This window comes from Triticum urartu, chromosome 2A (assembly GCF_056163025.1).
Source record: "Triticum urartu cultivar PI428250 chromosome 2A, HENAU_Tu73, whole genome shotgun sequence".
NCBI classification, from domain to species: Eukaryota; Viridiplantae; Streptophyta; class Magnoliopsida; order Poales; family Poaceae; genus Triticum; species Triticum urartu.
The window spans coordinates 21,785,363-21,929,541 of NC_141874.1; the positions used below are offsets into that span (position 1 = coordinate 21,785,363).

Below are 144,179 nucleotides of genomic sequence, written 5' to 3' on the forward strand. Positions count from 1 at the left end.
GTCTTCAATCTTGTATCTTCATAGTCCAGGAGTCCGGCCGAAGGTATAGTCCGGCTATCCGGACACCCCCTAGTTTAGGACTCCCTCAAAGAGGAAAATACGAGGAGTCGGATTCACCCCCACCGGATTAAGTAGTGCCGTCTTATGGTCAACTAGTTTCTTTCATCGAGAAAAGCATTACACTCAACTTAAAGTACAAGAGCATCAAGCATAACAAGCACAAGACAACAACAGAAAAGAAAAGCCCACATCCACAATTAGATGCCAAACCTAAAACAGATACAACATCTGGAGGTACAAGAAAGCTAGTACCATGCCCTGGCCTTCCCTGTGAGGTCCGCATGTCGTAACACAATCCTTCTCCAACCCTAATGGGGGTACTACCCATTCGATGTGGCTCCAACTGTCACCGAACCATGGGTCGATGCTCATCTCAGAGCCAAGACTAGCGTTAATACTGGCTTGGCAAAGGGGCTCAATAACCGCACAAAATGAGACTCGATTCTCGCCAATCATGTCGCACCATTGCATCCTGAAAAGGTGATCCCAAACCCCTCCCGTCCAGGCTCAACGGTGCCAAACCGAATGCGGCACGTCAATAGGGCGCACACAGCAAAAAAGGAGAACTCAAACAAGAAGAAAGCAGTGGCTCGGCACGCCACAACACCCCGCTGATAGCCAGCAAGTAAAAAAAACATCATGTAATAGCTGGGGTAAATTATAGATGCATCGGATCGATATACCCTGGGGTCTCACTACCCGTAAATAAATTAAGTGATGGGCCAAAGGATCCGCCAAAATGGTACGGCATGTGCGGATGCATCCACTGGTGGCATGCATTTCAATTTTCAAACCACGCACCCCGATTCAAATCCCCAACGTATACCTGACACAAACAAATCTACTACTACTACTATCCCCGGCTACACGGACGGACGGATCTGATCTACCCACATTGATTAATCTGCCGCCAGCACAGTCGCTAGTACTACTACTAGTTCCAATAACTAATCACCAACACTGTACGCACTCTTTTGTTCTTCATTTTCTTTTCCGTTGGATCCGAACAAAACAATAATGGGGTGAAAAAGATGGTAAAAAAAAAAGTTCCGTGCTACATTTGTTACTGTGGAGTGTGGAGGAAGGGATAGGGAAGAAGATGAGCGACTCCAGTGGTGGTCACGGCGGCAGCATGCAGCCACCGCTGGGGTCTGGCTGCATCATGTCAGGAAGATTCGGAGTGTGCATCAATTTCAGCGCGGCCAATGAGGGCTCAAAACGTCACCATGATTCCCTATCCGCTGGTAATTACCTCGGTAACGCGGATTACCACCATTTAATTACCGCAGTAGTTATTATACCGGCTGCCGAGACCGACTGGCGTGCATATGGCATATGCCCGCATCGCATCGACATGGGGATTAATTACCCCGCATTAACTATGGAAGGAGTACTACTACACTGTGGGAGGATTTGACCTTTTAAATGAGGATTAAACCTTTGGCAATTAAAGCAAGTACAATAAAACTGAGTCAGCTGGCTATAAGACTGCTCACAGTGGGGAGTAAGATAGAGTAGTAACTTGCCGATGTTACTAGTCTATGTTACTATCTTCATAGTGGGCAGTAGCATATGAGTGGTATCATGAAAGAGTTCATTTATTAGGCTATAGACTCATTATGCCTTGAAATGTGTGATGTTATAATAGCTAGCTAAGTTACCACAAACCCCTCTCTCCTTATTAATTAGCTGCCACATAAGTAATTTTGTATTGAAATACTCCCTCCTTTTTGGTTTACAGGGCTTATCTCAAAATTTTAGTTTTTTCCATTTTATAAGGCTCAATTTGGTTGTTTTCCATCACATGTTCAGATTTCAAGGTGCATTAAATCATTGCATGCAAGTATTAAGAGAAAATTGACCAATGCATGTACTTTATGCATGCATGCATTGCAATTTATGCATTGATAAACATAATTTTTTGAGGAAAACAAGTGCATTAATTAGGTGCTTTTGCAAACTACAAAAAGTATTCCACCATTCATCATCTATCTTGGTTTGTGAGATTTTTGAATTGAGCACTATAAACCGAAAAGGAGGGAGTATGTGATGTTACTAGCTAAGTTACTCCCATTGTGACTAGTCTAAGACTGCTCAGATTAGCCACAATGGGTAGTAACATAGAGTAGTAACATAAACATGTTACTAGTCTATGTTACTACCTCTATAGTGGGGAGTAACATATGTGTGGTAACATGCAACACTTCGTTTATTAAGCTATAGACACATCTTGCCTTGATATGTGTGATGTTACTCATACTACTAGTAACTAGCTATGTTACTACTTTACTCTCTTTCTTCATTTATTGCTTGCCACATCACCTATTTTATCTAGATATGTGTGATGTTACTACCTATGTTACTGTTGTAAATATGCCCTAGAGGCAATAATAAAATAATTATTATATTTCCTTGTTCCTGATAATTGTCTATTATTCATGCTTTAATTGTATTATCCGGAAATCGTAATACATGTGTGAATACATAGACCACAATGTGTCCCTAGTGAGCCTCTAGTTGACTAGCTCGTTGATCAACAGATAGTCATGGTTTCCTGGCTATGGACATGGGGATGTCATTGATAACGGGATCACATCATTAGGAGAATGATGTGATGGACAAGACCCAATCCTAAACATAGCACAAGATCGTATAGTTCGTTTGCTAGAGTTTTTCCAATGTCAAGTATCTTTTCCTTAGACCATGAGATCGTGTAACTCCCGGATACCGTAGGAGTGCTTTGGGTGTACCAAACGTCACAACGTAACTGGGTGACTATAAAGGTATACTACGGGTATCTCCGAAAGTGTCTGTTGGGTTGACACGGATCAAGACTGGGATTTGTCACTCCGTATGACGAAGAGGTATCTCTGGGCCCACTCGGTAATGCATCATCACAATGAGCTCAAAGTGACCAAGTGTCTAGTCACGGGATCATGCATTACGGTACGAGTAAAGTGACTTGCCGGTAACGAGATTGAACGAGGTATCGGGATACCGACGATCGAATCTCGGGCAAGTAACGTACCGATTGACAAAGGGAATTGTATACGGGGTTGCTTGAATCCTCGACATCGTGGTTCATCCGATGAGATCATCGAGGAGCATGTGGGAGCCAACATGGGTATCCAGATCCCGCTGTTGGTTATTGACCGGTGAGCAATCTCGGTCATGTCTACATGTCTCCCGAACCCGTAGGGTCTACACACTTAAGGTTCGGTGACGCTAGGGCTGTAGAGATATGAATATGCAGTAAACCGAAAGTTGTTCGGAGTCCCGGATGAGATCCTGGACGTCACGAGGAGTTTCGGAATGGTCCGGAGGTGAAGAATTATATATAGGAAGTGCAGTTTCGGCCATCGGGAGAGTTTCGGGGGTCACCGGTATTGTACCGGGACCACCGGAAGGGTCCCGGGGGTCCACCGGGTGGGGCCACCCATCCCGGAGGGCCCCATGGGCCAAAGTGGGGAGGGGAACCATCCCATAATGGGCTGGTGCGCCCCCCTTGGCCCACCCCATGCGCCTAGGGTTGGGAACCCTAGGATGGGGGGGCGCCCCACCTGGCTTGGGGGCACTCCACCCCTTGGCCGCCCCCCCCCCCCTAGGAGATCCCATCTCCTAGGGCCGGCGCACCCCCTAGGGGGCCAATATAAAGGGGGGGAGGGAGGGGGAAGCCACACCCTTGAGTCTTGGCGCCTTCATCTCCTCTGCAACACCTCTCCCTCTCGTAGTAGACCGGCGAAGCCCTGCTGTGGTGACCCCTGCATCCACCACCACGCCGTCGTGCTGCTGGATCTTCATCAACCTCTCCTTCCCCCTTGCTGGATCAAGAAGGAGGAGACATCACGCTGACCGTACGTGTGTTGAACGCGGAGGTGCCGTCCGTTCGGCGCTAGGATCTCCAGTGATTTGGATCACGTCGACTACGACTTCCTCATCCCCGTTCTTTGAACGCTTCCGCGCGTGATCTACAAAGGTATGTAGATGCAATTTGATCACTCGTTGCTAGATGAACTCATAGATGGATCTTGGTGAAACCGTAGGAAATTTTTTGTTTTCTGCAACGTTCCCAACAGTGGCATCATGAGCTAGGTCTATGCGTAGTTCTCTTTGCACGAGTAGAACACAATTTGTTGTGGGCGTAGATGTTGTCAACTTTCTTGCCGCTACTAGTCTTATTTTGCTTCAGCGGTATTGTGGGATGAAGCGGCCCAGACCGACCTTACACGTACGCTTACGTGAGACTGGTTCCACCGACTGACATGCACTAGTTGCATAAGGTGGCTAGCGGGTGTCTGTCTCTCCCACTTTAGTTGGAGCGGATTCGATGAAAAGGGTCCTTATGAAGGGTAAATAGAAGTTGACAAATCACGTTGTGGCTATTACGTAGGTAAGAAAACGTTCTTGCTAGAACCCTATTGCAGCCACGTAAAACTTGCAACAACAATTAGAGGACGTCTAACTTGTTTTTGCAGCAAGTGCTTTGTGATGTGATATGGCCAAAGTTGTGATGAATGATGAATGACATATATGTGATGTATGATATTATGTTCTTGTAAGAGGAATCACGACTTGCATGTCGATGAGTATGACAACTGGCAGGAGCCATAGGAGTTGTCTTTATTTTTTGTATGACCTGCGTGTCATTGAGAAACGCCATGTAAATTACTTTACTTTATTGCTAAACGTGTTAGCCATAGTAGTAGAAGTAATAGTTGGCGAGCAACTTCATGGAGACACGATGATGGAGATCATGGTGTCATGCCAGTGACAAGATGATCATGGAGCCCCAAGATGGAGATCAAAGGAGCTATGTGATATTGGCCATATCATGTCACTATTATTATTTGATTGCATGTGATGTTTATCATGTTTTTGCATCTTGTTTACTTAGAACGGCGGTAGTAAATAAGATGATCCCTCATAATAATTTCAAGAAAGTGTTCCCCCTAACTGTGCACCGTTGCGACAGTTCATTGTTTCGAAGCACCACGTGATGATCGGGTGTGATAGATTCCAACGTTCACATACAACGGGTGTAAGACAGATTTACACATGCAAACACTTAGGTTGACTTGACGAGCCTACCATGTACAGACATGGCCTCGGAACACAGAAGACCGAAAGGTCGAGCATGAGTCGTATAGAAGATATGATCAACATGAAGATGTTCGCCGATGTTGACTAGTCCGTCTCACGTGATGATCAGACACGGCCTAGTTAACTCGGATCATGTTATACTTAGATGACTAGAGGGATGTCTATCTAAGTGGGAGTTCATTATATAATTTGATTAGATGAACTTAATTATCATGAACTTAGTCTAAAATATTTACAATATGTCTTGTAGATCAAATGGCCCACGTTGTCCTCAACTTCAACGCGTTCTTAGAGAAAACCAAGCTGAAAGACGATGGCAGCAATTATACGGACTGGGTCCGGAACCTGAGGATCATCCTCATAGCTGCCAAGAAAGAATATGTCCTACAAGCACCGCTAGGTGACGCACCCGTCCCACAGAACCAAGACGTTATGAACGCTTGGCGGACACGTGCTGATGATTACTCCCTCGTTCAGTGCGGCATGCTTTACAGCTTAGAACCGGGGCTCCAAAAGCGTTTTGAGCGACACGGAGCATATGAGATGTTCGAAGAGCTGAAAATGGTTTTCCAAGCTCATGCCCGGGTCGAGAGATATGAAGTCTCCGACAAGTTCTTCAGCTGTAAGATGGAGGAAAATAGTTCTGTTAGTGAGCACATACTCACTATGTCTGGATTACATAACCGCTTAACTCAGCTGGGAGTTAATCTCCCGGATGACGCGGTCATTGACAGAATCCTTCAGTCGCTTCCACCGAGCTACAAGAGCTTTGTGATGAACTTCAATATGCAGGGGATGGAAAAAACCATTCCTGAAGTATTTGCAACGCTGGAATCAGCAGAGGTAGAAGTCAAAAAGGAACATCAAGTGTTGATGCTGAATAAAACCACTAAGTTCAAGAAAGGCAATGGTAAGAAGAACTTCAAGAAGGACGGCAAGGGAGTTGCCGCGCCCGGTAAGCAAGCTTCCGGGAAGAAGCCAAAGAATGGACCCAAGCCCGAGACTGAGTGTTTTTATTGCAAGGGAAGTCGTCACTAGAAGCGGAACTGCCCCAAATACTTAGCGGACAAGAAGGCCGGCAAAACGAAAGGTATATGTGATATACATGTAATTGATGTGTACCTTACCAGTACTCGTAGTAGCTCCTGGGTATTTGATACCGGTGCAGTTGCTCACATTTGTAACTCAAAGCAGGAGCTGCGGAATAAACGGAGACTGGCGAAGGACGAGGTGACGATGCGCGTCGGGAATGGTTCCAAGGTCGATGTGATCGCCGTCGGCACGCTACCTCTACATTTACCTACGGGATTAGTTTTGAACCTCAATAATTGTTATTTAGTGCCAAGTTTGAGCATGAACATTGTATCAGGATCTCGTTTAATACGAGATGGCTACTCATTTAAATCCAAGAATAATGGTTGTTCCATTTATATGAGAGATATGTTTTATGGTCATGCTCCTATGGTGAATGGTTTATTCTTAATGAATCTCGAGCGTAATGCTACACATATTCATAGTGTGAATACCAAAAGATGTAAGGTTGATAATGATAGTCCCACATATTTGTGGCACTGCCGCCTTGGTCACATAGGTGTCAAACGCATGAAGAAGCTCCATGCAGATGGACTTTTAGAGTCTCTTGATTACGAATCATTTGACACGTGCGAACCATGCCTCATGGGTAAGATGACCAAGACTCCATTCTCAGGAACAATGGAGCGAGCAACCAACCTATTGGAAATCATACATACTGATGTGTGCGGTCCAATGAGTGTTGAGGCTCGTGGTGGCTATCGTTATATTCTCCCCCTCACTGATGACTTGAGTAGATATGGGTATATCTACTTAATGAAACACAAGTCTGAAACCTTTGAAAAGTTCAAGGAATTTCAGAGTGAGGTTGAGAATCAACGTGACAGAAAAATCAAGTTTTTGCGATCAGATCGTGGAGGAGAATACTTGAGTCACGAATTTGTTACACACTTAAGAAAATGTGGAATAGTTTCATAACTCACGTCGCCTGGAACACCTCAGTGTAATGGTGTGTCCGAACGTCGTAATCGCACTCTATTGGATATGGTGCGATCTATGATGTCTCTTACCGATTTACGCTGTCATTTGGGGCTATGCTTTAGAGACTGCCGCATTCACTTTAAATAGGGCTCCGTCGAAATCCGTTGAGACGACACCGTTTGAATTATGGTCTGGGAAGAAGCCTAAGATGTCGTTTCTAAAAGTTTCGGGATGCAATGCTTATGTCAAGAAACTTCAACCTGAAAAGCTCGAACCCAAGTCGGAAAAATGCGTCTTCATAGGATACCCTAAAGAAACTATTGGGTATACCTTCTACCTCAGATCCGAAGGCAAGATCTTTGTTGCCAAGAATGGATCCTTTCTAGAGAAAGAGTTTCTCCCGAAAGAAGTAAGTGGGAGGAAAGTAGAACTTGATGAAGTATTACCTCTTGAACCGGAAAATGGCGCAACTCAAGGAAATGTTCCTGAGGTGCCTGCACCGACTAGAGAGGAAGTTAATGATGATGATCATGAAACTTCAGATCAAGTTGCTACTGAACTTCGTAGGTCCACGAGGACACGTTCCGCACCAGAGTGGTATGGCAACACTGTCTTGGAAATCATGTTGTTAGACAACGGTGAACCTTCAAACTATGAAGAAGTGATGGCGGGCCCGGATTCCGACAAATGGCTAGAAGCCATGAAATCCGAGATAGGATCCATGTATGACAACGAAGTATGGACTTTGACTGACTTGCCTGTTGAGCGGCGAGCCATAGAAAATAAATGGATCTTTAAGAAGAAGACAGACGCGGATGGTAATGTGACCATCTATAAAGCTCGGCTTGTCGCTAAGGGTTATCGACAAGTTCAAGGAGTTGACTAGATGAGACTTTCTCACCGGTAGCGAAGCTAAAGTCCGTCTGGATCATGTTAGCAATTGCCGCATTCTATGATTATGAGATATGGCAAATGGACGTCAAAACGGCATTCCTTAATGGTTTCCTTAAGGAAGAATTGTATATGATGCAGCCGGAAGGTTTTGTCGATCCTAAGAATGCTGACAAGGTGTGCAAGCTCCAACGCTCGATTTATGGGCTGGTGCAAGCATCTCGGAGTTGGAACATTCGCTTTGATGAGATGATCAAAGCGTTTGGGTTTATGCAGACTTATGGAGAAGCCTGTGTTTACAAGAAAGTGAGTGGGAGCTCTGTAGCATTTCTCATATTATATGTAGATGGCATACTTTTGATGGGAAATGATATAGAGCTTTTGGACAGCATTAAGACCTACTTGAATAAGAGTTTTTCAATGAAGGACCTTGGAGAAGCTGCTTATATATTAGGCATCAAGATCTATAGAGATAGATCAAGATGCCTCATAGGTCTTTCACAAAGCACATACCTTGATAAGATATTGAAGAAGTTCAATATGGATCAGTCTAAGAAGGGGTTCTTGCCTGTGTTGCAAGGTGTGAAATTGAGCTCAGCTCAATGTCCGACCACGGCAGAAGATATAGAAGAGATGAGTGTCATCCCCTATGCCTCAGCCATAGGTTCTATTATGTATGTCATGCTGTGTACCAGACCTGATTTAAACCTTGCCGTAAGTTTGGTAGGTAGGTACCAAAGTAATCCCGGAAGGAACACTGGACAGCGGTCAAGAATATCCTGAAGTACCTGAAAAGGACTAAGGAAATGTTTCTCGTTTATGGAGGTGATGAAGAGCTCGTCGTAAAGGGTTACGTCGACGCTAGCTTTGACACAGATCTGGATGACTCTAAGTCACAAACCGGATACGTGTATATTTTAAATGGTGGGGCAGTAAGCTGGTGCAGTTGCAAGCAAAGCGTTGTGGCGGGATCTACATGTGAAGCGGAGTACATGGCAGCCTTGGAGGCAGCACACGAAGCAGTCTCGGTGAAGGAGTTCATTACCGACCTAGGAGTCATACCCAATGCGTTGGGCCCGATGACTCTCTGCTGTGACAACACTGGAGCTATTGCCCTTGCCAAGGAGCCCAGGTTTCACAGGAAGACCAGGCATATCAAGCGTCGCTTCAACTCCATTCGTGAAAGTGTTAAAAATGGAGACATAGAGATTTGTAAAGTACATACGGACGTGAATGTAGCAGATCCGTTGACTAAACCTCTCCCTAGAGCAAAACATGATCAACACCAGAATTCCATGGGTGTTCGATTCATCACAATGTAACTAGATGATTGACTCTAGTGCAAGTGGGAGACTGTTGGAAATATGCCCTAGAGGCAATAATAAAATGATTATTATATTTCCTTGTTCATGATAATTGTCTATTATTCATGCTTTAATTGTATTATCCGGAAATCGTAATACATGTGTGAATACATAGACCACAATGTGTCCCTAGTGAGCCTCTAGTTGACTAGCTCGTTGATCAACAGATAGTCATGGTTTCCTGGCTATGGACATGGGGATGTCATTGATAACGGGATCACATCATTAGGAGAATGATGTGATGGACAAGACCCAATCCTAAACATAGCACAAGATCGTATAGTTCGTTTGCTAGAGTTTTTCCAATGTCAAGTATCTTTTGCTTAGACCATGAGATCGTGAAACTCCCGGATATCGTAGGAGTGCTTTGGGTGTACCAAACGTCACAACGTAACTGGGTGACTATAAAGGTATACTACGGGTATCTTCGAAAGTGTCTGTTGGGTTGACACGGATCAAGACTGGGATTTGTCACTCCGTATGACGGAGAAGTATCTCTGGGCCCACTCGGTAATGCATCATCACAATGAGCTCAAAGTGACCAAGTGTCTGGTCACGGGATCATGCATTACGGTACGAGTAAAGTGACTTGCCGGTAACGAGATTGAACGAGGTATTGGGATACCGACGATCGAATCTCGGGCAAGTAACGTACCAATTGACAAAGGGAATTGTATACGGGGTTGCTTGAATCCTCGACATTGTGGTTCATCCGATGAGATCATTGAGGAGCATGTGGGAGCCAACATGGGTATCCAGATCCCGCTGTTGGTTATTGACCGGTGAGCAATCTCGGTCATGTCTACATGTCTCCCGAACCCGTAGGGTCTACACACTTAAGGTTCGGTGACGCTAGGGTTGTAGAGATATGAATATGCAGTAACCCGAAAGTTGTTCGGAGTCCCGGATGAGATCCTGGACGTCACGAGGTGTTCCGGAATGGTCCGGAGGTGAAGAATTATATATAGAAAGTGCAGTTTCGGCCATCGGGAGAGTTTCGGGGGTCACCGGTATTGTACCGGAACCACCGGAAGGGTCCCGGGGGTCCACCGGGTGGGGCCACCCATCCCGGAGGGCCCCATGGGCCAAAGTGGGGAGGGGAACCAGCCCATAATGGGCTGTTGCGCCCCCTTGGCCCACCCCATGCGCCTAGGGTTGGGAAGCCTAGGGTGGGGGGCGCCCCACCTGGCTTGGGGGGCACTCCACCCCTTGCCCCCCCCCTAGGAGATCCCATCTCCTAGGGTCGGCGCACCCCCTAGGGGGCCTATATAAAGGGGGGGAGGGATGGGGCAGCCACACCCTTGAGTCTTGGCGCCTCCCTCTCCCCTGCAACACCTCTCCCTCTCGTAGTAGAACGGCGAAGCCCTGCTGCGGTGACCCCTGCATCCACCACCACGCCGTCGTGCTGCTGGATCTTCATCAACCTCTCCTTCCCCCTTGCTGGATCAAGAAGGAGGAGACGTCACGCTGACCGTGCGTGTGTTGAACGCGGAGGTGCCCTCCGTTCGGCGCTAGAATCTTCGGTGATTTGGATCACGTCGAGTACGACTTCCTCATCCCCGTTCTTTGAACGCTTCCGCGCGTGATCTACAAAGGTATGTAGATGCAATCCGATCACTCGTTGCTAGATGAACTCATAGATGGATCTTGGTGAAACCGTAGGAAATTTTTTGTTTTCTGCAACATTCCCCAACAGTTACTCCCATTGTGGATAGTCTCACAGTGGGGAGTAACATAGAGTAGTAACTTGTTGATGTTAGCAGTCTATGTTACTACCTTCATAGTGGATAGTAACATATGAGTTATATCATGAAAGAGTTCATTTATTAGGCTATAGACTCATTATGCCTTCAAATGTGTGATGTTACAGTAACTAGCTAAGTTACCACAAACCCCTCTCTCTTCATTAATTAGCTGCCACATAAGCAATCTTGTATTGAAATGTATGATGTTACTACTTAAGTTATTCCCATTGTGACTAGTCTAAGACTACCCACAATGAGAGTAACATAGATAGTAACATCACATATATCTAGATAAAATAGATGACGTGGCAAGCAATAAATAAAAAAAGAGAGGCATGTGGTAACATAACTAGTTGCTACTAGTATGAGTAACATCACACATATCAAGGCAAGATGAGTCTATTGGCTAATAAATAAAGTGTTGCATGTTATCACACATATGTTACTCCCCACTATAGAGGTAGTAACATAGATTAGTAACATGCATCATGTTACTATTTTATATTACTACCCATTGTGGCTAGTCTAAGAAATATACTAGCACTCCCTCCATTCTAAAATAGATGACTCAACTTTGTACTAACTTCAGTACTACAAAGTTGAGTCATCTATTTTGGAACGGACTACAAAGTTGAGTCATCTATTTTAGAACGGAGGGGGTGTATTTTTACTTAGTTGGAGGAAAGAAAAAAAGGAGAGAGAAGGTAAGCGGGCTCTTGGTGAAGAGCCAGCTCTAGCACGTGCTGCTAAGCACTTTGTGAGAGTGAAAAGTGAGCCATATAAAAAAAAACCAGTATTCTCTTATAATCAACTATTGTACATACTCCCTCCTTCCATGTATATTGGGCCTAATGCATTTTTCGAGACTAACTTTGACGACATGTAGAGCAATAATATATGACATACAAGTTACACAAAGCACATCATCAAATTCGTACATGAAAGGAGCTTCTAATGATATAATTTTCACATTATACATCTCATATATTATTAATCTTATCAATAGTCAAAGGCAACCTTGAAAAATGTATTAGGCCCTATATATATGAAAGGAGGGAGTATTGGATATGAGATGAGTTATAAATGATATGACAATGGATTATAGCCAACAGTTGGCTATACTATTAACCATGCTATTAGAGAGATGCATGCATGGGCGACAAGGTGTAGTTGCATGTGCATGTGAGCACCATTCCGTTTGGCTTGCCTTTTGGTGGTTTCATCGTCCGGGCGTCCGTCGTGCCGTCGTCCTCCTACTCAGAAATGCAAAGTGCTTTCAAGAAAGAAAGAGAAAGGAGATGCAAATGCAAATACATGCGCCACGTACGTACATTGTATGTGTAGGGTAGATGATTCCCTGCTTTCGTGAGTCCCGAAGCGAGCCTTCTGGGGTTATCCGAAAGAGTTCGGGTAAAGAAACAAACTTGGACTCTCATCATAACCCTTTCCTTCTCTCTTGCTGCATGCCTGCCCAACTTTTGGCACTCGTACTGGTAGGAGTAGTAATTTTCATTCACATGCATGTTAACCTTCTTCTCTTTTTAATTGTATATACTTCCTCCGTTCACAAATATAAAAGGTCATACTGATTTTTTTGAATTGAATGTATATAGACATGTTTAATGTGTTCGTTTACTCATTACCGTCCATATGTAATTTATATTGAAATATTTAAAACATCTTATATTTGTAAATGGATTAGGGGGCAGAAGTTAACCGAAGGTCACACATGCAAGCACCTGACGGGATAACCTAGATTAACCGTCCATGCAAGCATATGTACAACGCGCCGCGTAGCAAGAGATTTACTGAATATGTAGAGTTGATAAGTTCATTGAGGTATTTTTTTTTGGCTACTTAAAAGTAAAGGAAAACTTTGTATTTCACAAAAAAATTGTGAAATTAGAGCATCTACAACCGGACTCCTCAAACGCTTCACATACGTCCGGGCAGATGGTCTGGTCTGTGAACGATCACAAAATTGTGACCTAACCATACGCCTCATACCGGCTCTATACGTCCGGGATGACCCTCACCTCTCATATCCAGCCCATATCTACCGGCGTATATGGGGAGAATCGGACGCGCCCGGGAGTATCTGCCACCTCGCATCCGGTCCATGCTGGTCCATCTCGACCGCACATATATTGGTCGCCATTCGTATCATGGACCAAATCCTAGACAATCCAGTCAACTCCACACCACCCCTCTCCACTCCGCCCCAAGCTTCATTCCGGTGATCTCGAGCCTTCTCCGGTATGACTGGCAACGGATCCGACTCCGCGATGTCCCGACCTGTCGACTGGGACCTCATCCCATGTGCCCACGAGGAGGTGATGGCTATTGGAATGGCTCTCCGCAACTCACAGGAGGAGTCCACGCGACCTTGGTCGGACTCGATCCGGCGGGAATCCATTGCGTCTGTGCAGAGCACTTGGATCCACCAAGCTTGATGGCGGGAGGCGCGTGACCGTTGCCTCGCCACACGGTGTGCCGTCGGTTTGCCACTCCTACATCGCAACACCTTCGGTGGCGTGTCTTCCCCGCGGCGTTGGGCTCCGAGTCGAAGATAAACGGCGGCATGCATCATAGCCCGTCGAGTGTTATGAAGCGGAGTGCTCGCCGTGAAAGGTAAAGGGCACAGTAGCCCTCAGGACCGAGGTCACGAAGGCGGAGTGCTCGCCGTGAAAGGTAAAGGGCACAGTAGCCCTCAGGACCGAGGTCACGAAGGCGGAGTGCTTGCCGTGAAAGGTAAAGGGCACAGTAGCCCTCAGGACCGAGGTCACAAAGGCAGAGTCGCACGTCGCCGCGGAGCCGCTAGCGTGACCGGCACCCCGTGATGTCGAAAATGCGTCGTAGAGGTTCAGGCTCCGACCACGAGGGGTCTATCATGGACCTCACCTCGACCAGCGTCAACGTCCACGCCACAGGCTCCGACGAGTAAGAGTATGGCATGGGAGATGATGGCGCCTCTGTGTCCCATGTGGGCCAGTCTGTGTCCCATGTCCCACTCTTCCTCGGCGGTGACCGAACCTTCAGTTTGCGGGTTTCACGACCATTGGACATGGGCACGGAAAAGAACAAGGACGCGTGCCGGCGAAGATTAGACTAGGTTTTATGTTGCATGCAATTGTGTAAATTTGAGAATTTCTAATGATAAGGTATCCGTATTTGTGAAAAAGGACACTGAAGGGTGATCAATCACTGTCCGCGGACACGTCCGGACGAGTCCGCGGATGTTTAGAGGACAGATTTGCTAGGTGCGGCGGTACAAGTGGTGTGAGTGATGCTGATGTGCCGCCACACCGTTACATGTGTCCGCAGGACGGACAAGTTGACAGATCAAGCGGTGTGTTTAAACAAAATGCCCGCGGGGCCCACGGAGCAGGAGACCCATTTTTTGAAAAACAAAGTATAGGCGTGCATGGGGAGTGTGCAATGGCAGCGGGAAGGATCGCCATCAGCCTCACTGCATGCATGATAACAACTTTCTCCTGTTACATTGTCTCTCCGGCCTGGCCAGCAAACAACTCACCCGGCTCGACGTCCATCACCCATCCACCTCACCCCCCATCCCCCAACGCACCGCCACCAGATTCTACCTCTAACACACTTCGAGTTCCTCGCTCGCTCTCTCTCTGCAGCTGCTGCTGTTCTCTGCTCTGAAAACGATTTCACCTCCCACTACCACTCTGAAATCCCGGGCCTCCGGGTTTCCCGGCCTCACTCACTCTCCCTCCTGTACTACTACCAGTAGCAGCCGGCCAGCAGCATCACTCTCTCCCGTAGCTCACCTTAACTACCGCCTGACAGGCATCCATCTCTCCAGCCCCGTCTCAAACTTTCAAACTCCACTCTGTTCCCTCCCACCAGCGGCGGCAAGCAACACCTCGTTGCACTCTCTCCATCGATCAATCAAAGCTAGATCGGGAGGCATGAAGTGGTACTCGCGGAGCCGGTCCGTGCCGGCCACGCCCAGGGGCCTCCCCGCCGACGCCATCGCCGGCAACCCCGGCCCCGGCTGCATGTCCATGGTCCACTACCTCATCTTCGCCCCCGGCGCCGGCTGCGTCGGCCGCCCTCCCTCCTCCTCTCCCAACGACTCCACCGCCGTCGTTTCCAGCTCCCACAAGCTCAGCTCTCCTTCTCCCACCTCCCACCAGAAAGGTAATTAACCACTGCAGCAATTGCAATTGCGAGCAACGGAGTGGCAGACAACTAGCTAGTAGTCCATGGCGAGTGGTTCCATTTGACATATGCCATCGATTTGCAAATGCAGGGCTGGAGGCGCCGAGGAACAGCCTGGAGCTGGACGCCGACCAGCTGCGGGACATCCAGATCGGCGTGCAGGTCGAGCCGGCATTCGACGCGCTGGCGGTGGCAGGGAGGCGGAGCACCGGCAGCAGGGCCACCGCGCCGCCGTCCGAGGCCGGGACGCCGCGCACGCCCAGCCTCGTCGCGCGCCTCATGGGCATCGACGGCCTCCCCGACGACGCCTGCTCGCCGTCGCCGGGCCTCAAGAAGGGCAACAACAATCCCAGGGCGGCGGCGGCGGCCGTCAAGGAGAAGAAGAAGCGGGTCATCCCGGAGTCCATGAACCGGCAGCCGCTGCGGAGCCTCAGCTGCAACGTCGGCGCCGGCGAGGCCAGGTCGCTCCCGGACACGCCGCGGGCGTCCGCGTCGTCGGCCAGGACGGCCTCGGCGTGGGACGTGGTGGACCGCCCGCGGCTGTCGTTGCAGGTGTTGAAGGAGAACGTGCTCGACAGGGCGGCGCAGTACATGTCCATGCCCACCTCGCCGACGTCGGCGAAGAAGAAGAAGGATAGGAGGGACGGGGACGCCGTGGGGCACCGTTGGAGGGACGCCAAGGAGCACGCCCGCGAGATCGTCAGGCAGGCCAAGGAGACCGTCACCAACCGCAAGTCCGGCGGCAAGCAGAAGCCGACGACGGCAAGCGCGGGCAGCAACGACAAGGAGAACGCGATTCCGTTTGCGGTGGAGGACAAGAAGATGGTGGTGGTCCAAGCTCCAGCACCGGCAGCTTCCATCGTCACACCGACCGCGCCACCGACGCCGCAGGCGAAAGCACAAGCCGATCAGCAGCAGCCACACGCCCCGAGGCTCCCACCGCCCCCGCCGCCGATGCGCGCCAAGCCAACGCGGCCACCTCCTCCACCACCGCCACCGGATCATCCAATTCCAGCAACGTCGACCAGAGCGGCGCCGCTGTCGCCGCAGGCCGTCCAGTGCAAACGACCGCCAGACGGGTGCGAGCGCTTCGCGACGCGGGTCAAGAAGCCGCCAGCCGAGACAACGATTGAAAAGGCGGCACCACCGTCGTCTCCCTCCGCAGTCGCAGGAGCCACCGCGCCGGCGGCGAGCTCGCACGCGCGCGTCGTCGACCAGCACCACCGTCGCAGATTACTTCCTCCCGCCGTGGCGTCCACATCGTCGTCGTCGTCGTCTTCGCTGGAGGACGACCCAGAGTACGGCTACCTGCGGACGGTGCTGGAGCGCGGCGGGTTCATGCGCGCAACGCCGCCGCCGAGCCGGCCGTTCAAGGGCCACTCCATGTCGTCCCCAGTGGACCCGATCGTGTTCCACCTCCTGGAGCTAGACCTCCCCGCGGACGACTCCGACGACCGCCGCAAAGGCCCGCTCCGGCACCGGTGGAACCGGAAGCTCCTCTTCCACCTGGCCCAAGAAATCCTCGCCGGCCTCCTCCACCGCGACGACAACGGCGCCTCCCCCGCAACAAGGCCGCACGGGCCGGCGCTGCTATCCAAGGTGTGGGGCACGGTGAAGGCGTTCCCGGCGGCGGACTGCAGGGTGGTGGGCGACATCGACGCGCTGGTGGCACTGGACCTGGACTCGGCGAGCGTGCGCGGGCTGGCGCGGCACCCGGCGGTGGCGGAGGAGGCCGGCGACGTGGCGGAGGACGTGGCGGAGCTGGTCCTGGACGCGCTCCTCAGGGAATCTCTCCCTCCGTCCTGGTCGTGGTCGCCGGCACGTGCGCCGAGGTAGCTAGCCGTTGGGGCAGGGGGTGACGCCGGGTGACGTCGCCGGATCCCAACGGAATCAGCGGGGGACGGGCGGGCGCTGACACCCATGCGGCGGGCGGGCGTACGCTCCGCGGCAGGGCGGCCGTACCAACCGACCGCCGCTGCGGCTCCCTCAGATCACTGTTCGACGGCCGCGATGACGACGGGTGGCTTCGCTTTGGTGTGCGTGCGCATGCGGTTTTACTACTCCTGGTAGTAGTTCTGCATGAGTTACTATAGTTATTACTTTCCCTTTCTTTCTCTCTTTTTTTCTCTCTTCCTCTTAAATTTGAGATTTCAGGTGTACATGATGAGCCATCGATCTCATTTTGTAATTTTGATCAACACCATCATGATACATTCCCTTCTCTCATTTTTCGTTTGTCCGAAACTTCGCCGATATTGGCCACCTACACTCGCGCGTCGACGAACCAAAAATCGTTGTGTAAAGAATATGGAACTTTGCAAAAAATGTCACTACAACCACCAAAATGTTTAGCTTGCATGGAATGAGCTGACTATGGTCAACTGAAGATTTCATGTTGATCCAAGAACTCAAACTGTAGCTTGAAAAACACCAAAAAAGTATTGGATTGATAATGCTGGAGTAGCATGGCCTAGAATGTCGACACAATTTGCTGATGCATACGCTAGATCCCTGCATGCATGCATGCACGCATGCAATTGGAGTTTTGAATGTAGATCTCGACGGCCAGCATCGGACATCATAATGTGGGCAGCAGTGGTACCTTGTGGTGGTAGGGACAGACAAAAGAGGCAGGAAGAGATACTACTATCAACATTAGTACTCCTACTACTACACACTGGATTAGTCCTGGATCAGCATGCATGCTTGCTTTCAAATCTCACCGGTAATCTCAGCAGTCTATTAACTATCCCATCAGTACCTGTACCCGCAGCATCATTTTTATACTGTTTCAAACTGAAACGGAGAGAGAGAGCGAGTGTGTGTGTGATGCAAAGGGTCAGCATCTTTGTGGGGAAATGGTGTTAGCCCTGACTATAAAATGCACAGGCAGCAGACTCAAGGACTGTGAAAAGCAGAGAGATATTGTTTCTTGTTTAGTTTGCTAGCTGATGCTGAATCATTTGTACTTTTCCATGGAATGTCTTTTCCCTGATTTGGATGTGTTTAGTTTAGCTAGGGACTTGTGTGGCAATTCGTACCGCACCGCTTCAAACTGTTTGTTTCTGTCCCACATAGTACACACCCAATTTGGTGTCATGCTTCTGTCTCTTTTGTGTTTGCCTTCACCGGTGCACAAAGGTACACCCCAGTCCCCAGGCGGTTAGAATTTGGATTGAAGCATACTAATTTGGCTGGAATGTGCAAGGGAATAAGTACGGTATGCTTTTAAAATATCTAAATGTGTTTTTCTCTCATAATTTGGCTGGATTTTTACTCCCTTCATGTCCGTCGGGGATGAAAGGGCCAATCGAAATGGACATTACAATGAAAATAATAATCAACACCAATCGAAATGGAGTACTTCAATATAAACTAGATGACACCCCGCGCGTTGCGGCGGGAACATGCAGGAATTGGTTGCGGTGTATCATTTTGATGAGATTTGGTTGCCTTGAATTTGAATATGAGGCTAAAGATTAAAAGTACATACTATAATTTTTTTGTATTTGATTATATATATGTACATAATAAATTTTAAGTATTATCTCTCATGCATGTTGAGAGAAATAAAAGTAATGCAGTTGATAAAGTGGGATATGTGCATGTTGAGGCAATTAGTATAGGTACCATTTTCATGCATGCATGTTAAAAGAAATAAATGTAGTGGATGTAAATTTGAAGTAGTATCTAGTCTCATGCATGTTGAGAGAAATAAAAGAAATGGAGTTGATAAAGTGGGATATGTGCATGTTGAGGCAATTGCTATAGGTACCATTTTCATGCATGCATGTTAAAAGAAATAAATGTAGTGGATGTGATGAGGTGGCATATGAGCATGTCCAGATAAATAAGGCAATGGGGATGAACTTCTTAGGTATATGCGCACAATAAATATCTAGTGGAAAGAAGTGAAAACCAAGTGCAAATTGTGCTTGAAAGTTTCTGTAGATACTGAAAGAAATATAACATGTTGAGGAGGTGATATGTTCTGTATACGAACATGCAAAATTTCAAAGTTTAAAATAAAACTAGAATGGTTGGGCCCGCTTTGTTGCTCCGTTGGTGTTGTTGGGTTTTTATAATTTTTTACTCCCTTTGTTTCAAAATATAAGGTGTATTAGTTCTTTGAAAAGTCAAATCTCTTTGAGTTTGTCCAAATTTATAAAGAAATATATCAATATCCGTAATATCAAATCGGTATAATTGGATTCATCATGAAATGAATTTTTATAGTTTTTTTATTTAGTATTGTGGATGTCGATATTTTTGGCTCTAAACTTGGTCAAAGTTAAGAAAATTTGACTTATAAAAAAACTAATACACCTTATATTTTAAAACCGAGTGAGAATTTGTTTGGCGAGTAGGGGATATGATGGAGTGTGTTTTTCTTTTTATTTATAACTAGCTAAATGCCCGTGCGTTGCCACGGAATAATTTTTTTTGTCCTAATTCAAAAATGTTTGTAAACATAATGGCATGTGGTTTATGTTCACATAAGGACAATTTGAGTCTCTCTCCACTCCTTTCCTTCTCGTCCACCACCCTCTCCTTACAAGAAGACAAACCTTCATTCTCATCATGTGTCTAATCTCTCCTTCAAAATTGTATGTCGACATGTCTAATCCCTCTTTCAAAATTGTATGTCTACACATTATATCTTCTAATTTGAAAGATTCTTTTGATCTCCTTTTTATGAATAGTTAGTTGGATACTCAAAGGCAATAATTTAAGCATTCCATTTTTTCTTTTTTAGTAATACAAATCAAACTTTGCATTGGCTTGACACGGGTTTGATCAGAACAATTGTTCTTGAATTTCCATATGGATAAAATTATAAAACAAATGAGCCATACGATTTCCCACAGATAGCCCTCACATAGAAGGGCAACCCCATAGGAAGGCTAAGTATAGAGCTCTCGTCCAAGAGAAATAGTTGTACCAGAGAACAATCTCAGAATAACATGAAGTAAGTGTATGCCGGTGCAGGCTCGCAGTACAACACAGAAGTAAGTCCCCGCATTTGCTGATCTGTAGTAAATTTGGTTCCCCCTGCTGCTACTGCTCCTAACGATTCCAACATTTTCTACAACACGTGTCGCACTTCGTGCGCTTTGTCAGCTTCGCCTTGTCTACTCCTACATTGGCAATGGGAGTGTTTGCATAGAAGACACCACGGGCTTCACCTTCATCTGCCTCCAGGTCTATTTAACCTCCATCATAACCTAGTGACGAGAAAGCAAAGAAAACAATCTAAATCCACAATGTCCAACCATTTGATTCATAGATTGATGATAAAAAAGAATAGAGTTTCCCAAAGTGTAGAGTCATTCCCACGACCTTTTATGACCTGAAGTAAGCATGAACATCAACCATAACACAGCTTATAAGAGTGCACTTCTGCACAATATGTTGACAACAAATAAGGGCCATACAAGTCGTGGTTGAAACAAAATTTTTAACTTCAACATTGGGAGCTGGGTGAAATAAAGATGCTTACTTGGCGGATACTCTTGCTATTGAGACACACAGTCTGATAGTCATGGTGTCTATCTTGCATGGTAGATCAAATAATTCACGTAGTAAATTGTATGTTAACGAAACTTATGAGAAGTAAATATTCTAGCACGCATGACATTTTTACCTTAGCCAAGACTTCCTGTAGAGGATTTGATCGTATGATTTATTCCAGGACCTGCTGTAATTATGGTGTATCTGCAGAACTGGCAACTGCTAATTCACATTTAGAAACATGTAAATGTTGTTGGACTATTCAGTTCAAGTATGTTGGATGCTATGTATTCATGGATTAAGCAATACCATACACAATTGTTTACAAAATTAAAATGAAGGGAAATGCAGACGATTCTCCTACTTTGATATTTCTGAAACTACAGTTGGCAGGTTACGCAAGAGAGTTGACATGCGGCCATACCCCAGCTGCCCCTTCTGCTAAAAATAACAGTGTTAAGTACGAAACGTAACAAAATTAAGCATCAACTCGTACTTATACCTCATTTTGACCCCATGAGAAGCAACGGCAGTCAGAACTCTAAGAAACACAGTGGCAAGCTGCTGGCAAAATACAGAAATCCATTACAAAAATTGATATGGCCATAACTCGGTTTTACTACTAACGCACTCAACAAACGCTATGACCATACACTAATCCAGGCATTTCCACACACAAACTGGTAACTTCCCATGCCTTCTTACAATAATTAGACGAAGAAATACAGTGGAGTAAAGTAAGGAAGTCATCTCGAACGTGGAGGAGCAAAGTAAGGAACTCACCGCAGCCGGAGGGGCCGAAGCGGATGTCGACGCCCACAAGAGGGTGCAGCCGCGTCAGGGACACCAGGCTGCATGGGCTTGCAGGTCTAGGAGTCCAACGTTGAAGGTACATGCGCGATGAAAAAAAATCATCCCTCGTCGTAGAATATAACTCGCACCCGACGACTAATTCCGACAAAAGGAGGATTTATTGACTCAAAATAAAGCATCAAGAGGATACAAACACAATAAGCACATACCCGGCCTCTGCATAACTAAGATGCACACAGTCAACACAAACGCACACACAGAAAAACACGTTGGCGAATAGCAAAGTCATATAAGACCAAAGTTGTCCCTATGCGAGGAAAAAGAAAAAAACTCGAAGTGATCAAATCCGTAATCGACAAACTACAGCTATGGCCATATCCGCACCAACCATCCCATGACAACACACCCGACAACTAATCAGGCACCGAGCAAACAAAAATAAGCGGCATCGACCTGGAAGCTAAAGCTGACACCCACGCTAGACATGGCCTAACTTAATTTATCTCCAAGTCAGAGCAATTGCTCCATCATTCCTTCTGTGAAAATAAACGAGGTGATCATCCATGAAAGAGGAAAAGTGAAACTACATATCCTGAGAGGAGAGAAAAAACTAAACTTCTCGTAATAAATAATTAACAGCCAGTATTACCTCAAGACAGAGATAGTAGTGCCTCGATTCATTTTCTACTTCCATCTTGATATCTAGCTAATCCTCTCATTATCAAATTTGATATTAGTGTTTGCTTGTTTTGTTGGTGCCCTCGAGGATTCCTAACAATGTCCATCTCAGTGATCCTTGACTGCCGAGATGTGACATAGGATGCCTATCTAGAGCGCCATCTCAAACGGGAGGTGGATCCTGACGTTCCCAGGACACGCGCACTAACTCCAGCTGCCTTTTGTCTCAGCCTCTCCTGCAAAACAAAAACACCCGTGAAAGTAAACCAGATCAATCTTAGAAGCATGAGCGGGAGGGATTTCATCATCCTACCGCTGGTCGAAAGAGATCGTGCCGTTGTTGAGCCGTCGCCCCTCAGCCGATAAGGTTTTGTCAGCGGAAGTGAAAGCCGCCGCTTCCCCGATGTGTCGCCTTTCGTTCAGATCGGCGCACGCAGAGGGGACAACGCCGGCGCGCCGGATACTCGTTGGCAGAACACCGGCGAAGGCGGCGACGCCCGTACCCAGAACCAGCATAAGCCGCCGGTGCCGCAACGGCCCGCGGAGCAGTTGTTGTGTTGCCACCAGGGGAGAAGCGGCGGCGCCCGTGATGTGGTGGTCGTTCCGGCGACATGGGGTGCAAAACGGGAGTGGTAGAGGAGACCAGCCGCGGCAACATGGAAAGGAGAATGGGAGGGGTGAGGAGATTGGGGGTGCATCCTAGGAAGAGGCACGAGGGTGCAAGAGTACGTGCGTGCGTGGGCTTCCGATGGGATCGTGGGGAGAGGCACCTTCTCGGACGGGGAAACCGAACGTGAACGTGTGGATACGTGAGAAAGGATGCGAGCGGGATTGTATGCGGGGTCGAGAGGTGGGGTTGAACCATCACGACGACCGCAGATCTTCCTTTAATAGTAGAGATGCGGTATTTTGGTGGGCCGTTTGCGGAGCGGTTTTGTGTGATCTGTTAATAAACTCATACTTATGTTGTGAGATTTCCTGTGTCAGTGGCTGTATGTACTATATTGGTGTTACAGTGTCACAAGTTAGTGCGTCTTTTTTCTAGATGGTGGCAGGGTGCGCAGGATTAATATATTTTTATAGGCCAGTTGTTGCCGATTGATTCGACAAATCATTGGCCTAATCAAAATCATTTATCAAATCCAAAATTGAATACATCAAAACATGACGATGTCGGAGAGGGTGGGAGAGCGGGGGAGAGGAGGCGGATGGGCTCGGGTTGCAGCACATAGAGGGAGAAGGTGGATGGGCTAAGGTTGGGGAACGCCGGCCAACTTAAATAGCCGGATTTGGCCTCGGCGATGTAGCGTTCACACCGCGGCGACGGAGGAGGCGTCCGTCAGGCCACCAGGTTTCTGAGCGATTATGTGTGGGACACCATCGTCAGTTCTACGTGGCGGGCGTGTCCGGACGTCCCATATCCGCTCCATATTTGGACTGGATATGAGGGGTGTCGATCAGCCCGACGTTTGAGATTTGTTTAGAGGGTGCTTGGATCCAAGGGACTTATTTTAGTCTGACTAAAAATAGTCTCTTTAAGAGGCTAAAGTTCTAAGCACCCTAAAACTAGTCTTGAGACTAATTTTTTTAGTCAGGGATACCCCTACTAAAATGTGGATTAATCCTCTCTCTCCTCATTTAACTCCTCTCTTTTGAAGAAAAAGGGTTTCCTCCCGCTTTGTATTCCAAAGCAACCAACCGATACATAACTCCTCTCTTTTAACACATACTAGTTTCTGGATTGGAGGGTTTGAAGGATAATAAATGCTCATTAACTTGATTTTAGTCTCTTTAGTATTTGGATCCAAGCATGGATTAGTCATGAGACTAAAACGTATCAAGCACCTTCTTAAGGCATCCGTCTGGGTTAGATTTTCGTGACCGGGTGGGTCTCCCGAACGTTTGAGGCCTGGCTATAGATGCTTTTATAGCTGGTTATTTACAAGTTTAATTACATTACGTATACGCCAGTTGCATACTCGGAGTAGTAGTACCAACGGCACATACATGCATGCATGTGAGTAAAAATTATTACACACTTCTAAAAGTTGGCCAGGCATGCTGTTGGAGCGAAGGAAAGGGGTTATGATGAGAGTCCAAGTTTGTCTCTTTACCCGAACTCTTTCGGACGCCCCCATAAGGCTCACTTTGGGAGTCGGAAAGGAGGGAATCATCTCCTCTATACATGTAGGAGTACGTACGTGCCACATGTCCTCTCTTTTTTCATGAAAGCACTCCGCATTTCGGAGGAAGAAGACGACGGCACGACGGACGGACGGACGGACGATACCACCAAAGGCCGCGCCAAACGAAATGGCGCTCACATCTACAGTAGTAGTACACGTACTACACCTCATCTCCCATGCATGCACGCATGCTGTCCACTCGTCCATGCATGTTTTTTTTTACCAAGATTAAGTCCTTTAAAAACCCTGCCATAGTTAATGCGGTAATTAATCCCCATGCCATGTGATGCGGGCATATGCCACATGCGCACAGTCGGTGTGGACAGAAGGTTTAATTACCGGAGACGATGCCAGTAATTAACTACTGTACTGTTGCAGAGGTGATTATTACACAGCGGATATGGCATCATGGTGACGTTTTGAGCCCCCATTGGCCGCACCGAAATTGATGCATTGTCCGAATCTTCCTGACATGATGCGCCCAGAGGAGCCCCACCCGAAGTGGCTGCATGCTGCCGCTGTGACCACTCACCACCGGAGTCCCTCGTCTAGTTCGTTATCCTCTTCGCAGTAATATAAAGTGTCATACACCAAACTGCTGCACACACGAAATAGTGTGCACGATCATTGAACGATGGCTCTATCCAGCAGTGAGTGGCTGTCTGTGGCTAGGCATGCATGCACGGCTCGATCAGTTTGTCGACCAAAATTCTCTTCTTCTTATTCAATGAAAATGGCAAATCTTTTGCCTTGTTTCAAAAAAAAAATTAAAAAATTCGTGTGCATGCATGCTGTCGTCTCCTTGGCAGTGGTCTTTGAGCAACAGGTAATGTGGATTGAAAGGAGTAGTCATTTTACCACCATCTTTTTTATTGAGACGATCCTAGTTGCAAAATCTCATCGACCGCCAACCAAGGAAACGGAAAACAAAAGAGTACGTACGTGCTGCTTTGCTCTCAGATCAAATGCGTGCGTAGATTCCCAGTGCGGGTATAGTAGCAAGTAGCGACTGTACCGGCGGCAGATTAATCAAAGTGGTTATAGGCTAGAGATCTGCCCGTCCGTCCGTCCGGGAGATGGTAGATTTGTTTGTGTCAGGTGTATACGTTGGGCATTTGAATCGGAGTGCGTGATTTGAAAACCGAAATGCATGCGACCAGTGGACGCGTCTGCACGTGCCGTAAGGTTTTGGTGGATCCATTGGCCGGTTACTTAATTTTAGTTTAGGCGTGGTGAGACTGCACATGCCAGTAAAGTATAGTAATCGATGGACCGATCGGGTGAGCCAATCGAGCTAGGCTCCAACTATTCAAACATGGAAGTGTGGCGTCACGTACGTGCATTTACATGCGTGGTCGCGGGCGTACGCATGCGTTAGCTTCGTGCACGTACCGTCCACGACCCCCGGCCCCACCGCATAGACGCCGCCCGCATGCATGCGTTGCGTTCTCGCGTGGACGCGTTGCCACCAAATATTTTTACATCAGGGAAGGGACGACGGCAACCGCCCGCACGTGGATGCGTGAGTGTGTCGTGCACTCATGCGTACTCCTACCTACGTACGCACAAATGTGTTTTCGATTCTCGCTTTGTTCGGTTTTTGAAATTTGAACAGGGAGTAGCTAGGCGGCAAAGTGCATGCCCGCGCGAGAGAGAATGCAACGTCGACGGGACGGGATTGCTGCCACCTACCGCACCGGCCGGACGGTTTTTTGAGCTGACTACACTTGGGAAGGCTTCCGTTCCGAGCTAGCTTGGTCTCCTCCTCCTTTTCTCTCTCTCTCTCTCTCTCTCTCTCTCTCTCTCTCTCTCTCTCTCTCTCTCTCTCTCTCTCCAACCAATTTCAATCGATGCCTGTATGGACAGCTACTCTAGAAACGTACGAAGCGATGGATGGGGCACCGGCCGTGCCTGGGCTTCCATTCCTCGTTAGCTTCCTTCCTTCCTTCCTTTTCGACGTGGCCCTGGCCGGCCTCCATGCATGCATGAATAGGGAGGAAACACTGGACCCATATATAATTGAAATTCAGGGAGGAAGGTATTGGCGAGGTGCATGGTGGACAAGTCAAGTCCGTAGGGAGTTTTCCGTGAGTTGCAGCCCGTCGGTGCAGAATTCATGTGAGTAGAGTAAGTCATGACATCGTTGGCATGCTGCCAGCAGTGCCACGCTACTCTACGAACCTGCGCTGCGCACATCATTTGCATGCATCCGGCCCGAGTCAACTTGGCATGCACTCCTGCTAGCTAGGGCAGGAACAAGCTCCTACCGCGTTGCAGCTGAAACACCTGGACCAAGCACGGCAACACACATCTACATCAGGCTTATCTACGAACGACGCCAGCAGCATCGATCGAGGTGGAGTTCATTTTCATTTCTTTGCGGGGAAAACAAATGGGTGGACTTCAGGAGTGAAGACCGAGGAAGACGGCCGGGTGTACATGCTCGACGTTACCACTGATCGGCCGCACGAATGGACATTGCATTAGCGGAGATGCGCACGGTCGATCCACCGATCGGATGTACAGCAAGGTGAATGAATGGACGTAATGGACCTGGCCCGCCGGGGCCGGGCCGGTAAATCATGATTCGTCTGTAGTAGTGTATAGATGGTGTCGATATATAGGTGCATGGCATTGGCAAGCAGTTGTAGTAAAATGCCGCAATGCATTTGCATGCAGCACTGGTCCCGGACGTACTCCCGGCCAGTCCTGCCCAGGACGTGTACGTCTCCCTGACAAGCGCAATGTGGCTGGGCTACCCCCGTGTCGGGGAGGCCGGCCGGCCAGCGAAAACGACGGAGGAGAAACCCACGTAGTGCGTACGGACCGGGCCGATCGAGCGAGCACCTCATCCACTTGACTTGATCATCATGAATTCAAATGTCCACCTCCGTCGCAAAAGGATCCAATCGGATGGAGTCTTGAACCTACGTACGCTGGACGTGCGTGCAGGTGCAGTGCATCGGTGCATGCTGTAAGAAAAATTAGGGTTTACGGTCTACCCCTTATTCCTCTGCGCTTATTCGTGATGCCGCTCACAATTCGCATATATAAGGCTAGGGGGTAGGGACCTTCTTATACTGTCTTTTCAAAGAGTCCACCTCTTATACAGATATAAGATTCCTAGTCTTTTCCACTAGTTTTCGGGATAGAGTCCAGATTAAATTATCAACCACGATCATATTTGTCTGTTTAACGGATTCTACCCGTTTCGTCCCCGGAGCACGCGCTTGTGAGCAACGCGCCATAATAGAGTGTAAATTCCTCTAATTATGTAGATCAACATTAGGGCTGTAATCTAATTATAAGATCTAACTCCTTCTAATCATTGGTGTATCCGGGTAGTCTTTCCAATATAAATAGTATATTGTATTCCACCGATAATCGACCAGCTTCATTAAGTATATAAAACTTAAGTACGTTCCAGCAAGTAACAATTCCATGCTAAACATGTAAAACAATTCCATGTATAAATGCATGTATAATTCCATAATGAGGTATTCTGAATTTTAACAATTCCAAGTAATTTGAATATAGTTGCAGGACATATAATTCCAACACATGCCAGGTCGACCATGGCGTACACTTGTACTGTACGTGTGTTGCATTGCATGCAGTCCGGCTAGCGTTAGCTCGGGGGTTCTTTCGGCAGTGCATGCACTCCTGAAGGCTTGAGACGCCTATGTAGTAGCTTCATCGATAGGTGCATGGAGTCTTCACCCTACGTACGCTGGACGTGCGTGCATCGGTGCATGCCAGGTCAGACCATGGCGTGCACTTGTACGTGTGTTGCATGCAGTCCGGCTAGCTTTAGCTCGGGGGTTCATTTCGGCAGTGCACTCCTGTACGCTTGAGCCGCGTATGTAGTAGCTTCATTCTCCGGCATGCCGGCGCCGGGGGCGACGATGAGGCAGTGCACCAAGGACAAGCAGCCGGGGCAGGGGTTGCCGGCGATGGCGGCCGGCCGTGAGGCCCCTGGGCGTGTCCGGCACGGACAGGCTCCGCGAGTACCGCTTCATTCCGATCAATCTGTCTTGATGGATTCCCCGCAAAAACAAAAATATATCTTGATGGATTGATGGAAAGAGACTGAGGTGATGCCTAAGCCAGTACGCCCGTGAGTGTAACGAGCTGTTGCTTGCCGCTGCTGCTGGGTTTCGAAAGTTTGTGACGGAGCTGGAGAGAGCGATCTCTGGCAAACCACAGAAGAGTGAGTGCGACCGGGGAACCGGGACCCCTGGATTTCAGAGTAGCAGCACACCACCGGAGCAGAGCAGGGGAAGGGGAAACCGTTTCTTCATCAGACTTGAGAGCAGAGAATAGAGTGAGATTGTACTAGTACGAGCATTGGGTGATGGGGTTGACGTGGATGGATGATGGACATCGAGCTTTGGGGTCAGGGTGGGTGCTTGTTTGCTGGCCAGGCCGGAGAGACAATGTAACAGGAGAAAGTTGTTATCATGCATGCAGTGAGGCTGATGGCGATTCTTCCTGCTAGCAGCATCCCATTCGCATCCACCTGCACGCACCAATGCCGGACTGTCGCTCTCCGCATTACTATACCGTTTGTTTTTCAAAAATGTGGACCCCACATACACATGCTGTTTGTTTAAACAGCCCTCGATCTAGTATCAACTTGTCCGTCCTATTTGTACTGAACATATGTATTTCAGGATCACCCACTCGTTTCGAAATGTCCAATTGGATGTATCGTGGTACAGAATCTTACCCCAGCTTATAGTGTAACTCTGTTGCACTGTTTTTTTACCTTTAATCAGCTTATAGAGCTAGAAATACTACCGTGACGAACTTACCAAATCCCTTCAGTTAATTCATCTGTGCATGCACGAAGTGCTGATCGAGGCCTCGCATCGTCCCTGGCACCGGGTCACTCCTGTCCGAGGCCTCGATGACTTCTTCGTGCCTTTGTCCTCGCCGCGACACTAACCGTTTTCGCCCTTGATGCTTCACGGAAATCGACTAACACATACTCCTCCGCAGTGTCTCAACTTTGTACTAATTTTAGTACAAAATTACAGTAAGCTTGAGACAATAATTTTAAGATGGAGGGAGTAAATAGCAAAACCATAGAAGCACACACCAGCAGCGTGCTTGGGGCACTTGCACCGGCCCATACGTGCATGCATGTGAGTGAAAATTAGTAGTACTACCATAAGCCGGCCAGGCATGGAACTAGGGAGAAGGAAAGGGTTATGATGATAGTCCATGTTTGTTTCTTTATCTGAACTCTTTCGGACACTCCCATAAGGCTCGCTTTGGGAATCGGAAAGGAGGGAATCATCTACCCTGTGCTCCTGCACAGCTTATTTTCATTTGCATCTGATTTTACTTTCTTGAAAGCACTTTGCATTTTCGAGGAAGAAGAAGAGGGCACGACGGACGACCGGACGATGAAACTGCCATGCAGCAAGCCAAACGAAATGGGGGCTCACAGCAGGCTCCATGCTGACCATGCATGATGTCCACTCGTCCATGCATTATTACCAAGACTGAATCCTCCGACAGTGTAGTGCTCCTTGCATAGTCAATCCGGTAATTAATCCCCATGTCGATGCGATGCGGGCATATGCCATATGCACGCCAGTCGGTCGTCGACAGACGGTGTAACTACTGCGGTAATTAATTGCTGCTAATCCGCATTTACCGAGGTGATTACCAGGAGCGGATAGGGAATCACGGGGACGTTTTGAGCCCCCATTGGAGGCGCTGAAATTGATGCACTGCCCGAATCTTCCTGACATGATGCTACCTGCCGCCCCTGGCCCAGCCCCGAGTGGTGGATGCATGCTGCCGCCGTGACCACAGCAGGATTAATCCTCATCTTCCTCCTTATCCATTTCACAGTAATAACTAGGGGTACATTTTACCTTCTCGTTTTCTTTTCATCATTCAAAAACATTCTGGCTGTAAAATCACAATGGGTGCCAGTTGTGTTTCCATCGATCGCAAAGGAAAAGAGAAACAAAATGCATGCAGCAACTGTCGGTTAATTTAGTTATTTGAACTAGGGGAACTACCGACTGTGCTGGCGGCAGATTAATCAATGTTGGAGTAGATTAGATCTAGGCCGTGTAGGGCAATTTGTTTGTGTCAGGTATACGTTAGGGATTTGAAATCGGGGAGCGTGGTTTGAAAATCGAAATGCGTGCTACCATTGGATGCGTCTGCACATGGGGTACGGTTTTGGTGTATCCATCGGCCGATTACTTGTACTTAATCTTATGAGTGGTCACAGCTGAGACCACAGGGTATATCGATCGGATGCGTATGCGCCAATGCTTTACTATAGCTACTATATATCACGTACGTATTCTATTACTTGGTGAATATCTGTGTGGTCGAGTGGTGTCGTGGCACGCGTGGGCGTGTGGCGGCGACGACGCTGTGCCGCTGTCCGAGATGTGGCATCAGCATTGAGGTTCGGCCGGCCAAGAGAGCACTTCCGCATATTCTTGTTTCTGTTTTTTCGAAAGGCATGCTTCTTCTATTTTCGGTGCCCCCCTTGTAATGTTTACGACACACCCCTAGTCGCATGCGAGACGGCACCCTTGAGCCTCGCCGGGAGGGGATGTGCATCCCTTTTTTTTCAGATGTTGAGGTACGATAGAGTTGGCGGGAGCCTAGACTAATTTCTAAGGGTGGGTCGCCCCACTTTCTCGGTGTCTCTCCACCGCTTGGGCTTTGTTCCTCTTGCTTTGGTTTTTTTTTTTTTGAAAAATCTCGCTCACTTTATTGATTCAAAACAATGTTCATAGGTACACGGTTTGGGTCATGAAAAGTGCCCGACCAAATATGCCTACCTATATCTAAATTACATGCGAATTTAGCGAGATTATGAGCCTCGAAATTAAAGTTCCTTCGTTCAAAAACAAACGAGCAAGAAGAGAAACTAGCTTTGCGGTCTACTATTTCATGTATAACAGCCGCATTGGGACCTCCTGTCCCTTCGCTGATATCTTGCACCACACCTTGACAATCTGAGGCTACCATGATATTTTGCTCATACAGATCCTCCGCCAAAGATAGAGCATCCCGACAAGCGTATGTCTCCAGTATCATAGGGTCTCTGACTCCTTGAAAGACAACTGCTGACGAGCCAAGAAAATTGCCATTCGAATCTCGACAGACTGCAGCCGCTACTCCCACTCTTCTGTTCCTTGCTAATGCACCATCCGCATTGATCTTGATAAAACCAGCTGGAGGTGGGATCCATCGGCGTTGCTGCCCTGGTACAGCAAGTACCTGCACTCTTGGTTTACAAGTGGGAATTTGTTATAGCTCCTGAAGATAAGAGTCTACAAATGATATTGTTTGGTGTGGATTTTGGAATAATGATTCATAAATTGCCTTGCGCCTTGCATACCACACAGCCCACAGAGTGACGACCATTCTCGTGAAACTCTCATGGTCTAGTGCCTCATGAAGTTCAAACAGCCAGTTTTTCGCACTTGGCTCCACGTTTTCCGTCATCTTTGTGACAAGAGTTTCATCCGTCAAAGCCCATATACATCTCGACATAGTGCATGACAAGAGAGCATGTCTCCACGAATCTTGGCCTCCACACAGCGGACAGACACTCTGGGTTGTCATATTCCGTCTATGTAAAACGTCTGTAGTTGGTATGGAGTGTCGTGCGAGATGCCACAAGAACACTCTGACCTTTGATGGGACTTGCAGCTGCCATAGACGGGCACAAGCTTCCTCTTCTCTAGAGTTGGATGACGAGTCACATCTTCCTTCTAGCCAACCTTCCCTCTGCACTTTTGTTGTGACTAGAAGCCTGTAAGCCGAACTGACTGAAAACTTGCCCTTCTTGTCCGGGTTCCAAGCCCAGAAGTCCTCAGTGTTTCGGGTGCACACTGGTATCTTCAGAATTGCTTCAGCATCAAAAGGTAAGAAAACTGAACGCATTAAAGGTTCATTCCATGAAGCAGTGGCTGGAGACAGAAGATCGAACACCCTCCTGGGAGGTGTCGCAACTAGTGATACAATCGGTTTTGGGGCTGTTTCTTTGGGAATCCAATTGTCCTCCCAAATGCGTGTAAATATGCCATTCCCAATCCTTCTAATAATTCCCAGTTGCAGCACATCTCGCCCCTCTAGGATAGCATGCCATATTTGAGATGGGCGAGACCCCAGCTCCGCCTCGAGGATAGTTGAGTCTGGGAAATAAGACGCCTTCAATATTCTTGCACTTAAACTTGCTGGTTCTTGCAGGACCCTCCATGCTTGCCTGGCTAGCAGCGCGAGGTTGAACAATTCCATATCTCTGAACCCTAGGCCCCCCAAATATTTGGGCCTTGTCATGACATCCCACGAAACCCACGCTGGTTTATGCTCCCCTTGTTTACATCCCCACCAAAACTTTCTGATGATAGTTTGTATATGATCACAGAGACCTCTTGGCAACTTGAAACAAGACATCAAAAATACCGGTATTGCTTGAGCTACAGATTTTATAAGCACCTCCTTACCTCCCGCCGACAAGCAGTTGCTCATCCATCCCTTCACCTTATTCCAAACTCGATCACTTAGATATTTGAAAGTACCTATCTTGGAGTGTCCCACATCAGATGGCATTCCTAGATATTTTTCATTGAGTGATTCATTTGGAACTTGCAAAAAACCCTTCATAGCATTACGTACTATCTCTGGGCATCCCCGACTGAAAAAGATGGATGACTTATCCTTGTCAATTCTCTGCCCCGATGCCTTGCAATATGTATCCAATAGGTTTGAAACCGATTCCGCTCCGTTAACACTTGCCCTGAAAAACAGCAGACTGTCATCCGCGAATAAAAGGTGGTTCACCGGCGGAGCCGATGGTGCCGCCTTAATGCCGCTGAGCTGGGATGACTGGTTCTATGATTGTGCACCCCTTTCCGCGTGGTTTCTGGGCCGTAGGGGTGGTCGGGTGGGCCATGGTCCACCCGGAGATTAGGCCATCCTGGGTTGCAAGACTTAAAAAATGAAATAAATAATATTAATTTGAATAGTTTCTGCTTCTCGGTGTGTGTGTGTGTGTGTGCATGTGTGTGTGTGTGTGTGAGAGAGAGAGAGAGAGAGACATCACGTCTAGGGTTTGCTCTTCCCTTGTTTTTCATGTCAACGACGGTCCTAGCCCTCTGGTGAGCATTGGCCGAATATTAAGTGTCAATCCGAGCCAAGGAGAGGGAGCAGGGTCCCTCTTTCGAGATGGAGGATGTTTTGATTTCCAGGCATCCTAGAGCTGACAAGGGACGATCCTCATGAAGGTGGCATTCTTATACCTCCCGATGTTGTATTTGCTTCTTATCTAGCATATGATAATGATGGGGCTCCAATTACATGAAACCGTGTGTATGCTCGATGCTTTTAATTTGTTCTATCAATAATCTTCTATATCCTTAGGTCATTTGGGGCCTTGTTAATTTAAAATTTCTTGTATGTTTTCTAAAGGGAACTAGTTTAAAAATCGGTAGTCGTGACGTCATGTGGTAATGCGTTATAGGTTGATCCGACGGTTTGTATTCACCAGAGTCCAAGTATGGATGTAGAGAGTGGGGGCTAGGGGTTGTAGCGGACGGTTGGAAAATAGCTAAATTTCTTCCAATCTAAGCCCACTAAGTTTTCTTCTTCAGAGTTTAGTCCAAGGGTGGGGGCACCGACTCCCCCTGTGCTGGACGTAGCTCCGCGCCTCTTGAGAGCTGGAACATGAACGATGAGCAATGAGCACCCTAGAAAGGATGTGCGGCCAGTGACGGAAAGACCATTTGAGAAACACAACACTTACATAGGAGTTCACAACACGCGTGCGCGCGCACACACACCACTTTTTGTACTCAAAATGGACAAATATATGGATCGGAATGGGCTTGTTTTGTGATGTTTTGGCTAAAAATTTATCTCTTTTGTGTAGCCTACGAATCATTGGATTATTTAATGAGGTTTTACTGACACGTAGAGTACATCTATACTAAGTCCAAGAACCAACTCAACCAAAAAAACGGAGACGGGCAAAAAATTCTGATATTTTGGAACTTTTGGGCAGTCTTTTCATATAAAATCGGGGTCGGGCCAAATTGCCTCACAAATTCACGCAGCTGTATGATTGGCAACCTGGTTACGTTGATGATGTGACTGCTCTTTAGTTTTTTCAGTAGTACTTTTCTGTTTTTTGAGTAGATGATGATGTGACTACTGAGAAGCTAGGTAGTTTCTTCGGCCGGCGTGTGAGTACGTAGAGTGCACATGATCATAACTCCGGGAGCATCGCACTCACGGGCTGTACGTGCGCCGCCGGCCCACCAGCAATCCACTCATTAATCATGAGAGAGCTAGCGAATCAGGCGCGAACAATTCAAACTTCAAAGTGTGGCGTACATGTTGACATGTTGTAGTACGTATGTATATTTATATATGCTTCGTCGCAGCTGTATGTATATGCTACTCGTAGTACGTACAGTACTGTGCGTGTCTGTGTCTACGACGTCCATCCGAGTCCGCATTGCCGCCTCTACATGCACACACCCACGCTTTGTCAGGAAAGACAGCAAACGTATGAACGTACGAGTACGTGCCAGCATGGATATTGATGCATGCGCGTAAACATAAAGGCACACGAACCAATTTATGGTTGGATGATTAGAAGGACAGTGGTATGCTCAGGCCCATTAGGGTTAAAGTCCTGGTGCTCGCATTATTTCTGAATTTGTTTCAGGATTATTTCCGACGATACGCTTTTTGTGGGATACGTCCCGTCGACGACGAGGAACCTACGGTAACTTCGTAAATCACGTTCATAAGGGTGAGTATATACGTGTATGTTGTGTTTGTATTGTCTTGAAAAGAACGAAAGACAAGAAGGCACGTACATATGGATGCATGCATGCAGCATGGATACTGATATGGATGCATACACGCGGACAGTATGGTACATGACCCCAAACACTCAGTGTGTCGTGCACTCCTAGGTACATACCTGCACAGTGTGCATTCACGTGCTTGCATGTCAGCATGTGTACATATTCCGATTCTCGCTTTTCTTATTTCCTTTTGAACTTTATAGCTACTGTAGATAGGAACCGGCTAGGCAACAAAGTCGACCTCCATGCGACGGAAAAGGAACAGAAAGAAAGAGCCCGGCAGGCAGTTGTGCGCTGGCCGCGACTCGTGGTGGACGCCGACGGGACGGTTGACGCGGCGGAGGGACTCGCCGAAGCGACGCGGGTGCCTGCTGGATTGCTACCTCACTGCACCAGTGGTACGCTATAATTGCTGGCTAGCTAGACCTTCCGTTCTAAACTAACTGCGTCTCTTCCTTTTGGTACCGTGTCTGGCCTTCGTCCCGTTGCATGCACGGTAGAGAGAGAGACAGAGAGACAGAGACAGAGAGAGAGAGAGAGTACGTAGCACACTAGTATGACAATACCGGCAGTACACGATAGACGGGGGGTGCGGTGCGACCTGTGAAATGAAGCACGGACGAAACGGAAGGACGGATGGAGTAGGTGCGTCGGGCGATGAGAAAGCAAGCACCGGCGAGCTGGGCGCATGCATACTAGTACACAAAGAAGCAAGCACCGACGCGCTGGGCGCATGCATTCTACACCAAGAAGCGATGGAGGATGTCACAGATGATCTGTTGGCGAAGATGCGTGGACAGCAAGGCGAATGAATGGAAATAATGGGACTGACCATGACCAGTCAGTCAGGACGACGGATGCACTCAGAAAGAGCGAGCGAGAGAGAGTGCTCGAGTGCATGCATGCAGTGGGTAGGTGCACGGCGTCTTCGATCGGTGCAGTGAAATGCGGCATGCATTCGCGCGCAGTGCTGGACCCGGCCGCAGGTACGCGTACGTCTCTCCGACAAGCACGACGTGGCTCGGCTGCTCCCGTGTCGGGGAGGGCGGCTGGCCGGCGGCGACAGACAGACGAGCGGAAACGACGCAGGAGAAATCCGCGTACGGAGCGGACCGATCGAGGGAGCTACACTACACACAGTGCCGAATACGAATTCAAATATCCACCTCGATCGTCACTGGACCGCCTCCGATGTAAGTAATGAGTCTCGACCGTGCGTACGCACGTACTAGTACTAGGTACGTGCATGTGCACCGTCTCTCTTGCATGCATGCCAGATCGACCGTGGAGAGAGCACACTGTACGTACTCCTATGCTATGTTGCAGCCTTGCAGGCCTGGCTAAGCTCGGGAGTACGTTGCTCAGGCTGATGAGGGTCGTGAACGCATTCAGCCACTAGTAACTAGGGAGACCGGAACTGGAGCAGCCTGCGTGTAGCTAGTATATTCTCGCGCGAGCGCCACGAATCGGACGCACTGCATGCGCTGAATTGCAAAGTGCCAAACGAACATCAACTGAATTGAATTCAATTGAGTTGATGGCGTGTTAATGTTGTGAGCGGCAGGCAGCGCCGCAGGCCGGCTTGCCTGCCAAACAGAAGCCACCATTGAATTATCTTCAGCACCAGAGCCTCATTCACTCGCCTGCCTATCTATCAATTGGCCACATATGTGGTACTCCTAGTATACAAGTACTACTGGTACTATAGTACATCTGGTCATTTGTACGCTTGCCTGCCGGTTGCATGCCGCCGGTGCCATACTTAGAGCATCTGCAACAGGCGCTAAAAACTGCTCTGCACGCTAAAATTCAGGGTTTTTTCGACGCTGGACAGCTCCAGCAAAAACTGTAAAATAATGCGCGTAAAAAAGGGTTGGGCGCGCACTGAAAAATGCTAACGTGTGCTGCAAATTTGAGGCGTCGGATTGCGCACGCTTCACAATTTACACTGCATTTTTTTTGTGCGCGCGTTTTTGGATATCTGGTAAACCAATGATGGATCCGGCGCGCTAAAAATACTACAGTGGCGCATTAAAACTATTTTAGGACACGAACTTTTGTGCTCCTGTAGGTGGTGCTCTTAGCACTTGGTGCCACATGGAAAATCGTAGTTTCACGCCTGTGAGCGGCGCAATTGCTATATATCGCCCACTGCCAGCCTGAGCCGGCGACCGCCCACAGCGCTCTGCACTGGCCTGGCCCAATTATTTGTTTTTTCGTACCGCTGGTTTTCTTCAGTTCTCCTTCCAGTTATTTTTCTTTCCATTCTTCAACACATCGCTAACTTTTCAATCCACATTGTCCATACTGGTGGAACTTTTTTTGGATACAAGTTGAACATTTTTCAAATAAATGATGTAGTATATTTTTTCAAATACTCCATCCATACATTTCTAGAGGGCCTATTTTTTTTGAATCTATCATAACAAGGTGGATAGCATGGAAACTTGAGCAGTTTCATGGAGTAGATTTTGGCCAACGGGATCTCAACAAATAGCTGGCGAGCCGCCATTGAAATCTCGCATGCAAGCAATTGGTTGATGCATTCAGAAAATTGATGGGACAGGCCACACACACCATGTCAGAGAAAGATACTAATTCCTATGTCACGGGTCAGCTAATTAGCCAAATAGCATTTATGGTGGGCCTTTTTTTCCTGTATTAACGGGTGGAGGGAGTAGATATTTTTGAACATTTCTCAAATACATGTTGAACATATTTTAAATGGCACGAATGTTTTTAAACTATGTGATCTATAACAAATATATTTACCATATCATATACAATTTTTCTGAAATATACATCACACTTTGTTAAAACTACAACAATACTTATTTTTGCATTGCATATTTTTTTCAAAAATAACATGAACATATTTTTGAAACGAGTGAACATTTCTTATCATGGTATATTTTTTAGTGATGTCAAAATTTTATAAAAGTTGTGCGGACAAATTTTATGCACTATCTACATTTTTATTGCGTAGTGAAGTTTTGAAGTCAATTAATTTACGAAACATTCAGTGCATGTTTGTATTATTTTTTGAAATGTAAACAAATGTAAAAGAAAAAGAGAAAAAAGAATGAACCTAAAACTACTTGGACTGGCCCACCGTATGATCGCTTGAGGTGATGCTTCGCGCTAGATCGCTTAAAGAGATATATAGGAGTGCCGATCAACTAGCCCTGATCCTATTTGCCGCATGTTCCGACGGTTACCCCCCCCACCCCCAAATCATTTTTTTCTGCGGGGCAGCCCATTTTAAAGGTATCTAGTAGAGTTCGACTTATAGTTTAGGGAAGCTTCCAACCTAGTTTTGGGAAGCTTCTAGAATTTTCCATCCCATCTTTATTTTTCAGATTTTTTGAGTGGTTTTATTCCTTTTTTTCTCTTTTTTTCTGAAATGTGCGAACTTTCAATAAATTTGTGATTCTGTTTTAAAATTGATGATCTTTTTTCAAATTCATCAACTTTTTTTACAAAGTTGTTGAACTTTTTTCCAAATCTACAACTCATTTTCAATTTTCCGAATGTTTTACAAAACCCGTGATTTTCTTTTAAATTTGGGTACTTTTTCTCAAAATCAATGAATATTTTCCATAGAGAAAGATAATTAACGAATCCTAAGGCAAAGGGGCGAGAAACTCAAGGACACTCTTCCAACGGGCTTACTTTCCGAAAATTGATGAACTTTTTTGAAATTTGTGATTTTTCAATGAATTATTTTCAAAACTGATGAAAAATTTCTATTTCATGTTCTTTTTAAATCAATAAACTTTATTCAAAATTGATGATTTGTTTTCAAAAGTAGGGTCAACTGTCAAATGGTGAACTGGTCGACCAAGCAAACCAACCAACCAGAAGCGAGTGAGCGAACGACTGTTTTGAAAAAGTTGTATTCGATCGATTAGTTCTTTTAGATAGTTGGATTAACCCGTAGCTAAACCCGATGTTGAGTACGCCATTTAGGACCACTCGTCAACTAGTTGAGGCTACGCCCATGGGTCGGATGAGTCGGCCTGTCCAGTTATTGGTTTTCTCCACGGGTCGCTGCTGTCTCGTTGGTTGGTTGGTGTGTTTTATCTTCTATTGGTCGACTTCTTCTTGGGGTTTTCTTTTTTCATCTTTTTACCATTTTGGTCTAGTTTTTATTTCATTTTTTTTGTTTTGCACTTCTGGGTTTTATAGTTTCCTATACTAATTTCTAACTTTTTAAATTCTGGTTAAATTTTTTATATTAGATGGTGAACATTTTTGTAATATTCAATGAAAAGTTTTATAGTAAAAATGTAAATTATTTTTAGTATACTGCGAATTTTTTTAATAGATGTTGAATATTTATTAATACACGTTGACCATTTTGGTGATATACGTCGAACGTTTCTTTAATATGAAATAAATAATTATAATGCACAAATAATTTTTTAAATACAGACATAACATTTTTGAAAACATGTACTGAACATGTTTTTTAAATAAATGTTGATTTTTAAAATATATTATTTTTAGTAGTTTCTTATATATTTATAGTCCTGGACACATTTCAAACAACCAATTTTTTGGAAGAGAATCAACTGCTAAAAAGACCAAAGAAAGAAAAAACAAATCTCGACTCCTAAAGAGGGAGTTGGTAGTCTCGCCTCACTCACACCAACCCCACGGAAAACCCTATATTACGCTCGTGAGCGTCATACATGGACCTTTCGCTGAAACGCAATCAAGTTGGGCCTGCCCATTTTAGGCGTGCATTAACTCTATCAAATCGGCACTTTCCCAAAACAAGGTCATGCATTAAACCGCTCAAATCAAATCTTAACAAAATCTCAACTAAATCCAAACTTTCCTTACCTTCCACTACTCATACCCAAATCAAATGAAATCTTACCAAAACTTCAATTACAATCAAAGATTCAATGTTGGCGGCCCATTTGATGAGTACGCGCACTTTTATTTTTCATTATTTTTCTATGTTTCGTTTTTTCGTTTCCTTTTTTTGATTCATTTTTTTAATAACCAACCTCTTATTTTGTGGTCACCATACTATCAGAATCGACACAGGCTTGTACGCCATGCATGGTGAGTTGGTAGCATCGCCTCCATTTCGGTTAAACCTCCCCGTCGATTTTTTCTATCCCACCAATTTATTTAAACCGGTATTGCAACCATCCATGGGATCGACTTGGAATGACAAACCTAAAACCCTTTTGTCATAATCTAGCTCTAGATGTCTACTTTCTTTTCTAGTTTTCGGATCTCAATTCCGTTCTACGAGCTAGTCACACCAATCACACTTCAGAATTTTTTATGTAAATTGTTCTCTATTTTGCCTAGTTCATGTAAATCATTAAGATACTTAAATTTTCCATTGCAGGCAATTCCACCATCATAATCTATACACCTGATCTTGATGTCCTAATCATGTACATGAATGGAAGAATATGGCTTTGGCTTGAAGCACATATAGATGAGTTTCATCGTTCTTCTACATAATGCATGTATGTAGTCCATGCTCGCCATGTATAATTCATGCATGCTATTTACTTCCAATATCCTTTCACGTGTAACTAATCTGGTCTATTCCATAGTATTCTTCTCCATAAGATCCTAGCCATATCCTACACACATGCCCATATGTTTTCTTTTTTGATCTTACTTGGTGTTTCATTTGGAGTTCTGTTGTACGCTTGTTGGTTTTTGTGTATATTGTGCGACGTATAGACGAAGGAGGAGATGAGGGTACTAAAAAGAAGAAGTAGGAGGCGCGCATCAAGCAGTCATGCCACCCCCATCCCTCATACTATATTTTTGTCCAAATACACGTGTTTTACAAACGTGCATGGAAACTTGCTTAGAGTCAAAATATTAATCTTGATTAGTACACCCATTCATTGGATACGATACCATGCTCTTATACCCTGTTCGTTGTCACCATAAACTTGAGTAGTTATTGATGCTTAAACAAGATTCATCACCTAAGAGCATCTCCAGCCACGCCCTCAACAGGCCCATCCCAGGCGTTTTTGCCGCGCCGGCGCCAAAAAATCGGCCCAGTTGCGTCCCCAATAGACCCTTTTTTGGCGGCTTGGGCCGAAACTGGCGCCGGCGGACCCGAGCCGAACCCGGCGCGCTGGGGGCGCCTGGGGGCGCCGGCACAAGCGAAAAGGGGCGTGGGGCCACTCTGTCGGCGAGTTGAGAGCCTCTTCCCGCTGTTTCTTCCCGCTCCCCCCCCCCCTTCACTCTCATTCTCTCCATTCCTCCCGCCAACCTCCCTCCCGCTCGCCTCCCAGCCGGCCTCCATGCCGCTGAATAAGTACATGATCCCCCGCGCCGCGACAACTGCGACCGCCACCGTCGCCAAGCCGAAGCAGAGGAAGCCGAAGGCGCCGCCGTCCAAGCCACCGGGCATGCCAAACGCCGACTGGAGGATGGAAGTTCAGCGCCGGGAGGCTATCACCGCCGACCGGCGGAACAGGGCCATCGCCAAGAAGGCTCGGGACAACGTGGCGCGTGCGGCTGCGGCCGCGACGGATCAAGCCGAGGCCGAGGCGGCTCGCGTGGGGATGATGAATCCACCCGGCGGCCATGCCCAGTACGCCCCCTGGAGATAGCAAAGCGTCGGCTCTCCGACCGGGTTCTCGTCGTCGCCGCAACCATGGGGATGCTCGCCGTCTCCAGGCTACTCTGACGGGGACGCGCACGGTGGGTTCAACCCCAACATCACCTTCCCCCATGGACACCCGGCCCAACGCAAGCCCTCGCCCGCCTTCGCCGGCGTGCAGTACCCTCCGTACAACTACTCACCGTCGGCTTACGCATCCTCCCCAACGCCCCCTCTCCGCCGTGGCGCCCTGCCCTTCTCACAAGCTTCCATGTAGCACCTCGGCGACACTGACGAGATCGACACCGACATGGACGACATCATCGCGGCAAGCTCGGCCGCGGCGTCCCCGGGTTCGCTACCCAGGATGACACAATGGACCTCAGTGGCGGCATGGACGTCGAGCTCGAGTATGGCGAGGAGGAGGAGGAGGAGCCGGCGACTGTTCCGGTGAGGAGGCGCAAGAAGAAGAAGGGGCGGCAAGGACCGGCAGGCCGCACATCAAGTGGACATCCAAGGAACAGGAATGCCTCGCCGAAGCGTGGAAAGTCGCCTGCCTCGACCCGACCACCGACATGAACCAGAGCATTGAGATGTACTGGGAGCGCATCACGGCTGAGTTCGACGAGCGCAAGCTCGTCGACCCCTACTTTATAGGCGTCTACATGCAGCGCGGGTCGAAGGCAATGGCGAACCATTGGGGGCTCATCCAAGCGGCGTGCAAGAAATGGCATGGGATCGTCGAGGAGATCGCGGCTCGCCCGGAGAATGGCGCCAACGTTGAGGATCAGGTATGGCACGCCGGTATCCCGCTTCTCTTCGCCGTATGCGCCCGCCAAGTGTTTGTTCCTCGGCGCAGCTGCTGCGCATGTTCGCCTTGTATTGCCTGGGCAACAGCGACCAAGATTTCAAGTACCTCCACGTCTACAAGGGGATCGACAAGTGCGAGAAGTGGGCGGAAGTCCGGCGCACCCTCGACAAGGCCAAGGAGACCTACAAGCCGGACGCGCCAACGGCTGGCGCGTCAGAAGGGCGGCTAGACGGCATCAAAGGGGCCAAGAAGGGGAAACACGCCGACGCGGCAACCGTGCGAGTGCAGGAGTCCATCGAACACTGCCTCGCCGACGCACAGGCTCGGGCCGCCCTGCGTGAAGAGAAGATCGAGGCACGGTGGTCGGCGTTGATGACGAACAGCGCCGTCAAGCTCGAGCTGCTCCGGACCACCGTCATCGCGAAGAAGAGGAACACTGATCTGGCTTTTCTGATGGGTGGGGCGGACATACTCTAGAGCAACGACGAGCAGCTCAAGGCGTGGTACATGGCGGAGCGCGGCCTCATCCTGAACCAGCTGACGACGACGGCACCGCCAACTCCCGCGCCCACGCCACCAAGCCCGAGTGTTGATGCCTCCACGACACCCAGCAGCACCGAAGCCGCGCTGACGCCGCCCAGCATAGAAGCAGCTCCGACACCGCCTAGCCTGCGCACGCTAACTACGCCGACGCCGGAGGCCGACCCCGCCTAGTGATGCGTTGCGCACGCGTCCAGACTTGTGGCGCTCATTTTTTTTGTAAGCCGGACTATTTATCCAATCGCCGAACTGTGTCCTGTGATCGCCGGGCTTGTGGCGTCTTTTGAGCAGGAACGACCAAATTCGAAATTGCCGCGTCCTGGGGGCGTGATTGCGAGCTAGGTCGCCCCCAGGGGCCAATCTAGCGCCGGTTCGCCCCCAAGCCGCTCTTTTTAGGCGCCCTGGGGGGCCGAACGGCTGGAGATGCTCTAATAAATTGGTGGCACTGTGTTCCATCTTGTTGAGATTATCATTCATCATTGCTTAGTTGAGAAAGTCAAAAACTTGTTTTTTGGACTAAACTTGTGTCACAAGTGTAAGTCAAATCTTGTTGTTGAGATTACCATTCAACATGTATGTAATGTTTCACTCATAGTAATTTTGATTAACACTTGTCGTGCAAGTTTAATCCACAACAACAAGTTTTGGACTTTTCAACTAACCAATTGTGAATAATAATCTCAGTAAGATGGAACACAATACCATCAATTTATTAGGTGATGATCGAGTCTAAGCATTGCTAAGAGTTAATAACTACTCAAGTTTATGGTGAAAACGAACAGGGTATAAGAGCATGGCATTGTATTCGATGAAAAGGTGTACTAATCAGTATAATATTTTGACTCAAAGCAAGTTTACATGCATGTTTGTAAACACATGTATCTGGAAAAAAAATATAGGACGAGGGATGGGGGTGGCATGACTGCTTGATGGGCACCTCCTACTTCTTCGTCGTAGTACTAGTACCCTCGTCTCCTCCTTCGTCCATACGCCACACAATATACGCAAAAGTCAGCAAGCGTACAACGAGAACTCTAAACAAAACAAAGTAAGATCAACAAACAAAACATATGGGCATGTGTGTAGGATCTTATGTAGAATACTATGGAATAGATCATGGGGATTAGTTACACATGAAAGTATATTGGATAGTAAATAGCGTGCATGAATTCTACAGGGTGATCATCGACTACATACATGCATTATGTAGAAGAACGATGAAACTCATCTACATGTGCTACAAATAAACATAGCATGCACTAATGAGGTTGGAGGCAAAGGCATCTATTTTCATGCATGCACATGATTAGGAGATCGAGGTCAGGTGGATAGATTATGATGGTGGAATTTCATGCAAACCTTAACGTGGAAAATTGGCAAAAACTGAGAAGGGTCAGAACAACCTCTAAAGATGTGATTGGTGTGCCTAGCTCATAAAACGGAATTGAGATCCATATACTAGACTAGAAAGTAGACGTCTAGGGATAAATTATGACAAAAGGGTTTTAGATTTGGCATACCGAGTCGATCGCTGGGCTGCTCGCAAAACTGAATCTGGACAGATTTCCTCCTCAGGGATAGCGGCTCGGAGATGATCTCGGCAACGGAGATTGGCTGCATGGATTTGATTACAATTTTAGGGAAAATCTGATCACATCTTATGAGTCAGATTAGAAAGATTTCTTGATGCTACAAAACGTGAAACCAAGGGGTAGTAGTCGATTACAGACCGAAGGTTTAACTTCGCAGAGAATCATGACTGAACAGGGTCTCTGTAGATTGGAGGGCACGGGAGGATCGTAGAACCACACCTTATACTCCCTTCGTTTCATAATGTAGTGCATGAAGATTTAGAAAATCAAACCTTGCAAATGTTAACCAATTTTATTCAGGAAATTATTTATATCTACAATACCAAAAATATAAAATTCAAGACTACATCTTATGATGAATCTAATAATATATGCTTGACATTCTACATGCATGCAAATGTTTTTCTCCACAAACTTGATCAAATGGAGGGAGCATACATAACTCATGACTAACATCATGTTTATCTAGGAAAAAGACTTCGTTTCCTGGTCGCCTCACCCACAGAACCTTGAAATCCTGTCGGGCCTTCAAGAGAAACAATTGTCGAGTCCTGTCAAGCACGAGCCGGTGCAACTGTCTGGACAGATCAAAGCACACGAGTGCGTGCAATTTGGGGAGGCGGAAAGCCAAGCGACCCAACTACTAACTCCCACTTGGCCTGACGGTAGACGTGTCGCACGCAGCACCCATCTCTCCTCCCCCCGGCATTCGTGGCCCTCCGTCTTCCCGTCCACCTGACCAAATCACGTCTCCCCATTTCCCCTACCAACCCTTCCCGCCGAGTATATATCCCTTTCCCCACACTCGTATCACCACACCAAACCAGTACGGCCAGCATCGATCTCTCACACTCATCTCCGCCTCCAGCCGGCCACTGCTGAGCTAGCTACTCGGCTGCTGCTACGTACTTGTACGTACAGGTAGAGATCGATGGCGGCGGCGACGATGACGGTGGAGGAGGTGAGGAAGGCGCAGCGGGCGGAGGGGCCGGCAACGGTGCTGGCGATCGGCACGGCGACGCCGGCGAACTGCGTGTACCAGGCCGACTACCCGGACTACTACTTCAAGATCACCAAGAGCGATCACATGGCCGACCTCAAGGAGAAGTTCAAGCGGATGTGTAAGTCCAACCAATTCCATTCCATCATTCTTTGCCGTCTCTTTTATGCCTTCTCTCGGACGAACACGCGACCTAACAAACAAACAAAACAATTGCTTCATTTCATTTTCAGGTGACAAGTCCCAGATCAGGAAGAGGTACATGCACCTCACGGAGGAGATCCTGCGGGACAACCCCAACATGTGCGCCTACATGGCGCCATCCCTGGACGCGCGCCAGGACATCGTCGTCGTCGAGGTCCCCAAGCTCGGGAAGGCGGCGGCGCAGAAGGCCATCAAGGAGTGGGGCCAGCCGCGCTCTAAGATCACCCACCTTGTCTTTTGCACTACCTCCGGTGTCGACATGCCGGGGGCCGACTACCAGCTCACCAAGATGCTCGGCCTGCGCCCCTCCGTGAAGCGCCTCATGATGTACCAGCAGGGCTGCTTCGCCGGCGGCACCGTGCTTCGCCTGGCCAAGGACCTCGCTGAGAACAACCGCGGCGCGCGCGTGCTCGTGGTCTGCTCGGAGATCACCGCGGTGACCTTCCGCGGACCGCATGAGTCCCACCTCGACTCGCTAGTAGGTCAGGCTCTCTTCGGCGACGGTGCGGCCGCGGTAATCATCGGCGCAGACCCGGACGAGTCCATCGAGCGCCCCCTGTTCCAGCTGGTGTCCGCGAGCCAGACCATTCTGCCGGACTCAGAGGGCGCCATCGACGGCCACCTCCGGGAGGTCGGCCTCACCTTCCACCTCCTCAAGGATGTGCCCGGGCTCATCTCCAAGAACATCGAGCGCGCCCTGGAGGACGCCTTCAAGCCATTGGGCATCGATGACTGGAACTCCGTATTTTGGATGGCGCACCCGGGCGGGCCGGCAATCCTTGACATGGTGGAGGCCAAGGTAAACCTGAACAAGGAACGGATGCGCGCCACCAGGCATGTCCTCTCCGAATATGGCAACATGTCAAGTGCTTGCGTGCTCTTCATCATGGACGAAATGCGCAAACGCTCCGCCGAGGATGGCCACACCACAACCGGCGAGGGAATGGATTGGGGCGTTCTCTTCGGCTTCGGCCCCGGCCTCACTGTGGAGACTGTCGTCCTCCATAGCATCCCTATCACTGCCTAGGCCAGTGCATGATCATTCATTCTCCATTTATCTTCGTCATGAAATAATCTACTACTGTTGCTGCTACACCCAAGTTTGCACTGTATTCTGCTGTATGAGGTTTGTAAAACTAGAAGAGTAGGCGCGTGTCTTTCCTCTGTGCTACATATACTCTGTTTGTTGTTGAGATCGTTGTGTTATATATGAGCTATTGATTTACATGATTGAAAGTAACCAGTTACGTTTATGATGAAACCTAGAAATCAAACATTCATCCAAATTGACTACCCCTACGGGATAGACCTCAACAAGAAAACCATTGAGTAACGGCACCAAATGGAAATAATAAGATATACTATACTCCACATTTGTCAAGCAATCAAATTTGAGAGAATATCACAGTCCACGGTGAGGCCCGAAAGAATCAAGCACCATACAAACCTGCAATTTCGCCAGTCGAGAACACGGTGAGCGCCATCGTGCTCACCGATTATAAAGAATGATCATGCTCATAGGCCAGCGCATGATCACTCGTTCTCCATTTATCTTGGTCATGAAAAAAATCTACCACTGTTAAGTTTGCATTGTATTCTACCGCACGTGGTTTGTACTAGAAGTGTTGGCGGCGGCGCTACGCGTGTGTTGGCGTTGTCATGTGATGGCGACCTCTGTGAAAACACACCTGATGGCGTTTCTTTGCCATATTTGACGAAGAATCAGTACTTTGTCCGTAAAGAAATACAAGAGCATTTAGATCATTACTTTAGAGAGAGAGCCTGTCAACGTCCAAGGTGTGGCCACGCCGGAGTCCATCCGCGACACGATCGAGCTTGTCGCTGCAAACCTCGATGCCTTCTTTGCAGGGAGCCATTGCTCAGCCCCGCACAGCTCTGAAACAAGAGCACCATTGATTGATTGGATAAAATTGGTCTGCGATCATCCACTGTTGTGCTCTTGTGATTAATCGGCCTGAATGAACTGTAATCTGCAACCAGCAAGCGGAATGCTGCCCAAATTTGCTTCTTGTGTTCTGAATGTTTATCTGAAAAAAGTGTACAATGGCAACAGAAGGCCAGGCAGAGAGTAGTACTAGAAGGAAACCCCACTGCTTTTGGTGGCACTGCTTCTGATTTCTGCAGCGGTTTGCCTTGCATGTTCATCTATTTTTCCTTTGGCCCCCGGTGGACAACCCGCCGGCCACAGGTGTGGCGTTGAGGTCGATAGTCATGGGCGCAGGCATGGCCGGCGCGACCACTCACCTCCGGCGAGCAGTCTGCGGGAGAGGTAGAGAAACGGGAGGCTTACGGTTGGGGATGGAAGCCAAGCACATGCGGCGTGGTCCGTGCCGCCTGAGCTCTTCTCCATGGACAACATGGTGCTGTCGGGCCACAGGGCCGTGGCCACGCCGGAGTCCATCCGCAGCACGATCAAGCTCGTCGCCGTGCCGCCAACCTCGACGCCTTCTTCGCAGGGAAGCCACTGCTCAGCCCTGTGCAGCTCTGAAACAAGAGCACCATTTATTTATCTGGATATAATTGGTCTGCGATCGGCCTGAATGAACTTCAGTCTGCGAGAAATAATGTGCTCACAACAACAGAATGTTCATGTGTTGGGAATGCTGCACAAATTTGCTTCTTGTGTTCTGAATGTTCATGTGAAAAAAAGTGTACAACGGCAACAGAAGGCCAAACAGAGAGTAGTACTAGAAGAAGCAACTCCATTACTTTTGTTGGCACTATTTCTGATTTCTGCAGTGGTTTGCCTTGCATGTTCATCTATGTTGTGAACTTCTCTTTTTTCATGGTGAGCAGAGACCTCACTGGTATCAGCTTCTGCAATGCGTGTCCGTGTAAATGGAGCAGCAGGCACCGTGTCACACATCTGCACATACTCCGCACCCAACAAAAGTTGTGGTGCAGATTTGCTAACTCGCGTTCACTGCACTAGAGAATCAGCATGCACCGGAGTGAGCAATGGCTGACCGGAGAAGAAGGCTTCAAGGTTGCCAATGGTGTGCAGACACAGGTCCGACCTGGACTCCTCCGTCAACACCGCCACGTGGCGTGACAGAACCACATTGTCCATGGAGAACAGCTCCGTGGGCACCTTGGGCTCGTGCTCAAAGACGTCAAGGCCCGCGCCTGCAATCTTTCCCTCCCTGAGTGCAATGACCAGTTCGGCCTCGTCGATGTTTGCTCCTCGGCCGATGTTGACGACCACACCGCCCTTTCCTAGGGCCTCCAGCACATCCTTGTTCACGATGTGACGCGTCGCCTTGTTCAGTGCACATGCGACAACGAGCACGTCTGAATCAGCAGCAAGATCATGGACATTTGGGAAGTATTTGTAAGAGACCAAATCCTTAGGTTTTCTCGAGTTGTAGTGGATGATGCAGCCGAAAGCTTCAAGCCTCTTTGCAATCCGTGAGCCGATGTTCCCCAAGCCGATGATGCCAACACGTTTGCCACCAAGCTGAGACCATCAAGTTAACACAAAAAATGTTATTTAAATTTTTATTAGTGCCAAAATGAATAAGAAAAAGATGCCTTTGCGCCATAGCCAAACACGGTGTCAATTACTGAATGACTGACGAGAGTATGAAGATGTGCGCAAATTCAGGACGCAATCAGTAAGTCGTATGGAATTATGGAGAAGCAGTAGCAGTGCCGCACATCAATTGGTACAGATGATACAGAATAGTAATAATAAGAAAAGCTGAACAATTCTTTGGCCCAGGCATGGGATGCTGTGAATTTGAAATTGTATTGTAGATGTGTTGATGAGAGACTAGTGAGCATGTGGAGTAGAGAACATTACCCTGCCCGATATGTCAGATAAGCCGATTTGGTTATATGAACCTGCTGATATCTTCCTTGCCCGGTCCTTTTATAACATTGTTAATTTTGGTGGAATATTCTCGCAAAATTTGTGTGCCTCGTAAAGTACATGTATTCTTGTGGTTGTCTGATCCATAACAGAATCTTAACAAGAGATAATCATTTAAAAGGCCAATCTTTAGATGATAAATAATGTCTGTTCTCTAGTGTACCTGCCAGCAATGTTTGGATGATAAATAATGTACTGAGGAGGAAAGCTAACAAGTCAACTGTCATCATTTGGCATGTTGGTTTGCGTACTGATGATGATAATATGAAGTACAGATCTGCTATGCGATTGCACGACGAAATGGATTTGGATTGGCCGCTGTTGGGAATTATTAACAGCGGAGAAATTCAGGAAGCAAGCAAACAGCCGGACCTTAGATCCGAGAGGATAGTCCCCCTGCGCCGCCCAGGACCCGCGCCGGACGTACCGCTCGGACGCCGACACGCGGCGGAGCACGTCGAGCAGCAGGCCGACGGCGTGGTCGGCGACGTCGGCGGAGTAGACCTCCCCGGAGTTGGCGACGGCGACGCCGCGGCGCGCGCACTCGGCCAGGTCGATGTGGTCGAGCCCCGCGGCCGTGCTGACGACGCAGCGGAGGGAGGGGGCGGCGTCGAGGAACGAGGCGTCCACGCGCACGCCGCCCCAGATGACCGTGGCGCGCGGGGGCTCCGGCACGGCGGCGGCCGCGGCGACGAAGGCCAGGGCCGGGAGGGCCTGCCCCGGCGCGTACAGGTCGAGGACGCGGAAGCGGTCGCGCAGCGCGGCGGCGAAGGGCGCGTCCACGGGGCGGAGCAGCAGGACGGCAGGCTTGCCGCTAGCTGCCGCCATGGTTGCGAGCTCGAGAGTTGCAACCACTGGTAACCAAGCCACGGTGGCCACCTCACTCTCCTTTTCTGATTATCTTTCTTTTTCAACACCTACTAGACTTCAGAACTTCCATTTCTCTCACAAAAAAAGAAGAGAGTTAAAAACTTTAACTACACTCCACAAAGGCAAAGCTTTGTTTATATATTCTTTAAGCAACTGTGTGTGATACTCCCTCTCTCCGGAAATACTTGTCATCAAAATGAATAAAAAGGAATGTATCTAGATGTATTTTAGTTCTAGATACATCCTTTTTAATCCATTTTAATGACAAATATTTTCAGACGAAGGGAGTACTTCCTAAAAAAAGGTGTGTGATACTTCTTACTTGCCGGACCACCGCTTTGAGCCATCGGTGCATGCGCTCCCTGATAAACAGTAAATTTAAAATAAATGCTAACTGAGTTTAAAAATTCTGATTTCTTTTGACATTTGCACAAACATTTTTGATGGGCAGGAACATATGCTTCCAAGAGTCGAATTGAATTTCGGTCCTTTTTCGTTTTCTTAGAGTCTATATAGACAGACAACCCTGGGCATCCATGCTCTCTGAAATGTCAACATTTGAGGTGTCAATTGCTTGTCTTCAAGCATGAACCTTATGGCAAAGGCAGCCAATTACTGAAAAAGAGCTCAAAGATACAGAAATTTGTTTGAGTGTAGAACAAGGGTATGCAGGAAGCCTGTCATGCGGAAAAGACCCCTAACCAACCACCAATAATCCAATCCTTACCTTCCAACCAAGCCCTTTCGATCCCACGCCACCCTCTTGGTCCACCCCTTACCTCGAAGCCCTACAGCTCAGTTAGCTCTCGGATGGCAAGAATCCGTTGATCCTGCTTTTTATTTTTCTTGTGTTGTTTCTTGTTCCGAATGGTGTCCTAGCTACAGCAGGGAAAGCGATGCTGCCCACTCTACCGCAAAAGGGGGCGGCTTTCCTCCTCCTCTCATCATCAAGGCCCATCAAGCAGCTTAATTTCGTGGAGAGGTTGTGTTTCATTCCAGTAGCAATAAAAAATTCAAGGCGCCTTGTTAAATACAACATCCTCGACAATAAAATACCATTCTTCTGGCTTCTATATCTTGCACAGAACCATAAATTTATTCAAATGCTAAGGTTGAATGGCTTATAAACAGCAAGAACATACCACACGCTGACTAACATCGTGAAATCCCGTCATCCATATAGCGACACATGGTTACAACACTTCTTTTGATCCAAGGTCCAGCACGTGTAATTATTTCTGAAATGGCACAGTTTAGCCGGGAAGGAGCAGAACCAGGCAGGGTTCAGAATCTGCTGCTTGGGCAGCAACCACCTAACCTTCATCCTGTGCCTGATCATAAGTCCACCATTCATCCCAATTGGCCTGTACATATTTCTGAGCGAGAAATCCTCGCCCTTGGAGAGTCACAGCTCTCTTTTGTCAGTTGAGTTTTATACCAGTTTACACTTAACAAGAACATGGAAATCCCATAAGGGCACGCCACAATGCTGCCTTGAACGCCACAATGTGTTATACTTTTGTTAAAAACAAGGATTCTAACATTTTTCTAAAATAATTTATAATATAATGTTTTATGGATTTACCATATATTTATGTTAGGCATATTTTAGTCGCAACTCAGAAACTAATAAAAACAAATGAAGGTTATAAAATACAATATGAGGCAAATGCAACATATGATTTTGGTTATAAAACACAGGATATGGCAAAGTGAAATTTATTTAGGAAATGGGCAGGACACTGCAATCGACACAAGCAACCCAATATATAATTTTTACTTTTCAAGAAAAGAGATCTAGAGAGAAAAATGAGACACACAAGTAGCAGCATCTTTGTGGGAGGAATGCTATTCGCCTTTATATACACTACTTCCTCTGTTTATAAATATAAGACGTTTTAGAGACTTGCGTGGTCAGTCTAAAACGTCCTATGTTGGTGAACAGAGGGAGTATTAGCAAATTCAAAGACTAAAAAGTAAGGATACTGGTCATTGCTTAGTTTCCTGGAGCTGCATCATTTGTACTTTTCCATGGAACGTCTTCTCCCTGATTTGCATGTTTTGTTTAGGTAGGGACTTGCGGCAATCTGTACTAGAGAATCAGCATCAGCATCATCAGTTCATCACTTCCAATATATCTGATATGAGTGACCTGACTTGCGTTCACTGCACTAGAGAATCAGCATCCACTTGAGTGAGCAACGGCTGACCGGAGAAGAAGGCTTCAAGGTTGCCAATGGTGTGAGCGCGCAGGTCCGACCTGGACTCCTCCGTCCACACCGCCACATGGGGCGACAGAACCACATTGTCCATGGAGAACAGCTCTGCCGGCACCTTGGGCTCGTGCTCAAAGACGTCAAGGCCCGCGCCTGCTATCTTCCCCTCCCTGAGTGCAATGACCAGTTCCGCCTCGTCGATGTTTGCTCCTCGGCCGATGTTGATGACCACACCGCCCTTTCCTAGGGCCTCCAGCACATTCTTGTTCACGATGTGCCGCGTCGCCTTGTTTAGTGCACATGCGACAATGAGCACATCGGATTCAGCAGCAAGATCGTGAACATTTCCGAAGTACTTGTAAGATATTGAATCCTTTGGTCTTCTCGAGTTGTAGTGGATGATGCAGCCAAAAGCTTCAAGCCTCCTTGCAATCCGTGAGCCGATGTTCCCCAAGCCGATGATGCCAACACGCTTGCCACCAAGCTGAGACCATCAAAATAACACACACACAAAATACTGTTTTAGTTTTTATTAGTGCCAAAAGGAATAAGAAAAGGGAAAAACATGCCTTCGAGCCATAGACATACATGGTGCCAATTACTGAATGAGGAGAGTACAAAGAAGTGCACGAACTGTGGATGCAATGACTAAAACATAAGTCAATATGGAGCTGGCGGAAGCAGTAGCAGTAGCAGTGTGGCACACTAATAGGTCTTAGGCTACAAGAAAAAAAAGGAAATGAGATCAACCGAGCAGAGAACATACAGAAGAATGCAACCTTCAATTCATAACAGGATGAATGTGCTGGCTAATTCAGCGCCTGGATATATGATAAGGAGTTTGTGTAATTCATACTCGAATGTCTAATCGATATATACTCATATGACGCTTGTAGCATTATATTGCTAATTAAGACTGGAGAGACATTCCCTCTTTCTCTCTCGCATTACACTGTAATCGCCCTCGATTTCCAACCTGAGTTTCCTAATGTGTAGAGTCATAGAAGCGGTTAAGCAGCAAGGGTGCTGCTGCCGACGCCTTCTGAAATATTCAGTTCAGACTGCAGAGTCTGCAGCGGTTTGGACTGATGATGATGTGTTACAGACCTATGCAATGGATTTGGGTTGATTTTCGTAATGGAAATATTAGGATGTCAACAGGATAGCTAACTGTTGGGTTTGTGATGTTCATGTTAACCTTCAAGAAAGTGACAAAATGGAACTGGATCTGAGAGGAGTAACAGCAAATGCCCATTGTCAACCCCTAGTTCAGTTTGTGGACGGTCTGCTCAGCCACAAAATAATGCTTGTTTTAATTTGCTCACAAAGTTAAAGCTTTATTCATCCTTCTCCTTCAGAAACTGGCAAAGGAGGTTAATTTGCCACATCTGAGAATCTTATTAACAAGGACTATATTGACACTATATGGTCTCTGAATTCAATCCAAATTATTCACAAAAAAATGTCTCTGAATTCCTCTCAGACAGGTTAATTTCTACTAAGATAGTTTTGCCGAAGAACATTGGAAGAATCAGAAACAAAATAGTGTCAAGGTATGCCTAAGCTCAACAGGCCAAGAAGTCAAGAACCGGACCTTGGATCCGAGGGGATAGTCGCCCTGCGCCGGCCAGGACCCGCGCCGGACGTACCGCTCCGCCGCCGAAACGCGCCGGAGCACGTCGAGCAGCAAGCCGACGGCGTAGTCCGCGACGTCGGTGGAGAAGACCTCCCCGGAGTTGGCGACGGCGACGCCGCGGCGCGCGCACTCGGCGAGGTCGATGTGGTCGATCCCGGCGCCCGTGGTGAGGACGCAGCGGAGGGAGGGGACGGCGTCCAGGAACGAGGCGTCCACGCGCACGGAGCCGCCGCCCACGACGACCGCGGCGCGCGGGGGCTCCGGCGCGGCCGCGGCCGCGGCGAGGAAGGCCGGGAGGGGCTCGCCGGAGGAGAAGAAGTCGAGGACGCGGAACCGCTCGCGCAGCGCGGCGGTGAAGTCGGCGTCTGACCGGCGGAGGTGGAGGACGGCCGGGAGGACCAGCGGGTTGCCGCCGGCCGACGCCATAGCTGAGAGTTGGAAATTGCTGAACAACTGACATGTTACTACTACTTTTGTGCAATGAAACCAACACTAAAAGTAGAACAAAATTGGAAATAGATAGATTTTTAAACCCACAGACTCAAAAGAAAAGAAAAAGAAACGGAAATGTTATCTGCAGAACGTCAGTTTTTTTTTTGTTGACATTCCCAACGAACTAACCTATGGCCAATGGATCGAAAACACGAATCTTGGCGCACATTCACCCGCCACATCGGCAGCACACACGCCTTCGCTGAGGGGAGGTGCCGGCTGAACGAACCGCAACGCAGCCTACTTCCTCCATCCACTGGCCGGCGCTCTCTCATCGTCTATCGTCTCCATTCCCCATCACACGTCCTCACTACATCTCGCCACTGCGCATCCCTTTTTGGGTGATTGCGCCGGAGCCCTGCACGCGTGGCTCATCCGCCGTCACGGGGCACCCTCTGTTGTTGTCTGGTGGATCTAGGAGGTGCACCGCTCGTTCCCACCACGAACCCTCGGCATCTAGCCGTCACTCCAATAGAAGGAGGCCCGAGAAATGAGTGGGACGGTTGCAGCAGAGATGTGGAGGGCTGCGGTTGCGATTGAAATCAATCATGTGTTATTTCACCATTTTTTCTTAATCCTAGCAATTACATGTGTTTTAGGCTAAAAATCCCACCACACCGCTACACCATCAACCCATGTGCGTCAAGCCATAGTCCATAGAGTGCATGGCACTATTGAAGGCAAATTGACTGAAGTGAAAGCCGCCAAAACCCACGGTTCAGTCTTCCGGCTACATCCTGCAATCTTGCTAGTACGAACCATCGGCTGGTGCTACCATAGTCATATTTGAAGAAGAAATCCTCCCGTACCAAACCCGACGAAGACGTTCTCCAATCTGATCGAAATGACCACCAGCGAGAAAGGGAGCGACCAGGCCCGACCCTCACAAGCAGCCCGCCTGCGCCCCATCCAGGCGAGATATGCTCTCTCTCTCTCTCATTGCAATTCTTCCTCAACTCTTATTCGAATTGAAAGGGTTTTAATAATTCAATAAAATCAATTTTTTAAAGAAAATAAAAGACTATTTTGATTCCTATATAACTCTTATGCAGTAGAATATTACTTCCTCTTGTGTTTTTTACTCCACATACAAGATTTGTTCAAAGTCAAATGCATATGCAGAATAAAAAGGGCCAGAGAGAGTTTTTTTTCCTTCATGTTCTGCTTCGTAATCTTCTTGCTTATCATTAGCATATTCTGAGACTTTTCTAGAAAGAATCCACTTCTCTTGGAGGATGGAGCATTTTGGGCAGTGTGCTAGAGATAAAAAGTGTGATGGCCGGCCTATATGCAGAAAGTGCAGGCGCACAAGTTTAGGAGAGAACTGAATTAATAGGTTAGGCCATGCTGCCTTGGAGTACATGGTATGAGCTCCAGCCCAGATTGGATGTGGAAATAACAATACTGTCTGTACTAGCAAATGTGGAAATGGAACAACAGAAGTACAACAAACCGATCGAAACTTTGCAGACACAATTGACCGACTGACCAACTGGATACATGCAAATCTCCAAGTCATAGTCCTAGACCGACGGCTTCATCAGCTCTTCGTCGGCGACGAGCCTGGCGAGCACGTCCGGGGCGAGGCACACCTGCAGCTCCATGCCCCCTCTCCCTCCGCCGTCAGCTCCGCCCTCGTAAACCGTGACATACCCGTCCAGCTTGTTCCCGGCGCCGCTCCGGACGGCCACCGGCCTGCCCCACCCGAAGTCGTTGCAGTACACGTCGAACCGCGTCGAGCCGGTGACCACCACCGTCTCAGGAGGAAAACGCTCGGCCAAGCACCTGAAGCTGGGGTTTGCATGCCACGCCGCGAGCTTCTCCCTCACGCACGCCTCGTCGACCGCAGCCACGGCCCGGTTCAGAAGCCACGCCGCACAACCCAGCCGGTCGTCTCCCAGAATCTCGCCGACCGCGGCCTTGCCGGCGGCGCTCGACACCGCGTTGCCCACGTAAACCGGCGGCATGCTCTTCAGGCGCGTCCGGCATCCGACGGCGAGCAAGCACGTGGTCTCCTGGTCCGGCGCGAGCCCCCGGGCCCGACACGTAGCCCGCCACAGGTGCGCGACCACGGCCTGCAACGAGGAGATGGTGGCCGTGCCGGCGGCCATCTCAGCGTTCGCTTTCCCCTTCAGCTTCTTCACGCTCTCCGGGGAGAAATGGATCGAGCATTCATACACCGGCGGCGGGTGCTCAAACCGCCTGGGGATGTCGTCCGCCTTGGCAAAGGGGAGAGGGATCGGCACGGTGCAGCCCTCGATGAACCACCTCTTGGGTGGTGGGGGCACCGTGGAGATATCTCCGTTGGCGTCGCCGCCGTTGCGGCTGATCTCCGACCATGCGTTGAACAGATCCCAGAACGTGGTCCCATCGGCGACGCCGTGGTTGAGCGACATGGCGACGAAGAGGCCGTCGGCGAGCTCGGTTACCTGCACGGCCAGGACGGGCAGGCTGGGGTCCACGACGGCGTCCGCGCTGACCGTTCCGTTGAGGGGGAAGAAGGAAGAGACCACACGCGGGATGCAGACCGTGCCGGTGAGGTCAGCGACGGTGACCCCGGGCGCCGCGGCGTGGACGAACTCGGCGCCTTCGTCGCTGCAGCGGAGCGAGATCGTCAGGCCCGGTGACTTCCCATCGCCGTCCTTGGCCACCGGTGCGACGGCGAAGCGGCCGGCGAGGGGGTAGAAGCGGGCCAGGGCGCGCGCGAAGGACGAGGCGAGGTGTTCGACGGCGTGCGCGCCACCGGCCGGAGGCTTGGGCAGGAGGACGCCCTTCTGGGCGTAGTCCACGGGGAGCTGCTGCAGGTCCCATGGCGTCAGGTGGACGGTCTCGGGCTCCGGCGCCCGTGAGCTCTTCTGGTACTCCGGCTTGACCATGCGTCGGGAGACGATCTGGACACCGCCGCCTTCCATTTTGGTCGCCGGATGAGCGGTGGACACTATCGAGAACGTGAGTCTGAGCTCGATAGTGTGTGTTTTGTGGATTGGCGTTGTATACTGTGTATATTAGAGCATCTCCAACAGGCGATTTGCCGCGCGCGCATCGCCTGATTTGGCATGACGCGCAGCGTTGGCTCCAGCAGCCGCGCTAAAATGCAGCGCGCGTGCGCCGCTCCAGCAGCGCGCTAAAATGCAGCGCGCGATAACATTTTCGAAAGCATAAAAATAAAGATAAATTGCATAGATAAAAAATAAAGATAAATTGTATAGATAAAAAAACGATACAAAGGTATTTTACATCGGTGCAACTAGATAGATAGTTCGAAAACATAGATAGATAGAACTACGGTGCAACTAGATAGAAACTACTACCGCATACTAGATAGAAACTACTCCAAATCGTTACCACCATCATCATCCTCGTCGGTGTTGTCCGAGGTATCGAGCCGAATGTCGTCCCAACGTTCATCGTCTGACGTGAAGATCGACCTCCCACCTGCTGAAACGATGTCGCATTGCGCATTCGCCAATGCCTTCCGCCGACGCCGGTCCGCCCGCTCCGCGCGGCGCCTTGCCGTCCTCTCCGCCCAGTAGGCACGCTCGTCGGCGACGTCCTCCGGGTGGCGAGGGCGCCACTCCGCCATGGCTCGCTCGTCCTCCTCGGCGATGAGGAGGCGGCGGCAGCGCCCAGCGTGGTCGGCACGGTCCACGTCGGTGATGAGACGCGGCGGAGGGGCGACGCGCTGCGCCTGCTCGCGCGTGAAGACGTCCCGGAAGTTCATCTGCGTCCGGAGCCTATCCAACCGCCACGCCGTCGCGTCGTACACGCGGGCCGCCTCGTACGCGCTCCGGAACGACCCGAGGCCGAGCCGGACGTCGCCGGACCGGATCTCGGCGGAGTACCAGCCGTTGGGGCGCTCGCGGACGCCGCGGTAGCCCGACGAACCCCGGCGGCGCGGCGGCATGGTGGCGCGGTGGTGGCGCAGAAAGCGGCGAAGCGGCGAGGTTGCGAGGGGAGGGCGCGTGGCTGTGTCTGTGCGCGTGGCGAGCGCGGCATTTTATAGGCGCGCGCGAAACGGCGCGTTAAATCTATCACGCCGCGTGCCGCTTTCTCCCGCGTGCGCGCAAACGCTTTCCACGCGCGGAACCAGCCGGCGCGCGCTAAACCTAAATTTTACCGCGCGGGCGCGTCTTTTGCAGCACCTGTTGGAGATGCTCTTAAGGGAGGCCATGTTAGCCTGAGTGTGTCACAAGCATGCTGCGTGGAGCACGAGCGTGCTTCGGTAAACCATACAAGAAAATTATCATGAGTCGTGTCCCAGCACAACGGGGGAGATCTGGAGCACATGCGTACGTACACAAAGCACACGAAGAAAACAAGCAATTACGAGCACAGATCTGGAGCACATGAGCACAAGCGCGATGTGCTCCGGCATGTCCGGCCGTTCAAATCAGAGATGCCTCTTCTGGTCAGATCGAGGGGGAATATATATGTACTACAGCATATCCGGCGAGCACACGGTACTATCATTGTATTGTATAGCCGATATGTTACCATTAGAAAACGACAGTGAATGTAAGTACCACCCAGTTACATCATGCATGAGTTCAAGTGACCAAAGCATAGTTCGAGTTTTCTTTCCCCTACGCCAAGGCTAGGGTTTGTCTCCTCTCTGGCGATCCCATCGCCTGAGAGTCCTCCTACCGATCGACGAACCTCCCTCGTAGGGTTCGCATGATCTCGTCCTACGCCCCTCACCCTGGTGGGTCGGGTGTGACGCCTCTCCAAGGAACGATGGATCCAGCGGCCGATGCTCTGTCCGGAACCAGTAGTGGCGACGGCGGCGGCGCCAAGGCTTCAGATCTTGGTGATTTCATGGAACAACTCCACCTGGAAGATGTAGACTTTGATGATTTGGTGATTGAAGAGGACGATCCGGCGGTTAACGAAGGCGTACGCTGGCTGGCCCTTGCTAGGGTTCATACGGCAAAAACCTTTAGCCCGACCGCGTTCTACAAGGATATGTGTGCTGCTTGGAACATGGCGAAGCCCGTGAGGTTCAGACCTGTCGGACCAAACGTCTTCGTAGTGCAGGCAGAGTGCCTTGGTGATTGGGAACGCATGGTGGATCAAGGGCCATGGCTCTTCAGGAATATGGTGGTGCTCATGGCACCGTATGATGGGTTCACGAAGGTGGAGGAGGTGCCGATGCTGTTTATGCCGATTTGGCTCCAAATTCACAAGCTACCTGAGGGTTTTTGTAAGAAGAATATAGTGGAATCTTTGTTAAGGAACTCCGGTGATATCCTGGAGATGAGGCTGAACGGGAATACACGTGGCGATTATGTGAGGGTTAGGGTTCGGCATGATATCCAAAAACCCCTCACAAAGTTTGTTAGCATTGTCAGAGGAAAGGAGAGGCAAGTGTTCTTAGTTCGCTATGAAAAATTAGCTCGTTTCTGCAGCGTCTGTGGTCTTATTGGGCACGATTTTAAGGAGTGTGGCTCCGGGGTTCATGAGGAGAAAGAGAAGAAATTTGGATCCTGGCTTTATGCCGATGGGCCGAACAAAAGCAGGCAGGATGAGGCTGGTCATAGTTCTGATCAGAAGCAGTTTCAGCGTTCGTCAATGAAGGAAAAGGAAGTGGCCAAGACTATGGACCCAGATTTAGTTGACACGGCGTCTAGTCCGCCGAAGCATGGTACCAGTAGTATGCAGGTGGGTCCAGCGGCTCGGAAAAGGTTGGCCATGGAGCTGGAAGTTGGGGAGGAACAAAACAAGACCAACCTGGGTACATTGGCGCTGACTCAGGGTCTGGGGGAAGATGGAGGAGAGCAGTCTTCTCCAACTAACAGTTCAAACAGCAAGAGAGCAAAGGTTACCTCACCGGAAGTGTCTGAAGAGAAATCGGCGGCCTCCTTCGAGGAGGACCGCCGGGTCCAATGAGTACCCTAGTTTGGAACTGCCGAGGGGGGGGGGCGCCGGACAGTTCGTGAGGTTTTGGCCCTCTCAAAAGCCAATTCGCCGGGGCTGATTTTTCTGTCAGAAACTCGTCAAGCCTCTAGTAAGATGGAGAAACTGAAGTGGAGATCGCAAATGAAAGGTTTTGCTGGTGTGTCAAGTGATGGCCTCAGTGGGGGGCTAGCGTTGTATTGGGATGAAAATCTGCAAGTAATGGTGTTGGACTCTTGTGCACGTTATATAGATGTGAGAATTGTGGATGTAGCTAATGACAAAACATGGAGAACTACCTTTGTGTATGGAGAACCACGGGTGGACCACCGTCATCGCATGTGGAGTGCCCTCTCAAATCTTCGAGCGGCGTCGTCAGATCCGTGGCTGGTCTGTGGGGACTTCAACGAGGCGATGTGGCAACATGAACATTTTTCTCGGTCGCAACGTTCTGAAAATCAAATGCTGCTTTTCCGTGATTGTTTGGAGATATGCGAGCTCATGGACTTGGGCTTCTCAGGTACCACGTTCACATATGATAACGGGCAGATGGGTGATCGGAATGTGCGGGTAAGGCTAGACAGGGCTTGCGCTGACGAGGCGTTGCGAGACTTGTTCCCGTTTGCGCAAGTCAAACACCTTGCTACCTCCTGCTCAGATCATGTCCCGCTGATGATATGGCTTGCACATGAGGAGCCAATGCGTACAAAAATCAGCCCGAGATATGAGATAATGTGGGAGCGGCACCCTGGGCTAGGAGATGTGATTGCTGAAACTTGGCGTAAGAGTAAACCGCACGGACACCTTGGTGCGGTGCGGGATGCTATGAAAGAGATGATGCATAAGCTACGGGCCTGGAGCAAGGAGAAGTTTGGCCATGTGATTACGGAGATTGAAAAGCTTCGGTCTGAGTTGGCGGACATGCAACTTCATGGCGCAGCTAGAGACGCCATACGTCAAAACATGTACAAGCTGGATGAGCTTTTGTATCGGGAGGAGATGCTCTGGCTGCAGCGTTCACGAATCACGTGGCTTAAGGAGGGGGAGAGAAATACCTCTTACCTTCATCGGCGGGCAGTATGGCGGGCACGCCGGAACCACATCCAGCGCCTACGACGAGCCGACGAGACGTGGTGCTCGGTCCCCTCCGATATGGAGTTGCTGGCTACGTCGTACTTCAAGGAAGTGTTTACTAAGGACCCGACCCTGGCTCCAGAGTCAGTCCTTGAGAATATATTGCCCAGAGTATCTCAACAGATGAATGACATGTTATGTGCACCTTTTTCTGAGGAGGAGGTGGCCAATGCGCTTTTCCAGATAGGTCCACTGAAGGCACCAGGCACAGACGGATTCCCGGCTCGATTCTATCAACGCAATTGGGCGGTCTTGAAAGTTGATATCATGGTCGCGGTGTTGGAGTTCTTCAAATCAGGAATCATGCCCGAGGGTGTGAATGATACTGCTATTGTGCTGATTCCAAAAGTGCCTTTCCCTAAAGAACTTAAGGATTTTCGGCCAATAAGTTTGTGCAATGTGATTTAAAAAATTGTGTCCAAGTGTTTGGTAAATCGCCTTCGCCCTCTCTTGGTAGACCTCATCTCCGAGAACCAAAGTGCCTTCATTCCAGGGAGGCTGATTTCCGATAATTCTATCATAGCCTTTGAATGCATTCATCATATCCAGTCCATTAAGCATAATAGTCCTGCGGCATGTGCTTACAAGCTTGACCTGTCAAAGGCTTATGACCGTGTGGTTTGGGATTTTCTCGAGAAGGCTCTAGTTAAGTGGGGGTTTTTTCTGGCATCTGGATAAGCTGGATTATGGCATGCGTTAAATCGGTAAAATATTCGGTGAAGCTCAACGGAAAATTACTTGAGGTGTTCTCCCCTTCACGGGGCCTGCGACAAGGTGATCCATTGTCTCCTTTTCTTTTCCTATTTGTCGCTGATGCTCTGTCTGCTCTTATCTCCAAGTCTATCGCGGATGGTGACTTGCGAGGTGTGAGTATTTGTCGGGGTGCACCAGTCATATCCCACTTGCTTTTTGCGGACGACACAATGTTGCTCTTTGAGGCGTCTGGCCAGCAAGCTAGCATTGTCAAAAGTTTGTTGAACACATATACTGCAGCAACGGGTCAACTTATCAACCCAGAGAAGTGTTCCATCCTGTTTTCAGACAATTGTGATGCGGCGGTGGCGGATGAGGTTAAGGGCCTTTTGGATATAACTCAGCAGGTGTTTGAGCCAAAATACTTGGGGCTTCCGGTTCCTGAGGGGAGAATGCATAAAGGAAGGTTTGAAACGCTACAGGAGCGCTTGCGAAAGCGATTAATAGATTGGAGCGAACAGTATATGTCTGTGGGCAATAAGGAAATCCTCATCAAAGCGGTGGCGCAGGCCATTCCTACGTATGTTATGAGCGTCTTCAAATTGCCTGCCTCTGTTTGTGATGAGTTAACACGGATGATGCGACAGTACTGGTGGGGGGTGGAGAAGGGAAAAAGGAAGATGGCATGGCTAAGTTGGGAAAAAAATGATGCTTCCCAAGGCTATGGGAGGCATGGGTTTTCGCGATATGAGAGCTTTTAACCAGGCCCTCCTCGCAAAGCAGGCTTGGCGTCTGCTGGACTGTCCACAAAGCTTATGTGCAAGACTTCTCAGAGCTAAATATTTCCCCCACGGAAATCTCCTAGATACGGTGTTCCCTGCCACTTCTTCTGCGGTATGGAAGGGAATTGTCCATGGTCTTGAGCTTGTGAAGAAATGTATCATTTGGCGTGTGGGGGATGGTTCGTTAATCAAAACATGAAGAGATGCTTGGATTCCACGCGGCCACAATCTGCGTCCGGTTATGCCGAAAGGTAATTTCCGTCTCCATTGGGTAGCAAATTTTATTGATGAGCACGGTGCTTGGAAGGAGCAACTCCTGCGGGAACACTTTTGGGATCTGGATGTTCGTGAGATTTTAAAAATACGCACCTCACCGAGAAACGGGCAAGACTTCCTAGCTTGGTTTCCAGAAAGGAACGGACAGTTCACGGTCCGGAGTGCTTACCGTTTGGCCACGCTAGGCAAGGCCCAGGAGATGGTGGGAGCATCCAGCGCCCACCCATCCGGACAGCGGCCTGTTTGGAGATGTATTTGGAACGCTAGAGTGCCACTTAAGATGAAAATCTTAGCCTGGAAGGTAGTCTCCGGGGCTCTGGCTACCAATGCATGCAAGAAATATCGTCACGTATCAAAGAGAGATTCTTGTTCATTATGTGCGAAGGAAGAGGATACTAGTTTCCATGCGCTCGTTGTTGGGTTTCATAGTAATTTCAAAAAATTTCCTACGCACACGCAAGATCATGGTGAGGCATAGCAACGACAGGGGAGAGTGTGATCTACGTACCCTTGTAGATCGACAACGGAAGCGTTTGGTTGATGTAGTCGTACGTCTCCACGACCCGACCGATCAAGCACCGAAACTACGGCACCTTCGAGTTCTAGCACACGTTCAGCTCAATGACGATCCCCGGACTCCGATCCAGCAAAGTGTCGGGGAAGAGTTCCGTCAGCACGATGGCGTGGTGACGATCTTGATGCACTACCGTCGCAGGGCTTCGCCTAAGCACCACTACAATATTATCGAGGACTATGGTGGAAGGGGGCACCGCACACGGCTAAGAATATGATCACGTGGATCAACTTGTGTGTCAAGGGGTGCCCTCTGCCCCCATATATAAAGGATCAAGGGGAGGAGGCCGGCCGGCCCTCTATGGCGCGCCAAGGAGGAGTCCTCCTAGTAGGAGTAGGACTCCTACTAGGAGGGGGAAAGAAGTGGGGAGGGAGAGGGAAAGGGGGGCGCCGCCCCCCCTCTCCTAGTCCAATTCGGACCAGGGGGGAGGAGGCGCGCGGCCCACCTTTGGCTGCCCCTCTCTCTCTCCACTAAGGCCCATATGGCCCATTACTTCTCCCGGGGGGGGGGGGGGGGGTTCCGGTAACCCTCCGGCTCTCCGGTTTTCTCCGAAATCACCCGGAACACTTCCGGTGTCCGAATATAGCCGTCCAATATATCAATCTTTATGTCTCGACCATTTCGAGACTCCTCGTCATGTCCGTGATCACATACGGGACTCCGAACTAACTTCGGTACATCAAAACTCATAAACTCATAATATAACTTTCATCGAAACCTTAAGCGTGCGGACCCTACGGGTTCGAGAACAATGTAGACATGACTGAGACTCGTCTGCGGTCAATAACCAATAGCGGAACCTGGATGCTCATATTGGCTCCTACATATTCTACGAAGATCTTTATCGGTCAGACCGCATAACAACATACGTTGTTCCCTTTGTCATCGGTATGTTACTTGCCCGAGATTCGATCGTCGGTATCCCATACCTAGTTCAATCTCTTTACCGGCAAGTCTCTTTACTCGTTTCGTAATACATCATCTCACAACTAACTCATTAGTTGCAATGCTTGCAAGGCTTATGTGATGTGTATTACCGAGAGGGCCCAGAGATACCTCTCCGACAATCGGAGTGACAAATCCTAATCTCGAAATACGCCAACCCAACATGTACCTTTGGAGACACCTGTAGAGCTCCTTTATAATCACCCAGTTACGTTGTGACGTTTGGTAGCACACAAAGTGTTCCTCCGGCAAACGGGAGTTGCATAATCTCATAGTCATAGGAACATGTATAAGTCATGAAGAAAGCAATAGCAACATACTAAACGATCGGGTGCTAAGCTAACGGAATGGGTCAAGTCAATCACATCATTCTCCTAATGATGTGATCCCATTAATCAAATAAAAACTCTTTGTCCATGGTTAGGAAACATAACCATCTTTGATCAACGAGCTAGTCAAGTAGAGGCATACTAGTGACACTCTATTTGTCTATGTATTCACACATGTATTATGTTTCCGGTTAATACAATTCTAGCACGAATAATAAACATTTATCATGATATAAGGAAATAAATAATAACTTTATTATTGCCTCTAGGGCATATTTCCTTCACTCGTTGCATGTGATTATGCTCGAGAGGTTTGGGCACAAATGAGGGCGGTATGGAAATTACCCCGTCAGGAAGAGCTGCTAGACACGGAGAAAGATTGGTTGCTAAATGTCCTTGCAAATTGTGATGATTTCATGAAGGACTGTGTGATCATGTTGCTTTGGCGTCTATGGTCGCTCCGGAACGATTTAACGCACGGGACGGAGGTGCCACCAGTTCCGTCTACGGTGTTGTATTTACAGAGCTACATGCAATCGCTGGACCTTGCCAGGAGGTTCTCAACGGACGAGATCATCAAGGGCAAAATGCCTATGGTGCAGGAGGAACGAGTGGTCGCGAAGGCGGCGTCGCAGCCCCTTCCATGGCCGTCACCTCCGCCGGGCCAAGTTTCTTTGTCAGTCAACGGGTCCTTCTCTCAGGCGGATGGGTCAGCTGCAGCGGGTATGATACTACGGAGGCATGATGGGAGTGTTATCTTTGCTGCTTATCGATACATCTTCAATTGCAACGAGGCACTCGAGGAGGAACTACATGCGCTAATGCAAGGCATGGCGATAGCGATCCAGCATTGTGAGCAAACTATCATCGTCCAATCTGACTCCTCGACGGCCCTCTCCGCCTTATCTCGAAATACGCCAACCCAACATGTACCTTTGGAGACACCTGTAGAGCTCCTTTATAATCACCCAGTTACGTTGTGACGTTTGGTAGCACACAAAGTGTTCCTCCGGCAAACGGGAGTTGCATAATCTCATAGTCATAGGAACATGTATAAGTCATGAAGAAAGCAATAGCAACATACTAAACGATCGGGTGCTAAGCTAACGGAATGGGTCAAGTCAATCACATCATTCTCCTAATGATGTGATCCCGTTAATCAAATAACAACTCTTTGTCCATGGTTAGGAAACATAACCATCTTTGATCAACGAGCTAGTCAAGTAGAGGCATACTAGTGACACTCTGTTTGTTTATGTATTCACACATGTATTATGTTTCCGGTTAATACAATTCTAGCATGAATAATAAACATTTATCATGATATAAGGAAATAAATAATAACTTTATTATTGCCTCTAGGGCATATTTCCTTCAGTCTCCCACTTGCACTAGAGTCAATAATCTAGTTCACATCGCCATGTGATTCAACACTAAGAGTTCACATCACCATGTGATTAACATCCATAGTTCACATCGTCATGTGACCTATACCCAAAGGGTTTACTAGAGTCAATAATCTAGTTCACATCATTTATGTGATTAACACCCAAAGAGTACTAAGGTGTGATCATGTTTTGCTTGTGAGATAATTTTAGTCAACGGGTCTGTCACATACAGATCCGTAAGTATTTTACGAATTCTATGTCTACAATGCTCTGCACGGAGCTACTCTAGCTAATTGCTCCCACTTTCAATATGTATCTAGATCGAGACTTAGAGTCATCCAGATCTGTGTCAAAACTTGCATCGATGTAACTTTTTACGACGAACCTTTTGTCACCTCCATAATCGAGAAATATTTCCTTGTTCCACTAAGGATAATTTGGACCAATGTCCAGTGATCTACTCTTAGATCACTATTGTACTCCCTTGCTTAACACAGTGTAGGGTATACAATAGATCTGGTACACATCATGGCATACTCTATAGAACCTATGGCTGAGGCATAGGGAATGACTTTCATTCTCTTTCTATCTTCTGCCGTGGTCGGGCTTTGAGTCTTACTCAATTTCATACCTTGTAACACAGACAAGAACTCTTTCTTTGACTGTTCCATTTTTGAACTACTTCAAAATATTGTCAAGGTATGTACTCATTGAAAAAACTTATCAAGCGTCTTGATCTATCTCTATAGATTTTGATGCTTAATATGTAAGCAGCTTCACCGAGGTCTTTCTTTGAAAAACTTCTTTAAAAACACTCCTTTATGCTTTGCAGAATAATTCTACATTATTTCCGATCAACAATATGTCATTCACATATACTTATCAGAAATGCTGTAGTGCTCCCACTCACTTTGTTGTAAATACAGGCTTCACCGCAAGTCTGTATAAAACTATATGTTTTGATCATACTATCAAAGCGTTTATTCCAACTCCGAGAGGCTTGCACCAGTCCATAAATGGATCGTTGGAGCTTGCACACTTTGTTAGCTCCTTTTGGATCGACAAAACCTTCCGGCTGCATCATATACAACTCTTCTTCCAGAAATCCATTCAGGAATGCAGTTTTGACATCCATTTGCTAGATTTCATAAAATGCGGCAATTGCTAACATGATTCGGACAGACTTAAGCATCGCTACGGGTGAGAAGGTCTCATCGTAGTCAATCCCTTGAACTTGCCGAAAACCTTTTGCGACAAGTCGAGCTTTGTAGATAGTAAGACTACTATCAGCGTGCGTCTTCCTCTTGAAGATCCATTTATTTTCTATGGCTTGCCTATCATCGGGCAAATCCATCAAAGTCCATACTTTGTTCTCATACATGGATCATATCTCAGATTTCATGGCCTCAAGCCATTTCGCGGAATCTGGGCTCATCATCGCTTCCTCATAGTTCGTAGGCTCGTCATGGTCAAGTAACATGACCTCCAGAACTGGATTACCGTACCACTCTGGTGCGGATCTCACTCTGGTTTACCTACGAGGTTCGGTAGTAACTTGATCTGAAGTTACATGATCATCATCATTAGCTTCCTCACTAATCGGTCTAGTAGTCACAGGAACAGATTTCTGTGATGAACTACTTTCCAATAAGGGAGTAGGTACAGTTACCTCATCAAGTTCTACTATCCTCCCACTCACTTCTTTCGAGAGAAACTCCTTCTCTGGAAAGGATCCATTCTCAGCAACGAATATCTTGCCTTCGGATCTGTGATAGAAGGTGTACCCAACATTTTCTTTTGGGTATCCTATGAAGACGCACTTCTCCGATTTGAGTTTGAGCTTATTAGGATGAAACTTTTTCATATAAGCATCGCAACCCCAAACTTTAAGAAACGACAACTTTGGTTTCTTGCCAAACCATAGTTCATACGGTGTCGTCTCAACAGATTTAGATGGTGCCCTTTTAACGTGAATGCAGCTGTCTCTAATGCATAACCCCAAAACGATAGTGGTAGATCGGTAAGAGACATCATAGATCGCACCATATCTAATAAAGTACGGTTATGACGTTCGGACACACCATTACATTGTGGTGTTCCAGGTGGCGTGAGTAGTGAAACTATTTCACATTGTTTTTAACTGAAGGCCAAACTCGTAACTCAAATACTCTTCTCTACGATCAGATCGTAGAAACTTTATTTTCTTGTTACGATGATTTTTCACTTCACTCTGAAATTCTTTGAACTTTTCAAATGTTTCAGACTTATGTTTCATCAAGTAGATATACTCATATCTGCTCAAATCATCTGTGAAGATCAGAAAATAATGATACTTGTCGCGAGCCTCAATATTCATCGGATCACATACATCAGTATGCATTATTTCCAATAAGTCAGTTGCTCGCTCCATTGTTCCGGAGAACGGAGTCTTAGTCATCTTGCCCATAAGGCATGGTTCGCAAGCATCAAGTGATTCATAATCAAGTGATTCCAAAATCCCATCAGCATGGAGTTTCTTCATGCGCTTTACACCAATATGACCTAAACGGTAGTGCCACAAATAAGTTGCACTATCATTATTAACTTTGCATCTTTTGGTTTCAATATTATGATTATGTGTATCACTACGATCGAGATCCAACGAACTTTTCATTGGGTGTGTAACCATATAAGGTTTTATTCATGTAAACAGAACAACAATTTATTCTCTTACTTAAATGAATAACCGTATTACAATAAACATGATCAAATCATATTCATGCTCAACGCAAACACCAAATAACACTTATTCAGGTTCAACACTAATCCCGAAAGTATAGGGAGTGTGCGATGATGATCATATCAATCTTGGAACAACTTCCAACACACATCGTCACTTCACCCTTAACTAGTCTCTGTTTATTCTGCAACTCCCGTTTCGAGTTACTAATCTTAGCAACTGAACTAGTATCAAATACTGAGGGGTTGCTATAAACACTAGTAAAGTTGTTGGGGAACGTAGCAATAATTCAAAATTTTCCTACGTGTCACCAAGATCAATCTATGGAGTCATCTAGCAACGAGGGAGGAGTGGATCTACATACCCTTGTAGATCGCGCGCGGAAGCGTTCAAGAGAACGGGGTTGATGGAGTCGTACTCGCCGTGATCCAAATCACCGATGATCCTAGCGCCGAACGGACGGCACCTCCGCGTTCAACACACGTACGGAGCAGCGACGTCTCCTCCTTCTTGATCCAGCAAGGGGAAGGAGAGGTTGATGGAGATCCAGCAGCACGACGGCGTGGTGGTGGAAGCAGCGGGATTCCAACAGGGCTTCGCCAAGCGCTGCGGGAGGAGGGAGATGTGTCATGGGAGGGAGAGGGAGGCGCCAGGGCTCAGGGTGGTGCTGCCCTCCCTTCCCCCCACTATATATAGGGCCAAGGGAGAGGGGGGGGGGGCGCAGCCTTGGCCCTTCCTCCAAGGAAGGGTGCGGCCAGGGAGGAGTCCCTCCTCCGCAAGGCACCTCGGAGGTGCCTTCCCCCTTTAGGACTCTTCCTTTTCCTCTTCTCTTGGCGCATGGGCCTCTTGGGGCTGGTGCCCTTGGCCCATATAGGCCAAGGCGCACCCCCTACAGCCCATGTGGCCCCCCGGGGCAGGTGGCCCCACCCGGTGGACCCCCGGGACCCTTTCGGTGGTCCTGGTACAATACCGGTGACCCCGAAACTTGTCCCGATGGCCGAAATAGCACTTCCTATATATAATTCTTTACCTCCGGACCATTCCGGAACTCCTCGTGACGTCCGGGATCTCATCCGGGACTCCGAAAAACTTTCGGGTTACCGCATACTAATATCTCTATAACCCTAGCGTCACCGAACCTTAAGTGTGTAGACCCTACGGGTTCGGGAGACATGCAGACATGACCGAGACGACTCTCCGGTCAATAACCAACAGCGGGATCTGGATACCCATGTTGGCTCCCACATGTTCCACGATGATCTCATCGGATGAACCACGATGTCAAGGACTTAATCAATCCCGTATACAATTCCCTTTGTCTAGCGGTACGATACTTGCCCGAGATTCGATCGTCGGTATCCCGATACCTTTTTCAATCTCGTTACCGGCAAGTCTCTTTACTCGTTTCTTAACACATCATCCCGTGATCAACTCCTTGATCACATTGTGCACATTATGATGATGTCCTACCGAGTGGGCCCAGAGATACCTCTCCGTTTACACGGAGTGACAAATCCCAGTCTCGATTCGTGCCAACCCAACAGACACTTTCAGAGATACCTGTAGTGTACCTTTATAGCCACCCAGTTACGTTGTGACATTTGGCACACCCAAAGCACTCCTACGGTATCCGGGAATTGCACAATCTCATGGTCTAAGGAAATGATACTTGACATTAGAAAAGCTTTAGCATATGAACTACATGATCTTGTGCTAGGCTTAGGCTTAGGATTGGGTCTTGTCCATCACATCATTCTCCTAATGATGTGATCCCGTTATCAACGACATCCAATGTCCATGGTCAGGAAACCGTAACCATCTATTGATCAACGAGCTAGTCAACTAGAGGCTTACTAGGGACATGGTGTTGTCTATGTATCCACACATGTATCTGAGTTTCCTATCAATACAATTCTAGCATGGATAATATACGATTATCATGAACAAGGAAATATAATAATAATAACTAATTTATTATTGCCTCTAGGGCATATTTCCAACAGTCTCCCACTTGCACTAGAGTCAATAATCCAGTTCACATCGATATGTGATTAACACTCAAGGTCACATCCCCATGTGACTAACACCCAAAGAGTTTACTAGAGTCAATAATCTAGTTCACATTACCATGTGATTAACACTCGATGAGTTCTGGGTTTGATCATGTTATGCTTGTGAGAGATGTTATAGTCAACGGGTCTGAATCTTTCAGATCCGTATGTACTTCGCAAATTTCTATGTCATCTTGTAGATGCAACTACTACGCTACATTTGGAGCTATTCCAAATAACTGTTCTACTATACGAATCCAGTTTACTACTCAGAATAATCTGGATTAGTGTCAAAGTTTGCATCGGCGTAACCCTTTATGACGAACTCTTTTACCACCTCCATAATCGAGAAAATTCCTTAGTCCACTAGTTACGAAGGATAACTTTGACCGCTGTCTTGTGATCCATTCTTGGATCACTCTTGTACCCCTTGACTGACTCATGGCAAGGCACATTTCAGGTGCGGTACATAGCATGGCATACCGTATAGAGCCTATGACAAAGGCATAGGGGACGACCTTCGTCCTTCCTCTTTCTTCTGCCGTGGTCGAGCTTTAAGTCTTAACTTCATACCTTACAACTCAGGCAAGAACTCCTTCTTTAACTGGTCCATCTTGAACACCTTCAAGATCATGTCAAGGTATGTGCTCATTTGAAAGTACCATTAAGCGTTTTGATCTATCCTTATAGATCTTGATGCTCAATGTTCAAGTAGCTTAATCCAGGTTTTCCATTGAAAAACACTTTTCAAATAACTCTGCATGCTTTCCAGAAATTCTACATCATTTCCGATCAACAATATGTTAACAACATATACTCATCGGAAATTCTATAGTGCTCCCACTCACTTCTTTGGAAATACAAGTTTCTCATAAACTTTGTATACACCCAAAACTTTGATCATCTTATCAAAGCATACATTCCAACTCCGAGATGCTTACTCCAGTCCTTAGAAGGATTGCTGGAGCTTTGCATACTTATTAGCATCTTTCAGGATTAACAAAACCTTCCGGTTGTATCACATACAACCTTTCCTCAAGAAAATCGTCGAGGAAACAATGTTTTGACATCCTATCTGCAAGATTTCATAAATAATGCAGTAATCGCTAATATAATTCCAACAGACTCTTAGCATCGCTACGAGTGAGAAAGTCTCATCGCAGTCAACTCCTTGAACTTGTCGGAAAACAATCTTAACGACAAGTCGAGCTTTCTTAATGGTGATACCTACCATCATTGTCCGTCTTCCTTTTAAAATCCATATGTACTCAATAGCATTACGACCATCGAGCCGTTCTGCCAAAGTCTACACTTTGTTTTCATACATGGATCCTCTCTCGGATTTTATGGCCTCGAGCCATTTATCGGAATCCAGGCCCACCATCGCTTTTCCATAGCTCGTAGGTTCATTGTTGTCTAGCAACATGACTTCCAAGACAGGATTACGTACCACTCTGAAGTAGTACGCATCCTTGTCATCCCACGAGGTTTGGTAGTGACTTGATCTGAAGTTTCATGATCACTATCATAAGCTTCCACTTCAATTGGTGTAGGTGCCACAGGAACAACTTCCTGTGCCCTGCCACACACTAGTTGAAGAGACGGTTCAATAACCTCATCAAGTCTCCACCATTCTCCCACTCAATTCTTTCGAGAGAAACATTTTCCTCGAGAAAGGACCCGATTCTAGAAACAATCCCTTATTGCTTTTGGATCTGAGACAGGAGGTATACCCAACTGTTTTGGGTGTCCTATGAAGATGCATTTATCCGCTTTGGGTTCGAGCTTATCAGCCTGAAACTTTTTCACATAAGCATCGCAGCCCCAAACTTTTAAGAAATGACAGCTTAGGTTTCTCTAAACCATAGTTCATACGGTGTCATCTCATCGGAATTACGTGGTGCCCTATTTAAAGTGAATGTGGTTGTCTCTAATGCCTAACCCATAAACTATCGTGGTAATTCGATAAGAGACATCATGGTTTGCATCATATCCAATAGGGTGCAGTTATGATGTTCGGACACACCATCACACTATGGTGTTCCAGGCTGTATTAGTTGTGAAACAATTTCCACAATGTCTTAATGCTGTGCCAAACTCGTAATTCAGATATTCATCTCTATGATCATATCATAGATCTTTTATCCTCTTGTCACGACGATCTTTCAACTTCACCCTGAAATTACTTGAACCTTTCAATAATTCAGACTCGTGATTCATCAAGTAAATATACTCAACATCTACTCAAATCATATTTGAAGTAAGAACATAACGATATCCACTACACACCTCAGCACTCATTGGACTGCACACATCAAAATGTATTACTTCCAACAAGTTAGTTCCATTTTACTGAAAACAAGGCTTTCAGTCATCTTGCCCATGTGGTATGATTTGCATGTCTCAAGTGATTCAAAATCAAGTGAGTCCAAACGGTCCATTTGCATGGAGTTTCTTCATGCATATACACCAATAGACATGGTTCGCATGTCTCAAACCTTTCAAAAATGAGTGAGTCCAAAGATCCATCAACATGGAGCCTCTTCATGCATTTTATACCGATATGACTTAAGTGGCAGTGCCACAAGTAGGTGGTACTATCATTACTATCTTATATCTTTTGGCATGAACATGTGTATCACTACGATCGAGATTCAGTAAACCATTCATTTTAGGTGCAAGACCATTGAAGGTATTATTCAAATAAACAGAGTAACCGTTATTCTCCTTAAATGAATAACCGTATTGCGATAGACATAATCCAATCATGTCTATGCTCAACGCAAACACCAATCTCGATGGTAGAGGGAGCGTGCGATGCTTGATCATATCAACATTGGAAACACTTCCAACACATATCGTCAGCTCACCTTTAGCTAGTCTCCGTTTATTCCGTAGCTTTTATTTCGAGTTACTAACACTTAGCAACCGAACCGGTATCTAATACCCTGGTGCTACTAGGAGTACTAGTAAAGTACACATCAACACAATGTATATCCAATATACTTCTATCGACCTTGCCAGCCTTCTCATCTACCAAGTATCTAGGGTAATTCTGCTCCAGTGGTTGTTCCCCTTATTACAGAAGCACTTAGTCTCGGGTTTGGGTTCAACCTTGGGTTTCTTCACTAGAGTAGCAGCTGAATTGCCGTTTCATGAAGTATCCCTTCGTGCCCTTGCCCTTCTTGAAACTAGTGGTTTCACCAACCATCAACAATTGATGCTCCTTCTTGATCTCTACTTTTGTGGTGTCAAACATCGCGAATATCTCAAGGATCATCATATATGTCCCTGATATATTACAGTTCATCACGAAGCTCAAGCAGCTTGGTGGTAATGACTTCGGAGAACCATCACTATTTCATCTGGAAGATCAACTCCCACTCGATTCCAGCGATTGTTGTACTCAGACAATCTGAGCACAATCTCAACAATTGAGCTTTTCTCCCTTAGTTTGCAGGCTAAGAAAATCGTCGGAGGTCTTATACCTCTTGACGTGGGCACGAGCCTGAAATCCCAATTTCAGCCCTCGAAACATCTCATATGTTTCGCGATGTTTCAAAACGTCTTCGGTGCCTCAACTCTAAGCCGTTTAATTGAACTATCACGTAGTTATCAAAATGTGTATGTCAGATGTTCGCAACATCCATAGACAACGTTCGAGGTTCAGCACACTGAGCGGTGCATTAAGGACATAAGACTTCTATGAAGCAATGAGGACAATCCTCAGTTTACGGACCTAGTCCGCATAATTGCTACTATCAACTTTCAACTAAATTTTCTCTAGGAACATATCTAAACAGTAGAACTGAAGCGCGCGCTACGACATAATTTGCGAAGACCTTTTGACTATGTTTAGGATAATTAAGTTCATCTTATGAACTCCCACTCAGATAGACATCCCTCTAGTAATCTAAGTGATTACATGATCCGAGTCAACTAGGCCGTGTCCGGTCATCACGTGAGACGGACTAGTCAACATCGGTGAACATCTTCATGTTGATCGTATCTACCATACGACTCATGCTCGAACTTTCGGTCTCTTGTGTTCCGAGGCCATGTCTGTACATGCTAGGCTCGTCAAGTCAACCTAAGTGTTTTGCGTGTGTAAATCTGTCTTACACCCGTTGTATGTGAACGTTAGAATCTATCACACCCAATCATCACGTGGTGCTTCGAAACAACAAACTGTCGCAACGGTGCACAGTTAGGGGGAACACTTTCTTGAAATTATTATGAGGTATCATCTAATTTACTACCGTCGTTCTAAGTAAACAAGATGCATAAACATGATAAACATCACATGCAATCAAATAGTGACATGATATGGCCATCATCACTTTGCTCCTCTTAATCTCCATCTTCGGGGCTCCATGATCATCATCGTCACCGGCATGACACCATGATCTCCATCATCATGATCTCTATCATCGTGTCTTCATGAAGTTGTCTCGTCAACTATTACTTCTACTACTACAGCTAACGGTTAGCAATAAAGTAAAGTAATTACATGACGTTTATGTTGACACGCAGGTCATAAATAAATTAAGACAACTCCTATGGCTCCTGCCGGTTGTCATACTCATCGACATGCAAGTCGTGATTCCTATTACAGGAACATGATCAATCTCATACATCACATATATCATTCATCACATCCTTTTGGCCATATCACATCACATAGCATACCCTGCAAAAACAAGTTAGACGTCCTCTAATTGTTGTTTGCATGTTTTACGTGGCTGCTATGGGTTTCTAGCAAGAACGTTTCTTACCTACGCAAGAACCACAACGTGATATGCCAATTGCTATTTACCCTTCATAAGGACCCTTTTCATCGAATCCGATCCGACTAAAGTGGGAGAGACAGACACCCGCCAGCCACCTTATGCAACTAGTGCATGTTAGTCGGTGGAACCGGTCTCACGTAAGAGTATGTGTAAGGTCGGTCCGGGCCGCTTCATCCCACAATGCCACCGAATCAAGATTGGACTAGTAACGGTAAGCATATTGAACAAAATCAACGCCCACAACTACTTTGTGTTCTACTCGTGCATAGAAACTACACATAGACCTAGCTCATGATGCCACTGTTGGGGAACGTAGCAATAATTCAAAGTTTTCCTACGTGTCACCAAGATCAATCTATGGAGTCATCTAGCAACGAGGGAGGAGTGGATCTACATACCCTTGTAGATCGCGCGTGGAAGCGTTCAAGAGAACGGGGTTGATGGAGTCGTACTCGTCGTGATCCAAATCATCGATGATCCTAGCGCCGAACGGACGGCACCTCCGCGTTCAACACACGTACGGAGCAGCGACGTCTCCTCCTTCTTGATCCAGCAAGGGGGAAGGAGAGGTTGATGGAGATCCAGCAGCACGACGGCATGGTGGTGGAAGCAGCGGGATTCCAACAGGGCTTCGCCAAGCGCCGCGGGAGGAGGGAGATGTGTCATGGGAGGGAGAGGGAGGCGCCAGGGCTCAGGGTGCTGCTGCCCTCCCTTCCCCCCACTATATATAGGGCCAAGGGAGAGGGGGGGGGGTGCAGCCTTGGCCCTTCCTCCAAGGAAGGGTGCGGCCAGGGAGGAGTCCCTCCTCCCCAAGGCACCTCGGAGGTGCCTTCCCCCTTTAGGACTCTTCCTTTTCCTCTTCTCTTGGCGCATGGGCCTCTTGGGGCTGGTGCCCTTGGCCCATATAGGCCAAGGCGCACCCCCTACAGCCCATGTGGCCCCCCGGGGCAGGTGGCCCCACCCGGTGGACCCCCGGGACCCTTCCGGTGGTCCCGGTACAATACCGGTGACCCCGAAACTTGTCCCGATGGCCGAAATAGCACTTCCTATATATCATTCTTTACCTCCGGACCATTCCGGAACTCCTCGTGACATCCGGGATCTCATCCGGGACTCCGAACAACTTTCAGGTTACCGCATACTAATATCTCTATAACCCTAGCGTCACCGAACCTTAAGTGTGTAGACCCTACGGGTTCGGGAGACATGCGGACTTGACCGAGATGCCTCTCCGGTCAATAACCAACAGCGGGATCTGGATACCCATGTTGGCTCCCACATGTTCCACGATGATCTCATCGGATGAACCACGATGTCAAGGACTTAATCAATCCCGTATACAATTCCCTTTGTCTAGTGGTACGATACTTGCCCGAGATTCGATCGTCGGTATCCCGATACCTTGTTCAATCTCGTTACCGGCAAGTCTCTTTACTTGTTTCGTAACACATCATCCTGTGATCAACTCCTTGATCACATTGTGCACATTATGATGATGTCCTACCGAGTGGGCCCAGAGATACCTCTCCGTTTACACGGAGTGACAAATCCCAGTCTCGATTCGTGCCAACCCAACAGACACTTTCGGAGATACCTGTAGTGTACCTTTATAGCCACCCAGTTACGTTGTGACGTTTGGCACACCCAAAGCACTCCTACGGTATCCGGGAGTTGCACAATCTCATGGTCTAAGGAAATGATACTTGACATTAGAAAAGCTTTAGCATATGAACTACATGATCTTGTGCTAGGCTTAGGATTGGGTCTTGTCCATCACATCATTCTCCTAATGATGTGATCCCGTTATCAACGACATCCAATGTCCATGGTCAGGAAACCGTAACCATCTATTGATCAACGAGCTAGTCAACTAGAGGCTTACTAGGGACATGGTGTTGTCTATGTATCCACACATGTATCTGAGTTTCCTATCAATACAATTCTAGCATGGATAATAAACGATTATCATGAACAAGGAAATATAATAATAATAACTAATTTATTATTGCCTCTAGGGCATATTTCCAACAAAAGTACACATCAATAACATGTATATCAAATATACTTATGTTCACTTTGCCATCCTTCTTTATCTGCCAATCACTTGGGGTAGTTCCGCTTCCAGTGACCAGTCCCTTTGCAGTAGAAACACTTAGTTTCAGGCTTAGGACCAGACTTGGGCTTCTTCACTTGAGCAGCAACTTGCTTGCTGTTCTTCTTGAAGTTCCCCTTCTTCCCTCTGCCCTTTTCTTGAAACTAGTGGTCTTGTCTACCATCAACACTTGATGTTTTTCTCGATTTCTACCTTCGTTAATTTCCGCATTACGAAGAGCTTGGGAATCGTTTCCGTTATCCCTTGCATATCATAGTTCATCACGAAGTTCTACTAGCTTGGTGATGGTGACTAGAGAATTCTGTCAATCACTATCTTATCTGCAAGATTAACTCCCACTTGATTCAAGCGATTGTAGTACTCAGACAGTCTGAGCACATGCTCACTAGCTGAGCGATTCTCCTCCATCTTTTAGCTATAGAACTTGTTGGAGACTTCATATCTCTCAACTCGGGTATTTGCTTGAAATATTAACTTCAACTCCTGGAACATCTCATATGCTCCATGACGTTCAAAACATTTTTGAAGTCCCGATTCTAAGCCATTAAGCATGGTGCACTAAACTATCAAGTAGTCATCATATTGAGCTAGCCAAACGTTCATATTGTCTGCATCTGCTCCTGCAATAGGTCCATCACCTAGCGGTGCATCAAGGACATAATTCTTCTGTGCAGCAATGAGGATAAACCTCAGATCACGGATCCAATCCGCATCATTGCTACTAACATCTTTCAACACAATTTTCTCTAGGAACATATCAAAATAAACATAGGGAAGCAACAACGCAAGCTATTGATCTACAACATAATTTGCAAAATACTACCAGGACTAAGTTCATGATAAATTTAAGTTCAATTAATCATATTACTTAAGAACTCCCACTTAGATAGACATCCCTCTAATCCTCTAAGTGATTACGTGATCCAAATCGACTAAACCATGTCCGATCATCACGTGAGATGGAGTAGTTTCATTGGTGAACATTGCTATGTTGATCATATCTGCAATATGATTCACGCTCGACCTTTCGGTCTCCGTGTTCCGAGGCCATATCTGTATATGCTTGGCTCGTCAAGTATAACCTGAGTATTCTGCGTATGCAACTGTTTTGCACCCGTTGTATTTGAACGTAGAGCCTATCACACCCGATCATCACGTGGTGTCTCAGCACGAAGAACTTTCGCAATGGTGCATATTCAGGGAGAACACTTCTTCATAATTAGTGAGAGATCATCTTATAATGCTACCGTCAATCAAAGCAAGATAAGATGCATAAAAGATAAACATCACATGCAATCAATATAAGTGATATGATATGGCCACCATCATCTTGTGCTTGTGATATCCATCTTCGAAGCACCGTCATGATCACCATCATCACCGGCACGACACCTTGATCTCCATCGTAGCATCGTTGTCGTCTCGCCAATCTTATGCTTCGACGACTATCGCTACCGCTTAGTGATAAAGTAAAGCATTACAGCGCGATTGCATTGCATACAATAAAGCGACAACCATATGGCTCCTGCCAGTTGCCGATAACTCGGTTACAAAACATGATCATCTCATACAATAAAATTTAGCATCATGTCTTGACCATATCACATCACAACATGCCCTGCAAAAACAAGTAAGACATCCTCTACTTTGTTGTTGCAAGTTTTACGTGGCTACTATGGGCTTAAGCAAGAACCAATCTTACCTACGTATCAAAACCACAACGATAGTTTGTCAAGTTGGTGCTGTTTTAACCTTCGCAAGGACCGGGCGTAGCCACACTCGGTTCAACTAAAGTTGGAGAAACTGTCACCCGCTAGCCACCTTTGTGCAAAGCACGTCGGGAGAACCGGTGTCGTGTAAGCGTACGCGTAATGTCGGTCCGGGCCGCTTCGTCAACCAATACCGCCGAACCAAAGTATGACATGCTGGTAAGCAGTATGACTTATATCGCCCACAACTCACTTGTGTTCTACTCGTGCATATAACATCAACACATAAAACCTAGGCTCGGATGCCACTGTTGGGTTTCGTAGTAATTTCAAAAAAATTCCTACGCACACGCAAGATCATGGTGATGCATAGCAACGAGAGGGGAGAGTGTGATCTACGTACCCTTGTAGATCGACAACGGAAGCGTTTGGTTGATGTAGTCGTACGTCTCCACGACCCGACCGATCAAGCACCGAAACTACGGCACCTCCGAGTTCTAGCACACGTTCAGCTCGATGACGATCCCCAGACTCCGATCCAGCAAAGTGTCGGGGAAGAGTTCCGTCAGCACAACGGCGTGGTGACGATCTTGATGCACTACCGTCGCAGGGCTTCGCCTAAGCACCGCTACAATATTACCGAGGACTATGGTGGAAGAGGGCACCGCACACGGCTAAGAATATGATCATGTGGATCAACTTGTGTGTCAAGGGGTGCCCTCTGCCCCCGTATATAAAGGATCAAGGGGAGGAGGCCGGCCGGCCCTCTATGGCGCGCCAAGGAGGAGTCCTCCTCCTAGTAGGAGTAGGACTCCTACTAGGAGGGGGAAAGAAGTGGGGAGGAAGAGGGAAAGGGGGGCGCCACTCCCCCCTCTCCTAGTCCAATTCGGACCAGGGGGGAGGAGGCGCGCGGCCCACCTTTGGCTGCCCCTCTCTCTCTCCACTAAGGCCCATATGGCCCATTACTTCTCCCGGGGGGGTTCCGGTAACCCTCCGGCTCTCCGGTTTTCTCCGAAATCACCCGGAACACTCCCGGTGTCCGAATATAGCCGTCCAATATATCAATCTTTATGTCTCGACCATTTCGAGACTCCTCGTCATGTCCGTGATCACATCCGGGACTCCAAACTAACTTCGGTACATCAAAACTCATAAACTCATAATATAACTTTCATCGAAACCTTAAGCGTGCGGACCCTACGGGTTCGAGAACAATGTAGACATGACCGAGACTCGTCTCCGGTCAATAACCAATAGCGGAACCTGGATGCTCATATTGGCTCCTACATATTCTACGAAGATCTTTATCGGTCAGACCGCATAACAACATACGTTGTTCCCTTTGTCATCGGTATGTTACTTGCCCGAGATTCGATCGTCGGTATCCCATACCTAGTTCAATCTCTTTACTGGCAAGTCTCTTTACTCGTTCCGTAATACATCATTTCACAACTAACTCATTAGTTGCAATGCTTGCAAGGCTTATGTGATGTGTATTACCGAGAGGGCCCAGAGATACCTCTCCGACAATCGGAGTGACAAATCCTAATCTCGAAATACGCCAACCCAACATGTACCTTTGGAGACACCTGTAGAGCTCCTTTATAATCACCCAGTTACGTTGTGACGTTTGGTAGCACACAAAGTGTTCCTTCGGCAAACGGGAGTTGCATAATCTCATAGTCATAGGAACATGTATAAGTCATGAAGAAAGCAATAGCAACATACTAAACGATCGGGTGCTAAGATAAGGGAATGGGTCAAGTCAATCACATCATTCTCCTAATGATGTGATCCCGTTAATCAAATAACAACTCTTTGTCCATGGTTAGGAAACATAACCATCTTTGATCAACGAGCTAGTCAAGTAGAGGCATACTAGTGACACTCTATTTGTCTATGTATTCACACATGTATTATGTTTCCGGTTAATACAATTCTAGCACGAATAATAAACATTTATCATGATATAAGGAAATAAATAATAACTTTATTATTGCCTCTAGGGCATATTTCCTTCACTCGTTGCATGTGATTATGCTCGAGAGGTTTGGGCACAAATGAGGGCGGTATGGAAATTACCCCGTCAGGAAGAGCTGCTAGACACGGAGAAAGATTGGTTGCTAAATGTCCTTGCAAATTGTGATGATTTCATGAAGGACTGTGTGATCATGTTGCTTTGGCGTCTATGGTCGCTCCGGAACGATTTAACGCACAGGACGGAGGTGCCACCGGTTCCGTCTACGGTGTTGTATTTACAGAGCTACATGCAATCGCTGGACCTTGCCAGGAGGTTCTCAATGGACGAGATCATCAAGGGCAAAATGCCTATGGTGCAGGAGGAACGAGTGGTCGCGAAGGCGGCGTCGCAGCCCCTTCCATGGCCGTCACCTCCGCCGGGCCAACTTTCTTTGTCAGTCGACGGGTCCTCTCTCAGGCGGATGGGTCAGCTGCAGCGGGTATGATACTACGGAGGCATGATGGGAGTGTTATCTTTGCTGCTTATCGATACATCTTCAATTGCAACGAGGCACTCGAGGCGGAACTACATGCGCTAATGCAAGGCATGGCGATAGCGATCCAGCATTGTGAGCAAACTATCATCGTCCAATCTGACTCCTCGACGGCCCTCTCCGCCTTATCTGGTAGTAGTTTAACGAGATCTGCCTATGGGCATCTTGTCAATGAGATTCGTCATCTTATGGTAGATAGAGCTTTTATTCCTATGAAAATTAGTCGTGTGCAAAATAGGGTAGCAGATCGTCTGGCTACGTACAGTCGTATGGAACGTACTACTGCTGTATGGCTAGGTCGAGGACCACCGTGTGTGGAGGAACTATTGCCTCTCGATTGTAACTCTATGATTGTGAAATAAAACTCTATTACCATCGCAAAAAAAAAGATATGTTACCATTAGGCTAGTCAAAATTCGATAATCAACCGTGCTACCAAAGAATTCGGGCACTTTGTCTTGCCCAGGCAGGCTGGCCAAAAACAGCTCGGACAGTCGGGCTGAAAGATTTCGAATCTTCCATGGCCGAAACAAAGAAGACAAACTACCTCGCAAAAGTTTGCCATGATGAAAACGGGAATCAAGAAGACATAGATATTACTCATTACTTAGGACTAGATAGGAAGAGAAATCGTCCAAAGATTTCATATGAACGGATAAGAAGTGACCTAGTAGAAACAAAAAGAATGCGAAGGTAGGTGCCCTTGCTTCCTGCTGGAACCCTTGGTCCTTCCATCACCCCGCTAATTAACTCGGGTGAGATGGGCTACGGCGGCTCTGACAAAGATGGACGAGAAGTCGGCGATGAATCCATCCCAAAGAGGGCCGGCTGTGTTGTGCAGCGGCCAGCGAGGGCTAAATTTTGTGTTTTGATCCTTTTCTGAAACCTATTTGAGATTTGATCTTAGTTTAATTTTTTTTTAAGATCTGACCCTTTTGCTATCACGAGGGACCATGACGGTAGGATATAACAGACTATCGCCAAGGTCCCTGACGGTAGAGTTGCATGCCCTACCGCCAAAAACCTCCTAAATATTGAACACAGTGTGTGCTCATGCCTACCGCCAAGTATCTTGGCGGTAGGATTGTGCAGGCTACCGCCAGCCCGGTTGACGGTAGCGATGTTTCCTACAGCCAAAGTTCCTGGCGGTAGGCTGTTAGACCCTATCGTCATGGATTCTGGCAGTAACAAAAAGATCAAATCTTGAATTTTTTTTGAAATAGGATCAAATTCCAAATAGATTTTAAAAAAGATCAAAACACGAAAATTTGCCGCGAGCGAGTCCCACAGCACCGCCCGTGTACGTCCATCCTAGGAAAGATCAACCAACTCAGCGTTCTGTTCGATCTTTTGTTTGTGTTCGCGGAGTTACTAGGTAGGCGTGTGGTGCGGTGCGACACATTATGTGACCTCTACCTCGCTCTCTCGCCTACGTACGTGCATGCATGCATGGTCACCGTCCGTGCCCCTGCTGTTCTTAGAGCATTTACAACTCGGACACTAGCAAATCTATCTTTTATATGTTGCAGATGCCTTCGGGCTGCCGCACATTCATATTCCTCAAATGCAGAGCCTCAAATGAATGGAATCCATACACATCGATCATATGATATAATTGTTTGAATTCAACAGTTTAAAATAAAGCAAAACAAATCATAGTTCAATAATCCGGGCATGCTAAATTGAAATAAATGTCCGAGCTTGACGGATGCCGCGCTTGCTGGCCGGACACCATCCATGCGGCTTGCTCTGAGGCCATCCTTGTCTCCTGCTTCGCCTGCATCCGGACTGCAAGCTCCGCCAGCATCCGGGCGGCATTCTCCGGCTGCATCCTTGCCGCCTGCTCCGCTGCTATCGCAGCCCCCCTCGCCGCCTCGTACTCCTTATGGTCGCTGATTTTCTTCTTCTGCACAATTCACTTCTTTTCATGCTTATCCAAGAGGGTTTCGTCCGCAAACATGATCTTCACATCCTTCGCTTCCAGTACGAGTTGCAACCTCTCCTTCTCAAGCTCAATCTCTCCAAATGTCTTGGCCATCTCGAGCTCTCATTTGATCGTCGCCTCTTACTTCTCCAACTTGATCTTCTCCCTCTCAATTTTCATCTTCTTCTCCACCCTCTACCGGTCCAATCCATTCTCTCCTTTTGCGCATCCAACATGATCTTGTACCTCTCCTATTTCTTGTTCTTCCTTGCCCAAAAAAATGTCCGTCCATATGGAGACATTTTTGTAGCCGCAGCGTCCTTGGAGGCCCTTGCCTTCTCCCACTTTTTCCCATGACTTGTCGGTTATCCTTTGGCACGGTGACTCTTCCATTCTCGACGACAGTATCATCCTCTTCATCGTCCAACCCAATTGATTGGTGGGAGCTTGAGCCCTCATTCCTCTTCTTGTCTGCCTTGAGGTCGGCCACAAGTTGTGTCTGTCGGATGTGGGGTTCCGGCAAACCCTTAAGGTTCGAACACTCGGGTGCGCGCGAAGTCTTTTCCTCCCACCGATCTACGCCCTAGCTCGCTAAAATCTCGCGGACGAACTCGACGAACTCGCAACACAGAAAGACACAAGATTTATACAGGTTCGGGCCACCGTTGTGGTGTAATACCCTACTCCAGTGTGGTGGTGGATTGCCTCTTGTGCTGATGATGAACAATACAAGTGGAAGAACAGCCTCCTGAGGGTGAGGTGTTCTCGTGCTTGGCTAACTTGTGTGTGTGGGGATGATCTTCCGGCTCTCCTTGCCTATGGTGGTGGCTAGTCCTATTTATAGAGGCTCTAGTCCTCTTCCCAAATATTGAGCGGGAAGAGGGAGCCAACAACGGCGGTTAATTTTGAAGGGGGACAGCTAGTACAAGCTATCCTGACAAAGGTGGTCTCCGCCTGCGAAAGGCTCTGGTGGTGACGCTGTCTTGGGCTCCACAATGACCTCCGTCTTGCCGTCCTTTTGGTTTTGGTCTTGTTGCACCGATATGGCAACCTTTGCCTGATGCCTCAGTACTCCTCGCCTGCGCTGGCCTCCTTAGCACCAAAGAGGAAACAAGGACGCTACACGCGCTGGCGCCCGCCTGGTGTCGATCGTCATGGCTCACGTCACAAGAGCCTCGTGAGGTTTGCCTCGCCTTGTTATCTCCGCCCCTCATGATCCTGCCCGACTAGGCCACTCCAGAGGAGGTCTTGTGTCATCCGCCTCGCGAGGCTTGGCCCCTCGCGCGGGTCTTGGATGCCTTGTTGATGAAGATGGGTCGTACGACCCGCTGGCTTAGCCATGCCGCAGACCGCAGGCAGGCAAGTCTGGGGACCCCCGTTCCCAGAACACCGACAGTAGCCCCCGGGCCCAAGGTGCACTCGGGCTTGGCTTCGCGGCGAAGCCAAGGGTGAAGTACGGAGCACCGCGGGCCTCCAAAAGCCTGCGGCCTCGGTTGACGCGTGGCGGTTGATTGGACGTGGGCGTCTCCGCTTTCCCACGCTGCCTCGGCAACTGCACGACTTGACAAAAGGCTGGCGCAGGCAGCACTCGCCTTCATTGCTTCTTCTTCGCCTTGCTCCAGATCCCCTTCCTTGCTCTCCGCCACCGCTATCTCCAGATCCGCCCCAATCTCACCCCGTAGCCGCGATTCATGCCGCCGCGCAAGGCCAAGGCTTCCTCAGTGCCGGCTTGGTATGAAACGGCCCTCGAGGCGCCCTCCATCACGGAGAAGAGTCTCGCCTCCGTGCGCCCGCTGACGGCGGGGAAAGTAATGAGTGGAGGGAGACCGAGCTCCGGCTTGCCTCAGACGTGCCGGAGCCCGAGGAAAGCACCTTCTTCCCCTTCTTCTCGAGCAGTGTCGCCGTCGGGTTGGTTCCTCCCTTCTCTGATTTCTTTTACGAAGTCCTCGACCACTACGGGCTACAGTCGTTGCATCTCCATCCCAACTCTGTCCTCCTCCTGTCCATCTTTGCCTACTACTGTGAGGCAAACCTGGCCGTGATGCCGTCCGTGGCGCTCCTGCGCCATTTCTTCTTCCTCCGTGTCAGCGAGGGTCACGTCTCCGGATGCGCTAACTTCGTCGCATCCGGCAAGGCCAACTCGATCTCGAGCACCGGGAAGAGGGCCGACAACATTTGATCCAAATGGGTCATGATGGACGCCAAGTGCGCCGATCCGTGTCTGGCGCTACCAACGGTGACGCCCTCTCTCCACGGGGGGTGGCCCAGGGCAGAGCTTGCTGATGAGCGCGCATCGTCTGTGTTGGGGCAGATGGTGACCGACCTGAAGCCGGGCAACGCTAGGGCGGCGAAGGTTACATGGGTCATGCTTCTGAGGGAGTTCTTGACACTGCGAGTAGCCCCACTCCAGGCGCGTGCACGCCCCTTGTGGGAGCTTGAAGAAGAGGGAAATAAGACCCGCCTGAGGCCAGGGGCCTTGCCTGACGATGAATTGGCCGCTGTCCTGCGCCTCATAGTTGGGGACAATCAGGAGTACCCACCAAGCGCCTTTGTCCCCATGTTCCAACGCAGGGATCAGGAAGAATTCGTCGCCTCCAGGCCGACCTTTGACGCGCGCGGGTTGGTGCTGCCGGCGCTCCTGGGAGCCCCCGCGGCACCGAAACCGGTGGAGGTGTCTTCTGACGAGCCTCGCGGGGAAGAAGACGAGGACCCGGAGAAGACTCTGGAAGAGGTGGGGGAGACTTCCCCTCTGAGCAAGGCCGAGATCCTCCGTGCCCTTCCTGACGATGCCGAGGCTGACGCTCGCTAAAGGGAGAGTGTCGGTGTCAAAACCGGCAGATCTCGGGTAGGGGGTCCCGAACTGTGCGTCTAAGGCGGATGGTAACAGGAGGCAGGGGACACGATGTTTTACCCAGGTTCGGGCCCTCTTGATGGAGGTAAAACCCTACGTCCTGCTTGATTATTCTTGATAATATGAGTAGTACAAGAGTTGATCTACCACGAGATCGGAGTGGCTAAACCCTAGAAGCTAGCCTATGGTATGATTGTCTGTTGTCCTACGGACTAAAACCCTCCGGTTTATATAGACACCGGAGGAGGCTAGAGTTACACAAGGTCGGTTACAAAGGAGGAGATATACATATCCGTATTGCCTAGCTTGCCTTCCACGCCAAGTAGAGTCCCATCCGGACACGGGACAAAGTCTTCAATCTTGTTTCTTCATAGTCCAACAATCCAGCCAAAGGGTATAGTCCGGCTTTCCGGAGACCCCCTTATCCAGGACTCCCTCAGTAGCCCCTGAACCAGGCTTCATTGACGATGAGTCCGGCGCGCAGTGTTGTCTTCGGCATTGTAAGGCGGGTTCCTCCCCCGAATACACCACGGAAGAATTTGAATACAAGGATAGTGTCCGACCCTGCAAAATAAGTTCCACATACCACCGTAGAGAGAATAATATTACCACAAATCTAACCTGCTGACACGTTTTGGTAGCATGACATCACGCCACGGGCCGGTAATTATTTGAACCGTTTTCCTTTAACCAGCCCCGCACATAACGCGAGGCGGTTCCTTGACACGTCTTGTCAAAGCAGGGATCGTGTTCCCCTTATTACGGGATTCTCATCAATACGGACGTGGGTAACCCAACCGCGCCATCAATTACGGTGCTTGGTGGATAAGCGAGTTTTACCAGGCTAGTGGGGGCGCATAGTTTAGTCCGCCCTTATAAAGGGATAAGATCTCACCTTCTTCTAGCCATGCATTTTTCCTCCTTGTTCATCCATTCTCGCGCACTCGAGCTCCAGCGCCCAAGTCCGCATCCTCCTCCTCAACTCTCTCCAAAACATGTCCGAAGCGGGAGGCAAGTGGATGGCCTCCTCCGTCACGGAGGGGCACATCAAAAAGTTACGCAGAGCCGGATACCTAGCCGCGGATATCGCGCACCGGCTGCCAGCCGCGGGGCAGGTCATCCCTTCCCCGGAACCTCACGAGAGGGTGGTCTTCCTCCCCCACTTCGTCCGCGGACTGGGGTTTCCCCTTCATCCATTTGTTTGTGGCCTCATGTTCTATTATGGGCTGGACTTTCATGATCTGGCCCCGAACTTCATCCTCAACATCTCGGCGTTCATCGTCGTGTGCGAGGCTTTCCTCCGCATCCGGCCCCACTTCGGCCTGTGGCTAAAGACCTTCAATATCAAGCCGAAGGTGGTGGGCGGCCAACAAGCGGAATGCGGCGGAGCCATGGTGGGCAAGATGCCCAACGTTACATGGCTCGATGGTTCCTTCGTGGAGACCATAAAGGGGTGGCAATCGGGGTGGTTCTACATCATCGAGCCGCGCGACACCAACTGGGTGGCGGCCCCCAAGTTTGGATCCGGATTCCCCATGCGGCTCACTTCCTGGAAGGAGAAGGGCCTGTCCTGGGGTTCATCGGTGGAGCTAGACAGACTCCAGAAATGTATCCGGAACATGACAAGCAAGAAACTCAAGCTTGTCAACATAGTCCAGGTCATGCTCTTCCGCCGGATCCTCCCGTGTCAACAACGGGATTTCAACTTATGGGAGTTCAACCCGGCCCAGCACCAGACTCTAAGCGAGCTCTTTGACACGACGCATAAAGACGTCTGGAAGGTGCTGTTCAAGGGCGCCGAGGTCCCTCCTTCTCTTACCGAGGACCGCGGGCTAAGCGCGAAGCGCGCTGCGAATCCGGTAAGTTCTGTACATCTGGTAGGGTATTTATTTCCCATAGCTTAAACATGTGCAGGGTCTGAGCTCCCATGCCTTTGACAGAACTGGGTGGAGACATCGGAGCAGATTAACTGTCTGTCCCCTCTGCCCGAAGACCCTGCGGATGCTCTCCTGATGGAGATGCAGACTCCGGCTCCTTACGAGGTGCTGGAGAAGACCAAGAAGAAGGCCAAGGGAACCCGAAAGAGTTCCCGACGCTAGGTGGTATCGGACTCATCGTCCGATAACTCCAAGACGCACTCCTCTCATGAAAATGAGGAGCAGGAAGATGAAGACTCTCCCCCTCCAGCCAGGGGAGACAAGAAAAGGAAGGCCACCCCAACCGGGGAGGCTGAAGGGTCCAAGAAGGGAAGGACTCTTCTTCCGGACTGCTCCACCACCGCCGCCGAAGGCAAAGACGAGTGGCTGCTCAGGGCCAAGCCCCTGGCGAAGTCGTAAGTATTCAGATACCAAAGTAACTCATAGCATACCTTTGTCGCACTGCTTCTCCTAACGCCGAATACGATTATGCAGACCTCCCCAAGCCCGTATCGATGTATCTTCGTCAGATGGCTCCTTGGATTCATCGGATATGGATAGCGATCCACTTCTGACCGCCTCCTCCCCTTGCCCTACGGACAATGCCGAGGTATTGTCTCAAGGGGCACCGAGCCGGGGGGAGACAGTCCCGGAGGTGCCTCAAGGCGACCTTCCGGACTCCAGCACTACGGGAAACAGCTAATTTGCCGTCAGGAGGCGTCTTTGCCGTCAGCTTTTCGTCGGGCAGACGGCAATGAGTGGGTTTGCCGTCATTAGTAGACGACAAAGAAAAACTGACGGTAAAATAAACTTTGCCGTCTGAAAAAATAAATACAGACGGCAAAAAGCTCGCTTTGCCGTCTGCAACAAAAATCATAGACGGCAAAGAATCTTTGCCGTCTGTGTTTGTTTTGGCACACAGCAAAGATTCTTTACCGTCTGTGTTTTTTTGTAGACGGCAAAGTGATCCTTTTGCAGTCTGTATTTATTTTCGCAAACAGCAAAGAAGAAGCACATCACGCGGATCAATCACCCGGATCGATGACTTGGCAATATCTCACACGCACATCACATGCCGTCGAACGCATGCACCCCCACGCATGCCCCCACCCACGAGCCCACAAGCCACGACCCTACCTGCCCCACCCAGGATTCCCATCTCCTCCCCCATGCTCCATCTTCTCTGATTCTCTCCACCTCCCCGAGCAGTAGCACCCCGCCGGCCAGCGCTCTCCTCTCTCCTGCTCCCTGCTCCCTACTCCCTACTTCTCCCACGAGCAGCCACAGGCCGCCGGGCCATGCCCGCCCGCGTCCCCGAGCTGCCGAACGCTGAGCCCAGCGCCCGCCCGTCTCCAAGCAGCGGCACGCCACGGTTAGCGACCTCCCGCCAGTCCGTCCTCCGCCGCGCCCAGCACCCTCCCGCCCGTCCTTCCGCCACCTCGCCAGGTCTAGGGCGGCGGCCGGCGCGAGCCAGCGAGTCTGGGTGGCTGGCGCAGGCGAGGGAGGCGGTCAGCGCTGCTGTGCGGCGGGCGCGGGCCGGAGCGGCTATGCAGTGGGCAGCCGCAGGCGAGGGCGACGGCCAGCGTGGGCGGCGGGCGCGGGCTGGCGCGAGAGAGGGCAGCGGCGAGCACGGGCCAGGGCGGCGGCCGGTGCGGGCCAGCACGGCTGGGCGGCGGCGCGCGTGCGGCAGCAGCCGACGCGGGTGTGTGCGGCTGGGCGGTGGCGCGGCGAGCAAGGCCAGGCGATCGCGGCATCCTCCTCCTTCCTGCCGCGGGCCCTCCACCTCCCGGCCCCTTGCGCGCTGCGGCGCGGATCTCAACCTCCCCGGCGGCGTGTGTGCTGCAAGGGCAGTTGCCCAGTTCGTCCTTTTTTTCTCAAAAATTGAAATAGAGTTAGTTTTTTGATTCATTAGTGAGGGATGACGATGGATATACTGTGTAAATACACTTGTTCTATCTTGTAAAATCCGTTCGCTTGTCATTGATTCTTATAATGTTGGTTGTGAAATGGCTACGAACAAATTTACCTACGCCTTTGACCAAGTAGCTTTTTTTCGAAATAGAGAGACCATGTAGCTTTGACCAGCGCTTCTGGAACTGCACTGTTTGATCACTATTTTAATAAATAATAAAAAGTTCTTTGCCGTCTTGGGTGAATGAGGCTGACGGCAAAGGCACATCCTAGCAGACGGCAAAGATGTTTTCTTTGCCGTATGTTACTATTCAACTTGACGGCAAAGATAGAATTTGGATGACGGCAAAGTCTTTGCCGTCTTGCTGATAAAAAGCTGACGGCAAAGTATTCTTTGCCGGCTAATCTTTGCCGTCTGAGTTTGCCGTCTACTTCCTGACGGCAAAGTCTTTGCCGTCTGGATTTAGGTCTTTGCCGTCTGTAATTCACAGACGGCAAATTACCTGTTTCCTGTAGTGCAGGAGCAAAGGGAGCAAGGCTCCCGGGGGCTCCAAGTTCGACTCTCAGCCGAGCACCGTGCCGGAACCTCCAGTGGTTCCGGACTCGGGCAGGCGACCCCCTTCCAAAAGGGGTAAGATGCCCGTGCCGGTGACCTCTGTCCATCCAGAGGCATCGGACAACCTGCTGGGAGCGCTTCGCGGCGCTTCCATCGACGAGGAGCACCACACTATTATGAGTGCGGTGATCAAAAATGTTCAGTCCGCCAAGAGCGGACTGACTGAAGCCTGTGCCAGCCTTCTAACAGGCTTTGAGGTAAGTATTTAAAATATAGGAAAAATATTACCGCATAGACAGTAGCCCCTGATGCTCTGTTTCGTGTTCACAAAGAAAAGCCGAATAGAGGATCAAATAATATCTGCAGGAGTCTAATATAAATATGTCTATATGCGTATGCAGGCTTCGCTGCTGACCTCTGCCGCACTGACTGCGGAGGTCGCCGCACTAAAGCAGGACCTCGAGGGGTCCGAGAAAGAGCTCGGCCTTGCCAAGAGGCAGCTCGAGGAGAACAAAGATAAGTAATACCTTGTCTATATATATATATATATACAAAAAAGGTGCGATTGCAAAATGACAGGATCATCATAAATTTGCCAGGGGTCACGACCGAAGTGGTGACCCTGAAGCAAGCGCTGTCCGAGGCCGAAAACAAAGCGGCCCAGGAGTGCACCGAGCGGGAAAAGCAAGAGGCCCGGGTGGGCGAGGTGCAGCAAGAGCTCCAAGCTCTCGTGACGAAGCACGAGGCGTTGGAGCTTGACTCGAAGATGCGAGAGTCTGAGCTCGCCGCGGCCCTTGAGAGCGCAAAGAATGCCAAAGCTGAAGCCCAAAAGGTCCTCCAGGAGATTGAGGCGATGAGGAAGATAGCGGCGGATAAGGCATTCAATATGCAAAGCAAGCATGTGAAAGTAAATTACTTGTTACTTACCCGAGTCCGGAGCTCTCCAGGAGCATTCGCAGATTTGCCCCGCAGCATGTCGGATGCCGCAAAGTTTTACCAGACTGAGGAGGGAAGCTCGACGGAGAAGCTGTTCTGGTCCCAGTATACAGTGACCGAACACCCGATGCCTATGAGCGACCAGCTGAAGCAACTGGTCGAGCTGCACAAGGCGGCCGAACAGGCCATGAGGGGCCTTATAGTCCGGATGTGGCCTGGCGACGCCCTTCCCAATAGCTACTTCGGCCTAGTGAGGCGGCTTGTGGATGCCTGCCCATGGCTGGAAGTCGTCAAGCGGCCCGTCTGCATCGAAGGTGCACGCTGGGCTTTTGCCCGTGCGAAGGTGCATTGGGCCAAGATGGATGCCAAGAAGCTGGTGAAGGAGGGGCCGCCGCAGGGCAAGGAGCATCGCCACCCCGAGATGTATTATGAGGGTGTCCTGAAGGGTGCCCGTCTTGTAGCGGACGAGTGTGCGAAAGATGTAATATTTGAATGAACTTGCTCGTGTGATCCTGTATTATGAAAACTTGTTCATATGCGCTATGCAACGCTTATTTGAATTTAAAATATTACCTTCTGTTTGGCTGTTTATCAAATCTGAGAGATGGCTAGTCGTCGGCTTATGCCCCCATGCCATGAGTGCTGGGGTGTTCGGGATAAACCTGAGCACTCTTGTTCCCATTTTTGGGTCCTTCGAGGGAGGTGCTCAGCACAACGAACAAGGCAATCGGACTATGATGCTTTATCACTCTCACTTAGCCATAGAATTCTCTAATTTTAAATTTTGGCAAAGCCCCTAGTATTCGGAAGGCCGAATTTGGGGCGCTATACACGCCTTAAGCCGGACAAAGCCGACTCCTCGCTCTAAGCGGCATAAGTCTTTAAGGACTCAAAACCTCTCGAACAGCGACCAGTCTCTCGCCTTATCATGACAGTCAGTTTTAGCTTTCTCTACTGAGCTGCTTAGCCCAGTTGAACCGGGGCACAATCGCAGTAGTTCTCCCAGTGCTACCTTAGCCGATAGAGCGGAACGTAAGGTACCAAAACATGGGAGCTGGGCAAACCCAACTATTGACCCAAGACATGATTCAGAGCTGATGCATATAATGCTATAAGTTCGGGGTGCTGCACTGTCGAAAGTGCTCGGACTTCTCACGCCGTAATAAGGGGTATGCTTAAGCCCCTAGCGTATTAGCCGTACCAGAGTGTACGGGTGCTGGATGTCATGAATGAACATATATATGTAAAAAAGGAAGAATAAAGAGTGCGATAATAATCTAGTGCTATGCATTGTTTATTCAAAAAGGTGTGTTAAAGCAAAATGATACAAGTAGTGCGATAAGCAAAAAGTAGGACTATTTGACATGTCCCCTCCAAGGGCAAGCTGAGGAATGGCATTAAAGCAAGTATTTCACTCCTTATCGTAATCCACATGAGGGTTCCGTGGTGCGACGTAGCTTTCTGCCTCCTTGGTTGCTGCATCATGTGTTTGGCAATCATACTGCCGGACAGGGTTTCCAGAGATTAAAGTCCTGAAAGAGAGAAAAATAACAAAGCGAGAAGCCCCTAGTGCGGTTGAGCCGCGTCTTGGGGCGTGCCGTAGTCGTGCCCCCCTCCCCACCTATGCCCATGGTATTTTCAATGCGTAATTATGTACGCGTGGCACAGATTTTGCCATTTGGCTGGGACTAGGGTGGGGGCCACATTGCTATGCGAGCTCGGAACGTGCCAGGCGGTCTTGTTGCCGATTACTCCGGGCGCGCTTGAAGGTGTCCGGGTCCTTGATCGCCGAACTAGTGGATTGCCTTAAGAGGCTGCTTTGCGCTTCTACTGCGAGGGCCGCAGTGTGCTCCTCCGTGCGGAGGGAGCGCTCTGTGTTTCCATTAACCGTGATGACCCCCCGAGGTCCTGACATCTTGAGCTTGAGGTATGCATAATGCGGTACCGCATTGAATCTTGCAAATGCGGTTCGCCCGAGCAGTGCATGATAGCCACTGCGGGATGAGACTATATCGAAGATTAACTTGATGAGGACATCAATACCATTGTTACACCCACAACCCCTACTACTACCTATACTGGACCAATTACTAGAGCTCGCGCACGCCAATTAAATTATCAGGTACTTTCGTTTATTGGTAATGATTCTAATGTTCATGAGAATATGATGATGCCTAAATTGGATACATTTGTTTTGCTTACAAATGAAGGGCCTGGCATGGATAAGAGTGATGAACATTGGAGCAAGAACAAGCATGGAGTTGATGGCATGCGCAAGGGGAAGAAGAACTGAGTTACAAGTGATGATTTCAGGACATTGAAGCCACCATAATGAGTGCATGAAGCCTTGGACGAAATATACAAGATGCCACTTCATAAACTTCGCCAGAGGCTATTATAGGTGTTGCGTCACCTTATTATTAGGCCAGGCCCATGTAATTTCGAAATACATAAGTATAGGCTGTTTTTAGAGTCCGTATGTGTGGGGAAACAAGAGATAGGGTTGGTTTCGGACCCCTTCCCCAAGGGCCACGAAATTCCTCCCCTCTTCCTCCATATATACAGACCTTAGGGCACCGTTTAGACTTTGGGTTTTGTTTAGATTAAAAGTTCATCATAGCTACAACTTCGCGTACTTCGTTTGTGTCCAACGACCAGACCAAGACGTCACAGAACCCCACCTTGATCAATAAAGCTTTCATCTTATATTCGCAATATCCAGATTGCAATCTCAGTTTCTTGCTTGTTCTTCGTTTGCCTGCAGGAAACAGACCTTCGTGGTCAGGTTGATCGTGCTCCGGCGTGGTCAATAACCTCTCGGAGTTGGTTTAGCGATTGCTAAGGCGCGACGTCCTCGCATGTTCGTAGTCGGATCGTCAAAGTCGACTTCCTCCAAAACGATAGGCACCATCTCATCAAAAGACGGGACTTTGCCCCTATCAAGTGGTATCAGATTTCCAGGTTTCTCGGTGAGATTTTACAGCTTTTCGTAGTTTAGATCGAGTCTATTCTTCGTAACTATAGTCCACGAAAAAGCCAAAAAAATTTAGGGTTAGTTCATCCTATCCGAACCAATATGAGCCTTTGCATAATCTTTTCTGTATTTGCTTTGTTGAATTTGCAGTTGCATCGTCATGTCAAGTTGCTGGTCTTAGCGTCTAGTCCTTTAGAGTTTCGAGTTCTGTTCACAGGTTGTCACGTCGCCACTGCCATATATCACCACCGCATCATCATCATCACTGCTGCCATATACCACCACCACACCAACTTCATCGTCGCTGCCATATTCACCACCACATATTCACCATCAATCCGAGTCCATATACGCCACCACATATTCGCCGCCATCATGCCAATCCGAGTCCACCTGCAACATATATCCGCCACCAGTCTGATTTCCACCATATTCATCGCCGCCACCAGCCCGCGATTCCACCAGATTCATCTCCGCCACCAGTCCTAGTCCGAGTCTAGTAATTGTTGCATTGTTTTCGATTTCCGGATCACGCGATACTTCAAGTCGTGACAGAATAGGACTCCTGAGATTCTGAGCTACCCGCAGAAGAAAAATAGTTCCAAACTCAAAAAAAAACTAAGTCTGGAAAATTCTGGCTAGGCAGTTTTTAGACCATTTGTAGACTTTTTCAAAAAAATTTGTTGCGGAGCAAAAAAAAGAGGGAAAAGTGCAAAAAAAATTGAAAAAAAGGAAAAAAAATTCAGAGAGTGCTCCTCCCTTGTTTACGTGCAGCGCCGTGATTTTGTTAGTGTTCTAGGCTCGCGTCTTTAGCACGGTCTAGCCTAGGACCAGCACAGTATCATCGTTGAGCGTTTATTCAACATTGCATCTCCGAATTGATTATTGCTGACCCTTTTTGCTACCATATTATAAGCCTTCCCAGCTCCACATACATCTACGTCGTGCGTTTGACTCTCCCTAGTAATCGCTCTATCCAAGCTTTGAGAGTTTTGACTACAACGGTTGCTGATCACCGCCTCCTGCTGGGTAAGAACTGGTAAGAATCTGAGATTTGCTTGACGGATTTGTGACATCCACCACCACCTCTTGTTAGTAGTCTGTAGGATCATATTCTTGTGTGTTTCTATTGCTGCTAACCATGGCAGGATCACAAGCCGACGAGGCTGACTGGGAGAACCTGACGAATAAGGAGTTGCATGATAAATTTCAGCAAATGATGAGGGGACAGGTGCAAGATGTGCTAAACAGATTTGACGAGGCCATGGAGAAGATAGATGGCATGGAGAAGACGTTTGAAACAAAGCTCGATAACAAGTTTAATGACTTGCTCGCGCGTCTTCCACCACCACCACCGGCTGCCCCTAACGCACCTCTCCAACAACAACAACAACAACAACAACGCCGCTTTCCAAATCAAGTGGGACGAGCACAGCGTGTTCCCATTGACCCTGGGCAAACTTCTGGTGCCGCTGTTGATGCTTCTGCCGCTCCTGCTGCTACTGCAGAGGTAGAGGACCATTACAAGGATGAGGTTGACCAAAATCAGAACTACGTGCCACCACCAGCACCACCACCACCAGGTCGTCCTCATGCATATCATCGCAACGGTAGGGCTGCACCACCACCTGAGGTACATGACCATCTTCCTAAACTATAATTGAATATTCCATCATTTGAGGGTAGATATGTTCTTGATATATATCTTACTTGGGAGTTAGAAACTGAACAACGATTTACATGTTTACAATATCCTGAGGAGAGACGTGTTCCTGCTGCTGTTTGTGCTTTCACTAGCTTTGCATGTGTTTGGTGGTCTGAACATTGTAGATTATATCCTATTCTAGCTACTTGGGCTGCTTTGAAAACTGCTATGCGTACTCGTTGGGTTCCACCATATTATCAACGTGAATTACTTCAAAAATTGCAGCGTTTAAGACAAGAAAAAAAATTCTGTTGAAGAATATTATCAGGAATTACAAACTGGCATGATTAGACGTGGTATTGTTGAGGAGAATAAAGCTATGCTTGCACGTTTTATGGGTGGATTAAATAGAGAGATTCAAACCATTCTAGAGTATAAGGAGTATACTAATATCACTCGTTTATTCTATCTTGCTTGTAAAGCTGAACGTGAAGTGCAGGATCGACAGGCGTTGGCGTGAACTAACTTTTCTACAGGTCAATCTTCATCATGGACACCACGTGCATCCTCTACTTCCACTCCACCAGCACCTCCATCAGGTGCCACCTCCAGCCATGATACAAGAAAGCAGGCACAACCACCACTATCTGCTAGGAGCACACCTACTAGACCTGTGCAGAGCTCTTCTTCTTCCATGGCATCAACAGGGCACACAAGTGATATTATTTGTCGTCGTTGTAAGGGAAGAGGACATTTTGCGAGAGAATGCCAATCTCAGCGTGTGATGATTTCTACTGAGGATGGTGGGTATGAGTCCGCTAGTGACTATGATGAGGAGACTTTGGCTCTTATTACACATGAAGAACACGGTGGAGAGGATTCTGATCATGAGACGCAATACATGGCTGCTGAAGATGCTGACAGGTATGAATGTTTAGTTGCTCAACGTGTTTTGAGTGTGCAGGTCACACAAGCTGAGCAAAATCAGAGACATAATTTGTTCCATACAAAGGGAGTTGTGAAGGAACGTTCTGTTCGCGTCATCATAGATGGAGGGAGCTGCAACAACTTGGCTAGCATGGAGATGGTGGAGAAGCTATCTCTCACCACAAGACCACATCCACATCCTTACTACATCCAATGGTTCAACAACAGCGGCAAGGTTAAGGTAACACGTACTGTTTGTGTGCATTTTAGTATCGCTACATATGCTGATTATGTTGATTGTGATGTGGTACCTATGCAAGCATGTTCCTTATTACTTGGTAGACCATGGCAATTTGATAAAAAAATTTGTACACCATGGTAGAAACAATCAGTATACTCTTGTTCATAAGGATAAAAATATTACTTTGCTTCCTATGACTCTTGATTCTATTTTGAAAGATGATATTAATAGAGCTAATAAAGCAAAACAGGAGAAAAATAAGAGTGAAAATCAGATTGTGGCAAAAGAATTTGAGCAACAAATGAAGCCTAATAATAAACCATCTACTGTGGCTTCAGAAATTAAATTGAAAAGTGCATGTTTACTTGCCACCAAATCTGATATTGATGAGCTAGATTCTAGCAAATCTGTTTGCTATGCTTTTGTGTGCAAAGAGGCATTATTTTCATTCAAGGACGTGCCTTCCTCTTTGCCCCCTGCTGTCACTAACATTTTGCAGGAGTTCGCTGACGTCTTCCCACAAGACATGCCACCGGGATTACCACCTATTCGAGGGATTGAGCATCAAATTGACTTAATTCCCGGTGCATCGCTACCCAACCATGCACCATACCGTACCAATCCAGAGGACATGAATGAGATTATGCGTCAAGTACAGGAGTTTCTCGACAAAGGTTATATACGCGAATCTCTTAGTCCTTGTGATGTTCCTATTATACTAGTGCCTAAAAAGGATGGTAAGTCGCGTATGTGTGTTGATTGTAGAGGCATTAATAATATTACTATTCGTTATCGTCATCCTATTCCTAGTCTAGATGGTATGCTTGATGAATTGAGTGGCTCTACAATATTCTCCAAAGTTGATTTGCATAGTGGATACCATCAAATTCGTATGAAATTGGGAGATGAATGGAAAACAGCATTTAAAACTAAGTTTTGTTTATATGAGTGGTTAGTCATGCCTTTTGGGTTAACTAATGCACCTAGTACTTTCATGAGACTAATGAACGAAGTTTTACATGCTTTCATTGGACGATTTGTGGTAGTCTATTTTGATGATATACTGATTTATAGCAAATCTTTGGAAGAACATTTGGAACATTTACGTGTTGTTTTTAATGCTCTACGTGATGCACGTTTGTTTGGTAACCTTGGGAAGTGCACCTTTTGCACCGACCGAGTATCTTTTCTTGGCTATGTTGTTACTCCACAGGGAATTGAAGTTGATAAAGCCAAGATTGAAGCTATTGAGAGTTGGCCGCAGCCCAAAACGGTCACACAAGTGAAGAGTTTTCTTGGACTCGCTGGTTTCTATAGGCGTTTTGTGAGAGATTTTAGCACCATTGCTGCACCTCTCAATGAGCTTATAAAGAAGGATGTGCCTTTTGTTTGGGGTACCGCACAGGAAGAAGCCTTCACGGTATTGAAAGATAAGTTGATACATGCTCCTTTACTCCAACTTCCCGACTTTAATAAGACTTTTGAGCTTGAATGTGATGCTAGTGGAATTGGATTAGGAGGTGTGTTATTACAAGATGGTAAGCCTGTTGCATACTTTTCTGAAAAACTGAGTGGGCCTAGTCTGAACTATTCTACTTATGATAAAGAATTATATGCTCTTGTTCGGACTTTAGAGACATGGCAACATTATTTATGGCCCAAAGAATTTGTTATACATTCTGATCATGAATCTTAGAAACATATTAAAAGTCAAGCTAAACTGAATCGTAGACATGCTAAATGGGTTGAATTCATTCAGACTTTCCCTTATGTCATTAAACACAAGAAGGGTAAAGAAAATGTTATTGTTGATGTTTCGTCTCGTCGCTATACTATGCTTTCACAACTTGACTTCAAAATTTTTGGTTTGGAGACCATCAAAGATCAATATGTGCATGATGCTGATTTTAAAGATGTAATGCAGAATTGTAAAGAAGGAAGAACATGGAACAAGTTCGTTATTAATGATGGCTTTGTGTTCCGTGCTAACAAGCTATGCATTCCTACTAGCTCTGTTCGTCTTTTGTTGTTGCAGGAGGCGCATGGAGGAGGATTAATGGGACACTTTGGCGTGAAGAAGACGGAGGACGTACTTGCTACACATTTCTTTTGGCCAAAGATGAGACGGGATGTTAAGCGTTTTGTTGCTCGCTGCAGTACATGTCAAAAAGCTAAGTCACGACTCAATCCTCATGGGTTATATATGCCTTTGCCTGTGCCTAGTGTTCCTTGGGAGGATATATCTATGGACTTTGTTTTAGGTTTACCTCGAACAAAGAAGGGGAGGGATAGCATATTTGTTGTCGTGGATAGATTCTCGAAAATGGCACACTTTATACCATGTCATAAAAGCGAAGATGCTGTTAATGTTGCTGATTTGTTCTTTCGTGAAATTATCCGCTTGCATGGTGTGCCAAATACTATTGTTTCAGATCGTGACACTAAATTTCTTAGCCACTTTTGGAGATGTTTATGGGCTAAGTTGGGGACTAAACTGCTTTTTAGTACTACTTGTCACCCCCAAACGGATGGTCAAACTGAAGTAGTTAATAGAACATTGTCTACTATGCTTAGGGCTGTTTTGAAGAATAATAAGAAAATGTGGGAAGAATGCTTGCCTCATATTGAATTTGCTTATAATCGTTCGTTGCATTCTACTACTAAGATGTGCCCTTTTGAAATTGTGTATGGTTTCCTACCTCGTGCACCCATGGATTTGTTGCCTCTTCCATCTTCGGAGAAGGTTAATTTTGATGCTAAACAACAGGCTGAATTGATCTTAAAAATGCATGAGTTAACTAAGGACAACATTGAGCATATGAATGCTAAATATAAACTTGCTGGAGATAAGGGTAGAAAACATATTGTCTTTGCACCTGGAGATCTTGTTTGGTTACATTTGCATAAGGATAGGTTTCCTAATTTGCGCAAATCAAAGCTAATGCCACGTGTTGATGGTCCTTTTAAGGTGTTAGAGAAAATAAATGATAATGCATATAAACTTGAGCTGCCTGCAGATTTTGGGGTTAGTCTCACTTTTAACATTGCAGATTTGAAGCCTTATTTGGGTGAGGAAGATGAGCTTCCGTCGAGGACGACTTCATTTCAAGAAGGGGAGGATGATGAGGACATCAATACCATTGTTACACCCACAGCCCCTACTACTACCTATACTGGACCAATTACTAGAGCTCGCGCACGCCAATTAAATTATCAGGTACTTTCGTTTCTTGGTAATGATTCTAATTTTCATGAGAATATGATGCTGCCTAAATTGGATACATTTGTTTTGCTTACAAATGAAGGGCCTGGCATGGATAAGAGTGATGAACATTGGAGCAAGAACAAGCATGGAGTTGATGGTATGCGCAAGGGGAATAAGAACGGAGTTACAAGTGATGATTTCAGGACATTGAAGCCACCATAATGAGTGCATGAAGCCTTGGACGAAATATACAAGATGCCACTTCATAAACTTCGTCCAGAGGCTATTCTAGGTGTTGCGTCACCTTATTATTGGGCCAGGCCCATGTAATTTCGAAATACATAAGTATAGGCTGTTTTTAGAGTCCGTATGTGTGGGGAAACAAGAGATAGGGTTGGTTTCGGACCCCTTCCCCAAGGGCCACGAAATTCCCCCCCTCTTCCTCCATATATACAAACCTTAGGGCACCGTTTAGACTTTGGGTTTTGTTTAGAATAAAAGTTCGCCATAGCTGCAACTTCGTGTACTTCGTTTGTGTCCAACGACCAGACCAAGACGTCACAGAACCCCACCTTGATCAATAAAGCTTTCATCGTGTATTCGCAATATCCAGATTGCAATCTCAGTTTCTTGCTTGTTCTTCGTTTGCCTGCAGGAAACAGACCTTCGTGGTCAGGTTGATCGTGCTCCGGCGTGGTCAATAACCTCTCGGAGTTGGTTTAGCGATTGCTAAGGCGCGACGTCCTCGCACGTTCGTAGTCGGATCGTCAAAGTCGACTTCCTCCAAAACGATAGCCACCATCTCATCGAAAGACGAGACACCTTTGCCCCTATCATAACTCCTCACTTCGGAAGTTATCCGGGGATCCGAAGACCACTTCCAGTGTGACTGAGCCTGTGCAATGGGCCTCTACACAATACTAGGGAAAACCTTATACACAGAATCTTAGCAGCAGCGTGACATAAAAACAGGCGCTGCTGCCAAGTAGTATCAGCGCGGCTACGGAAAGCTCGCTACGGGTGCAAACTTAGCAGTAGCGCGTGACGCTTAAACCGCGCTGCTACAAAAATCCACCGACAGTACACAACGACATATGTTTACCAGTAGCGCGGCGCCAGGGAGCCCGCTGCTGCTAATGCCATAGTAGCAGCGCGCTTTTTTGTCACCTCGCTGCTGCTAATTTTGAAATTGTGCACAGGGTTGGCCCGTTTAGCAGTAGCGCGTGACAGGAAAGCGCGCTGTTGCTACGCTCTTAGTAGCAGCGCGCTTTCTCTCCCGCGCTACTGCTAAGACGCAGCACCCACCACCTTTTCCACCTCCCCTCCCCATCTCCTCTCCTCCCTTTCCCCTACCTCCCACATCCTCCCTCTCTCACTCTTCTTCTTCCTCAATACTTCTCCCCCCATTACTCTCCCTCTTCTACCTACCTTTCTCTCTCTTCATTACTCCTAGCTATAACTACACCACCTCCATTAATTCATCTCCTTTCTCTTATTCCTCCCCCCTCCACTAGTTGAAGTTGTCTCCTCCCAAATTAGCTAGCTAGGTAGATGTAGCATTTAGTTAAGTGACCTATTTGCCCCCTAACTAGATCTTTCTTTGTCAAGAAGAGCTTTGTGCACTTTTGACCTCCCTACATCATCATCTCCACCGTGTGCTCGATCTCGAGATAGAGGTGTGATTAATATTTCATGCTTTTGCAAAATGGAAATATGTTTATGCATGTGTGTGTGATATTTTTATGGAAATTGTGTGTGTGGCATGAGTTGACGCCAAATTGTGCATTTGAGTTGCCTATGTTTTGCCGAAATGTCGATTTATTTCCGTTTCGGCGAATTCCGGGCAAACTCTAGATCTATATATGTCCTATTTTTAAGGAAGGTCATGCTGAATTTTTGTATGACTTTGATGAATGCACGCATTTTTATAATCAATTTGTTTATTATTACCGTGCAGAGTTGACGATGGTCAGTGGAACGATGGTGGACATGTGGTTGCGGTCGGTGGTGCAGGACATGAAGGAAAATAACCTGACAGAGGTTTTATGTCCGTGTCAAAAATGCAAAGGAATAGTTTGGCTTGACCCCCATGTCGATGGAGATGATCTGAAGCTGAGACACGTCAAGGATGGAAGCCAGTGGAGAGCGTTGAACAGCTTCTATCGGTATTTTGAATGTGATGCAAGGAACATCGTGCTCGGCGCGTGTACCGATGGCATGAATCTGTTTGGCAACCAGAGCACCAACCATAGCACATGGCCCGTGTTTGTATGGATGTACAACCTCCCCCCTGGTTGTGCATGAAATCGAAGTACATTCACATGAGCATGCTTATTCAAGGGCCGAAACAACCAGGAAATAATATTAATTTGTATCTGGGGCTACTTCAGGAAGAGTTAGACACGTTATGGAAAACACCGGCCAAGACATGAGATGCCAGCAAAGGTGTGTATTTCAACATGAGAGCCGCGCTGATCACGACAGTGCACGACTATCTTGGTTACGGATATGTGGCAGGCCAGGTGTGCCATGGATATTGCGGATGCACGCGGTGCATGGATGATACGACGTCTCAGCAGCTAACGTCAAGGAAAGATGGCGGGTCTGGGAAAATCGTGTACATGGGGCATCGAAGATGGCTCGAACAGGACGTCCCGTGGAGAAACCGTGGAGATCTATTCAATGGTTACGCTGAGCATCGAGGACCTCCACGTAAGCGAAGCGGTGCCGAAATCGATGAGCTGTTGAAAAACTGGAAGGAGTGCCCCGCGCCGGGAAAGACGATGAGAAAGGCGCCGGAGCCGCTGCTGAAGGTATGGAAGACGAGGTCTGTGTTCTGGGACTTGGAGTACTGGCACAAACTCGATACACCTCATTGCCTTGATCAAATGCATATCTGTAAGAATGTCCTTGAGAGCTTGCTCGCAACACTGATGAACATGCCGGATAAGACCAAGGATGGGCCGAAGGCAAGAAAAGACTTGCAAGATTTGAAAATTAGGGAAGATCTGCACATGCCGCCCCGTAAAATGTCAGATGAGACAGAGACGGAGATAGAGGCACGGGAGAAGAAGGGCAAGAAAATAAACAATGAGGATTATTGCCCCCCTTCTTGTTGGGTTTCGTAGTAATTTCAAAAAAATTCCTACGCACACGCAAGATCATGTGATGCCTAGAAATGAGGGGGAGAGTGTTGTCTACGTACCCAACGCAGACCGACCGCGGAAGCGATGACACGACGTAGAGGAAGTAGTCGTACGTCTTCACGATCCAACCGATCAAGCACCGAAACTATGGCACCTCCGAGTTCGAGCACACGTTCAGCTCGATGACGATCCCCGGACTCCGATCTAGCAAAGTGTCGGGGAAGAGTTCCGTCAGCACGACGGCGTGGTGACGATCTTGATGAACTACAGCAGCAGGGCTTCGCCTAAACTCCGCTACAGTATTATCGAGGTATATGGTGGCAGGGGGCACCGCACACGGCTAAGGAATAGATCACGTGGATCAACTTGTGTGTCTAGAGGTGTCCCCTGCCAAGGAGGAGGCGCCAGGAGAGTCCTACTCCCTCTGGGAGTAGGATTCCCCCCCCCCCAATCCTAGTTGGAATAGGATTCGCGGAGGGGGAAAAGAGGAGGAGGGGGCCGGCCACCTCTCCTAGTCCTAATAGGACTAGGAGAAGGGGGGAGGCGTGCATCCCATCTAGGGCAGCCCCTTCTCTTTTCCACTAAGGCCCACTATGGCCCATATAGCTCCCGGGGGGTTCCGGTAACCCTCCCGGTACTCCGGTAAAATCCCGATTTCACCCGGAACACTTCCGATGTCCAAACATAGGCTTCCAATATATCAATCTTTACGTCTCGACCATTTCGAGACTCCTCGTCATGTCCGTGATCACATCCGGGACTCCGAACAACCTTCGGTACATCAAAATGCATAAACTCATAATGTAACTGTCATTGTAACCTTAAGCGTGCGGACCCTACGGGTTCGAGAACAATGTAGACATGACCGAGACATGTCTCCGGTCAATAACCAATAGCGGGACCTGGATGCCCATATTGGCTCCTACATATTCTACGAAGATCTTTTATCGGTCAGACCGCATAACAACATACGTTGTTCCCTTTGTCATCGGTATGTTACTTGCCCGAGATTCGATCGTCGGTATCCAATACCTAGTTCAATCTCGTTACCGGCAAGTCTCTTTACTCGTTCCGTAATACATCATATCACAACTAACATATTAGTTGTAATGCTTGCAAGGCTTATGTGATGTGTATTACCGAGAGGGCCCAGAGATACCTCTCCGACAATCGGAGTGACAAATCCTAATCTCGAAATACGCCAACCCAACATCTACCTTTGGAGACACCTGTAATGCTCCTTTATAATCACCCAGTTACGTTGTGACGTTTGGTAGCACCCAAAGTGTTCCTCCGGCAAACGGGAGTTGCATAATCTCATAGTCATAGGAACATGTATAAGTCATGAAGAAAGCAATAGCAACATACTAAACGATCGGGTGCTAAGCTAATGGAATGGGTCATGTCAATCAGATCATTCAACTAATGATGTGACCTCGTTAATCAAATAACAACTTATTGTTCATGGTCAGGAAACATAACCATCTTTGATTAACGAGCTAGTCTAGTAGAGGCATACTAGTGACACTTTGTTTTGTCTATGTATTCACACATGTATTATGTTTCCGGTTAATACAATTCTAGCATGAATAATAAACATTTATCATGATTATAAGGAAATAAATAATAACTTTATTATTGCCTCTAGGGAATATTTCCTTTAGTCTCCCACTTGCACTAGAGTCAATAATCTAGATTACACTGTAATGATTCTAACACCCATGGAGCTTTGGTGCTGATCATGTTTTGCTCGTGGAAGAGGCTTAGTCAACGGGTCTGTAACATTCAGATCCGTATGTATCTTGCAAATCTCTATGTCTCCCACCTGGACTAGATCCCGGATGGAGTTGAAGCGTCTCTTGATGTGTTTGGTCCTTTTGTGAAATCTGGATTCCTTTGCCAATGCAATTGCACCAGTATTGTCACAAAAGATTTTCATTGGACCCGATGCATTAGGTATGACACCTAGATCGGATATGAACTCCTTCATCCAGACTCCTTCGTTCGCTGCTTCCGAAGCAGCTATGTACTCCGCTTCACATGTAGATCCCGCTACGACGCTTTGTTTAGAACTGCACCAACTGACAGCTCCACCGTTTAATGTAAACACGTATCCGGTTTGCGATTTAGAATCGTCCGGATCAGTGTCAAAGCTTGCATCAACGTAACCTTTTACGGTGAGCTCTTTGTCACCTCCATATATGAGAAACATATCCTTAGTCCTTTTCAGGTATTTCAGGATGTTCTTGACCGCTGTCCAGTGATCCATTCCTGGATTACTTTGGTACCTCCCTGCTAAACTTATAGCAAGGCACACATGAGGTCTGGTACACAGCATTGCATACATGATAGATCCTATGGCTGATGCATAGGGAACATCTTTCATATTCTCTCTACCTTCTGCAGTGGTCGGGCATTGAGTCTTACTCAACTTCACACCTTGTAACACAGCCAAGAACCCTTTCTTTGCTTGATCCATTTTGAACTTTTTCAAAATTTTGTCAAGGTATGTGCTTTGTGAAAGTTCAATTAAGCGTCTTGATCTATCTCTATAGATCTTAATGCCTAATATGTAAGCAGCTTCACCGAGGTCTTTCATTGAAAAACTTTTATTCAAGTATCCCTTTATGCTATCCAGAAATTCTATATCATTTCCAATCAGCAATATGTCATCCACATATAATATCAGAAATGCTACAGAGCTCCCACTCACTTTCTTGTAAATACAGGCTTCTCCGAAAGTCTGTATAAAACCAAATGCTTTGATCACACTATCAAAACGTTTATTCCAACTCTGAGAGGCTTGCACCAGTCCATAAATGGATCGCTGGAGCTTGCACACTTTGTTAGCTCCCTTTGGATCGACAAAACCTTCCGGTTGCATCATATACAACTCTTCTTCCAGAAATCCATTCAGGAATGCAGTTTTGACATCCATCTGCCAAATTTCATAATCATAAAATGTGGCAATCGCTAACATGATTCGGACGGACTTAAGCATCGCTACAGGTGAGAAGGTCTCATCGTAGTCAATCCCTTGAACTTGCCGAAAACCTTTTGCGACAAGTCGAGCTTTGTAGACAGTAACATTACCATCAGCGTCAGTCTTCTTCTTAAAGATCCATTTATTTTCAATTGCTTGCCGATCATCGGGCAAGTCAACCAAAGTCCATACTTTGTTTTCATACATGGATCCCATCTCAGATTTCATGGCTTCAAGCCACTTTGCGGAATCTGGGCTCACCATTGCTTCTTCATAGTTCGTAGGTTCATCATGATCTAGTAGCATGACTTGCAACAGGATTACCGTACCACTCTGGTGCGGATCTTACTCTGGTTGATCTACGAGGTTCAGTAGTATCTTGATCTGAAGTTTCATGATCATTATCATTGGCTTCCTCACTAACTGGTGTAGGTGTCACTGAAACAGTTTTCTGTGATGAACTACTTTCCAGTAAGGGAGCAGGTACAGTTACCTCGTCAAGTTCTACTTTCCTCCCACTCACTTCTTTCGAGAGAAACTCCTTCTCTAGAAAGGATCCATTCTTGGCAACGAATGTCTTGCCTTCGGATCTGTGATAGAAGGTGTACCCAACAGTTTCCTTTGGGTATCCTATGAAGACACATTTCTCCGATTTGGGTTCGAGCTTATCAGGTTGAAGCTTTTTCACATAAGCATCGCAGCCCCAAACTTTAAGAAATGACAACTTTGGTTTCTTGCCAAACCAAAGTTCATAAGGCGTCGTCTCAACGGATTTTGATGGTGCCCTATTTAACGTGAATGCGGCCGTCTCTAAAGCATAACCCCAAAACGATAGCGGTAAATCAGTAAGAGACATCATAGATCGCACCATATCTAGTAAAGTACGATTACGACGTTCGGACACACCATTACGCTGTGGTGTTCCTGGTGGCGTGAGTTGCGAAACTATTCCACAGTTTTTCAAATGTACACCAAACTCGTAACTCAAATATTCTCCTCCACGATCAGATCGTAGAAACTTTATTTTCTTGTTACGATGATTTTCAACTTCACTCTGAAATTCTTTGAACTTTTCAAATGTTTCAGACTTATGTTTCATTAAGTAGATATACCCATATCTGCTTAAATCATCTGTGAAGGTGAGAAAATAACGATATCCGCCACGAGCCTCAATATTCATCGGACCACATACATCGGTATGTATGATTTCCAACAAATCTGTTGCTCTCTCCATAGTACCGGAGAACGGTGTTTTAGTCATCTTGCCCATGAGGCACGGTTCGCAAGTACCAAGTGATTCATAATCAAGTGGTTCCAAAAGTCCATCATTATGGAGTTTCTTCATGTGCTTTATACCGATATGACCTAAACGACAGTGCCACAAATAAGTTGCACTTTCATTATCAACTCTGCATCTTTTGGCTTCAACATTATGAATATGTGTATTACTACTATCGAGATTCAATAAGAATAGACCACTCTTCAAGGGTGCATGACCACAAAAGATATTACTCATATAAATAGAACAACCATTATTCTCTGATTTAAATGAATAACCGTCTCGCATTAAACAAGATCCAGATATAATGTTCATGCTCAACGCTGGCACCAAATAACAATTATTTAGGTCTAATATTAATCCCGAAGGTAGATGTAGAGGTAGCGTGCCGACCGCGATCACATCGACTTTGGAACCGTTTCCCACGCGCATCGTCACCTCGTCCTTTGCCAGTGCCCGCTTTTTCCGTAGTCCCTGTTTCGAGTTGCAAATATTAGAAACAGAACCAGTATCAAATACCCAGGTGCTACTGCGAGCTCTAGTAAGGTACACATCAATAACATGTATATCACATATACCTTTGTTCACCTTGCCATCCTTCTTATCCGCCAAATACTTGGGGCAGTTCCGCTTCCAGTGACCAGTCTACTTGCAGTAGAAGCACTCAGTTTCAGGCTTAGGTCCAGACTTGGGTTTCTTCTCCTGAGCAGCAACTTGCTTGCCGTTCTTCTTGAAGTTCCCCTTCTTCTTCCCTTTGCCCTTTTTCTTGAAACTAGTGGTTATGTTAACCATCAACACTTGATGCTCCTTTTTGATTTCTACCTCCGCAGCTTTCAGCATTGCGAAGAGCTCGGGAATAGTCTTGTTCATCCCTTGCATATTATAGTTCATCACGAAGCTCTTGTAGCTTGGTGGCAGTGATTGGAGAATTCTGTCAATGACGCAATCATCCGGAAGATTAACTCCCAATTGAATCAAGTGATTTTTATACCCAGACATTGTGAGTATATGCTCACTGACAGAACTGTTCTCCTCCATCTTGCAGCTATAGAACTTATTGGAGACTTCATATCTCTCAATTCGGGCATTTGCTTGAAATATTAACTTCAACTCCTGGAACATCTCATATGCTCCATGACGTTCAAAACGTCGTTGAAGTCCCGATTCTAAGCCGTAAAGCATGGCACACTGAACTATCGAGTAGTCATCAGCTTTGCTCTGCCAGACGTTCATAACATCTGGTGTTGCTCCAGCAGCAGGCCTGGCACCCAGCGGTGCTTCCAGGACGTAATTCTTCTGTGCAGCAATGAGGATAATCCTCAAGTTACGGACCCAGTCCGTGTAATTGCTACCATCATCTTTCAACTTTGCTTTCTCAAGGAACGCATTAAAATTCAACGGAACAACAGCACGAGCCATCTATCTACACTCAACATAAACAAGCAAGATACTATCAGGTACTAAGTTCATGATAAATTTAAGTTCAATTAATCATATTACTTAAGAACTCCCACTTAGATAGACATCCCTCTAATCTTCTAAGTGATTACGTGATCCAAATCAACTAAACCATAACCGATCATCACGTGAGATGGAGTAGCTTTCAATGGTGAACATTGTTTATGTTGATCATATCTACTATATGATTCACGCTCGACCTTTCGGTCTCCGTGTTCCGAGGCCATATCTGCATATGCTAGGCTCGTCAAGCTTAACCTGAGTATTCTGCGTGTGCAAAACTGGCTTGCACCCGTTGTAGATGGACGTAGAGCTTATCACACCCGATCATCACGTGGTGTCTGGGCACGACGAACTTTGGCAACGGTGCATACTCAGGGAGAACACTTCTTGATAATTTAGTGAGAGATCATCTTATAATGCTACCGTCAATCAAAGCAAGATAAGATGCATAAAAAGATAAACATCACATGCAATCAATATAAGTGATATGATATGGCCATCATCATCTTGTGCTTGTGATCTCCATCTCCGAAGCACCGTCATGATCACCATCGTCACCGGCGCGACACCTTGATCTCCATCGTAGCATCGTTGTCGTCTCGCCAATCTTATGCTTCCACGACTATCACTACCGTTTAGTAATAAAGTAAAGCATTACATCGCGATTGCATTGCATACAATAAAGCGACAACTATATGGCTCCTGCCAGTTGCCGATAACTCGGTTACAAAACATGATCATCTCTTACAATAAAATTCAGCATCATGCCTTGACCATATCACATCACAACATGCCCTGCAAAAACAAGTTAGACGTCCTCTACTTTGTTGTTGCAAGTTTTACGTGGCTGCTACGGGCTTAAGTAAGAACCAATCTCACCTACGCATCAAAACCACAACGATAGTTTGTCAAATAGACTCCGTTTTAACCTTCGCAAGGACCGGGCGTAGCCATACTTGGTTCAACTAAAGTTGGGGAGACAGTCGCCCGCAAGCCATCTCTGTGCAAAGCACGTCGAGGGAACCGGTCTCGCGTAAGCGTACGCGTAAGGTTGGTCCGGGTCGTCTCGTCCAACAATACCGCCAAACCAAAGTATGACATGCTGGTAGGCAGTATGACTTGTATCGTCCACAACTCACTTGTGTTCTACTCATGCATATAACATCAACATAAATAACCTAGGCTCGGATGCCACTGTTGGGTTTCGTAGTAATTTCAAAAAATTTCCTACGCACACGCAAGATCATGTGATGCATAGCAACGAGGGGGAGAGTGTTGTCTACGTACCCAACGCAGACCGACTGCGGAAGCGATGAAGCGATCACACGTCTTCACGATCCAACCGATCAAGCACCGAAACTACGGCACCTCCGAGTTCGAGCACACGTTCAGCTCGATGACGATCCCCGGACTCCGATCCAGCAAAGTGTCGGGGAAGAGTTCCGTCAGCACGACGGCGTGGTGACGATCTTGATGAACTACAGCAGCAGGGCTTCGCCTAAACTCCGCTACAGTATTATCGAGGTATATGGTGGCAGGGGGCACCGCACACGGCTAAGGAATAGATCACGTGGATCAACTTGTGTGTCTAGAGGTGTCCCCTGCCTCCGTATATAAAGGAGTAGAGGGGGGAGGCTGGCCGGCCAAGGAGGAGGCGCCAGTAGAGTCCTACTCCCTCTGGGAGTAGGATTCCCCCCCCCCCAATCCTAGTTGGAATAGGATTCGCGGAGGGGGAAAAGAGGAGGAGGGGGCCGGCCACCTCTCCTAGTCCTAATAGGACTAGGAGAAGGGGGGAGGCGTGCAGCCCATCTAGGGCAGCCCCTTCTCTTTTCCACTAAGGCCCACTATGGCCCATATAGCTCCCGGGGGGTTCCGGTAACCCTCCCGGTACTCCCGTAAAATCCCGATTTCACCCGGAACACTTCCGATGTCCAAACATAGGCTTCCAATATATCAATCTTTACGTCTCGACCATTTCGAGACTCCTCGTCATGTCCGTGATCACATCCGGGACTCCGAACAACCTTCGGTACATCAAAATGCATAAACTCATAATGTAACTGTCATCGTAACCTTAAGCGTGCGGACCCTACGGGTTCGAGAACAATGTAGACATGACCGAGACATGTCTCCGGTCAATAACCAATAGCGGGACCTGGATGCCCATATTGGCTCCTACATATTCTACGAAGATCTTTTATCGGTCAGACCGCATAACAACATACGTTGTTCCCTTTGTCATCGGTATGTTACTTGCCCGAGATTCGATCGTCGGTATCCAATACCTAGTTCAATCTCGTTACCGGCAAGTCTCTTTACTCGTTCCGTAATACATCATATCACAACTAACATATTAGTTGTAATGCTTGCAAGGCTTATGTGATGTGTATTACCGAGAGGGCCCAGAGATACCTCTCCGACAATCGGAGTGACAAATCCTAATCTCGAAATACGCCAACCCAACATCTACCTTTGGAGACACCTGTAATGCTCCTTTATAATCACCCAGTTACGTTGTGACGTTTGGTAGCACCCAAAGTGTTCCTCCGGCAAACGGGAGTTGCATAATCTCATAGTCATAGGAACATGTATAAGTCATGAAGAAAGCAATAGCAACATACTAAACGATCGGGTGCTAAGCTAATGGAATGGGTCATGTCAATCAGATCATTCAACTAATGATGTGACCTCGTTAATCAAATAACAACTTATTGTTCATGGTCAGGAAACATAACCATCTTTGATTAACGAGCTAGTCTAGTAGAGGCATACTAGTGACACTTTGTTTTGTCTATGTATTCACACATGTATTATGTTTCCGGTTAATACAATTCTAGCATGAATAATAAACATTATCATGATTATAAGGAAATAAATAATAACTTTATTATTGCCTCTAGGGCATATTTCCTTCACTTCTTGCTTCACCTTAAGTCAGGCTGAGATCAATCAATTCTTTAAATGCCTTACCGGAGTCAAAGTTAGTTCCGCTTACTGTGGCAAGATAAGTAGATATCTAGACACGGACAAGAAAAGGTTCAGCGGGATGAAGTCTCATGACTGTCATGTGATGATGACGCAGATATTACCTGTTGCCCTTAGAGGGATATTGGACAAGCACGTCTGTGACACGCTTATTGGTCTCTGCAACTTTTTCGACGTCATCTCTCGAAAGTCGATCAGTGTGAAGCAGCTCCGAAGGCTACAGGAAGAGATCGTTGTGATACTGAATGAGCTTGAGATGTACTTCCCGCCCGCGTTCTTTGACATGATGGTGCATCTGTGTGTCCATATTGTGGATGACATAATAGACCTGGGGCCGTCATTCCTGCACAACATGATGCCGTTTGAGAGGATGAATGGGATCATCAAAGGATTCGTTCGTAACATGTCCCATCCGGATGGAAGCATCATCCAGGGCTATTTGACACAAGAGTGCATCTCTTTCTGTGAGAATTTTCTATATGGCGCAGACCAGCCGCCTGGTGTTAGTGTTGGTTTGCCCGTTAACAAGCACGATGGGAGGCTCGAAGGAGAAGGTCACTGCAACGGTCACAGGGAACTGCACGTGGCATACTCAGATCGACGCAGCGACTTTGACAGAGCAAACTTGGTAGTGCTACAACACCTAGACGAGGTAGATCCTTTCGTGGCACTGCACAAAGAAATTATCGCAAAGAAGTATCGTGACCGGGGGGTATGCAGGACGGACACCGAAGTTACTAGAGAGCACAACTCCACTTTCCTGCATTGGTTCAAAGAGCATATTATTGCTAATCCCCCGGAGGAGGGCTCTAAGGACGGATTGCTCATATACGCCTTAGCACATGGCCCCTCGCCCAACCTCGTAACCTATCAGGCATATGATATCAATGGATACACGTTCTACACGGAGGCCAAAGATATGGACAGTGATGAATATCAGAACTCAGGGGTGACGATGGAATGCATGACTGGCAGCGACAACGGCGCAACTGAACGATTTTATGGAAGGGTCGAGGAGATCTGGGAGCTTGACTACTCTGGACTGCACAACACGACGATGTTCCGTGTCAGATGGGCTAAGAATGTCGAAAGAGAAAGACGGATTTTCACTACCATGACTATACCCGACGCCAAGAGCGCTACCATGAACGCTATCGCAAAAAACGAGCCATGGGTACACGCTAAGCACGTGACACAATGCTTCTTCATAACCGACCCATGCAATCCCAGTCGTGTTGTCATGAGGAAAGGCAAAAGAAACATCATTGGAATGGATGGAGTCGCCAACGAGGAAGACTATGATCAGTACGGCAACCCAATGAGGGAAGATGACGATGATGATAAAGTATACATCAAAAGAAGAATCAATACTACATTACCAAAGAAAAATCGTACTCCATGGAAAAGGCAAAGTCACAATGAGGGGCTCAATTATTCTTCGACGAACAAGAAAGGAAAGAAGTTGACTCAAAAACGAAAATGTCAGCGCTGAGGAATCGGTCAAATGATGTAATATATATATATATGTTCCTATTTTGTATACACACTTAATTAGCCATTATTATGCATGGGTCCAACGATGTCATATATATATGTTCCTATTTTGTATACACACTTAGCCATTATTATGCAAGGGTCCAATGATGTAATATATATGTTCCTATTATGCTGAGGAAAAGAAAAAAGGGAAATTGGTTATAGCAGTAGCGCTTTAGTGAAAAAGAGCTACAGCTAGTCAAGGTAGCAGTAGCGGTTTCTGCAGAAAATCGCTATAGCTGCTCGTAATAGTAGTAGTGCGTTTCGTGTAAACGCGCTACTGCTACGTCCACTTAACCCAAAATTCTCCCTCTCCCTGCTTCATCCCGCCTCTTTTCCCCCAAATCCCCACTCTCTCTTCCCCGGCCCCGTCGCACCGCCGCGCCCGCCCCCGACCTCGGCGCGCTCGCCCCCGACCCCGGCGCGCTCGCCCCCGACCCCGCCGCGCCCGACCCCGCCGCGCTCGCCCCCGACCCCGCCGCCCCCAACCCAGGCGTGCTCGCCCCCGACCCGTCGGCCCTCGCCTCCCTCCTCTGCTTCCTCCCCTCCCAACCTCAGCCGTCGTCGGGCCTGCCTCCTCGCCCTGCACCCTCTGTAAACCACCCCCTCTCTCTCTCTCTGCTAGCTAGGGTTAATTTACTTAGGTTTTAGTTATGTTAATTAGGTTATCTATTTAGTTATGAGTTTAGATAGGTTTCAAAATTTGCTGAATTTATATGCAAATTTGAACTGGACATGTGATATGTGGATATGACATGTTTTGGACATGTCATGTTTGGACATGTCATGTTTTGGTAAATGATCCGAGTTGCCTATGTTACGCCGGAATGTTGATTCATTTCCGTTCCGGTGAATTTTAGGCGCTCGATATGTCCATTTTTTAGCAAAGGTCATGCCGAAATTGTCCTCGTGCCTAATCATCCAAAGTAAGTCAGTTTCGAACAACCCTTTCATACATTTTAATCATTCCTTCTCTCTCTATGGGGAATAATTTGAGGTGTCTTTTCCCCGCAGCAACGGGTGCGCCGTCCTTATCGTTCTTTATCCGCAAGTCTCCCACGCCGTGTATTTTGACCCTTCCAAAGACTACGAGAAAAAAGACTACACCCACATAATGAATATTCTAGATGATGCTCTCCAAGGCTTCAGCTTTAGAGGTGGCCACATGCAGATCAGGTAACAAAGGAACAAGAAGATGGGTTTCGCGCATAAAACTAACTTCTCCCGCATCCAAGTCCCAAAACCAAGCAACAAGGATGGATTCTACATCCTCCATCTCATGATTCAGTTCAACACGGATCACCAAAAGCTTCGCATGAGAAGCAGAAATGATGATCATATCCACAAGTGGCTAGAATCTCATGGAGAAGCGGATTATAAACTTAGAGATGACTTCTTTCGCATCTAAAGCGACATTGCGATGATCATCATGAAAGAAGTCGTCGATGAGAAGGGGATGTTCCACCACGGCCCTATATCACGAGCTGACATCCGAACTCGCATAGGCATGCAACGTCTAGACCTCACGCCATTCAAGAAGCTAGGGTCCATCCTCGATGATATGGAAGGATGGAACTTCTAGTGATTTATGATGTCGATGATGATGATATGTGTCGGTTGAACTTGTATACTATTTGTAGCGATGCAACTTTGTGATGTCCACGATCCCTGCCGAACTTGCGTAACGCTACTTTGTTAGTTTGCGTACGATGACCTGCGGACCTCTAGTTAATTAATTTGCGTGCTGTATGTTGCATCTAGTTGCTAACCCTTTCTTTTTCGGTGTTCTCTAGTATATTTTGTTGCATATATATGATTGTACATCCTCTTCATGAACATGCATCTCTAACAGGTACCTAGTTTCTTGATGGCGAGATGGAACTGCTATGTCGTGTACAAAGGGAAGGTTCCGGGGGTGTACAACGAGTGGCATGAGTGTCAGGCGCAAGTGAATGGGTTCTCGGACGCCAGCCATAAAGGCTTCAAAAGCAGACAAGAAGGAGAAGCTAGTTACTTGAGGTTCACACTAGCACGAGAGAGGACTCGTAACCGCCATCTCATGTATTGCATAGTTCCTCTCTCACTCATAGTGATAGCTCTTCTCGCGTATACCTTTGTTTAGATGGATGACGTTGTAGTTGCAAGTATTCGAGACTTGCATGTATCGCTATTTTCGAGATGATGACAAGATACCACTTTGTGTTGGATGATGATTATGACGAGACTATTTGTATGTATATGCTATGATTACATTTGTGGTCTCGCAGGCATTTGTATGTGTATCATGATGACATTTGTATGTGCTAAAGATTCTTCTATAAAGCCTGTTCAAATACAAAACAAATATGCCAAAAAAACAAAAAAACTACTAAAATTAGCAGTAGCGAGTGGAGAAAAGTTAGTAGCAGCGGGGTTGTAGCAGTAGCGCGCACAGGGGAAGCGCGCTATAGCTATTAGCAGCAACGAGGTTCCTTTAAGCGCGCTGCTGCAACACTTGTGTAGCAGTAGCGCGGGTGGACCAGCGCTACTGCTATACGTTAGCTGTAGCGCCTTATTAGTAGCGCCGGCCCCTGCGCTACTAAAAGGCCGAAAACCCGCGCTGCTGCTAGGCTTTTCCCTAATAGTGACACCTGGTATGACGCCTTTGAAGGTCGTTTTTGTGGGTTTGATCCTTGAGGGCTCTATACCCATTTTGCGCACTGTGTCCTGGTAAAGCAGGTTCATGCTGCTGCTGCCATCCATAAGGACTCGAGTGAGGTGAAATTCGTCAATGATTGGGTCTAGGACCAGTGCGGTGAATCCGCCATGACGGATACTAGTGGGGTGGTCCCTGCGATCGAAGGTGATCGGACAAGAGGACCATGGGTTGAACTTTGGGGCGACTGGCTCCAACGCATATACGTCCCTCAACGCACGCTTCCGCTCCCTCTTGGGGATGTGGGTTGCGTATATCATGTTCACCGTCCTCACTTGTGGGGGAACCTCTTCTGTCCTCCGGTGTTCGGCTGCCGGGGCTCCTCCTCGTCATCGCTATGTGACCCCTTATTTTTGTTTTCGGCATTTAACTTGCCGGCCTGCTTGAACACCCAACAATCCCTGTTGGTGTAGTTGGCTGGCTTGTCGGGGGTGCCGTGTATTTGACACGAGCGGTCGAGTATACGGTCCAAACTAGACGGGCCTTTGAATGGCTTTTTCCGCTGACCGGGTTTAGAGCCTTTGAATCCGGCATTAACTACTGTATCCTTGGTATTGTCGCTGTTAATGGGGCGCTTGTGTTTGTTGCGTCATGACCTTCCATTGCCATCCTTGGTATCCGAAGTACCATGGTTCTTTGATATGTTATTGCTGTGAGCCAGCCAGCTGTCTTCTCCCGCACAAAAGCGGATCATGAGTGTCGTGAGGGCTGCCATAAATTTCAGCTTTTCCTGGCCAAGGTGCCAGGCGAGCCACTCATCGCGGATGTTGTGCTTAAAAGCTACTAAGGCCCTTGCATCTGGACAGTCGACGATTTGATTTTTCTTTGTTAGGAACCATGTCGAGAATTTCCTGTCCGATTCCTCTGGCTGCTGAACTATGTGGTTCAAGTCATCGGCATCTGGCGGTCGCACGTAAGTGCCCTGGAAGTTGTCAAGGAATGCGGCTTCCAGATCTTCCCAACAACCAATGGACTCTACTGGCAAGCTGTTGAGCCAATGCCGAGCTGGTCCTTTGAGCTTGAGTGGGAGGTATTTGATGGCGTGTAGATCATCACCGCGAGCCATGTGGATGTGCAGGAGGAAATCCTCGATCCATACCGCAGGATCTGTTGTGCCGTCGTATGATTCGATATTTACGGGTTTGAAACCCTCTTGGATTTGGTGATCCATTACTTCGTCTGTGAAGCATAGGGGGTGTGCGGCGCCTCTGTATTGGGCTATATCGCGACGCGGCTCAAATGAGTCTTGCCCGCTGTGTTCGGCCCGGCCGGATTTACTTTTACTGTATCCGGCATGACGGTTATCGTCTCGCATAGTGGCGCGCCCTAGTGATCTGTAGATCGATCTTGCATGTTTTGCTTTGTCCTCCAATATGTCTCGCGGGTCTAGCATGTTTCCCCGTGCCTTGTCATTTTTATTTGAGTGGCGTCGGGGTGCGGGTTGAGTTTTTGGCTGAAATGCCTCTCTGTCGCGGCCACGAGGTGGCCGGTCAGCCGCATCATATGCTGGAGATGTAGATTTGAGTGCTTCCTCCTCCAGTCGGGGTAGCAACCTATGCTTTGGGTAATTCTTGGAGGGGCGTTCGAGTTTATATTCCTCGGCCACAAGGACTTCGGTCCATCTATCAGCTAGCAAATCTTGATCAGCTTGAAGCTGTTGTTGCTTTTTCTTAAGGCTATTTGTCGTGGCTATAATCCAGCGCTTGAAGCGCTCTTGTTCGACGGGATCCTCAGGCATGACGAATTCTTCATCGTCGAGGCTTGCCTCGTCTTCGGAGGGGGGCATGTAATTATCATCCTCCGCCTCTCCATCTGCCGCTCTCTCGGGAGGGCTGGCTTCTCCATCCTCCTGCCCTAAATCTTGCTGGAGGGGATTGTTGTCGTCTTCGGCACTTTCCGGAGTGGTATTATCTCCTGTGTCGGTGTCACTGCTTTTGCTTTGGCGAGACTTAGAGCGGCGCCGCTGACATCGGTGCTTGGGTTGCTTCTTGGAGGGGTCATCTTCCGCTGTCTCGTCGCCATTGCCTTCTTTGGGTGTGTCCACCATGTATATATCGTATGATGAGGTGGCTGTCCAGTGCCCTGTGGGCAGTGGTTCCTCTTCGTCTCCCGCATCGTCGTCCATACCGTCGATGTCTTCGGAGTTGAAGTCGAGCATGTCATTAATTCGTCGACAATGGCTACTAAATGGGTTGTGGGTGGGCGGCGAATTTCTTCGTCATCCGCATCCCAATCCTGCTGGACATAGTTCGGCCAGGATTCTCCTGACAAGGAGAGAGACATTAATGAGTTCAGTATGTCGCCGAAGGGCGAGTGCTGAAAAATATCCGCGGAGGTAAACTCCATGATCGGCGCCAATCGGATTCGATAGGCACGGGCGCAGGCGGTTCGGAGTCCGTGGCCGGGGAGGAATCCGGGAGTTCGTCGTCACGGCTCTCGTGAAGGGTAAGGTCGATACTCGGCTCGATCGCCGATGAGAGTGCGGCCTCCGTGGCTGGGTCTATCCACCCGTCCATGGATGGCGCAACTGGTTCCGAATTGAGGGTCTGAGCGGTTGCCGGTGCGATCTCCTGAACACTGTCTGATGGTAGAGCTAAATCATACTCATCGTGACCGTGTGGCACACAAGGCAGGGGCTCAAATCCATCGAAGATCAAGTCTCCGCGGATATCGGCCGTGTAGTTCAAGCTTCCAAACCTGACCTGGTGGCCAGGGGGGTAACTCTCGATCTGCTCCAGATGGCCAAGCGAGTTGGCCCGCAGTGCGAAGCCGCCGAACACAAAGATCTGTCCGGGGAGAAAAGTCTCACCCTGGACTGCATCACTATCGATGATCGTAGGAGCCATCAAGCCTAACGGCAACGACATAGAGGAACTCTCAATGAAAGCACCAATGTCGGTGTCGAAACCGGCGGATCTCGGGTAGGGGGTCCCAAACTGTGCGTCTAAGGCGGATGGTAACAGGAGGCAGGGGACACGATGTTTTACCCAGGTTCGGGCCCTCTTGATGGAGGTAAAACCCTACGTCCTGCTTGATTATTCTTGATAATATGAGTAGTACAAGAGTTGATCTACCACGAGATCGGAGAGGCTAAACCCTAGAAGCTAGCCTATGGTATGATTGTCTGCTGTCCTACGGACTAAAACCCTCTGGTTTATATAGACACTAGAGGGGGCTAGGGTTACACAAGGTCGGTTACAAAGGAGGAGATATACATATCCGTATTGCCTAGCTTGCCTTCGACGCCAAGTAGAGTCCCATCCGGACACGGGACGAAGTCTTCAATCTTCTTTCTTCATAGTCCAACAATCCGGCCAAAGGGTATAGTCCGGCTGTCCGAAGACCCCCTTATCCAGGACTCCCTCAGAGAGGGAGCAGCCCCCCATCCCGACGCGGGGTAGGTCGTCGTTGGTGCCTCGCGATGCCGCCTCCATCCCGATGCTGACAGGCTTCAGGCTTCCTAAGCGGAAGTATGTCGCGGTGGATCAGTAAGTGTCTGAAGCTTCGCCTTGTCCCTGTTTGTACTCATCATTTCCTAATGCTGGCCCTTGGTTGATCAGGCCAACGTCTTCTGTGAAGAAAAGGAAGGAGGATGCGGCGTCCGTGCCTCCTCCTCCTCAGAGAAAGGGGGTAGAAGCACCCGCATCTCCCCAGCCCGGTCGTCCTCGCGGGGCCAAGAGGAGCATTGCCACGTGGAACCAGCCCCCATGGCCCAGCTAGCTCCGAAGGTGCCGGCGCCTGGCGCGGGCGATGAGGTTCCAGCTGCTCCGGAAGTCGCGGTTTCCCAGACCCTGGTGACGATGTCGCCTCCTCCCACTGCTGCACCTCCACTCCCATGTTCTTCTGCTCCTGCTGCTACTTTGGAACGTGCTCTCTCGGTGATGGCCCGGCTGCAGGGGATCTCTTGGGCGCAAACCCATGCCTTGTGGTCGAGCGTCTGGAGCTGGCCTCAGGCTGGCTCCATTCCGACTTGGCGGTTCGCGCGGCGTTGCGCCAGGCCACTGCGGCTTCTGAGAAGGAGAAGCAGAGTGCTGCCAACGCCGCAGCCGATCGTGAGATGGCGTTAAAATACGCCAAGGCCGCCCGTGACCGCTACCAGGTGCTGGAGGACGAGCTGCAGGGCCTGCACGCCAAGCATGCCGAAGAAGCACGTTGCCACCAAGCGAGGGAGGAGAAAATGAAGGCCCGGGAGGACACCGTCAAGAATCGTGAAGCTGAGCTGGCGGAGTTGGGGCGGGCGCAGGCCACTGAGCGCAACCGGTTGGAAGAGCTCGAGCGGGAGGCGAAGGCGAGGGAGGCCGAACTCGACGCCAAGGCGCGAGTCTTGACCGAAGACCATGCGACCTTTGCCGTTCTCGAGAAGAGGTCCCGCAAGGCACTGAAGATGCTCTACGAGCACGGCCTGGAGAAGTCGCTGGCCGCCGCCGAGGACGGCCCCGCCCGGCTGCTTCCTCTCTTGGTGCGGGCGCTCGACGAAGTCGTTGATGGCGTCGGTCCTATGGCGGAGGCGGAAGCTCGCGTTCTGTCTTCAGCTGCATTGACTCGCGTCTTTAGCCACCTGCACCTTCGCGACCCCAACGCTTGCCTTGACGAGCTGCTGGAGCCTGTGGCCGAAGAACAATACGACGCTGCCGCTGTAGCCGTGAAAGGTCAGGTGGAGGCCTTCCTGAAAAAGTTCCGCAGCTTTGTCTCCGCTCCTCTGTATGGTGATGTCGCCGATCCTATGGCTGGTGGTGAAGGTGAAGACAACGCCGCTCACGAGGTAGCTTCTTCCGCAGGTGATGGCGGCGTCCGGGGGTGACCTGCGGCTACACTCCTGTTTTGTTCCTGCAACATGCATTAGGCCTCGGGGAGGCGTTTAGACTTTTCATTTGATATCGTGAAGACAATGTGTAAGGACAATGCGTTTGTAATATTTGCTTCGAGATTTTGCAATTTCCTTCCTATTTGCTTTGCGTTCTGCGTCGGCAGAGCCTGGCCCCGCACATACCTTGACCGCCATTGGGCCGACCGGAGACCAGGACGGACCAAGGAGTGAGAGGCTACGTGACCAGTTAGGCTCCTGAGTCGTGATGCTCAGGACTCCCCCTTGACGCGCAAATAGCTTATAGGGAGAGTTCGCGAGGATAGACTGATGTTCTACGTCGGCAGGACCCGGCCCCGCGCATACCTCAACCGCCGTTGGGCCGACCAGAGACCAGGACGGACCAAGGAGTGAGGGGCTACGTGACCAGTTAGGCTCCTGAGTCCCGATGCTCAGGAGTCCCCCTTGACACGCAAACAATTTCCATACATGTCCTCGCCGAGGCCTCGGGTGGGGCGCGCGACGCCCAGGTCCGGGAGACCTGGTTCGGTGGCGTGCGCTTGGGTGTGGTCTGAGCGCAGCCCCTGTGCCCAGCCCCCTCACGCGGCTCTCCCGAGGGGAGGCGTTGCGGTGAGGCCGGACGCTGAGCTCCTGGCTCCCCGAGGTTGGTACGACCGTGGGGCCGCCCTTAGTTGTTTATCACCAGTGTGGAGCATAGTGCTTCCATTTGTGCACGGGCATAGCCGCTCCTCGGTAGTGTCGACGGCCAGCGCGGAGCATGGTGCTTCCACTTGTGCGTGGGATGGGGGCCACCCTCCGGGAGGAGCCCCCGGGGCGTGTACAGCCCCGCCCTGACACGTGGCTTGCACGGCAGGGCTGCGAGGTCTGTCTGGGCACTCGTGAGCCAGCGCAGGACTCACGAGGCCCTACCTCAAGGCGGGTTGCGCCTGGTCTTGAGTCTTGGTGGATGTGTGTCCCTGCAAGGCGGTTAGGTGCAAGCACTCTACGTCCTCAGGCCCCGGCCCTCGAGCGAGCTCAGCCGCCGCTGGTATGCCAGGTTGCGATGTCGTGGTGAAGGCCAGGGGGTGAGGGGCTGGAGAGCCAGTAAGAGCTCCTGAGTCGCGATGCTCAGGAGCCCCCCTTTTAACGCGCAAGCGAATTGCACAGGGTGAATGTACCTACAGCGGGTGACAATCGAGCAGGCAATAATCGTAGGAGGTTAAGCAAGGAAGGCAAATCAGCTTGGGTAAATGTAGGAAGATACATGCCACTGGGTTCGGCCCGAGCGGCTTGGGGATGATGCAGCCCGAGGGGTGCCCCCAGCAAGGCAAGCTAAAAGACATGAGCCAAAAGGGATACATGCCGCAGGGACGGACCCACGCATCCTGGGAATAATGCAGCCCAAGGGGCGCTCCCAGCTTAAACGAGCTTGGAAGATGTCACCTGGTTCTGTAGACGAAGCAAAGTTGGCGCAGCTGAAGGCGTGCGTCGAAGAAATGACTCATCATGAGCCACCGAAGCCCTAAGCCTCGGGAGGCTCTGGGGGCTCAGGAGGCTCCCTGAAGACCGTCTCCGTTTCCTCCAAGACGGCGCGGTACCTGGCCTCTCGAGCCGCCAGTGTTGGGGAACGTAGTAATTTCAAAAAAAAATCCTACGCACACACAAGATCATGGTGATGCATAGCAACGAGAGGGGAGAGTGTTGTTCACGTACCCTCGTAGACCGAAAGCGGAAGCTTTATCACAACGCGGTTGATGTAGTTGTACGTCTTCACGATCCGACCGATCAAGTACCGAACGTACAACACCTCCGAGTTCGGCACACGTTCAGCCCGATGGCGTCCTTCGAACTCCGATCTAGCCGAGTGTTGAGGGAGAGTTTCGTCAGCATAACGGCATGGTGACGATGATGATGTTCTACCGACGCAGGGCTTCGCCTAAGCACCGCTATAGTATTATCGAGGTCGACTATGGTGGAGGGGGGCACCGCACACGGCTAAAAGATCAAACGATCAATTGTTGTGTCTCTAGGGTGCCCACTGCCCCCGTATATAAAGGAGCAAGGGGGAGGTGCGGCCGGCCAGGAGGGGCGCGCCAGGAGGAGTCCTACTCCCACCGGGAGTAGGACTCCCTCCCTTTTCCTTGTTGGATTAGGAGTGGAGGGGGAAAGAGGAGGGAGAGAGGAAGGAAAGGGGGGCGCCGCCCCCCTCTCCTTGTCCTATTCGGACTAGGGGGGAGGGGGGCGCGGCCCTGCCCTGGCCACCTCTCCTCTTCTCCACAAAGGCCCACTATGGCCCATTAAGCCCCCGGGGGGTTCCGGTAACCCCTCGGTACTCCGGTAAAATCCCGATATCACCCGCAACACTTCCGATATCCAAATATAGGCTTCCAATATATCAATCTTCATGTCTCGATCATTTCGAGACTCCTCGTCATGTCCGTGATCACATCCGGGACTCCAAACAACCTTCGGTACATCAAAAACCATAAACTCATAATATAACCGTCATCGAAACTTTAAGCGTGCGGACCCCACGGGTTCGAGAACTATGTAGACATGACCGAGACACATCTCCGGTCAATAACCAATAGCGGAACCTAGATGCTCATATTGGCTCCCACATATTCTATGAAGATCTTTATCAGTCAGACCTCATAACAACATACGTTGTTCCCTTTGTCATCGGTATGTTACTTGCCCGAGATTCGATCGTCGGTATCTCAATACCTAGTTCAATCTCATTACCGGCAAGTCTCTTTACTCGTTCTGTAATACATCATCCCGCAACTAACTCATTAGTTGCAATTCTTGCAAGGCTTAAGTGATGTGCATTACCGAGAGGGCCCAGAGATACCTCTCCGACAATCGGTGTGACAAATCCTAATCTCGAAATATGCAACCCAACAAGTTCCTTCGGAGACACCTGTAGAGCACCTTTATAATCACCCAGTTACGTTGTGACGTTTGGTAGCACACAAAGCGTTCCTTCGGTAAATGGTAGTTGCATAATCTAATAGTCATAGGAACATGTATAAGTCATGAAGAAAGCAATAGCAACATACTAAACGATCAAGTGCTAAGCTAACGGAATGGGTCAAGTCAATCACATCATTCTCCTAATAATGTGATCCCGTTAATCAAATGACAACTCATGTCAATGGCTAGGAAACATAACCATCTTTGATCAACGAGCTAGTCAAGTAGAGGCATACTAGTGACACTCTGTTTGTCTATGTATTCACACAAGTGTTGTGTTTCCGGTTAATACAATTCTAGCATGAATAATAAACATTTATGATACGTCTCCAACGTATCTATAATTTTTGATTGCTCCATGCTATATTATCTACTGTTTTGGACATTATTGGGCTTTATTTTCCACTTTTATATTATTTTTGGGGCTAACCTATTAACCGGAGGCCCAACCCAGAATTGCTGTTTTTTGCCTGTTTTAGGGTTTCGAAGAAAAGGAATATCAAATGGAGTCCAAACGGAATGAAACCTTCGGGAATGTGATTTTCTCAACGAACAAGACCCGGGAGACTTGGACCCTATGTCAAGACAAAAAGGAGCATGCCACGAGGTAGGGGGCGCGCCTACCCCCCAGGCGCGCCCTCCACCCTCGTGGGCCCCCATGTTGCTCCACCGAAGTACTCCTTCCTCCTATATATACCTACGTACCCCTAAACGATCAGATACGGAGCCAAAAACCTAATTCCACCGCCGCAACTTTCTATATCCACAAGATCCCATCTTGGGGCCTGTTCCGGAGCTCCGCCGGAGGGGGCATCGATCACGGAGGGCTTCTACATCAACACCATAGCCCCTCTGATGAAGTGTGAGTAGTTTACCTCAGACCTATGGGTCCATAGTTATTAGCTAGATGGCTTCCTCTCTCTTTTTAGATCTCAATACAATGTTCTCCCCATCTCTTGTGGAGAACTATTCGATGTAATCTTCTTTTTGTGGTGTGTTTGTTGAGACCGATGAATTGTGGGTTTATGATCAAGTCTATCTATGAACAATATTTGAATCTTCTCTGGATTCTTTTATGTATGATTGGTTATCTTTGCAAGTCTCTTTGAATTATCAGTTTGGTTTGGCCTACTAGATTGATCTTTCTTGCAATGGGAGAAGTGCTTAGCTTTGGGTTCAATCTTGCGGTGTCCTTTCCTAGTGACAGTAGGGGCAGCAAGGCACGTATTGTATTGTTGCCATCGAGGATAACAAGATGGGGTTTTCATCATATTGCATGAGTTTATCCCTCTACATCATGTCATCTTGCTTAAGGCGTTACTCTGTTTTTTAACTTAATACTCTAGATGCATGCTGGATAGCGGTCGATGAGTGGAGTAATAGTAGTAGATGCAGGAAGGAGTCGGTCTACTTGTCTCGGACGTGATGCCTATATACATGATCATACCTAGATATTCTCATAACTATGCTCAATTCTGTCAATTGCTCAACAGTAATTTGTTCACCCACCGTAGAATACTTATGCTCTCAAGAGAAGCCACTAGTGAAACCTATGGCCCCCGGGTCTATCTTTGTCATATTAATCTCCTACTACTTAGTTATTTCCTTTGCTTTTTACTTTGCCTTTATTTTACTTTGCATCTTTATCACAAAAATACCAAAAATATTATCTTATCATATCTATCAGATCTCACTCTCGTAAGTGGCCATGTAGGGATTGACAACCCCTATTCGCGTTGGTTGCGAGGATTTATTTGTTTTGTGCAGGTACGAGGGACTCGCGCGTAGCCTCCTACTGGATTGATACCTTGGTTCTCAAAAACTGAGGGAAATACTTACGCTACTTTGCTGCATCATCCCTTCCTCTTCGGGGGAAACCAACGCAGTGCTCAAGAGGTAGCAATTTATCATGATATAAGGAAATAAATAATAACTTTATTATTGCCTCTAGGGCATATTTTCTTCAGTCTCCCACTTGCACTAGAGTCAATAATCTAGATTACACAATAATGATTCTAACACCCATGGAGCCTTGGTGTTGATCATATTTTGCTCGTGGAAGAGGCTTAGTCAACGGGTCTGCAACATTCAGATCCGTATGTATCTTGCAAATTTCTATGTCTCCCACCTGGACTAGATCCTGGATGGAATTGAAGTGTCTCTTGATGTGCTTGGTTCTCTTGTGAAATCTGGATTCCTTTGCCAAGGCAATTGCACCAGTATTGTCACAAAAGATTTTCATTGGACCCGATGCACTAGGTATGACACCTAGATCGGATATGAACTCCTTCATCCAGACTCCTTCATTTGCTGCTTCTGAAGCAGCTATGTACTCCGCTTCACACGTAGATCCTGCCATGACGCTTTGTTTAGAACTGCACCAACTGACAGCTCCACCGTTCAATGTAAACACGTATCCGGTTTGCGATTTAGAATCGTCCGGATCAGTGTCAAAGCTTGCATCAACGTAACCATTAACGATGAGCTATTTGTCACCTCCATAAACGAGAATCATATCCTTAGTCCTTTTCAGGTATTTCAGGATGTTCTTGACTGTTGTCTAGTGATCCACTCCTGGATTACTTTGGTACATCCCTGCTAAACTTATAGCAAGGCACACATCAGGTCTGGTGCACAACATTGCATACATGATAGAGCCTATGGCTGAAGCATAGGGAACATCTTTCATCTTCTCTCTATCTTCTGCAGTGGTCGGGCATTGAGTCTTACTCAACTTCACACCTTGTAACACAGGCAAGAACCCTTTCTTTGCTTGATCCATTTTGAACTTCTTCAAAACTTTGTCAAGGTATGTGCTTTGTGGAAGTCCAATTAAGCGTCTTCATCTATCTCTATAGATCTTGATGCCCAATATATAAGCAGCTTCACCGAGGTCTTTCATTGAAAAACTCTTATTCAAGTATCCCTTTATGCTATCCAGAAATTCTATATCATTTCCAATCAACAATATGTCATCCACATATAATATCAGAAATGCTACAGAGCTCCCACTCACTTTCTTGAATATACAGGCTTCTCCAAAAGTCTGTATAAAACCAAATGCTTTGATCACACTATCAAAGCATTTATTCCAACTCCGAGAGGCTTGCACCAGTCCATAAATGGATCGCTGGAGCTTGCACACTTTGTTAGCTCCCTTTGGATTGACAAAACCTTCTAGTTGCATCATATACAACTCTTCTTCCAGAAATCCATTCAGGAATGCAGTTTTTACATCCATTTACCAAATTTCATAATCATAAAATGCAGCAATTGCTAACATGGTTCGGACAGACTTAAGCATCGCTACGGGTGAGGTCTCATCGTAGTCAATCCCTTGAACTTGTCAAAAACCTTTCGCAACAAGTCGAGCTTTATAGACAGTAACATTACCGTCAGTGTCAGTGTTCTTCTTGAAGATCCATTTATTCTCAATGGCTTGCCGATCATCGGGCAAGTCAACCAAAGTCCACACTTTGTTCTCATACATGGATCCCATCTCAGATTTCATGGCCTCAAGCCATTTTGCGGAATCTGGGCTCACCATCGCTTCTTCATAGTTCGTAGGTTCGTCATGGTCTAGTAACATAACCTCCAGAACAGGGTTACCGTACCACTCTGGTGCGGATCTTACTCTGGTTGACCTACGAGGTTCAGTAACAACTTGATCTGAAGTTCCATGATCATCATCATTAACTTCCTCACTAATTGGTGTAGGCGTCACAGGAACCGGTTTCTGTGATGAACTACTTTCCAATAAGGGAGCAGGTACAGTTACCTCATCAAGTTCTACTTTCCTCCCATTCACTTCTTTCGAGAGAAACTCCTTCTCTAGAAAGGATCCATTCTTAGCAATGAATGTCTTGCCTTCGGATCTGTGATAGAAGGTGTACCCAACAATCTCCTTTGGGTATCCTATGAAGACACATTTCTCCGATTTGGGTTCGAGCTTATCAGGTTGAAGCTTTTTCACATAAGCATCACAGCCCCAAACTTTAAGAAATGACAACTTTGGTTTCTTGCCAAACCATAGTTCATAAGGCGTCGTCTCAACGGATTTCGATGGTGCCCTACTTAACGTGAATGCAGCCATCTCTAAAGCATAACCCCAAAATGATAGCGGTAAATCAGTAAGAGACATCATAGATCGCACCATATCTAGTAAAGTACGATTACGACGTTCGGACACACCATTACGCTGTGGTGTTCCGGGTGGCGTGAGTTGCGAAACTATTCCGCATTGTTTCAAATGTAGACCAAACTCGTAACTCAAATATTCTCCTCCAGGATCTGATCGTAGAAACTTTATTTTCTTGTTACGATGATTTTGAACTTCACTCTGAAATTTTTTGAACTTTTCAAATGTTTCAGAATTATGTTTCATTAAGTAGATATACCCATATCTGCTTAAATCATCTGTGAAGTTGAGAAAATAACGATACCCACCGCGAGCCTCGACATTCATTGGACCACATACATCAGTATGTATGATCTCCAACAAATCAGTTGCTCGCTCCATAGTTTCGGAGAATGGCGTTTTAGTCATCTTGCCCATGAGGCATGGTTCGCAAGTACCAAGTGATTCATAATCAAGTGATTCCAAAAGTCCATCGGTATGGAGTTTCTTCATGCGCTTTACACCAATATGACCCAAACGGCAGTGCCACAAATAAGTTGCACTATCATTATCAACTCTGCATCTTTTGGCTTCAACATTATGAATATGTGTATTACTACTATCGAGATTCATCAAAAATAGACCACTCTTCAAAGGTGCATGACCATAAAAGATATTATTCATATAAATAGAACAACCATTATTCTTTGATTTAAATGAATAGTCGTCTCGCATCAAACAAGTTCCAGATATAATGTTCATGCTCAACGCTGGCACCAAATAACAATTATTTAGGTCTAATACTAATCCCGAAGGTAGATGTAGAGGCAGCGTGCTGACGGCGATCACATCCATTTTGGAACCATTTCCCACGCGCATCGTCACCTCGTCCTTAGCCAGTGTCCGCTTAATCTGTAGTCCCTGTTTCGAGTTGCAAATATTAGCAACAGAACCAGTATCAAATACCCAGGTGCTACTGCGAGCTCTGGTAAGGTGCACATCAATAACATGTATATCACATATACCTTTGTTCACCTTGTCATCCTTCTTATCCGCCAAATACTTGGGGCAGTTCCGCTTCCAGTGACCAGTCTGCTTGTAGTAGAAGCACTCAGTCTCAGGCTTAGGTCCAGACTTGGGTTTCTTCTCTTGAGCAGCAACTTGCTTGTTCTTCTTCTTGAAGTTCCCCTTCTTCTTCCCTTTGCCCTTTTTCTTGAAACTGGTGGTCTTATTGACCATCAACACTTGATGCTCCTTCTTGATTTCTACCTCCGCAGCCTTTAGCATTGCGAAGAGCTCAGGAATCGTCTTATCCATCCCTTGCATATTATAGTTCATCACAAAGCTCTTGTAGCTTGGTGGTAGTGATTGAAGAATTCTGTCAATGACGCTATCATCCGGAAGATTAACTCCCAGTTGAATCAAGTGATTGTTATACCCATAAATTTTGAGTATATGCTCATTGACAGAACTATTCTCCTCCATCTTGCAGCCGTAGAACATATTGGAGACTTCATATCTCTCAATCCGGGCATTTGCTTGAAATATTAACTTCAACTCCTGGAACATCTCATATGCTCCATGACATTCAAAACGTCGTTGAAGTCCCGGTTCTAAGCCGTAAAGCATGGCACACTGAACTATTGAGTAGTCATCAGCTTTGCTTTGCCAGACGTTCTTAACGTCGTCAGTTGCATCTGCAGCAGGCCTGGCACCCAGCGGTGCTTCCAGGACGTAATTCTTCTGTGCAGCAATGAGGATAATCCTCAAGTTACGGACCCAGTCCATGTAATTGCTACCATCATCTTTCAACTTTTGTTTCTCAAGGAACGCATTAAAATTCAACAGAACAATAGCACAGGCCATCTATCTACAATCAACATAGACAAGCAAGATACTATCAGGTACTAAGTTCATGATAAATTTAAGTTCAATTAATCATATTACTTAAGAACTCCCACTTAGGTAGACATCCCTCTAATCATCTAAGTGATCACGTGATCCAAATCAACTAAACCATAACCGATCATCACCTGAAATGGAGTAGTTTTCAATGGTGAACATCACTATGTTGATCATATCTACTATATGATTCATGCTCGACCTTTCGGTCTCAGTGTTTTGAGGCCATATCTGCATATGCTAGGCTCGTCAATTTTAACCTGAGTATTCTGCGTGTGCAAAACTGGCTTGCACCCGTTGTAGATGGACATAGAGCTTATCACACCCAATCATCACGTGGTATCTGGGCACGACGAACTTTGGCAACGGTGCATACTCAGGGAGAACACTTTTATCTTGAAATTTAGTGAGAGATCATCTTATAATGCTACCGTCAATCAAAGCAAAAAAAGATGCATAAAAGATAAACATCACATGCAATCAATATAAGTGATATGATATGGCCATCATCATCTTGTGCTTGTGATCTCCATCTCCGAAGCACCGTCATGATCACCATCGTCACCGGCGCGACACCTTGATCTCCATTGTAGCATCGTTGTCGTCTCACCAACTATTGCTTCTACGACTATCGCTACCGCTTAGTGATAAAGTAAAGCAATTACAGAGCTATTGCATTGCATACAATAAAGCGACAACCATATGGCTCCTGCCAGTTGCTGATAACTCGGTTACAAAACATGATCATCTCATACAATAAAATTTAGCATCATGTCTTGACCATATCACATCACAACATGCCCTGCAAAAACAAGTTAGACGTCCTCTACTTTGTTGTTGCAAGTTTTACATGGCTGTTGTGGGCTTAGCAAGAACCGTTCTTACCTTCGCATCAAAAACCACAACGATAGTTTGTCAAGTTGATGTTGTTTTAACCTTCGCAAGGACCGGGCATAGCCACACTCGGTTCAACTAAACTTGGAGAAACTGACACCCGCCAGCCACCTATGTGCAAAGCACGTCGGTAGAACCAGTCTCGCGTAAGCGTACGAGTAATGTCAGTCCGGGCCGCTTCATCCAACAATACCGCCGACCCAAAGTATGACATGCTGGTAAGCAGTATGACTTATATCACCCACAACTCACTTGTGATCTACTCGTGCATATAACATCAACGCATAAAACCTGGCTCGGATGCCACTGTTGGGGAACATAGTAATTTAAAAAAAACTACACACACAAGATCATGGTGATGCATAGCAACGAGAGGGGAGAGTGTCGTCCACATACCCTCGTAGACCGAAAGCGGAAGCGTTAGCACGACACGGTTGATGTAGTCGTACGTCTTCACGATCCGACCGATCAAGTACTGAACGTACGACACCTCCGAGTTCAGCACACGTTCAGCCCGATGACGTCCCTTGAACTCCGATCCAGCCGAGTGTTGAGGGAGAGTTTCGTCAGCACGACGCCGTGGTGATGATGATGATGTTCTACCGACGCAGGGCTTCGCCTAAGCACCGCTACAGTATTGTCGAGGTGGACTATGGTGGAGGGGGGCACCGCACCCGGCTAAAAGATCGAACGATCAATTGTTGTGTCTCTAGGGTGCCACCTGCCCCCGTATATAAAGGAGCAAGGGGGGAGGTGCGGCCGACCAGGAGGGGCGCGCCAGGAGGAGTCCTACTCCCACCGGGAGTAGGAATCCCTCCCTTTTCCTTGTTGGATTAGGAGTGGAGGGGGAAAGAGGAGGGTGACCTGCGGCGTCCGCAGGTGATGGCGGCATCCGGGGGTGACCTGCGGCTACCCTCCTATTTTGTTCCTGCAACATGCATTAGGCCTCAGGGAGGCGTTTAGACTTTTCATTTGATATCGTGAAGACAATGTGTGAGGACAATGCGTTTGTAATATTTGCTTCGAGATTTTGCGATTTCCTTCCTATTTGCTTTGCGTTCTGCGTCTGTAGAGCCCGGCCCCACACATACCTCAACCGCCATTGGGCCGACCGGAGACCAGGACGGACCAAGGAGTGACGGGCTACGTGACCAGTTAGGCTCCTGAGTCGCGATGCTCAGGAGTCCCCCTTGACGCGCAAACAGCTTATAGGGAGAGTTCGCGAGGATAGACTAATATTCTATGTCGGCAGGGCCCGGCCCCGCGCATACCTCAACCGCCGTTGGGCCGACCGGAGACCAGGACGGACCAAGGAGTGAGGGGCTACGTGACCAGTTGGGCTCCTGAGTCCCGATGCTCAGGAGTCCCCCTTGACGCGCAAACAATTTCCATACCTGTCCTCGACGAGGCCTCGGGAGGGGCGCGGGACGCCCAGGTCCAGGAGACCTGGTTGGGTGGCGTGCGCTTGGGTGTGGTCTGAGCGCAGCCCCTGTGCCCAGCCCCCTCGCGCGGCTCTCCCGAGGGGAGGCGTTGCGGTGAGGCCGGACGCTGAGCTCTGGGCTCCCCGAGGTTGGTACGACCATGCGGCCGCCCTCAGTTGTTTATCACCAGCGCGGAGCATAGTGCTTCCGCTTGTGCACGGGCATAGCCGCTCCTCGGCAGTGTCGACGGCCAGCGCGGAGCATGGTGCTTCTACTTGTGCGTGGGATGGGGGCCCCCTCCAGGAGGAGCCCCCGGGGCGTGTACAGCTCCGCCCTGACACGTGGCTTGCACGGCAGGGCTGCGAGGTGTGTCTGGGCACTCGTGAGCCAGCGCGGGACTCACGAGGCCCTACCTCAAGGCGGGTTGCGCCTGGTCTTGAGTCTTGGTGGATGTGTGTCCCTGCAAGGCGGTTAGGTGCAAGCACTCTATGTCCTCAGGCCCCGGCCCTCGAGCGAGCTCAGCCGCCGCTGGTATGCCAGGTTGCGATGTCGTGGTGAAGGCCAGGGGGTGAGGGCTGGAGAGCCAGTAAGAGCTCCTGAGTCGCGATGCTCAGGAGCCCCCCTTTTAACGCGCAAGCGAATTGCACTGTGTGAATGTACCTGCAGCGGGTGACAATCGAGCAGGCAATAATCATAGGAGGTTAAGCAGGGAAGGCAAATCAGCTTGGGTAAATGCAGGAAGATACATGCCACTGGGTCCGGCCCGAGCGGCTTGGGGATGATGCAGCCCGAGGGGCGCCCCCAGCAAGGCAAGCTAAAAGACATGAGCCAAAAGGGATACATGCCGCAGGGACGGACCCACGCAGCCTGGGAATAATGCAGCCCAAGGGGCGCTCCCAGCTTAAACGAGCTTGAAAGATGTCACCTGGTTTTGTAGACGAAGCAGAGTTGGCGCAGCTGAAGGTGTGCATCAAAGAAATGACTCATCATGAGCCACCGAAGCCCTAAGCCTCGGGAGGCTCTGGGGGCTCAGGAGGCTCCCTGAAGACCGTCTCCGTTTCCTCCAAGACGGCGCGGTACCTGGCCTCTCGAGCCGCCAGTGTTGGGGAACGTAGTAATTTCAAAAAAATCCTACGCACACACAAGATCATGGTGATGCATAGCAACAAGAGGGGAGAGTGTTGTCCACGTACCCTCGTAGACCGACAGCGGAAGCGTTAGCACAACGCGGTTGATGTAGTCGTACGTCTTCACGATCCGACCGATCAAGTACCGAACATATGGCACCTCCGAGTTCAGCACACGTTCAGCCCGATGACGTCCCTCGAGCTCCGATCTAGCCGAGTGTTGAGGGAGAGTTTCGTCAGCACGACGGCATGGTGACGATGATGATGTTCTACCGACGCAGGGCTTCGCCTAAGCACCGCTACAGTATTATCGAGGTGGACTATGGTGGAGGGGGGCACCGCACACGGCTAAAAGATCAAACGATCAATTGTTGTGTCTCTAGGTTGCCCCCTGCCCCCGTATATAAAGGAGCAAGGGGGGAGGTGCGGCCGGCCAGGAGGGGCGCACCAGGAGGAGTCCTATTCCCACAGGGAGAAGGACTCCCTCCCTTTTCCTTGTTGGATTAGGAGTGGAGGGGGGAAAGAGGAGGGAGAGAGGAAGGAAAGGGGGGCGCCGCCCCCCTCTCCTTGTCCTATTCGGACTAGGGGGGAGGGGCGCGTGGCCCTGCCCTGGCCGCCTGTCCTCTTCTCCACAAAGCCCCACTATGGCCCATTAAGCCCCCGGGGGGTTCCGGTAACCCCTCGGTACTCCGATAAAATCCCGATTTCACCCGCAACACTTCCAATATCCAAATATAGGCTTGCAATATATCAATCTTCTCTCGACCATTTCGAGACTCCTCGTCATGTCCGTGATCACATCCGGGACTCCGAACAACCTTCGGTACATCAAAAACCATAAACTCACAATATAACCGTCATCGAAAGTTTAAGCGTGCGGACCCTACGGGTTTGAGAACTATGTAGACATGACCGAGACACATCTCCGGTCAATAACCAATAGCGGAACCTGGATGCTCATATTGGCTCCCACATATTCTACGAAGATCTTTATCGGTCAGACCGCATAACAACATACGTTGTTCCCTTTGTCATCGGTATGTTACTTGCCCGAGATTCGATCGTCGGTATCTCAATACCTAGTTCAATCTCGTTACCGGCAAGTCTCTTTACTCGTTCTGTAATACATCATCCCGCAACTAACTCGTTAGTTGCAATGCTTGCAAGGCTTAAGTGATGTGCATTACCGAGAGGGCCCAGAGATACCTCTCCGACAGTCGGAGTGACAAATCATAATCTCGAAATACGCCAACCCAACAAGTACCTTCGGAGACACCTATAGAGCACCTTTATAATCACCCAGTTATGTTGTGACGTTTGGTAGCACATAAAGCGTTCCTCCGGTAAACGGGAGTTGCATAATCTCATAGTCATAGGAACATGTATAAGTCATGAAGAAAGCAATAACAACATACTAAACGATCGAGTGCTAAGCTAACGGAATGGGTCAAGTCAATCACATCATTCTCCTAATAATGTGATCCCGTTATTCAAATGACAACTCATGTCAATGGCTAGGAAACATAACCATCTTTGATCAATGAGCTAGTCAAGTAGAGGCATACTAGTGACACTCTGTTTGTCTATGTATTCACACAAGTATTATGTTTCCGGTTAATACAACTCTAGCATGAATAATAAACATTTATCATGATATAAGAAAATAAATAATAAGTTTATTATTGCCTCTAGGGCATATTTCCTTCAGCCAGGTCACGCCGCATGCTGCGCTGATAGGCCGACACCACGCTCGGCAAGCCGAGGGGCATGCGAACGTAGCTGTGTGGCGGGCCCTCGCAACGGCCCACACGCGAAGGCCAGAAGCGCTCCTGAGACACGGCCCTATTGAGCCTCGGGACATTGATGCAGACGCGCAGCTCAGCACCCTCGCCTGGGTGGTGAGCTGCGCCCTGTGAGCGGCTGTCGCCGTGCATGACTCTTGCGTCTTGCAGTTCCTGTGTGGTCTTGGCAATGAACTCCTGAGTGGTGGGCACCCCTTGCCCTGTGTTCTCCTGAGGAAAATGTGCCATGTAGCACGCCTCCAAGTGGTGCCCGAGCGCCTCCCTCATGAGGTTGGCAAGGCCCGAGGCCCTCCAGAAGAGAGCCCTCGAGCCGTGCCCGAGGAGGGCGCTGGGCGCGCCTTCCTACGCAATGGAGGGTGGCGCCCCTGGGACGGACGCTGATCCTGATGAGGCTCCTGCCGCGACTCCATCCTCCTGAGGTCCTGCGCAGCGTAGCTGCTTCTTCTTGGGGATGGCCTCTGGAGGGCCCTCACTTTTGCTGTCGGGGTCGTCGATTGCTGCAGCTTGGAAGGCGCGCTCAAGGGAGCACACCTCATCCCTTTCCTCACATGGGACCGTGATGACTCCGCCGCTTCCAGGCATCTTGAGGACGTTATAGCCATGGTAGGTGACCGCCATGAACTTGGCCAGTGTCGGATACCCAAGGATGGCGATGTACGGCAGGCGGATGTGGGCGACGTCGAAGTCGATGAGCTCGGTGCGGTAGTTATCGCGCGTGCCGAAGGTGACAGGCAGGCAGACCTGCCCTATCGGTGTGGTGGAGCCGTCGGTCACTACTGAGAAAGGTTTGGTAGGCTGGAGCTGCTCATATGGTCCTGAGATGTGCAGAGCCCCTCCTCAGCTCTTGCGCACTTGGTCGCCAGGTTGAATAGCTCCTGAGATGTGCAGAGCTCCTCGTGGATAGCAAGGTCTTCCTTCATCTTGATGTCACGGACACCGTCCGAGAATGCGGAGATGATGACCTCATCCGTGACCTTGGGGATTGTCGTGGGGCTGTCACGGCAGATGTCCTTAGTGTCAGGACTTAGTCGCGAGGCCAACGCATCTATGTGGTAGCTTGAGAGGGGTTGAGAGGGACGAGAGACGCGTGGTTTTACCCACGTTCGGCCCCTCACGGTGGAGGTAAAAGCCTACGTCCTGCTTCATTGATATTGATGATGATGATCACGGTTACAAGAGTGCTCTATCTTGAGAGCTATTGTCTAAACCTAACTTGTCCAACTTGTGGAACTTGTGAATCTTGTCCCCTTTTGAGGAGCCCTGCCCCTCCTTATATATGTTGGAAGGGCGGGTTACATGTGGAGTCCTATTAGGATTAGGACTAGTCTATCTCTAATACAAACCGGATACAAGTCCAGGTATTAACTCCTTGTAAGATAAATGTTCCTCATGCCTTTCCTCTTAAACCGGCCCACCATTAACCTAAACCGGCCTGCTGGTCCTTGGGCCTTGTCATGCATCTGGAATACGCGTCGGGTCACCAATGAATCTTCAAGCTCGTGAATCGTCATACCAGTGAACCGCCAGACTCGTAAACCGCCAGACACGTAAACCGCCAATCACGTAAACCGCCAATCCTCTGGCGGTTTACCAATGAAACGCCTAGTCCGGCCAGGTTATACTTCCGGCCGGTTTACACCGCGGGGTATATCCCCGACATTAGCCCCCAAGTTTAGCTTGGATTTATCCATGGTAAACTTATGCTGCAAAAATAAACACAAGAACAAATTTGACAGGTTGTGCTCCGGGTTAAGAATTCTTGTAAACTGGTACCTGATCACCCTTAAGTCCTTGTTATTTCCTCCTTCTGGGAAGTCCGGGTTAACAAGCCAGCTTCATACTCAATTTGTTGACATTGGTTTTTCACAGAGAAATATTGTGAAGAATAATCCACTTGAGTCGGCTTCCAAAGCGTCGGTTTAAGGAATATGGGTCTTGAAATACTTATCTGATATTCAGCCGGTTTGAAGATGTAAAACTTGCCGGTTTGATATTACCAAAATTGCCGGGTTATAAAAACTGATGATCCCGGATTATGACCGTTGATAGATGCCGAGTTATGATTGTTGCCAACGCCGGATCACACAATTAATCTTCCTGATTTGCCAAAAACTGAGAATTTGAAGATGTTCCTCCTTTATATGCATATTACCTGTAGCCCCCAAGTCTTAAGAGGAGAACATAATGATAGCTTAAGACTTGTGTCAATATAAATGTTGCATGCTTGAAGAAATCCAGACTGTTCATCTCAGTTACTAGTCACAACTGAATATTCCCCATATGTAGCCCCCAAGTGCCGGGTTGTTGTGCTTGCAGCAACCTGGGACTTGTAATTGCTTTATGCATATAAAACCTCAACCAATGTAGCCCCCAAGGGCCAGGTCATTATGCAATAATGAGCAGGGACTTTGTAGATATGATCATATAGATTTGAACAGCAACGTGTAGCCCCCAAGGGCCGGGTCATTATGCAATAATGAGCAGGGACTTTGTAGATATGATCATGTAGACTTGAATTGTTGTCAGGAGCAATTGGTAGCCCCCAAGGGCCGGCTCATTATGATGTGATGAGTCGGGTCTTCAATAAGACGAGCAAAAAAATGACTTTGCATTAGCCCCCAAGTGTCATGGTGCATGCTTGCAGTGACATGAGACTTGCATGTAATCTCAATTTGAATAATGTAGCCCCCAAGTGCCGGGTCGTAAGCCTGCAGCGACTCGGGACTATTCCTTCCATTGTAGAATAAATCATATCCTTTGATAAAATAATAGCCATTGCGCTAAAGCGACTTTGAAAACTTCAATAATACCGGTTATTAATGATCATAATAAAATCCAGCCATGTTGGCTATTGAAGATAATATAATCCGGTATGAAAACCTAATTCATTCAATATCATAATGAAAATTCAGCCAAGTTTGGCTATTTGAATAATATAACCCAATAAACGCATGATTCCAATGGCGCAATCCAAATATATAATGGCGACTTATAGTCCAAAGCCAGGCCGGTTTAATAAACACCGGATAATTTCTCATCATATACTGGTGACTTATCGTCTTAAAGCCAGGCTGGTTTAATAAACACCGGATAATTTATCATCATACTGGCGACTTATAGTCGAAAGCCAGGTCGGGTTAGTAAACGCCGGTGATTTATAATCATGCTTTATTCAACCTGTTTCTGCATACAACAAGTTTAAAGTGTCCGGGCGGTTTACCGTCGGACGGGTCATAATGCCCAATATATAACCCAGGTTTATAACCAAGGCTGCACTTAAAAATAATCAAATATGAAATATATCATACCTGTGACATTGAATCACATCGTTGGTTTACCAACTTTTTGTAATAGGGGTAATAACCCAGATTTTGAGTACTGAGAACTCCCTCCATATTGTGTCAGTTTATGATAAAACCGTACCAGATTGTAATAAACGCCGGTTTAACCACATATAATACTGGCGACTCGTAGTCAAACCAGACCGGGTTAATAATCGCCAGATTATAACTGATCATATACTCACAACTTGTAGTTGATAGCCGAACCGGGTTGATGAACACCGGTTTACTCCATAATAAAATGGTAACAGAAAATCAAACCGGGCAGATAGTCTCCGGATTAAAATTTGACTGTGTTTCGTCAATTTGACAATTGAACCGGTTTGAGAACTTGTCGGTTTAAAAACGCAACAAATATAAAAGAAACAGTTATCAAGGAAAATATTGAAGCAAAGGCAATAATAAAACCATTTGCAAAAAGAGGCTTATTGAGCCGATCAGATGGTGTTACCATGGTCGGACACGACCAAGCTCCCCAATGGTGTAGCTATGGTTCAAGTCAGCCAGGTCCCCAAATGAAACCGTGGCATTATGACGATCAAGAGGCGTGGCAATGGTTCGGGTTCGACCAAGCCCCCAAGTGATTCTATGGCCTTAGGCCGATCAAGAGGCGTGACTGGTTCAGACTTGACCATGTCCCCAAGTGATCTGGTGGCTTTCGCCTATCAAAAGGTGTTGCATCGGTTTGGACACGACCAAGCCCCCAAGTGATGTTTATAAAATTTTCAAGGGGTAAACCGGAGGCCGCTTTAAGACAGAACAACTCCGTGTAACCACACATGATGTAAAAGAACAGAGACGCCGCTTTATGAAGCAGACGCCCCCATGTGATCAATAATATGTCAGGCCAGTAAGGCAGGATGCCCATGTTTGAACCGCGCATCGTGGTAGCAGGTCTTCTTCGGCAATTTTTAACTTTTTGCAAGAGATAAATTCTTCTTGAACTGGGATCTTGAACCGGATATTAAGAGCTTCAAAGCTTTGTGGGAGACATCTTTCCCTTGAACCGGATTTTAAACCGAAATCTTCATTTTTAGCCGGAAATTTTCTGACGGCCTTTAAACTCGAACTTGCGAGAAGTTAATTCCTTTTTGAACCGGAAATTCTTAAACCGGATTTGAGAGCTCCAGAGCTTTGTCAGGGAACAAATTTCCCTTGTACTGGATTGTAAACCGGAATCCTTTTCTGATGACCTGAAACTTCTTCATTGAGCCGGGATAACTGTCATATACTTTCTAATCCGAAAATCTTCTGACAGCACGATGTGAATCCGGGACCGGGTTATCTTTCCCTCCAACGTATTGGGGTTCTTGACTTCACTGAAAACTGGCAACGTTTGCTAAGTCATATCATTGTAGCCCCCAAGTCTCAAGGTGACTCGAGGAGTTGTCTTGAGATTCTCCATATTTGACCGTAATATAAACCGGCATAACTTGTATATCATTGGTGTTGATAGCACGATGTGAATCCACAGAAGGTTGAGGTGACTGCGGCGGGTTGTAAATGATCCCGTATGAGCCGTGTCAGCAACTCGGCCAATGGTTCCTTCCAACTGGTGATTTGAAGTTAACCAAACTGTAGTGGCGGCGATTTGTGCGCCTGCCCATTGAACCACCCAGTGCAGACGGATGTTGATAGTATATGATGATTTGCCTCCATTTTGTTGAAAGAAAAACCGGTCTACCCAAGCTGTGACTTGCTCATATTCAATAAACAGCTCATGCAGACAGGTGCGGCCCGGTATGTTGATGTAGACCAGGCTGCGAGACGGACGGTAAAGACAACTGTAATATCAGAGGCGGCACAGACAGATGAGTCGGCCGTGGTACTGTAAGCCGGTGCGGGCGAGTTAACCACGTCGTTCTGATGTAGTGCACAATTGTCCTGCATCAACAATATTGCAGACCAAGGCAAAGATAAAACTGCTCTTCGACAAAAATAATATGTGCCAATAAAATATAGTTTAGATGGATACCACCTGACTCGTCCGGATAGTAAATGAGTCGGTTGCGGCGTTGTAAGCCGGTGCGGACGGAAGAGTCGACTGCGGTGCTGCATGCCGGCGCTGACGAGCGAGTCGGCCGCCGCGTTGGAAGCGGCGCAGACGCGTGCGAATCGGCCGCGGGCACGGACGACGAGTCAACCGCATTCGTTGATGTAGCGGGGGTGACGACTCTCTTGTCCGTGCTAGTGCAGAAAATAATACTGGCGCACATTCCTTTGCGACACCTTTATAATGAATAATAGTCCTGCGAAAAAATAGCACAGACCAGAGTAATTGTTCTTAAACAATTTAATATGTGCTGATACTATATAAAAAAAGATAGCACCTGGTGGTTTGTGCCTGGTATTGGATAAAGTTGGACGCAATCAGATGAAAAAGATAGCCTCACTGATGCACGCCTAATTTTGGCAATTGTACTTTGGCTCGATTTTTCTTGTGGCTAGCCTTGACACCCCCTTTTTTAAACGCCTTCATCCAGTGGTATTTGCCTGAAATTGATTGCAGCTTCACGTAATCACATGACCGAGTACTAGTGGTACTTGGACTTGACTAGTCTTGTTTTCCACGTGATGGATGATGGTCCTTCTTGGAGATTGTGCCATTGTAATTCCGTTTCAATTAGCACTAGTAGCAAGTCTTTGGAAAGTAACTGCCATGGAGACACGGGACAGCGGTCAGGCTGCAGCCTTTTTCTTTTTTAATGTAGATGACTGCAGCTGATCCATAGTATTTTGCCCTTTGACTCCTTGCGTACTAGTAACAACATCTGGTGTCATGTTGGCTTGATGTGATAGACTGTCTTTTTCTGTGATCTGTAGTGCCTTCGTGGCAGAAGAAAAGGCAGCAGTACACGGTTGATTGCTACGGCCTGGGATATGTGGACGTAGAGCAGCAGCGATTCGGAGTTGATCCGGTTTAAAACCGCGAAGTTGACTCGGAACAGACCGGCGGTTCGGACGAAACTGCAGTGAAGCGACGGTGGCTTGGTGCGGCCGTTCAACCAGGGTTGACCCGCCGGTGAAAACGTTGCCTTGGTAATTTCTGACTGATGGGATTTGATGCCTACGTGAGTGGCGGCTTTCCTGGTGCGGGTCCCTCCATACTAATTAAGGAAAACGCTGCAATCTTTGGCCACTTTCAATCGTATTCCACGAACCGTGTCGGACTTTCTTGGGACATTGAGATCTTCGTGGACGGCAACCACTCGTACGTGGCCGATCGGACAGCCGCCCGACACAGTAGTCATCGGACCCACTCGCCAATTCTCCGCTGACAGCTCTTGTAGCAGTAGTTTTGGTTTCGACGAGAATAATTCCTTCTCTTGATCTCGGCGAGTTATGGCGGTAGCAACGATCCAGCCCTGATGTTCTCTTGATCTTGAATCTCGAATATACCGTTTGACTGTTCGTCGACGATGTAAACTTCTGCGCCGGTTCTTTTCCATCC

At 48.0% G+C, this 144,179-nt stretch overlaps 6 protein-coding genes, 1 long non-coding RNA gene and 1 pseudogene across 15 annotated transcripts; 3 read left to right on the top strand and 5 right to left on the bottom strand.

Annotated features, from left to right (window-relative positions):
* Positions 1–14,806: 14,806 nt before the first annotated feature.
* On the top strand, positions 14,807–17,587 carry LOC147983024 (uncharacterized). Its single transcript, XM_087542793.1, has 2 exons — positions 14,807–15,340; positions 15,453–17,587. The coding sequence occupies exons 1-2, from the start codon at positions 15,109–15,111 to the stop codon at positions 17,195–17,197; spliced, it is 1,977 nt and encodes a 658-aa protein (XP_087398919.1). The 5' UTR covers positions 14,807–15,108; the 3' UTR covers positions 17,198–17,587.
* A 2,813-nt stretch (positions 17,588–20,400) lies between these two features.
* On the bottom strand, positions 20,401–23,199 carry LOC125531660 (uncharacterized). 7 transcript variants are annotated; one of them, XR_015615565.1, is made up of 6 exons: positions 22,335–23,199; positions 21,656–21,741; positions 21,006–21,436; positions 20,862–20,910; positions 20,702–20,761; positions 20,401–20,586 (listed from the first exon to the last, which is right to left on the bottom strand). It is a non-coding gene; the product is annotated as an uncharacterized LOC125531660 (long non-coding RNA). The 7 variants fall into 7 exon arrangements; XR_015615564.1 differs by having other exon boundaries at positions 20,862–21,436; XR_007293410.2 differs by having other exon boundaries at positions 20,401–21,310; positions 21,375–21,433.
* Positions 23,200–45,762: 22,563 nt separating this feature from the next.
* Positions 45,763–47,384, top strand: LOC147983025 (chalcone synthase 2). Its single transcript, XM_087542794.1, has 2 exons — positions 45,763–46,076; positions 46,189–47,384. Exons 1-2 carry the CDS (start codon positions 45,887–45,889, stop codon positions 47,184–47,186), a joined length of 1,188 nt encoding a protein of 395 aa, XP_087398920.1. The 5' UTR covers positions 45,763–45,886; the 3' UTR covers positions 47,187–47,384.
* A 1,347-nt stretch (positions 47,385–48,731) lies between these two features.
* Positions 48,732–50,973, bottom strand: LOC147983026 (glyoxylate/hydroxypyruvate reductase HPR3-like). Of its 2 annotated transcripts, XM_087542796.1 has the most exons (3): positions 50,424–50,973; positions 49,521–49,637; positions 48,732–49,439 (listed from the first exon to the last, which is right to left on the bottom strand). In XM_087542796.1, the coding sequence occupies exons 1-3, from the start codon at positions 50,877–50,879 to the stop codon at positions 49,101–49,103; spliced, it is 912 nt and encodes a 303-aa protein (XP_087398922.1). In that variant the 5' UTR covers positions 50,880–50,973; the 3' UTR covers positions 48,732–49,100. The 2 variants fall into 2 exon arrangements, with proteins under 2 accessions (XP_087398922.1, XP_087398921.1); XM_087542795.1 differs by having other exon boundaries at positions 48,732–49,637; positions 50,424–50,966.
* Positions 50,974–52,626: 1,653 nt separating this feature from the next.
* On the bottom strand, positions 52,627–55,244 carry LOC147983027 (glyoxylate/hydroxypyruvate reductase HPR3-like). Of its 2 annotated transcripts, XM_087542798.1 has the most exons (3): positions 54,732–55,244; positions 53,726–53,770; positions 52,627–53,621 (listed from the first exon to the last, which is right to left on the bottom strand). In XM_087542798.1, exons 1-3 carry the CDS (start codon positions 55,197–55,199, stop codon positions 53,085–53,087), a joined length of 1,050 nt encoding a protein of 349 aa, XP_087398924.1. In that variant the 5' UTR covers positions 55,200–55,244; the 3' UTR covers positions 52,627–53,084. The 2 variants fall into 2 exon arrangements, with proteins under 2 accessions (XP_087398924.1, XP_087398925.1); XM_087542799.1 differs by lacking the exon at positions 53,726–53,770 and having other exon boundaries at positions 54,732–55,242.
* Positions 55,245–56,589: 1,345 nt separating this feature from the next.
* LOC147983028 (putative acetyltransferase At3g50280) lies at positions 56,590–58,230 on the bottom strand. Its single transcript, XM_087542797.1, has one exon. It carries the CDS (start codon positions 58,175–58,177, stop codon positions 56,789–56,791), a length of 1,389 nt encoding a protein of 462 aa, XP_087398923.1. The 5' UTR covers positions 58,178–58,230; the 3' UTR covers positions 56,590–56,788.
* Positions 58,231–58,593: 363 nt separating this feature from the next.
* LOC125547041 (uncharacterized) lies at positions 58,594–59,169 on the bottom strand. The gene has a single exon (XM_048711081.2). It carries the CDS (start codon positions 59,167–59,169, stop codon positions 58,594–58,596), a length of 576 nt encoding a protein of 191 aa, XP_048567038.2.
* A 27,969-nt stretch (positions 59,170–87,138) lies between these two features.
* On the top strand, positions 87,139–87,906 carry LOC147983029 (uncharacterized; annotated as a pseudogene).
* Positions 87,907–144,179: the final 56,273 nt, after the last annotated feature.

Coding starts and splice junctions, on each gene's coding strand:
- LOC147983024 (XM_087542793.1), top strand. CDS start 15,109: ATGAAGTGGTACTCGCGGAGCCGGTCCGTGCCGGCCACGCCCAGGGGC. Junction 15,341..15,452: donor TCCCACCTCCCACCAGAAAG/GTAATTAACCAC, acceptor TTGCAAATGCAG/GGCTGGAGGCGCCGAGGAAC.
- LOC147983025 (XM_087542794.1), top strand. CDS start 45,887: ATGGCGGCGGCGACGATGACGGTGGAGGAGGTGAGGAAGGCGCAGCGG. Junction 46,077..46,188: donor GGAGAAGTTCAAGCGGATGT/GTAAGTCCAACC, acceptor TTTCATTTTCAG/GTGACAAGTCCCAGATCAGG.
- LOC147983026 (XM_087542795.1), bottom strand. CDS start 50,879: ATGGCGGCAGCTAGCGGCAAGCCTGCCGTCCTGCTGCTCCGCCCCGTG. Junction 49,638..50,423: donor ACTATCCTCTCGGATCTAAG/GTCCGGCTGTTT, acceptor TGATGGTCTCAG/CTTGGTGGCAAACGTGTTGG.
- LOC147983027 (XM_087542798.1), bottom strand. CDS start 55,199: ATGGCGTCGGCCGGCGGCAACCCGCTGGTCCTCCCGGCCGTCCTCCAC. Junction 53,771..54,731: donor ACTATCCCCTCGGATCCAAG/GTCCGGTTCTTG, acceptor TTGCATCCACAG/TTCGTGCACTTCTTTGTACT. Junction 53,622..53,725: donor CATTCAGTAATTGGCACCAT/GTATGTCTATGG, acceptor TGATGGTCTCAG/CTTGGTGGCAAGCGTGTTGG.
- LOC147983028 (XM_087542797.1), bottom strand. CDS start 58,177: ATGGAAGGCGGCGGTGTCCAGATCGTCTCCCGACGCATGGTCAAGCCG.
- LOC125547041 (XM_048711081.2), bottom strand. CDS start 59,169: ATGCCGCCGCGCCGCCGGGGTTCGTCGGGCTACCGCGGCGTCCGCGAG.